The sequence below is a fragment of the Capra hircus genome, chromosome 4 (assembly GCF_001704415.2).
Source record: "Capra hircus breed San Clemente chromosome 4, ASM170441v1, whole genome shotgun sequence".
NCBI lineage: Eukaryota > Metazoa > Chordata > Mammalia > Artiodactyla > Bovidae > Capra > Capra hircus.
This window is the reverse complement of record NC_030811.1, coordinates 106,104,327-106,248,505: the sequence shown is the minus strand read 5'-3', so window position 1 is coordinate 106,248,505 and position 144,179 is coordinate 106,104,327. Positions and strand designations below refer to the sequence as shown.

The following is a 144,179-nucleotide window of genomic DNA, read 5'->3' as shown; positions in this document are numbered from 1 at the left end:
CCAATTTTAAGGTGATAAAAGAAATTGATTGTATGAATTGGTCAAAAGTTTTATAAGCTTTCTGAGCCCCAGTTTTGGAATTTGAATAATTACAGAAGTATTTATTGTAAAGATTATCATGATGGTAAAATGAGATGACAAAGGTAAATCTCTTGACTCAGAATCTGGACATAGTAGATAACTCAATAAAGAGGAGCGATTAGAATAACTTGAGAGAGCTTGACTGGCCTGGGAACTAGGGCAGAAACTTTAGTGGCCGGGGAGCGGGACTTCTCAGGGGACATTTCTTCACTCTTGGCCCTTCTTCTGCTAGGTTCACATTGCCAGGATAGGCAGTATTCCAGGATCTCAGGGTTTATTATTTTACTTGGCCACCCTCTGCAATGATTCAGCAGTGAAAGGGAGCAGCGTCAGTGGATGAACTTGTGTAGATGGATCAGAACCAGTTTGACTAACTCTGACTAGTATTATTTTACCAAATCTTCCCCCACCCTCCTGTAAAAGGAAGAAAGCAAATGTTATTGTTGTTCAGCCGCTCAGTCATGTTCGACGCTTTGTGACCCCACGGACTGCAGTACGCCAGGCTTCCCTGTCCTGCGCCATCTGCCAGAGTTTGTTCAGACTGCACGTCCATTGAGTTGGTGATGCCATCCAACCATCTCGTCTTCTGTGGCCCTCCCTTCTCCTCTTGACCTCAGTCTTTCCCAGTATCAGGGTTTTTCCCAATGAACCAGTTTGTCTAACTTTGACTAGTCTTACCAAGTCTTCCCCTACCCTCCTATAAAAGGAAGAAACTAAATAAAAAGAATACAAATTTTCACTTTAATTAAATAAAGTCATAACTCCTGGGGCTATATGTATGTCCATATGACTTACTAATAGTCATATCTATTTTGTGACAAACTAGTATTTTTAATCAAATGAACTTTTGTGGTCACAAATATTGTATCTTTTTTATTTTATGCACAACTTCAAGTCTTTCCTTATACCATTGAATTTACTCTTCCCTTTTGACTCCTACATTGTCGCAAGTCCTCCTTGTCTCAAGTCCCACTCTTATAGTAGCCTCTGATTTCAGTCTCTCTATGTTCCAGTCCATCAGCCTCACCTCTATTCTGTCTCACCAATGATAGCTGTTCCCTGTGAGATCAAGCCTGAACTGAGATCAAGCCTTAGCTGAACACTGTGGCATGAAGAGCTTCCACAGCCTGGTTCTGACCCCATCCGTCCAGTATATTTCCATCTTGAGCTTCCCCAAACAATCCCATGTCTTCAGTCAAGCTGCCGCTGTCCTTGTTGCCCAATCATAGCGTATACTTTCCCACTATCTTTGACTCTCCTGATCCCAGCTGGGGTTCAGTGTACAAAGCAGAAGTCATTCGAGATGTTCTAGGCAGTGAGGGATTTCAGGCAGTTGGATACTTACAAAAGCATCAGAAGGTCTGGAGGAAGAGTCTAGGCCAGGCCTCCAGAAACACCTCCTGGAGCATAATAGAGACGGCTAACAGATTTGATTCAAGAAACTCTATAACGGTCCAGGGAGATGAAAAGCTGCTGCCATCACTGCTGTGACACTTGCCTCTTAACCGAGGAAGCTGGAGGGAAAAAACCCGAACACTGTTTTCCATTCCGTGTAGCTAGCGTAAAGAGCCGAAGGCTATGAAAATGGCCTTTCCTGCATGTGTGCTTTCTACATGGAAGAATATGCGTGTCTTTGCAACCTGAATCCTTGCTGCAAAAGGAGTCTTCCTGTACATGAGGGAAACTAGAAAAACGGTGGGCAGAGTTTTGTTTTTCTTTTACTTGGAGGATAATTGCTTTACAATGTTGTGTTGGTTTCTGCCATACGTCAGCATGAGTCAGCCAGATGTCCCCTCCCTTTTGAACCTCCCTCCCACCTCCCACCCCATCCCACCGCTCTAGGCTGTCACAGAGCACCAGGGTTGAGCTCCCTGGGTCGCACAGCAAATTCCCACTGGCTGGCTGTTTTACGTATGGTAATCTATATGTTTCCATGCTGCTCTCTGAATTTGTCCCTCCCTCTCCTTCTCCTGCTGTGACTACAAGTCTGTTCTCTATGTCTCTGCATCTCTATTGCTGTCCTGCAGATCAGTTCAGTAGATGGGGTTTGAGAGAGCTAGTTGATGGTTTAACTCCAGTCCTTGCTTACCTCTCCTACATATAAAATATCTGAGATACATAGAGAGCATAAAGCTAAGGTCTGCCCTCTCCCTCCTCTACATTGAGTTACTTATTTCAAGGCTCAGTTCAGATGTTTCCTCCTCCGGGAAATAGCATGCAACGTCAATGGCAGATCTTTTTACGTCATAAGCCTGCTTAACCCACATTACAGAGGTGGTAAATGAGTGGTTCACATAGCCTCCCTCTGCCTCTGCACACCCTCACCATCATCCCACGTGAACAGCGAGATTAAAGCACGGAATTTACTCAGCCTGGAATTGGCCTCAGAATCCTTTATAAAATCACAGTGCTCAAGTCAGCCTCAGTCTACTGAGAAGTTGCAAAGGCATGGTTCCTGCCCTCAACTGGGTCTTCCCTTACTCTTCAGACTTTTAAAATCACCCCTCTCTTTGACTTCCCCACCCATGGAATGTCAGTGTCCTGTTCCCGAGATAGCTCCCTCAGTGCTGAGATTTTCAGCAAAAGAGCCTCTTAATGCCCACGAGCCTGGGTTCTACTTCTCTGTTTCCAGCCTCTCTTTTGAATTCCAGTTATGGATCTTCAATGGACATTTCAGTTGATTCCGTAATTACCTTCAACTCAGGCAGATTGGGGCTTCCCTGGTGGCTCAGAGGGTAAAAAATCTGCCTGTAATGCAGGAGACCCGGGTTTGATGCTAGGTCAGGAAGATCCCCTGAAGGGAATAGCAACCCCAGTCCAGTATTTTTGCCTGGGAAATCCCATGGACAGAGGAGCCTGGTGGGGCTACAGTTCATGGGGTCGCAGAGTCGGACACGACTAAGCGGCTGAACACACACAGGCAGATCGACTTCGTCATCATGGTTCTGATTCTCCTCTTCGATGAAATCCACAGTTCTTCTAATCACAAAGGTGGAAAACTTTGCAGTCAACCTTGAGGACCCCTTCTCTTTTATTTCTGTAACAGGGATAATATTTGGGATGGGGAGGATATTAAACAGATGTATACAGCTCAACCTGGAATAAAATGGCGTCCCATGGCTATGGTACTCTAAGGCCTTTGAAAGGATGCCTGCACTTATAGTCTCACAGCTAAATTATCAAGGAAGTTGGGACAAGAAGAAAAAGCTGGGTACAGTGGAGCATTATTCAGCCTTTAAAAAGTATGACAATCTGACACATGTTGCAACATAGATGGAACTTGAAGACATCATTCTGAATGAAATAAGCTAGACGCAAAACGGCACTTATATTAAGTACCTAGGAAAACAAATCGAGACAGAATGTATAACAGTGATTGGCAGGGATTGGGAGAAGGGGGGGATGGGAAGGTTTTTCTTTTTCTTTTTTTTTACTGTGCTGGGTCTTCACTGTGGCACGCAAGCTTCTCTAGTTATGATGCATAGGCTTAGTTGCCCCCTGACATGTGGGGTGTTGGTTCCCCAACCAGGGATTCAACCTGCATCCCCTTCGTTGGATCCTTTGCCACTGGACCACCAGGGAAGTCCTCCTGGGAAATCATTGTTTAATGGATATAGAGGTTTAGTATGGGATGATGAAAAAGTTCTGGACATGAATAGTCATGGTGGTTGCACGACAATATGAATATGTTTAATGCCAATGAACTGTACATTTTGAAATAGTTAAAGTGATAAATTTTGTTATGTTTATTTTGCTAAAGGAAAAAATGTAATATTAAAAGAAACACACAGTGAGATACCACGTCACATGCACTAAGATAGTGATCATAAAAATTTTTTTTAATGGAAAGAAAATTGAAAACTGTCCCAGTGAGACCTTCAAACTGGCCAGGACTTGGCACAGGTCTCTAAACTCTGTCCTAGATCCCTGGAGACTTTGTTTTCCTTCGGGAATTGAGAGTCTTATTCTGTGTTCTGATGCAAGTCCTCAGCCCAGAGCCTCATTCTGTTTTGGGAACTTTCCCATCTCCTGTCCACTGTGTCAGCCCCCGTCACCTTTTAGGGTCCAATTCACATCCCATTTTATGCATGAAACCCTCCCAGATCACCACCCTCATCTTTCTGTCCTTTGAACTACACTTGACCTTATGTTTGTGTAATTACTGAGCCCTTTTCACAAACTGTTTCACATTATTAAAATATTTTAAATAGTTCTTTATATATCCAGGGGTTGATATCCACATTAGCATCTGTTTATCCTGTGCTGAATGTTCACTGTCCAGCTCATCTATATACACTTTTAAGAACAGGAGTCAAATTTTGTGTCTCTTTTGTTTTCTTACAACACCTGATAAAGTAGGCTGCGTATATTGTTGCTCAACATTGTCGGTCAGTCGTTTGACTCTGTGTTGTTCCTGCTCGCATAATCTTGAAGGAGCTTTTCTGAGAAAAATGCCTGAATCCAGGGTTTCTCAACATTTTTCGTCATTGCTCTATCAACCTGCAAGGACATTTATGGGCATCTTTTTCTAATCTCCTTTCCCATGAAGTTTTAATGCCTCAAATTAGCAGTATATTTCTTTATGGAATACCTGTATGCATACATGCTAAGTCACTTCAGTCGTGTCAGACTCTGTGAGTCTATGAACTGTAGCCCACCAGGCTCCTCTGTCCATGGCATTCTCCACGTAAGAATACCGGGGTGGGTTTCTGTGTTCTCCAGGGGAATCTTCCCAACCCAGGGACTGCACCTGTGTCTCCTCAGTCTCCTGCATTGGCAGGCAGATTCTTTACCACTGAGCCACCAGGAAAGCCCAAGAACATGTGACTTAGACCAAAGAGGAGATGAACTGTTAATGTTCTGCAGGAAGTCAGTGGGGGAGATGTTTAGGTGGTTATTCAGGCGTTTTGGCTCCTTCAAGCGTAGCCTCATGGAGTTCTTCTAGTCCAGCTTCTTAGTACCTAAGAAGCCCAGCTGTTTCTTCCCCTCTGTGGTTTCTGCCTTCGTTCTAGTCGTCTACATTTACAAGTGAGGACGGAGCCTGAGGATGTATTTTCTAACATGGACTGATTTCTTGAAATCTCATAGTTGTTCAGTCACTCACTTGTGGAAGGGGTGGGGGCAGAATAAGCTGCTGTCGTTGACACAAGGCGACATACAGTGTTGCCTCTGCAGGTGCATGGGGCGCCTTGGAAAGGATGGGGCACAGCAGACAGGGTGAAAGGCGGCTGTGAGCGCACGGAGGGTCTTGTTGGAATTAGAGCAAGGAGCCGCCCTCCTTTAGGTCCCAGAGGCTGGCCGACTCCCAACCTGCTCACACCTGAGCACCTTTGTCTGGGTGACTTTGGGGTGGCAGCCAGCTGTACACCCTCAAGCGGTAACACCTGAAAGGACAAAGAGTTGGGAATGTAGAAATGAACACATTTAAAATACAGTTTAAAGGCTCTGAAGCAGTTTATGAGACATGCCTTGTGCAGCTACAAGCTCCTTCTCTCCGCTTACTGACTGTGCGGGGTTTGGTTTGGAAAAGCTGAGCCAAACTCTTGATTTCACATCCCTTCTCTCTGCTCGGATGTGGTGTGCAACTGGCACGGGTCCCACGTTGGAGTGTGGGAGCATCCGGACAGAGAGCATTTCCAAAGAGAACTCCAGACAAGTCATCCCGCAGAACATACATCTCTTGGGACCTTTTGCCCAGAGTTTTAACTGAACTCCCCCCACCCCGCCCCCACCACCCCGATAATCTGAACGTGCCATCTGAAATACTAAATTTTAGTTCAGATTAAAGTATCCCAGAACATCACATCCAGTAACAAGTGGTTAATTCGCAAACACATTTTAACATAACTAAACACAAAGTTTAGTTTTTCTAGTTACTAGTGATCAAAAAGTTCTGTTTTTTTTAAGCTTAAACCTGGGATTTCCGCCAACTGTCTGATTTTCTATTGTTACCACATTTTGACCTCAAATGGAAATAACCATCTACATTAAAAATATTATTGCATCCTATGAGGGAAAATTTGCATGGCTTCTGATAGAATAGAGGAATATTAGTCACTTTTTGTTGTTGTTGCTCAGAAGTAGCCTACAATGAATTAACATGATTCCAAATGGAAAAACACGTAAGCTTTCTTTGTGGTTAAACGTTTTACTTTATAAAGTATAGATTCCATGCTATCGTGTTTTTCAGATTGCATAAGCTTTTTAGCTTGTTGCTACAAAAGAATCGATGAAGATAACTGAATGATTATGAGCTTAATTTGAGACTTATAAACCTGTGATTTATATAAGTGTGATTTGTATATACTTCATGGCAAACAGAACAATTCTGTTTTTCTCCAGTGTCAAAAGTTTTTTTAAAAAGTTATCCATATTGTTTTAATATCTCATATCGCCTTGCCAATATAAATACCTGTTTCTTTTTATGTCTCCATTTTTACTTGCAAAAAGAAATGTGTGTTCATTCACTGAAATTAAACCAGTGTGTAAAAATCAACATAAGAACTCATCACACTGCAAATAGTGTTTTAGAGGAGTATCAATAAATATCCATAAGGTATTTAAAATAGAGATTAATGTACTTTGTCACACTTTCTTGGTACAGATTAAAGAGAGAAACTTTTCTGATCGTTCAGTTCTACGTTGCAAAGATGCTGCTCAAGGAATTTTTTAGCCTGACTCAGTCCTTGTAGTGAGCTAGATTAGATGGTTGGAAGAGAAAGAACATCTTTTGTTTATTGCTCTGCCCTCAGAAAGCTGGCTTCTGGCACGCTGCTGGACCGGTACATCATGCTGGGACCTGGAGGGTCTTTGCTCTCAGAATCGTCTGAATTCTCTACCTTGCCCTGGAACTGAAATGTCTACTGTGCTGAAATCACAGTGCTAGATGAACTGGGACACCGTGTGAGATGAATCACTCTGATTTTGTGCTCTTAGGAGTCTAGCGGAGGAAGTAACCAAGTAGTTCTCCAGAGATGCAGACGCCTGGGGGAAAAAAAAGGTAATTCATCCTACAAGGCGTGGAGACTTGGCTGTGCATGCCTCCCAGAGTTCCTAAAAAAGAATCAGGTTTGGACATTTCAAAAAAAATTTTTTTTAACTTTCCAGTTAAAAAAACCAAAGACACCCTCATGAATTTGAAGAACAATTATGCATCTTTAATCCCTTTACTCAGCTGAATGGTACTTTGTGATATCCCATCTTTAGCTCCTTTATGAAAGGACTATCAGAGATAGAAGCAGGAACTGGCGTTGCATGCTTCTGCTTACTCCCAAGAAAACAGGGGCTGGAAAAGAACCTGGGTGCTTCAGATGCAGCCTTATGAATCCTTGCTTCCACTTGAATGTGTCTCTGGCTTCCCACCACCTTAATTTAAACAATATCTTTGAGAAGTAGGGAAAAAAGAACTCGAGAATTTGGATTAAGTACAATTCAATTCCCACAGGGGATGGTCATTAAATATTTCATAAGGTATTTTATGTAGCATCTATTTACAAAAAGATACACAGTACTACTTAAGAGCTTTTATTTGGCAGTCAAAGCATTGTTATAAGATGTGATGTTCAGAACATAAGCTATAGCCTAAACATAACTAAAATTTCCCCAATATCTTTAATGGCTTGGTAATGAGCACTGTGTACAACATGAAAAAGTGGCTTTGAGCTTCCAAATTGTCGACCGTATTAAAAGCCACATTATGAAATGGTGACACAGACTTCAGAGATTCTGCTTGTGGCACTAGATCTGTGACACACGTAACTCAAGGAAACGCTCCAAATCAGATACTAAGTGGTTAAAAATTTCTTAAAACTCACTTGAAAAAGCACTAATGCACTAAGTCAGTATGGCTGCATATACTGCTTAAGAAGTGACAGGCCAGCCCTACACACGGCACTGCAGAGTCCCCAGTGCTAGAGAAGAAAGCTGTGTTAAAAATAAGAAAGCAGCAGTGGCAGCCAGCTTATTTTAGAAATTATAGTATGCCCTTAGACAGGTAGCTTGAATTTATCTCCTGGGCAGAAATTGGATGTGGGGGAGATCTGGGTTGTGGAACATTTTGGCTGAAAATATTAAGGACCTTTAAAGGACCTGTGTTGAGAACTATTTTAAACCCTCTCGACTTCTTAACCTTGAGGTAGGCTAACAACAGTGACATCTAGTGGTCATATTGATCTCTCTTTCTCTCTTGTCTTCTCCCCACCCCACCCCAAGAAACAATGTTATCAGAGTTAAGTGTTTAAAGTTGAATCTATTAATTATCCACACTCAGATCGGTTTTCTGGGTCTCTAAGTTGCTTCAAATACACGTGTTGATGGATTAATACGGAAATGTTTTACTCTACCTCTTTGCCTTGTGTGAAAGTCACCAAGTTGCCCAGCAAAGAGGAATAATTGGGCTCAGTAATTTAAAAGGACAAGTGTGACAGCCCAAAGCACTCGGTGACGGCTCCGCGCAGTGTTCCGCTGGCTTCCGCACTGTCCCTGCCCCTCCATCCCATCCGCGCAGAAGGCTGCCGCAGACGAACCGTCCTGTGTCCTAACGCTTCTCAGTCCCTCAGCTGCACATCACGCTGAATTCATACATGCCTGCCTGCCTCACTCTGTCTTTCTGTTTTAACCACCAGAGTGGTGCACTGTGTCTGTTCCTCCCAGTTCCCCGACTCGTCTCTCTTTTCCAGCCAAGTCTGTCTGCTCACTGACATCTAGACCTGGCATATTAATTTCTCCTTTGCTGCCTGTGTTCTTGCTCCCTTTCTCTAGTGCCTCCTGTTTTTCAAGACTCAGTGTACGCCCATCTTTTCTGTGCAGCCATATCTTTATTGCATGTACACTGATCTCTCCATCCTCTGAATTACTGTTTTACCTATACGTAGTACCACACTGTTTAGCATTAAGCTGCCCTTCTAGTATTTCATGTTTCTTTATCTTGCCTTATTTGCTAGAGTTTAAACCCTGCAAAAGCAATGGTTGATGTCCAATGTGTTTTTTTTGGATTTTCCTTAGGTTTTTTTTTTTTTTCCCTTTGAGGGGAGAGGAGTACCGTATTACTCTATTTGAAGGATGGGTACAAATAAAGGAACTTAAGTAGATGATTTGGTACACTGTCAGCTTTTTATTGATATAAAATAAGGAAAACATGGCGGTGGCTGAGTCGCTAGGTCGTGTCTGACTCTTGCCACCCCGTGGACTGTAGCCCAGCAGGCTCCTCTGTGCGTGGGATTTCCCAAGCAAGAACACTGGAGTGGGTTGCCAATTCCTTCTCCAGGGGATCTTCCCGACCCAGGGATTGAACCCGGGTCTGCCTGCAGGCAGTCTCCTGAACTGCAGGTGGATTCTTTACCCCCTGAGCCACCAGGGAAGACCAAGGGAAACATACCCTCTTCTAAACCATTTCTTAAACTTTCCTCATGTTTCCGTGGCAAAGGTCTATTTCCTTTTGTTCAACCAGCTGATAGACTATAGTTTTTATTGATAGCCTGTAGTATAATGTTAAGCTGTTACACAAATCAGTAAAATAAGCCTTAGATCAACTTGAGTTCTTATAAAAGTTTGTTCTCAGGAGATTCTCGAGGAAACATAAACATGAGATAAATTATTCTGCAGACGTTTGACCCTACACCAGCAGAGCGGAATGACATAGAATCGTGTGGAGGTCTTTCTCAGTATCTGAAAATCTATTTATTTTCCTTTAGGAAGACCATCCACTCTAAAAATGCGATCCTGTATCTCCGTCTCAGGTTCCGTTCACTGTTTGACATCTTGTTGCTTTTCAAGTTGTGTGTTACACTATCACGTGGTCTACCTAAGGAGCACCTGACTGTCACACTAAAATGAGGAATTGTTTATTTATTGTATTTTTCATTTTTAATTTGCTTTTTAAATAAAAAGAACTTCCCTCCCAGAATTTAAATAAGTGATATTTAAGATTCGGTTACACGTGCAGTAAGCACTGGACAGATTAGTAGTGTATTGGTTAAGATTCAATGGGAAGATTGAATTCTCTCCTGGGCACCACATTTAACAGAGGCAGACAAGTTGGAGAGGGTTCAGAGGGGAAGAACAACAATGATCAAAGGTTTGGAAAATCAGCCCTGTGAGGAAAGGTGAAGAGAATCAGGCTGGTTCTACCCAGAGAAGAGAGGGCTGAAAAGGGCCATAATAACTCTCCAAAACACGTAAAAGGATGTTTTCAAGAGGAAAGGGATCAATTATCCTCATTAGTCAACGAGGACAGGACTGGGAGTAATGGGACTTAAACTACTGCAAAAGAAGGAAAAAGAGATTAAATATTATGAAAACCTTCATGTCAAGGCTGGGCCTAATGCTTTTTCTGAATGAGGGATAAAGACATCAGTCCTGCTATGATGGTTGGGGGAATATCAGAAAATTACCAGAGAAAACCCTGACGACTCAGTAATTCTAAGGCAGGAAACAAGCAGATACTTCTTTATATTACTTTTAACATTGAAATAATGTTCATCTTACCAGCCCAGTGAGGGGGTTATTTTCACCCAAAGTCCTAAAAACTGATACAGATTCACAGAAAGAAGCAGAGAGACATACTTCACAGATGAAAAAGATACTTAATTATCCATTCCTGTACCATCTTGGCTCTCATTCTTTTCACGGAATGAACACATAAAAATAGGCTTATCTTAAAGTAATTTAGTGTTAATGCCGTCTGTTCCTGGGTTAAATATAATAATACTAAGTGACAGTAAGACTGCTAGACATTTGAACACAGATAAATCAAGCATGAATACAGTGTGATGGAAAGAGAGTATATAGGTCTGAAAATAATCAAAATTTGCTGGCGTGTGATTTGTTTATTACTTGCCATTTCCTCACTGTTTTCTTAGCCTCCTGCGTTACTGAGAAAGGGTTGATCTAGCTTCAGTGCTGTGTATTCACTTATTCCACTCATAACGCATTCATTTCCTCCCTGTGCAGCCCTGATTCTAAATCTCCGTTCCTCCGTCTCTCCCTTCTCTCAACGTGTGTGTATTGATTGTATCTGCTGTTTGACCAGTAACTGGGATGGTGTTTTCACCCAGTTTCACTGAATCAAACACTCAATTGTTTATTCAGCAGACACTCACTGAGTAACTCCCATATCCTGGGCACCGTGCTGAACAGCCTGGCTACAGCCACGGATGAGACATGTTTTGTCCCTGCCCTCGGAGAGCATGTGCCCTGGACATAAAGACACACAGAGTGTGATGAGTGTTGGGAAGGGGCGGTCAGGAGGGCTGCGGGAGTGCAGAGCAGGACAGCCTGAGTTAACCCAGGGAAAACTGCCCTCCAAAGGAGGTGAAAGCAGAAAAAAAAATAAAGCTTAGCGGGTAGATGTTAGGGGAAGGCAACGAGGCCCATCTTCTAGGTAAAGTGGGTAGCAGGTGCAAAACCTCAGAAAGGACAGGGAGTCTTCACAATTCACATAGATTGTGAATTTAGGTATTTTACAAAATTGCCTTAACAGGTATTTTTTTTAAAAGACACATACGGACTTCCAAAAGAGAGCTATCTACCCTGAGGGAAAAAAAAACAACAATCTATATTTATATTTATCCCACAAGTGTTAGCTTTTTAGAAACTTTTTATGAGTATATTACATCTATAAGTATAGAGTTATTAGTATTATGAATTCATCACCTAGATTCATTGATAATAAACATATGTGCAATCTGTTTCATCCATGTACCCTGCTCCCGCCACCATGCCCTAGTTGTTTTGAAGTAAATCAATTGTTTTGTTGGTATGAAATAATATTTTGTGTACCTGTCCTGGAGGGAACATTAAGAGATTATTCTGTATAGAATATGTTAGAAATACTGAGTTTCCTCTAGCAACTTGGGAGAGAGAGTCTAAGGTGTCCTCTTAGGCCTAAGAAAGGAGGAAATTGGAAAACGATGTATGTGCCAAGGAGAAATAGATGCCCCCAAGTTATTTCAGTCGTGTCTGACTCTGTGCGACCCTGTGGACTGTGGCCCACCAGGCTCCTTTGTCCATGGGATTGTCCGGGCAAGAATACTGGAGTGGATTGCCATCTCCAGGGGATCTTCCCCACCCAGGGATTGGACCTATGTCTCTTATGTCTCCTGCGTTGGCAGGTGGGTTCTTTACCACTAGCGCCACCTGGGAAGCCCATGGAAAGTGAGGCCCAGGGGGGAAAGCCTACCCTGTGAAATTCCTTAGGACTGGGATTTTGTTATTCTGTCACTGAGTTGTGTCTGACTCTTTGCAGCGCTATGGACTGCAGCACCCCAGGCTCCTCTGTCCTCCACTGTCTCCCAGAGTTTGCCCAAATTCACGCTGTCTAACCATCTCATTTGCTGCGGCCGCCTTCCTCTTTTAGCCTTCAGTCTTTCCCAACATCAGAGTCCTGATGAGTCAGCTGTTCGCATCAGATGACCACAAGACTGGTCATATTTAAGATTTAGAAAATTCTATTTGATGTTATTTACTATTTGACTTGAAATAGTTTTCCATTTCCTCAAATCCTAGTTAAAATGTGTTTATTCGTGAGGCTTTGTGTTAGTGATGTTTGGGAAATGAAGATGGCTAACAGAGCAGAAACACTGGAAGATGGACAGAAAAGGAGGGTGGATGAGATGATGAATGTAGATATGAGCAGGCATATGGACCCAAAGACAATTAGGGCTGTGAGAAATCCCAAGCTACCTTGGGATAGCTACTTTAGAAATTGGGAAATAACTTGAGCCACTTCATTTGGATATTACTAGAAAGGGATATTAAAGTATAATGAAAGACTTGGGGATTTTTTTTTTTTCAAATCAAGATTAATTAAAAAAAATGTTTTTTTAACTCAAGTATATTGTTGTTCAGCCGCTAAGTTGTGTCTGACTCTTTGCAACTCTGTGGAGTGAAATATCCCAGGCTCCTCTGTCCACCACTATCTCCTGGAGTGTGCTCAAATTCATGTGCGTTGAGTCAGTGATGCTGTCTAACCATCTAATCCTGTGCCATGCTCTTCTCCTTTTGCCTTCATTCTTTCGCAGCATCAGGGTCTTTTCAGTGAGTCAGCTCTTGGCATCAGGTGGCTAAACTATTGGAGCTTCAGCTTCAGCAACAGTCCTTCCATTGAATATTCAGGGTTGATTTCCTTTAGGATTAACTAGTTTGGTCTCTTTGCAGTCCAAGGGACTCTCAAGAGTCTTCTCCAGCATCACAATTCAAAAGCATCAATTTTTTGGTGCTCAGTCTCCTTTATGGACCAACTTTCACATCTGTACATGACTACTGGAAATATCCTAGCTTTGACTCATCACTTTGTTGGCAAAGTAATGTCTCTGCTTTTTAATATGCTGTCTAGGTTGGTCATAGCTTTCCTTCCAAGAAGCAAGCGTCTTTTCACTTCATGGCTGCAGTCACCATCTGCAGTGATTTTGGAGCCCCCCAAAATAAGGTCTGTCGCTATTTCTATATTTTCCTCTTATATTTGCCATGAAGTGACGGGACCAAATGTTATAATCTTAGTTTTTTGAATGTTGAGTTTCAAGCCAGCTTTTTCACTGTCCTCTTTCATCCTCATCAAGAGGCTCTTTAGTTCCTTTTCACTTTCTGTCATTAGAATGGTGTCATCTGCATATCTGAGGTTGCTATTTCTCCTGGCAGTCTTGATTCCAGCTTGTGATTCATCCAGCCTGGCATTTTGCATGGTGTACTCTGTATGTGAGCTAAACTGAAGTACAGTTTGTATGTAATATTATATGTTATAGGTGTACAATATAGTGATTCACCTTTAAAGGTTATACACCATTTATAGTTATTATAAAGTGTTGGCTATGTTCCCTGTGTTGTACAATATATCTTTGTAACTTATTTTATACAATAATGGTTTGTACCTCTCAATCCCCTACCTCTGTATTTTTCCTCTCACTTCCCTCCTCCCAGTGATAACCACTAGTTTTATGACTTAGGGATATTTGTATTATCTATATTTTTCATTTCTCAAATGTCAATGATTGTATGATAAACCATGATTTCAATGATAAGTTTTGGGTATTGAAAAAGCACTTCTATATTAAAATAGGGGAAGAAATGTGTCTTGAGCATATTTGTAAATGTTTTTACAAAATGGCATCTTATATACACATTCTGAATCTTGGAGTATTCTTTGGAAAATGACCATATTCTTTAAACAAATTGTTGTTGTTGTTGAGTGTGACTGATATTCAATGTTGTATTAATTTCTGGTATACAGCAAAGTGATTCAGTTATACATGCATATATATTTCATATCCTTTTCCACTATGGTTTATTACAGGATATTTAATATAGTTCCCTGTACTATACAGAAGGACCTTGTTGTTTACCTGTTTTATATAGTGGTTTGTATTTGCTAATTCCAAACTCCTAATTTATCCCTCCCCACCCCCTTTCCCTTTTGGTAACCATAGTTTGTTTGTGAGTCAGTGTTGTGAATAAGTTCATTTGCATGCGCTTCAGATTCCACACGTAAGTCACATCATATGGTGTTTGTCTTCCTCTTTCTGACTTATCTCACTCAGCGTGCTGATCTCTGGGTCCATCCGTGTTGCTGCATGTGGCATTCTTTCACTCTTTTTCATGGCTGAGTAGTAGTCCATTGTACACATGTACCACGTTTGTCTGTTCATTTGTCAGTGGGTATTTACGTTGTGTCCCTGTGCTGGCTATTGTCAACAGTGCTGCTATGAACACAGGGGTGCATGTGTCTTTTAGAGTTACAGTTTTGTCTAGATATATGCCAGGAGTGGAATTGCTGGATCATATGGCAACTCTATTTTTAGTTTTTTGAGTAACCTCCGTAGTATTTTCCATAGTGGCTGTACCAATTTACATTCCCACCAGCAGTATAGCAGGATTCCCTTTTCTCCACACCCTCTGTAGCATTTATTATTTTCTATTTTAATGATGACCATTCTGACAGGTGCGAGGTGATACCTCATTGCAGTTTTAATTGCATTTTCTCTAATTATTAGCAGTGATGACATCTTTTCATGCATCTCTTGGCCATCTTGGAAGTCTTCTTTGGAGAAATGTCTATTTAGGTCTCTGCGCATTTTTCAGTTGGCTTGCTAGCTTTTTTAAAAATATTGAATTGTATGTTTTTATATTTTGGAAATGAAGTGCTTGTCAGTCAGTTTGTAGGCTGTCTTTTCATTTTGTTTATGGTTTCCTTTACTGTGCAAAAGCATGTGCATTTGAGATTTGGTCCCATTTGTTTATTTTTGCTTTATTTCTATTGCCTTGGGAGACTGACCTAAGAAAACATTGGTACAATATATGTCAGAGAATGTTTTACCTAAGTTCTCTTCTAAGAGTTTTATGGAGTCAAGTCTTCAAACCTTTTGGGGTTTATTCTCCTGTATGGTGTGTGGAAGCGTTCTGTCCTTATTGATTTGCGTGTCACTGTCCAGCTTTCCCAGAGAGACTGTCTTCTCTCCATTGAATATTCTTGCCTCCTTTGAATGACTGTATTTTTATTCTTGGGGAATAAACTTGATTTTTGGACAGAAAAAGTAGTTAGCATTGGATCTTTTGGTGTTCAAAAAGATAATGAGACTAACTAGGTCTAGTGAGATTTACAAAAATATTTCTTTGCACTGATTACAAAATATACGGAACCTTAAGGTATCTACTTTAATATTCTTTTGGATGTTTGCATTTGCCGCTTACTTTTCAGAGTCTTACTATTTTATGACTAAATTTGGATATTACAAATAATTTGGAAAATAAAGTGCTTACTTGTAAGTCTGCAGTGAAGCTAGAAGAGTTTTGTCTCTCAGAAAATCATGAAAGGAGGGTTGATTGGGTAGCAACTGAGCTGGACCTGACCACTGCCTTATGAACCCCCGTCTCCCTACCCCTCTGCTTTATGAGCCCCCGTCTCCCTACCCCTTTGCTTTATGAACCCCCGTCTCCCTACCCCTTTGCTCTATGAACCCCCGTCTCCCTACCCCTCTGCTCTATGAACCCCCGTCTCCCTACCCCTCTGCTTTATGAGCCCCCGTCTCCCTACCCCTCTGCTTTATGAGCCCCCGTCTCCCTACCCCTCTGCTTTATGAGCCCCCGTCTCCCCTACCCCTGTGCTTTATGAGCCCCCGTCTCTCTACCCCTTTGCTTTATGAACCCCCGTCTCTCTACCCCTTTGCTTTATGAACCCCCGTCTTCCTACCCCTCTGCTTTATGAACCCCCGTCTCCCCTACCCCTCTCTAACTGAAATTCCTCTGGTGACCTGGCAGGAGGCATTCAGACCCTTAGTTATGGGAAGAGTTGTGAGAAGGAGTCTTAGGACACCAGAACTGCTGGGGAGTGGCCAAGAGTCCTCGTTTGTAGATGCTCTCTGTCTCTCTGTCTCTCTGTCTCTGTCTCTCTCTGTCTCTCTGTCTCTCTCTGTCTCTCTGTCTGTCTGTCTCTGTCTCTCTGTCTCTGTCTCTCTGTCTCTCTCTGTCTCTCTCTCTGTCTCTATCTCTCTGTCTCTCTCTGTCTCTCTGTCTCTCTGTCTCTCTGTCTCCCTGTCTCTCTGTCTGTCTCTGTCTCTCTCTGTCTCTCTGTCTCTCCCTGTCTCTCTGTCTGTCTCTGTCTCTCTCTGTCTCTCTGTCTCTCTCTGTCTCTCTGTCTCTGTCTCTCTCTGTCTCTCTGTCTCTCTCTGTGTCTCTCTGTCTCTGTCTCTCTGTCTCTCTCTGTCTCTGTCTCTCTCTGTCTCTGTCTCTCTGTATCTCTCTGTCTCTCTCTATCTCTCTGGCTCTCTCTGTCTCTGTCTCTCTCTGTCTCTCTGTCTCTCTCTGTCTCTCTGTCTCCCTGTCTGTCTGTCTCTGTCTCTCTCTGTCTCTCTGTCTCTCTCTGTCTCTCTGTCTCTCTGTCTCTCTCTGTCTCTCTGTCTCTGTCTCTCTCTGTCTCTCTGTCTCTCTCTCTGTCTCTCTGTCTCTCTGTCTCTCTGTCTCTCTCTGTCTCTCTGCCTCTGTCTCTATCTCTCTGTCTCTCTGTCTCTCTCTGTCTCTCTGTCTCTGTCTCTCTCTGTCTCTCTGGCTCTCTCTGTCTCTGTCTCTCTCTGTCTCTGTCTCTGTCTCTTTTTTTGGAGTGCTGGCCTTCCGTTGCATCACACAGGCTTCTCTAGTGCGTGGACTTAGTTGCCCTGTGGCAAGTGAGATCTTCTTTCCCTAGCCAGGGATCGAACTCCCATCTCCTGCATTGGAAGGTGATTCTTAACAATTGGACCACCAGGGAGGTCCCACAGATGCTCTTAACATCAGCGTGAAATGTGTGTTTGAGCTGCCTCACTTTGGACTCATAGCAAGATCAGTGGCTACTCAAAGGGCATGGGTATGTGTGTGTATGTTTAGTGAAAAAAAAAAAACTTTGAATATTCTTAGCACCATCTTCTATCTATAAGGAAAAGACTAAAGAAAAGGGAGACCAGAACCACACTTGGTACCGATTTTCTTCTTTTTAATTATATTATTATTACAATTTTCTTTTTTGTGAAATTTTGCAGATGGTAGTACTTAGGCATTATTTAGGTAAATTAGTTAGTATTTAAATATAAAAAGTGTGACAGCTGTTTTAAGTAGAGTTCTTTGGTTGCAAGTAACAAAAACCGACTCACTAATTTGAACAAAAAAGGAAATTAGTAGAAGGATATTGTTGCCAGAACTCAAGTGCTTGGTCTCTAAAAGAATGGGGATTAGAGCAGCTCCAGGAGGAGAGGCCATAGGAGTCAGTGGATAGTTCTTAAGGTCACTGCCATGAGGGTGAATACACTTGAATTTATTTTAACCTTTGTTACTTGCTCGAGATTGAGATTCCAGGAAGAAAGCTTCAGATTCCGGGAGGAAAGCTTCAGGTTGGCCTGGTCTAGATCACATGCTGGGTAGCTTGATTTCGGGCCTCTCAAGGGCATAGCCAGTGAGGGAGACTTGGTCTTCCAGAGTTGGTAGGTGCTGAGTGGGCAAAAACAACAGATGTGTGCTTTTCAAAAGCATTGTGTCTTGCAAAAATGTAGAGTGCCACGTGAGTAGCATTTCCGTTGTACCATGCACCGTGACTCTTGAGCATGAAATTTTGATTAAAATTCAGGCCCATGAAGCTATGATTGTCATGGCATTTTTTTTTTTAAACCACCAGTGCTTACTTCTAGATTCTGGTTAATGTGGTCCAGAATGCAGGCACCCAAACACAGAGATACTTCTGTATCAGATATTTTTCTTTTAAAACATTTTTATTTATTTGGCTGCGTCAGGTCTTAGCTATGGCACACGGGATCTTTTGTTGTGGTGCATGAAGTCTCCAGGTGTGGCACGTGGGCTCAGAGGTTGTGGGGTGTTGGCTTAGTTGCTTTGAGGCATGTGGGATCTTAGTTCCCTGACCAGGGATGGAACCTGTGTCCCCCGTTGCAAGATTCTTAACCACTGAACCACCAAGAAGTCTCAACACTATTCTTACATACATGCAAGTCACGTGCTTACCTTGAAAACCAGAAAAAAGTAAACAGTTTTTCAGTGTCACACGCTAATGTCTTCTCCAAGATAAGTCACAGTTTTAGTTAAATTACATGGATTTGGAAGACAGAACCATACTTTTTCAGGACCTGGAGTCAGGTCTTAGCAAGAAAGCAGACAGAAGTATGAGTTTGGAGAGTGTCAAAGAAGTCTTGATGTGAGATCAAGTCATTTTAAATTAGAGTAATGATTATAGAAATGAGATATATGTGGTCATCACTGCCATCTTTCTAAATTCTATTTGTGAAACAGCAAAAGAGACACAGATGTGTAGAACAGTCTTTTCGACTCTGTGGGCGAAGGCAGGGGTGGGAAGACTTGAGAGAATCGCACTGAAACATGTATGTTACCTTATGTGAAACAGATCTCCAGTCCAGGCTCAATGCATGAGACGGGCTGCTCAGGGCTGGTGCACTGGGATGTCCCTGAGGGAGGGGATGGGGAGGGAGGTGGAAGGGGGGTCAGGATGGGGAACACATGTACACCCGTAGCTGATTCATGTCAATGTATGGCAAAACCCACTACAATACTGTAAAGTAATTCGCCTCCAAGTAAAATAAATAAATTAAATTTTTAAAAAAGAGAGATGTGGGATTTATAGGATTCTACATTGTAGGTAATTTTAGAAGTGAGAATCTGAAATGACTATAGTAATGCTATGCAGTATTCGCTTTTAAAATCCTCTTAACCCATACCATAAAATAGCCATCTGAGTATGAGTAACATTATTATTATTATTATTACAACTCTGCAAATACAAAAGAGAAGATCTGCACATATTTAGTGCTTTATCTAAGATGAAAAACGAGTCCTGTCACCTTGTTGAGTCTCAGCTTGCTTTATATTGTGTGATAGCAGCTGTGGTGTCTCATTTTTCTTCATTTTTCTTAACTAAGGGTTTTCAAGGCACTTCCAGGTACCTTGGTATCTTCAGAATCAGCGCATGTTCATCTATCTGTCTAAAAGCTCCTGTTTTTAAAAAAAATGTTCATTTTGGAATGGATAACAACTACGTATATATTTTGAATGAGGAAACGAATAGCATATCGCAGAAATCAGGACCTTTTCTATAACCTGCTTGAAAATTCTGCTCCTTTTACCTCTGTTTTGTCATATTTCGTTCTTATTGACAGTAGTTGATGACAATTTTCATGAAAAATGTTTGTCAGAAAAGAAGTCATGATTTCTTTTTACCACATTTACCATGTGGAGACTCTACAACTGCAAAAAGACAGATGGCAAAACCCATGTCTGCTCTGCTGAAAACATGAGGTTTCTTAGCATTTGTTTAATTAAATACGGCTGCTTCCACAGCTTCTGAGCTGGTGTTTTGAAGAAATAAACTCTCTTTAAAGAAAAACTTATTCATTTCATTTTATTTGCACAGTTGATGCCAAGTTTTCCAACCAACACTCTTTCCAGACGTGTAATACTATCCAGGGGAACTCAGGGAAATATGTGAAAAATGGATTGACTACAGAGTGTTTAGAGCAGAGATTTGGGTTCAGCTCTGGGTGCTCACAAGTTCATATTTAGCACTTGCTGGTGGCATTTACAGCTTGCCTGATTGCTTGCCATTGGAACGCACACCCAGAAAGATCCAGTTGCTGAGGTCGTGATGCTTGTTGGAAGGATTTAGTGGATTAGACTAGAGGAAACAGGATTTTGGTTTCTGGTTCTGTTAGTGATTGTCTGTGTTACTTCAGACAAGTTACTTAGTGTAACTTGTGTACCCCTTTCCTACTTTTCCCCCCAGCAATGAAAGGGGCAGTGAAAAATCAAGGGGAAGAATATAATACTAACTTACATTTCAGGGCCAACGAAAGTCAATCTGAACTGATGCTTGGTGGCACCTTGTCTCTTTGTGATCAAAACTGAAAAAAGTGTGATTATTCAGACAAAATAAGAAGTCATCTTATGTAGGGTTTCCCAGGTGGTGCAGTGGTAAAGAATCCACCTGCCAGCGCAGGAGATGCAGGAGACCCCGGGTTCGGTCCCTGGGTCGGGAAGATCCCCTGGAGGAGGGCATGGCAATCCGCTTCCGTATTCTTGCCTAGAGAATTACATAGACAGAGGAGCCTGGTGGGCTACAGTCTGTGGGGTCGCAAAGAGTGGGACACGACTGAGCACGCACGCATCTTATGTAACAGGGTCCTTTTGTTTACACTTTGAGAGGATTCTTTTATTATATACTTCCCCACATTGTTGAACAAATTCATGTCAGTCAGCTTCTCATGGTTTATATATATCTGAACCCCGTAAGCTGGAAAGTGTATCTGTTTTCAAGAGATAGTTTTCCATTATTATTTTTTACAAAGGTTTCTATTGTTCAATTTCATGCCAGACAAATTTCACTCAGAGGAAAAGATAATAATGACTGGTGTGTCAAAAGAAGTTTGTCTGGGCATGCATTAAGGATACAACTTGATGTTTTCATAGAATACTGTGCACAATAGATCTAGTCCAGTGCTTGCTTTTAGCAGTTGCCTAGTTCTAAAAGGGAGCATTAGTTTTTGTCTGTGGGCAGGAAAGCATTTGGTAATTGATCACCTGCAAGTATATTCTGCCTGTTATAAGTGACCACTTTGTGGTTATTTGTTCCCCAATTCCCTGTAGCCTAGGAGCATTTACCCAGTTGAAGGCCTGGAAATACACGTATGCTGTGTGCCATGAGGTCTAGAGTGAGGGACTGTGTGGTCCTCCTTACTCCAGCTCAGGGCTATAATGTTGTTGCTCCCTGCTCAACTGGGTTGACTCCATCCCTTGGCATTATGATTGGCACGTGGTCCAGGCCTCACAGATGAACTGCTGCTGCTAAGTCGCGTCAGTCGTGTCCGACTCTGTGCGACCCCATAGACAGCAGCCCACCAGGCTTCCCCGTCCCTGAGATTCTCCAGGCAAGAACACTGGAGTGGGTTGCCATTCCTTCTTCAGTGTGTGAAAGTGAAAGTGAAGTCGCTCAGTCACTTAGTCATGTCCGACTCTTCACGACCCCATGGACAGCAGCCCACCAGGTTCCCCCATCCCTGAGATTCTCCAGGCAAGAACACTGGAGTGGGTTGCCATTTCCTTCTTCAATGCATGAAAGTGAAAACTGAAAGTGAAGTTGCTCAGTCGCTCAGTCGTGTCCGACTCTTTGCAACCCCATGGACTGCAGCCCACCAGACTCCTCCGTCCCTGGGATTTTCCAAGCAAGAGTACTGGAGTGGGTTGCCATTGCCTTCTCCAACCACTCTATTCCTTACCCATGGTAACTGGCTCTGTGTCTGTCACCCTGTCCAGGCCAGTGATAGTCAGTTTGGGAAAGAAAGGCTCTTTGAGCTGGCACTGCTATGCTAGTAGGAGGTAAGCCTAAAGCTAGTACTGCCCATCTTTGCCGTCATAGTCTATTCATTTTTGTAAAGAGACGTAAGTTTTTAAGGTAGAAATTTCAGTAATTTTTTTCATACCCAGGACTCATTTATTTTGTAACGGTAAATCTGTACCTCTTAATCTCCCTAATCTATTTTGTTCCCCTCCCCAGCTTCCTCCCCTTTGACCCACCTGTTTGTTCTCTATATCTACGACTGTATTTCTGTTTAGTTATGTAGACTTTACAGATACATGAAATCATACAGTATGTCTTTCTAAGACCTTACTTCACTGAACATAATAGTCTTCAGGTGCAGCCATGTTGTCACAAATGGCAGAATTTCATCCTTTTTTATGATTGCATAATATTCCATTGTGTATATATAACATTTTCTTTATCCATTCATCTGTTGATGGACACTTAGGTTGCTTCCACATTTTGACCATTGTAAATAATGCTGCAATAAACATAGGATGCATATCTTTTTGAATTAGTGTTGTTATTTTCTTTGGATAAATACCTAGGAGTGAAATTGCTGAATCATATACTGTTTTCCATAATGCCTGTTGTAATGTTTTTTTGAAAACAATTGAAAATACTTATTAATATTCTTTGTCAGTATCATATTCTTTGTCTGGGAACAGACAACTGGGAACCTATTCTAAAAAAATAATTCTAGATATTGAATAATTTGGGGCACAAAACCACAAACAGCTATTGTCCAAAAACAAGAAAATATTAAGTAAATTAAAGTGGATACATATGACATTTTAAGGTCAAGTGAAGAAAGCAGAATAAAAAAACATTGTACTCTCATAGTCCCTAACTGTCATTTATATTATGGTTAGAATTGATTTGCTATAATATGATTTGAGATATTATGATAGAATATGACATGGTTAGAGACCATCGCTGACTCAACAGACATGAATTTGAGTCAACTCCAGGAGATAGTGGAGGACAGAGGAGGCTGGCGTGCTACCATCCATGGGATTGCAGAGTTGAACACAACTTAGCAACTGAACAAATAATATAATTTGTCTCTATGATATTTTGCCTTAAAATATATATATATTAAGCAACAGCTGTTGTACACTATATAGATCTTTCCCCACATATTCCAAGCTCTGGTATGCTGTTTCAGCCAGTGGTACTTAGTAGAGTCTTAGGCCAAAGGCCTCTAGCCTCAGCTTGCCCACAGTCAGCATATAGCGCATAGATGCTGTTTATTCTTCCAGGGTCTCTCTTCTGCCATTCAGTTTGTACTTAGGGAATAGTTTTGCCTTAAAATGGTTGACAAAAGTGTGTATTAGTAGTAGTGGAGCAACTGTTCCTAAGCATCAGATCTTAAAACTAAAGTTTTCCAGAAGCTCAAGGAGTCTTCATGGAGATGGGCAGAGGCAGTAATAAATAAAAATAAAGAAGATCAAGAGATTAGAGGTTGGTGGAAATCCGTCAACCTCTTGAAAGCATAGACATGTCACTGCAAGTCAGCAAAATTTTTTAGGGCAGCATTTCTCTCTCTGTGGGAAAACAGCTCTTTCTGGTTGTGTAACCTGTTCAGTTCAGTTCAGTTCAGTCGCTCAGTCGTGTCCGACTCTTTGCGACCCCATGAATCGCAGCACGCCAGGCCTCCCTGTCCATCACCAACTCCCGGAGTTCTCTCAGATTCACGTCCATCGAGTTGGTGGTGTCATCCATCCATCTCATCCTCTGTCGTCCCCTTCTCTTCCTGCTCCCAATCCCTCCCAGCATCAGAGTCTTTTCCAATGAGTCAACTCTTCGCATGAGGTGGCTAAAGTACTGGAGTTTCAGCTTTAGCATCATTCCTTCCAAAGAAATCCCAGGACTGATCTCCTTCAGAATGGACTGGTTGGATCTCCTTGCAGTCCAAGGGACTCTCAAGAGTCTTCTCCAACACCACAGTTCAAAAGCATCAATTCTTCGGTGCTCAGCTTTCTTCACAGTCCAACTCTCACATCCATACATGACCACTGGAAAAACTATAGCCTTGACTAGATGGACCTTTGTTGGCAAAGTAATGTCTCTGCTTTTGAATATGCTATCTGCTACTAAGTCGCTTCAGTCATGTCCGACTCTGTGTGACCTCATAGACGGCAGCCCACCAGGCTCCCCCGTCCCTGGGATTCTCCAGGCAAGAACACTGGAGTGGGTTGCCATTTCCTTCTCCAATGCATGAAAGTGAAAAGTGAAAGTGAAGTTGCTCAGTCGTGTCCGACCCTCAGCGACCCCATGGACTGCAGCCTTCCAGGCTCCTCCGTCCATGGGATTTTCCAGGCAAGAGTACTGGAGTGGGGTGCCATTGCCTTCTCCGGAATATGCTATCTAGGTTGGTCATAACTTTCCTTCCAAAGAGTAAGCGTCTTTTAATTTCATGGCTACAGTCACCATCTGTGTAACCTGTAATACATAATAAAAAACTCCTTCAGACTGCATACTTTGCATGATAAAAGTGTGGAGCCCTTGTTTGGAAAGCAGGTGGAAAAGTGCTCTTACAGGTATACAGTACGTATTTTCCTTTTTACCGTCCTCTCTCTTGACCTTGCCATGGTGCTTTATTTTTTTTTTCTAAATTTGCTTTTTAATGTCATTCTAAGTAGAGAAAAAAAGAGATATTAAATTAGATAGTAAATGAGTATTCCCACTTGTCTTTATATTCAGTGAGTGAACTTCACCCAGTGTTCACTCTTTGTGATCCTTCGGACTGTTGCCCACCAGGCTGCTCTGTCCATGGAATTCTCCAGGCACATATATGGGAGCAGGTTGCCATCCCCTTCTCCAGGGGATCTTCCCGGCCCAGGGATCGAACCTGCTCACCTGCATTGCAGGCAGACTCTTTACCATCTGAGCCACTGGGGAAGCCCTCCCTTTATACTGTGCAGTGCCAATTTTAAATACAAACATCAGAGCACAGTATAAAAATGAAGGGGAAATATTTCCTGGTTACTAGGGGCCAGAAGAGATAAATACCAGCAGTACTCAGGCAGAGTGGAAGGAAGAAGAAAGGACCCCCAAACAGGAGCTGGGGGTACTTGTGGGATGAGTGCAGCCCCTCACTGCCTCCCAAAGCCTGACAGTTATCACCTGCTCCTGACAGCCCAGGACACAGGCCAGCAGCAGCAGTTGGGGGCGGGGTCTTGGGCTTCCCGGGTGGCTCAGCTGGTAAAGAATCCACCTGCAATGCGGGAGACCTGGCTTCAATCCCTGGATTGGGAAGATCCCAGGGAGAAGAGATTGGCTACCGGTATTCTGGCCTGGAGAGTGCCATGGACTATATAGTCCATGGGGCCGCAAGAGTTGGACTGAGCAACTTTCACTCTTACGAGGGAAGCTGGGGCTTCCCAGGTGGTGCTAGTAGTAAAGAACCTACATGCCCATGCGAGAGAGGTAAGAGACACAGGTTCGATCCCTGGCTTGGGAAGATCCCCTGGAGAAGGAAATGGCAACCCAATCCAGTATTCTTGCCTGGAGAATCCCATGGACGGAGGAGCCCAGCTGGCTACAGTCCATGGGGTCGCAGAGTCAAACATGACTGGAACAACTTAGCCTGCTAGGGAAGTTGAGGCCAGAGCAGAAGGATGACCCCCTGAGATCTTTAAACCACAGGGCTGGCATGTGCCTCGGATCTGCACTGGGGTAGCAGAGGCTCGCCCGCGCCCAGACACCTCCTCTGGTGTGCTTGCTGCCCAGCAGATGCAATGCCCTGCCGAGCCCAGGCTCTTGCCAGTAGCGAGGGTGGCAGCCGTCCTGCGGCACGAAGTGGGAGGTGGGACTGCCTAGTGAGGGGAGTGTGCTTGGGGGGTGGGGAACAGCAGACGCCTGAGAACCGGTTCTGGGGAGAGGCAGGGAGGTGGGATCAGCAGGGAGGCGGGATCACACTGGAGCTGAGGCGCTAAGATCCTGGCACATGCTCCGTTGCCCCCCCGGACTTCACTCACAAAATCCACATCCAAAGATAACATTACTAAGACTTTCAAGACGGCAACCACAGAGCGTTAAACCCCAACTATGGGGCCCTTCCAGCACCTGGGCCTGTGTGACTGCGCTGGTTTCACAGCCTTGACTTTTTTTGCGGGAGGCACCTGGGCGAGGTAATCTTGCTGCAGCCTTCCAGTTTCAGGATATGTGGTCCCAGCCTGGGTCACGTTTCTGTCTCTCTGTACGCTTGTGGCATTCAAGATTCTATAACCTAATTCAGTACTTATTAAAAAAAATACAGCCCCAGTGAAACCAACTGGACACCAATTAGACCCTTAGGTGTTCAAGACAGTGTGGATATGACGTGTTATTTTCTTATACTGAAGGTTCTGTCTCCCCTGCTGGCTTGTTAACGCCTTGGAGGACAGAGACCCTGGTTTATACTTCTGTAATCCCCTTGCCTGTCATCATCACCTCCTCATTGCCGAACACGTGACCTGAGTCTTCTATGTATGGTGGTGGCAAGATGGTGTGTTTGAAGTTTTGTCTCTCCAAAAGAGGTAGTTCCCTTCTTTAGAACACCAAACTCAAGCCTAGTCTTAGAGAAATATTTATGATTCCTTAAGAAAGGTTATTGAGTCTTAGGATTTTAAAGTTGGAAGGAAGATGGGGGATCCCAGTGGATTTGCACTACTGGTACAGAGTCACATAGCTTATTATTGACAGCTCAGGACGAGAAAACGTCTCAAAATTCCAGCTCAGACGCTTTATATAGTATATGATACCTCTTCTGCTGCAAGTTAAATTAGCAACCTACTTTGAATCTTCATAAGCTCAGAGCTAGTTGGACTGTACACGGTGGGGAGATGACTTAGGGTGTATCTGAGAAAGAAGAGAAGATTATGACAGTTATTTGTGTTAGAATGTGATTTATGAGCAATTATTGAGAAGGATAATGAGAAAAAGGAATGGCTTGTTCGCATAATATAAGTAATACTGCTGTCTGTATTTTTTCTGTTAAATCTCTGTGGCCTCCATGAAGTATATTCTTTGTGGTATAGAAATGGAAAATGTAAATTCCAGATCAGCTTCTTCCATCATTCTCCATCTGGCTGGCAGCCTTCCTTCACCATTTATAATGCTAATGTTAACATTAATTTGCTGCACCTCGAAAGATATCTCAGTTTATATCCCCCAATTATCCTGTGAATGTAACTGAACATATTTTTGCTGAAAACCTGTACTGTGTTAGATACTACACAGGATATAAAAATAATTAAACAAACAAATCAAAACAACCCCAGGGACTTCCCTGGTGGTCCAGTGGTTCAGAGTCCGCCTTCCGAAGAAGAGGACATGGGTTCGATCCCTGGTTGGGAAGCTAAGATTCCACATCCGTGGGGCAACTAACCATGCACGCCACAACTAGAGAAGCACCCCCCCTTGCTGTAACTAGAGAAAGCATGGGCCACAGAAAAGATCCAGTGTAGCCAAAAAAAATGTAGCCAAAAAAAATTTGAAGAAGCCCAGGAACAAGGAAAAGGAACACCGAGTTGATTTGCTATTTTGTTTAATCCAGGTCACTGCTACCTCTCACTAGGACTAATCAAAAGTTGGGATGTAATGGAAAAAACAAACAGCAGATGGGGAAGCTGGAGACATGGAATCTAGTTCTTACTCAACTTCTAATTAGCTGTATGACCTTGGGAAGGTCACTTAATCACAATGGACCTCCGTATTTTTTTCATCTCTAAAATGACAGGTTTAGATAGGAAATAATTTCAGAGCTCCCTTCAAAGTCCAAGGTCTCAATTTATGATTACAATATATTTATGTGAACCAAGCAATCATCTAATTTATTCCAGATTATGTCAAAATTAACTTATAATTAACTGATGTTACCCTCACTTTAATTCAAGAGCTCTGAATAAAACTGAAATTACAAATTGAAATCAAAACGAAACAAAGCTTTTAGTGTTAGTGATGTTGGCAAGAAAGTTGATACTTAAGGTCCAAATGACTACTATATTCTTTTTGTTTAGCTTTTGCCCAATCCATAGTTGCTGAGTGGGAAAGCTTTACTGTCTGATGTCTTTTTATTCTGCTTTAAGGTACAAACTCATGCGCGCATGCACACACACACACACACACACACACACCCTATTTAAGGAAGAGAAAGGTAAAAGAAGGCATTTGGACCCAGGGCTCACAATTCACCTATTCTGTGCACCAAGTGAGGGTTTCCTCTCTCAGCTGTGGTTGGTCATGGTTTCTGTGTGGAGCCTTGGGCAGGCTGGTACAGATGCATATACAACTTTGCCACAGATCGTGCCCTCACAGCTAAAAGCTGTGCATTGGTGGTCCTGACCCTTAGGAGCCCTTTTTGACAGCGTACAGTATAGGAGAACTCACATTCTTGCTGGTGTGCTGAAAAAAAATTTTTTTTAACATTTCAGCATATCTTTGCTTTCCTTTGATTCTTCTGAGGTTTAAGGGTGGTCATTGGCAGAATCACACAAATAGAGTGTTCACAGCTCAGCAGTCCTTGGAGCCACATTTGGAGTTCTACGTGGGTGGCACAAGAATAAATGCCAATAAGAAGCCAGGACAGATCTGTTAACAGAAATTAAGTGACTCAGGCTACAGCTCTGAAAGCTTCCATTAAAAAGCCTGAAACACTTAAGAATTATCATCGTAGGAAAAAGGCTGATTAAAAATTGCTTTGAATCCATTAATCTTTTCAAAAACATATATCTTTTCATATGTCCAACAATTAGTATTTTTAATACTTTTAAAAATGAGAGGCAAAGTAGCCTTTAGCATCGAGTTTTGCTTCACATTAGATTTTTTAAAATTGAAGCCAGAAACAAAATTTCTTTGTGTTCCTACTCTGGCAAAAAAAAGGGGTTGTGGAAAGTGATTTTAAAAATGAGGAAAATGTTACTCAAAATATAGCCTATGAAATACAGCCTGTTTTTCTACCTTTATATCTTTCTATGGGATGTTATCAGTTATATTCATGCAATCAAAATCATTTTCTCTGATTCAACATAAGTTTTTAATTAACTTTCCAGAATCCTAATTAGTGCAGTATCAATGATCTGTGCCCATCTTTCTTTTTTCAAAAATATTGAGCTTGGCTGGCCTTACTGTTAATAAATAGCTTGTTCAAGAATTTTACTCAAAAAATTATAATGATTGAATGATTCATTTTGCATATGTGTAGAAGTATAGACATATATCTTTCAGAAAGGAGTCTCAATGTTAGCTGTTAGGGTAGCAGCTATTTCTGGTTCTGCTTCTGTCTGGGTATGGACAGGATAAATATTGAAATATACAGTGAAAATAATTAATTTTCAATATTTTCCTTTAACCATTGAACATTAGAAGCAACCTACATTGAGAACTGTCCCCGCAGTTGCTGCCCACCTGGTTGGCTGGCCACCCATGCTGGGAAGCCACAGACCCTGATTTCTATATCAAAGCACTGTTTTCCTTCAGTAGTCCCCATACCACGCTAGGACTGGCATTAAACGATGGCCTCAGACGAGGCTTTCCTGGGACCCTGTAATGTGTCCTTCCCTTCCTCATTGGCAGGGTGATTATTCTCAGTGAAAAAGAACTATTTCCAGAGGGATTATAAGAGACTTGCTGGCTGCCCAAAGAGGAATTTTGAAAAGAAGTGTGACGCTGGAAGAAATGATCCTGGCCATGTGTGTTCCCTGATATCTCACAGAGAGCAAAGCCGAGAAAAAGAGGTCTTTTAGAGAGAGGACTTATTCTGCTGTTTTGCCCATTGAACACCCCTGGGGCCTGCTGCTGTAGAGTTTGTTGTTGTTGTTTAGTGGCTTCAGTTGTGTCTGACTCTTTGCAACTCCATGGACAGTAGCCTGCCAGACTCCTCTGTCCATGGGATTCTCCAGGCAAGAGTACTGGAGTGGGTTGCCATTTCCTTCTCCAGGGGATCTTCCTGACTCAGGGATCGAACCTGGGTCTCCCGCATTATATGTTTAAAGCGAAGGGACAGTTAATTACCTAATAACTGACAAACTCCATTTCTTCTCCAAGGGGTCTTCCCAACCCAGGGACTGAACCCATATCTCCTGCGTTGGCAAGATTCTTCAGCACTGAGCCACCGGGGAAGCCCCACTGTGAAGTTGCAGAATAGAGATTTAGGATGGGAAGCAGCCTTTAGGATGGGAAGGGCTTGTGCCGTCCATCTGTAATCAGAAGGTAACTGACATTGAATTGAACGGGGGTCCATCGACTCTATTTGAGTCTGTGGAGACGCACTACAGGAAGATTGCTCATCAAACTGTTGTTTGACGAGATAAGTGGGCATGAGGCTGTGAAGCCACAGTGGCATTTACTGAACACTTGCCTTGGGAGTATTGTTCCTCCTGTGTCCTGTTGATCCTCACAGCCTTCCTAAAAGCTCCTTAGGCTCTTTGTAGTTGTGTAATAAAAAAACTCGGGTGAATTGCTTAAATCCAAGTTGGAGCAAAAAAGGGTAAAGACTAAGCATCTTACCTCTAAACCCTGTATGTGAAAATTCTCAGGCAGCAAGGCTGCAGGGCTTCTGGCCTGAAAGTCTCTTTCCCTCAGGGCCCCAGCAGAATTAGGTGGTGAGCTCTGTACTTTTGATGACTGTTCTAGTTATCTATGCTGTGTAACAAACTACCCCAAAAGTTGGTGGCTTAAAATAACAACATATTTTATAATATTTTGTGGGTTTTGTGGGATAGCAATTCAGGAAGGGCTCAGCTAGGTAGTTTCTGGCTCAGAATTTCTCATCTGATTGTAGTTAGACAGTGGTTGGAGCTGGAATGGTAGAAGATTGGAACATCTGTCCCTTGCTATAGTCCTGGAGGCCTTTCCGGGTGGACTCACTGTGTAGGTTTAGTTTGGGCTTCTTTACAGCACGGCAGCCCCAGGGTAGAACCTCTTCACATGGCATCCCAGGGCTTTAGCGCAGGTGTTTCGGCAGTCTGGGTGGGCGCTGTATCTGAAATTGTATCTCAGCTGGAATCTAGGCATGTGTGTCTCCCTAAATGTAAGGAGAACTATACAGTATGATGTCAGCTTGGCAACTCTGTGTCCCGTTAAAATGTGAGATTTCTAAAAGGGAGACGTGAAGATAGAATTAGGGGCAATAAATAGTCTCTGCCGCAAAATTATCATGGAGTTGCAGAGTCCACGTAGAAATGCTGGTAGCAGGTATGCTTTCAACGAAGATACTGTGCCCTCTTCATTCTCAGCTGACCCGCTGCAACCATGTATAATTTGAGTGAATTAAGACTGTAAAAGGGGTCTGTCCGGCTGGCTGAGGGTGCAAAAGGAGTGAAGCCAGATAGCTGATCAGCTCCAGATTTACGAGGGATTTTTTTTTTTAACTTGGTCGTATTTCTTTAAAAAAAAAAAAAACTGTATTGAAGTATAATTGATTTACAATGTAGTGTTTAATTTCTGCTGTACAGCAAAGTGACTCAGTTATACACACACACACATATTCTTTTCTATTATGGCTTATCATAGGATATCGAATATAGTCCCCTGTGCTGTACAGTAGCACAGTTGTTTATCCATTCTGTGTATAATACTTTGCATCTGCTAATCCCCAGCTCCCAATCCTTCCCTCCCCGACCCTAACCGTCTTGGCAACCAGAAGTCTGTTTTGTGTTCATTTGTGTCATGTTTTAGGTTCAGCATATAAGTGGTACATGGTATTTGTCTTTCTCTTTCCGACTTACTTAGCTTAGTATGATAAATCTCTAGGTCTATCCATGTTGCTGCAACTGGCATGATTTCATTATTTTTAATGGCTGAGTAATATTCCATTACACACACACACACACACACACACACACACACACACACACACACACACCCCATCTTTATCTGTTCATCTGTTGATGGACATTTAGATTGTTTCTATGCCTTGTCTATTGTAAATAATGCTGGTATGAGCATAAAGGTGCCTGTATCTTTTAGAATTATAGTTTTGTCTGGATATATGCCCTGGAGTAGGATGGCGAGGTTATGTGGCAACTATCCAAGGAACCTATCTACCGGTTTCCATAGTGGCTCCACCAGTTGACATCCCCACCAGTAGTGTGAGAGGCTCCCTCTTCTCCACACACTCTTCAGCACTTATTAGACTTTTTGATGCTGGCCATTCTGACAGGTGTGAGGTGATACCTCATTGTAGTTTTGATTTGCAATTCTCTAATGATTAGCAGTGATGAGCATCTTTTCTTATTGGCCACCTGTGTGTCTTCTTTGGAGAAATGTCTGTTTAGGTCTTCTGCTCGCTTTTTGATTGTTTTTTTTTTTTTTTCTGGTTATTGAAATGTTTGAGCTGTTTGTATATTTTGGACATTAAGCCCTTGTTGATGACATCGTTTGCAAGTATTTCCTCCCATTCTGTAGGTTGTCTTTTTATTTTGTTTATGATCTCCTTTGCTGTGCAAAAGCTTATAAGTTTGATTATGTCACATTTGTTTATTTTTGTTTTTATTTCTATTGCTTTGGGAGACTGAGCTAAGAAAACGTTGGTACGATTTATGCTGCAGAATGTTTTGCCTTTTGTCTCTTCTTGGAGTTTTATGGAGTTGTGTCTTATGTGTAAGTCTTTAAGCCATCTTGCATTTACTTTTCTGTATGATGTGAGAAAGTGTTCTATCCTCATTGATTCACACGTGGCACTCCAGCTTTCCCAACATCACTTGCTAAAGAGACTGTCTTTTCTCCATTAAATATTCTTGCCTCCTTTGTCAAAGATTGATTGTTCACAGGTGTGTGAGTTTATTCTTGGTCTCTACCTTCTGACCCATTGATCCATGTGTCTGTTTTTGTGCCAATACCACACTGTTTTGACTGCTGTAACTTTGTAGTATTGTCTGAAGTTTGGGAGAGTTATGCCTCCTGCTTTGTTCTCTTTCCTCAGAATGGCTTTGGCAATTCTGAGTCTTTTATCAGTTCAGTCACTCAGTCATATCCGACTCTTTGCAACCTCATGGACTGCAGCACGCCAGGTTTCCCTGTCCATCACCAACTCCCGGAGCCTGCTCAAACTCATGTCCATCAAGTCAGTGAGGCCATTCAACCAGCTCATCCTCTGTCGTCCCCGTATCCTCCTGCAATCTTTCCCAGCAGGGTCTTTTCCAATGAATCAGTTTTTCGCATGAGGTGGCCAAAGTATTGGAGTTTCAGCTTCAACATCAGTCCTTCCAATGAACACCCAGGACTGATCTCCTTTAGGATGGACTGGTTGGATCTCCTTGCAGTCCAAGGGACTCTCCAGAGTCTTCTCCAACACCATGGTTCAAAAGCATCAGTTCTTCAGTGCTCAGATTTCTTTATAGTCCAACTCTCACATCCATACATGACTACTGGAAAAACCATAGCTTTGACTAGATGGACTTTTGTTGGCAAGGTAATGTCTCTGCTTTTTAATATGCTGTTTATGTTTTTTTTTTTTTTTTTTAAATTTTAAAATCTTTATGTTTATGTTGTTCATAGCTTTTCTTTCAAGGAGCAAGCATCTTTTAATTTCATGGCTTCAGTCACCATCTGCAGTGATTTTGGAGCCCCCCAAAATAAAGTCTTTCACTGTTTCCATTGTTTCCCCGTCTATTTTTCTTGAAGTGATAGGACCAAATGCCATGATCTTAGTTTTCTGAATGTTGAGTTTTAAGCCAATTTTTTCACTCTCCTCTTTCACTTTCATCAAGAGGCTCTTTAGTTCCTCTTCACTTTCTGCCATAAGGGCAGTGTCATCTGCATATCTGAGGTTATTGATATTTCTCCCGAAGTCTCGATTCCAGCTTGTGCTTCATCCAGCCCAGCATTTCTCACGATGTACTCTCCATATAAGTTAAATAAGCAGGGTGACAATAACAGCCTTGACATACTCCTTTCCCAATTTGGAACCAGTCTGTTGTTCCATGTCCAGTTCTAACTGTTGCTTCCTGACCTGCATACAGATTTCTCAAGAGGCAGGTCAGGTGGTCTGGTATTCCCATCTCTTTCAGAGTTTTCCACAGTTTGTTGCAATCCACACAGTCAAAGGCTTTGGCATAGTCAGTAAAGCAGAAATAGATTTTTTCTGTAACTTTCTTGCTCTTTTGATGATTCGGTAGATGTTGGCAATTTGATCTCTGGTTCCTCTGCCCTTTCTAAATCCAGCTTGAACATCAGGAAGTTCACGGTTCACGTATTGCTGAAGCCTGGCTTGGAGAATTTTGACCATTACTTTACTAGCGTGTGAGATGAGTGCAATTGTGCAGTAGTTTGAGCATTGTTTGGCATTGCCTTTCTTTGGGATTGGAATGAAAACTGATCTTTTCCAGTCCTGTGGCCACTGCTGAGTTTTCCAAATTTGCTGGCATATTGAGTGCAGCACTTTCACAGCATCATCTTTTAGGATTTGAAATAGCTCAACTGGAATTCGATCACCTCCACTAGCTTTGTTCACAGTGATGCTTCCTAAGGCCCACTTGACTTCACATTCCAGGATGTCTGGCTCTAGGTGAGTGATCACACCATCGTGATTATCCAGGTCGTGAAGATCTTTTTTGTACAGTTTTTCTGTGTATTCTTGCCACCTCTTCTTAATATCTTCTGCTTCTGTTAGGTCCATACCATTTCTGTCCTTTATAGAGCCCATCATTGCATGAAATGTTCCCTTGGTATCTCTAATTTTGTTGACAAGATCTCTAGTCTTTCCCATTCTATTGTTTCATCGTTCCATATAAACGTAGTCTTTCATGGTTCCATATAAACTTTAGGATTAGTTGTCTAGTTCTGTGAAAACTGTCATGAGTATTTCTATGGGACAATTTTGTCATTGATAGTATTGAATAAAAACATCAAGAAGCACTAATCAGTTGAGCACCAAAAATATGCAGAGTGTTGCCTTGGGAACCTGAGAGATAAAAGGAGTATGAGATGATACTTGTCTCCAAAGACACGAAGTCTACTTGGATGGGTAGACTCAGTCTTGAAAAGTTACAGAAGCATGAGTTTATGCAATGATTATTTGACATTTCTTTGGTTACTCATCACATGCTCTGTAACACAAAAGGACCCTACATCCCATTGAAGATCCATCTAAGCTCTCTATTAGATGGGCTGTCTTATGCAGGCTAAAGATAAGCAAAACCAAATAACAGCAGTACTGAGTGGTAAGGAGCTGGAGAGAGAAGATGCTCTGAGAGTGTGTGGACTGGGGACTGACTTGTCCGTCTCACCCAATCCCAGCCATTTACCCCTTAATCCCACTCATGGCCTCATGAGCTCTATAGAGAGAAGCACAGTGGAGTCCAAGGATAGGGGGCAATCTGGAGGTTCAAGTCCTCTTAGAGAGTTTCTCATTAAGAAGTCCTCATTAAGAAATAAATGTCCCCTGAAGAATGGATAGAATGGAAGAAAAAAAAATCTTTTGAGATTAAGAGACAAGGGGAAGAGAGAGGCATATTCTAAGACTCGCTAGTTATGCCAGTTGACTGGAGTGAAAGGTTTTGCAGACACAGAGTGTGAGGAACAAGAGTTGTCATCAGTGTGTGAAGGACCATGAATGCCCGTTCAAGAAACTTTTTTCATATGCTGTCTGTTGTGGAAAGCAGCAGGGTGGGCTTGGCAGCAGATGTTTTTAAATAACACGCTACACCTAGACAGTGAAGGCATACCACTTAGCTACATTAGAATTTAAATGTTAGCTGGAAGTTGTTAATCACAGTGGTTTCTTCTGGAACCTGGGGCATACACAAAAGTTCCATTTTGAAGATCTATATTTAACTAGCTAAGCATCTTTTCCAGACTTTGGTCTTTGAGCGTTTAATCAGTTTTTGTTTATCCTGTTTGATGAGCCTGGTCTCACAGAGCCTTCGTTGGGGGCTTCCTAAATATGAAGGTCTTCAGAAGGGAGAGGAGCAGGGAGGCCACAGGCCGTCTCTTCAAGCATGCCCCTACCTCAAAGGGGTGTGGGGACTGCTGTACCATTACTGGTCCTTGGCACAAAACCACAGAAAGATGGACACGAGGCCTGTACATTTGTGTTTTCTCATGGCTAAAGGCAGTTACATCGGCAGTATCAAGTGACATTACTTTCACTAATCTTCCCAACCCAGGGATCGAACCCAGGTCACCTGCACTGCAGGCAGATCCTTTACCGACTGAGCTACAAGGGAAGCCCACTAAAGATCAGAACAAAGTGATAAAAAAAAGTTTCCTTAGAGTGAGTCTGCTCTCTGTGACATTAAGAAATGGTGGAGAGGGAGGCTTTAGAGCAAGAGGATATATATATGCAGACACACACATATATATGGCTGATTGGCATTGTTGTACAGGAGAAACCAACATAACAATTGTAAAGGAATTATCTTCCAATTAAAAATTTTAAAAATAAAGAATGGTGGAGAATAAGGAGAAATTTATTAGAGGATCAGGTGTAAGTTGGAGCCTACATTTCTAACACCTTTCTGTAGGTTAGTGAAGAGCATTTGGCTAATACTTGTTTGATAAAAACACGTATGTATAATAGTGCAATCTCATGCCAAGCACAGCGCCTGGGACATAAGAGATTCCTAATAAATTGTGTTGAATGGCTGAATTAAGTGATCTGTATAAAATAGTTGTGGAACAAGTATCAATAAGAGAAATCATTAATCATGCTTCTGCCTGTGGAGTAGTCTTTTATATTTGCTTGCTTTTGTTTTAAATGGCTCAGAAATTTAGGGGGTGAGGAGAAGAAACACATAATGAAAAGAATTTACCTTTCAAAGGTAATCATCTTTATCATGTAAGTATATTTCTTCCATGGGCTTCCCTGGTGGCTCAGATGGTAAAGAATCTGCCTGCAATTCAGGAGACCTGGATTTGATCCCTGGGTCAGGAAGATCCCCTGGAAAAGGAAATGGCAACCCACTCTAGTATTCTTGCCTGGAGGATTCCATGGACAGAGGAGCCTGATGGGCTACAGTCCATGGGGTCGCAAAGAGTTGGACATGACTGAGTGACTAACACTTTCATATTTCTTGTCATCTTCTTTTCTATATACATCTGTATTCATGTATAAATTCTAATTTGCTTAAACCAAGTGCATAACTTGAAGAACAGAAGCATAAGTTAAATAATACTGTATAGATTTATGGGCTTCCCAGGAGGCACTAGTGGTAAAGAACTCATCTGTCAATGCAGGAGATGTAAGAGACATGGGTTCAATCCCTTGTTTGGAAAGATCTCCTGGAGGAGGGCATGGCAATCCACTCCAGTATTCTTGCCTGGAGAATCCCGTGGACAGAGGAGCCTGGCGGGCTACAGTCCATGGGGTCGCAAACAGTTTGACACTACTGGAGTGATTTAGCACGCACACATGCATATAGATTTATTAAGTCTTCTTTGCTGTAGCCTTAAGACATACACATTATATGTAAATATATACCTATATTTTATGTGAGTCACCATTCACTTAATCATACATTTGGAGCCTGCTATATCAACACACAATTCATACTATACACATATTCATTTTTGCTCTCTGTTTTAGCAGTGTTCAAGTCTAATGTTAAAACTCAAAACTAAATCCACAACAGAAACACAAAAACTGACGACGTTTTGAGGCCATTCACCCTTCTGGTAATAATCGGACAGCTGTTCAGTGTGTGACCATTTGTCAGACCTTGCCTTCCTGGCTGAGACTTGAACGAAAGAAGTCAGAGTCCTGTGCATTTGCTGAGACGTGATTACCGCCTCTGAAATTGGCCTGCAGAGGAGCCTCCAGGCCAGGGATCTATGGTGAAGATAGCGCGGGGGTCAGTGAAATATTCTAGTACATTGGCACTAGAAAATTGGACACTGTCCTTGTTTTCTTTAAGCCTTAGAAGGCTGTCCATGTACTTGATGTTAAGGATTTTGAGTGTACCCCATTCTGTCAATATGGTTGGAAAATAATGGGCTTTTCTTAGGTGAAATAAGGGGGGTTCTGTGAAGGGCATGTATTGCACAGTTGGGAGGTTTTGCCCTCTTTTTTCTCTTGCTTTCCCATTGAGCTCTACGGGAGGAAGGGCCGCACGAGGAAGCTGGTATGTGCTCTCCTAACCCATCACCACAAACCCGGCTGCCTAAGCTGAAGCAGCCACACAGAGAGCTAAGGAAACTTTAAAAACTTAATTAAGGGAAAAAAGCAAACAAAATAATGCTGTAGTGGATTTACTTAGGGCTGTAGCCTTGCCAGGAAAACCACAGAGTCTGCATGTATATGTTTCTTATATAAGACATATCTAATTAAAACGGGAGACAGGACAGCAAGCTTTCTTCTAAGTTCATTTAAATACATGTTTATGTTGTGTTTAAATTCCCTGTGGGGTAATGTAATGCTGATCCAAAGGCATAAGAGCAATTTGATTAGGCAACTGTAGGCCTCTGTGAATACTTTGAGCCCGAAGTACTTAAGACTTAATCTCCCCCGTACCCCATACCCCATACCAAGGTTACCCACGGAGGCTGGGCCAGCCCCACCCCTGACGGCAATACCTCTGAGGCTGGACTGATTCATCTTCCTTTTGTAAAGCCCTTTACTCTCCTGCCGTGGTTCTTTAACTCAAGGTTATCCTACTCAAGCCTTCTTTTTGCTTTTCTCTGCTCTCGATGATTTATGTTATCCTTTCAGATGATATTTTAACTTAAAAAAAATTTAAAGAAAAGAGCAATTCTTTCTCTTTGCTTCTCATGCCACTTCTCTTTGAGGGCAATGAAAATATTCTAAATAGAACTTCAGTTTGCAGAAGTGTAAAATGTTTCCAAGTCAGCCAAAATCTCCACATTATATATGTCCAAACAAGAAGATGAAGTTTGGGGAAGTAAATTGTCATTCTCTGTTTGCTTGTGATATGGATTATGGTTTAGGACTTGGCTTCTTAAAGCGGGCATCATCAGCGTCATTCCCTGCAAGCTTGCTGGAAACGCAGAATCTCAGGGCCATCCCCAGGCTGACTGAATCAGAGTCTGCACTTTAATAAGAAACCTGGGTGATTAGTGGGCACGTTATCAATTAGGCACCAATTTGGGCACCACTTTAAGCACCCATTTAGGGTAAATTTGCCTGCTGGACACAACATTCTTTCCTCAGGCCCATCTTCTTGAAATTTTATATAGGTTCTCCAACAGGAAGACTATGGAAAACGTTCTGTGTGCTCAGGTTAGATTCTTCCTTGGGCATCTTGAATAGCCTTTTTATGGACTTATTAGAAATGTGCTACATGGAATAAAAATGAAGAATCACTGCCCAAGGCTTGAAGTGCCCCCCTTAATTATGTCTGAATTTAATTTATAATAGTTCTAGACTGAAATTAGTATATTAAAAATTGATTTACTATGCATTTATGAATATATTTAAATAGAGTACTCGTGAGAAAAACATTTTATTTAGTCTAATATACCTGTATATACCAAAGTAGATTCTCTGTAGAATATTTATGCTGCATAGTTCTTGAAAAGGGGTATAATTCCGTTATATATCCATAAAGGAAAGCTAGTGTTATGTTCTTTTTCTTATCCTTTCCCTCTTCATATTTTCCCCTTTATTTCATTTTTTTGTTTTTCTACTTTTTTGTTGGAGTATAATTGCTTTACAATGTTATATTGGTTTTTGCTGTACAACAAAGTGAATCAGCTATATATGTATACATTTTTCCTGTCTTTTTTATTTTAAATTCATTTTTAATTGGAGGAGAATTGCTTTACCATATTGTGTTAGTTTCTGATCTGCAACAACACAAATCAACTTTAAGGATACATAACCCCCTCTCTTCTGAGCCTCTCTCCTAGCCCCCACACCCAATCCCGCCTGTCCAGGTCATCACAGAGCAGCTAGCTGAGCGCCCCTGTGCTACACAGCTTCTTCTCACTAGCTCTCTGTTTCACACATGGTGGTGTATCTATGTCAATGCTAGTCTCTCCATTCGTCCTGCTCTCTCCTGCCACCCTCCCATGTCCACAAGACCATTTTCTGTGTCTATATTTTTGTTCCTGCACTGCAAATAGGTTCTCACATTTTATTTTTTATTTTATTTTTTTCCACTGTGAAATTTTATTTATTTATTTTACAATTGATTTTATTTTTTTAATATAAATTTATTTTAATTGGAGGTTAATTACAATATTGTCTTGGTTTTGCCATACATCAACATGAATCCACCACAGGTATACACGTGTTCCCTATCCTGAACCCCCTCCCTCCTCCCTCCCCGTACCATACCTCTGGGTCACCTCAGTGCACCAGCCCCGAGCATCCAGTATCATGCGTCAAACCTGGACTGGCGATTCATTTCATATATGATATTATACATATTTCAATGCCATTTTCCCAAATCATCCTACCCTTTCCCTCTCCCACAGAGTCCAAAAGACTGTTCTCATATTTTAAAGTTGCATCTTTCCTTCCTCTGATTATGTCCCACCAACTGTAAGTTTTGGAAGCTCCGATTCCAGGCCCATTTATTTTAAGCCACTTTCTTATCAGGTCCAAGGACTAAGATTCATACTCCGACGCTTAATGTTGACTTTCTTTCATCTCGAGTTGCTTTGGGGGGTGTGTCCTCTCATTTCTCCTTGCCAGTCTCCTCTTCCTTCATGTCGCCTCTTAAACTTGCCTTCTTGAGCTTTCCAAACCCTCAGATTTTCAGCAGCAGTAGGACCTCAGTTGGAATATGGTGTTGATACTTCCTGTGGTTGTCATTGGTTTTAAAATTTATTTATTTTTAATTGAAGGATAATTGCTTTATAATATCATGCTTTTAGCCATACATCAGTATGAATCAGCCATAGGTACACACATGCCCCCTCCCTATGTTCTTTTTCTTCTTAAAATTTGTGTTAATATAGACCCTATCTGACCTAACTGAAATGAATATTTCATTACTGACTGCATATGGTGTCACCTTCTTGAAAGAGGCTATAATTCCAGCATGTGTCCATTTAAAAATAATCTCATCTGCTTAAAAACATTATTATACTATCTGAAAGGCCATTTGGGGTTCAGTTAAACAAAACAAGTGACTAAAATAAATTTATGAGTTGTTCTAAAATTTGAGTTGAATTCTAACACCTATATGATATTTGCAGTTACATTTTAAAGAAATACAATAACCATTCACTGCCGAAGTCTGGTTTTATGCAGGAAGAATAGATGCTTCCTTGTTTAACCATTCTTATTGCAATCTTGAAATTAATTTTTAAGAAGTTATTGGTTCAGAATTATGTAGTTTCCAGAATTATCCAGCCCCTCACTCTTTATTCTGTAAGTGATCCTCATTCCTTATCCTCATGGCTACAAAATCGTAGACAGAGACTAAACACTATTTTTCATTTAGTTTGTCAGAAAAATAATAGCCATCATGAATAATAGCAATTCAAGTGATTTCAAAACACCAGGTTGAACAGTCCTGTTCCCATTGTTGATGCTGAGGGTCTGTCAGATACTCATAACATTGTACAGGAAGTGGTGACCTAAACCATCTCAAAGAAAAAGAAATCAAAGAAAGAAAAGTGGTTATCTGAGGAAGGCTTGCAAACAACAGAAAAGAAGACAAGGGAAAGGCAAAGGAGATATACCCAACTGAATGCAGAGTTCCAGAGAATAGCAAGGAGAGATAAGAAAGCCTTCTTGGATGAACAATGCAAAGAAATAGAGGAAAACAATAGAATGGGAAAGACTAGAGCCCTCTTCAAGAAAATGGAAGATACCAAGGGAACATTTCATGCAAGGATGGGCACAATAAAGGACAAATGGCAAGGACCTAACAGAAGCAGAAGCGATTAAGAAGAAGTGGCAAGAATACACAGAAGAACTATACAGAAAAGATCTCAATGACCCAGATAACCAGGATAGTGTGGTTATTCACCTAGAACCAGACATCCTGGACTGTGAAGTCAAGTGGGCCTTAGAAGCATTACTACGAATCAAGCTAGTGGAGGTGATGGAATTTCAGTTGAGCTATTTCAAATCCACAAAGATGATGCTGTGAAAGTGCTGCACTCAATATGCCAACAAATCTGGAAAACTCAGCAGTTACCACAGGACTGGAAAAAAGTCAGTTTTCATTCCAATCCCAAAGAAGGGCAATGCTGAAGAATGTTCAGACTACCATACAATTGTGCTCATTTCACATGCTAGCAAGGTAGTGCTCAAAATCCTTCAAGCTAGGCTTCAGCAGTATGTGAACCAAGAACTTCCAGATGTTCAAGCTGGATTTAGAAAAGGCAGAGGAACCAGAGATCGATCAAATTACCAACATCCATTGGATCATAGAGAAAGCAAGGGAATTCCAGAAAAACATCTACTTCTGCTTCAATGACTAAACTAAAGCCTTTGACTGTGTGGATCACAGCAAACTGGAAAATTCTTAAAGAGATGGGAATACCAGACCACCTGACCTGCCTCCTGAGAAACCTGTATGCAGGTCAGGAAGCAACAGTTAGAACCAGACATGGAACAACAGACTGGTTCCAAATTGGGAAAGGAGTACATTAAAGGAGTACAGTATATTGTCACCCTGCTTATTTAACTTATATGCAGAGTACATCATGTGAAATGCCAGGCTAGATGAATGACAAGTTGGAATCAAGATTGCTGGGAAAAATATCAGCAACCTCAGATACGCAGATGATAACCACTGTAATGGCATAAAGTGAAGAGGGACTCAAGAGCCTCTTGAAGAAGGTGAAAGGAGAGTGAAAAACTAGCTTAAAACTCAACATTCGGAAAACTAGTTCAGTTCAGTTCAGTCGCTCAGTCATGTCCGACTCTTTGCGACCCCATGAATCGCAGCACGCCAGGCCTCCCTGTCCATCACCAACTCCCGGAGTTCACTCAGACTCACATCCATCGAGTCCGTGATGCCATCCAGCCATCTTATCCTCTGTCGTCCCCTTCTCCTCCTGCCCCCAATCCCTCCCAGCATCAGAGTCTTTTCCAGTGAATCAACTCTTCGCATGAGGTGGCCAAAGTACCGGAGCTTCAGCTTCAGCATCATTCCTTCCAAAGAAATCCCAGGGCTGATCTCCTTCAGAATGGACTGGTTGGATCTCCTTGCAGTCCAAGGGACTCTCAAGAGTTTTCTCCAACACCGCAGTTCAAAAGCATCAATTCTTCAGCACTCAGCCTTCTTCACAGTCCAACTCTCACATCCATACATGACCACAGGAAAAACCATAGCCTCGACTAGACGGACCTTAGTCGGCAAAGTAATGTCTCAGCTTTTGAATATACTATCTAGGTTGGTCATAACTTTTCTTCCAAGGAGTAAGCGTCTTTTCATTTCATGGCTGCAGTCACCATCTGCAGTGATTTTGGAGCCCCCAAAATAAAGTCTGACACTGTTTCTACTGTTTCCCCAACTATTTCCCATGAAGTGATGGGACTGGATGCCATGATCTTTGTTTTCTGAATGTTGAGCTTTAAGCCAACTTTTTCACTCTGCTCTTTCACTTTCATCAAGAGGCCTTTTAGTTCCTCTTCACTTTCTGCCATAAGGGTGGTGTCATCTGCATATCTGAGGTTATTGATATTTCTCCCGGCAATCTTGATTCCAGCTGTGCTTCTTCCAGTCCAGCGTTTCTCATGATGTACTCTGCATGTAAGTTAAATAAGCAGGGTGACAATATACAGCCTTGACGTCCTCCTTTTCCTATTTGGAACCAGTCTATTGTTCCATGTCCAGTTCTAAATGTTACTTCCTGACCTGCATACAGATTTCTCAAGAGGCAGGTTAGGTGGTCTGGTATTCCCATCCCTTTCAGAATTTTCCACAGTTTATTGTGATAGGATACCAAAAGAGGAACTCCCCAGGTCATTAGGTGCTACTGGGGGTCAGTGGAGAAATAACTCCAGAAAGAATGAAGGGATGGAGCCAAAGCAAAAACAATACCCAGTTGTGGATGTGATTGGTGATAGAAGCAAGATCCGATGCTGTAAAGAGCAATATTGCATAGGAACCTGGAATGTCAGGTCCATGAATCAAGGCAAATTGGAAGTGGTCAAACAAGAGATGGCAAGGGTGAACATCGAAAAACTAAGATCATGGCAAATAGATGGGGAAAAAGTGGACACAGTGGCAGATTTTATTTTCGTCTCCACAATCACTGTGGATAGTGGCTGCAGCCATGAAATTAAAAGACACTTGCTCCTTAGAAGAAAAGCTATTTTGAACCTAGACAGCATAGTAAAAAGCAGAGAAATCACTTTGCCGACAAAGGTCCATATAGTCAAAGCTATGGTTTTTCCAGTAGTCATGTATGGATGTGAGAGTTGGATCATAAAGAAGGCTGAGTGCGGAAGAATTGATGCTTTTTAACTGTGGTGCTGGAGAAGACTCTGAAGAGTCTCTTGGACAGCAAGGAGATCAAACCAGTCAACCCTAAAGGAAATCAACCCTGAATATTCATTGGAAGGACTGATCCTGAAGCTCCAATACTTTGGCCATCTGATGTGAAGAGCTCACTCATTTGAAAAGACCTTGATGCTGGGAAACATTGAGGATAGGAGAAGGGGGCAACAGAAGATGAGATGGTTGGATGGCATCATGGACTCAATGGACATGAGTTTGAGCAAACTCCAGGAGATAGTGAAGGACAGAGAAACCTGCCCGGCTGCAGTTCATGGAATGGCAAAGAGTCAGACACGAGTTAGTGGCTGAACAACAACAGGTACTCAGAATTTATTTTGCATCAGTAAACATTGTCCAGATTTGCAGGAGATGCTCACCCCAAGAACAATTGTTCTTGTTGCTCAAAGAAAGCCATCATACTTGTAGGAGCTCAGGCACAAACTTGGGTTCAGAATTTTAGATATCACAGTATAATTGCATTATATCATTTCAGCTCATTTAAGTTTCATATTGCTGCTCCATATTGTGAAGCAGCAAAAAGTTTAAAAACCATAGTTTTAAAACTAAGATTCACAGTTTTTACTGGCTGTCATTTTATGTCACCATCATTATTTGTAACACCTTTTGCACTTTCTATGTGCTGTAGACAAGCTAGTCTAAATCCCTTTTACATATCAAATCACTAAAATACATAGGATTTTTAGAGACATGATATTATTCTCATTTTAAAAGAGGGAAACTTGAGACCCAGAGAGCTTAAGCCTCTAGTTCAAGGTCACATAGTTAAGAAACAATAAAGCTGGAACCTAACTGTATATGAATATAGAGTTTATTCCTCTTAAATTTGTGAGCATGAAAAACATATATTGTGAAATTATTCCAGTTTGGGGTGGTGGAGAATGCCTTGTCTTGGAGGACAGTTACTTTCTGCATTTGTTTATATACTTTACTTTTGCTTTCTGCAGGTTAAAAATATAATGGCATTATGAAGTTGAAATCTCTGTCTGAATTTATATTTAAAAAATTTTCCTTCAGTTTTAAGAAAATTGGATAATATACAATATTATAATGAAAAATGTACATTTATACATGTATAATATAATGAAAAAGTGGATTAATAATAGCAACTAGCCTTGCCTTTGGTTGAAACATGATTTTTAAAATCCAGTTTTATATCCTGGGAACATATATTTTACCCCAGAAAAGGACAATGGAAAATCTTTCAAAGATTTTGAACAAAGGAAATCCAATTAGAAGACTGTTGAAATCTTTTAAACAAGGGATAGAGTCTGGAAAGGTGGGTATATGACATGGAAAAAAAGTGACTGATTTTTAAAAAAGTCTCAACAGAGGTTTCCTAGTAACAAGGTATATGATAAGGGTGAAAGATATTATAGATCCTTTGTGAGCCTTGTCTCAGTAAATTTAAGAATGGTGGATAGAGAAACATCTTTGGAGAAAAATGATGAGTATGATTTGGGACACAGACTCTGAAAGGTTGACAGAGCATCCAGTTTGAACTCAGTGGTTAGAAAAGGAAGGTTGAAACTGGAGATGTCAGGGATGTGTGTGAGAGAGACGGTTAAGATGCCCTGGCATTTTTCCAGGTGAGGGTCCTACGAGGGCCTCCGGAATGGTTAGAATGGGGTTGGCCAGGTGGGGGCAGCAGAGGCTCAGCAATTACTGAGGACTGCTGGCCGGGACAAGGGCACAGACCGTTGAGGTTTGGACCGAGCCTTTGGATGTGCTGTCACTTGGAGGCAGGAAGAAGTGCAGGTGCCAGAGGACCCTGAGACCATGGGGCCTTAGGAGTGGCTCACCTGCACAATATGAACTACGGAAGCTGAAAGACGGACGGGTTCTTGACGGTCAGGGGAGAGTAGATGCGCCATCAGAAGCAAATAACCAGTGACTCTGAGGAAAGTGATTTTAAAAGAGTAGAGGGGCCCAGAATAGATTGAAAGGGGTTCAGCAGCGAATGAGAATGAGAGATGGAGAAATATTTTTTTCAAGTTTGCAATGAAGGAAGCGGGGTGATAGGATGGTGGTTTGAAGGGGAGGGAGAATAGATGGAGTGTTTGTTGTTGTTGAGGTATTCTTGTGCATGTTTATGAGCTGAATGGACTAATCTGATGAAGGGAATAGCTGAGGATTCCAGTGGGAGAAAGAATGAGGGATAATTGTGAAGCTCCCTCTCAGAGGAGTTGGGATACAACCAGGACTTCCAGCGGAAGGCTTGGGTTGAGGAGAGTAGAGAACAGAGGTTTTATGCATCTTTATTAAGAGCACCAACTGTGGGTAAGAAAGCTGTGTTTTGAATGTTCATTTGGAAAGCTTACACCATTTCCTTGGGGAAATACCGTAGTGTTGTGGATATAGCATGGGGGAAGTGGGATGACTCTGCCATGAGCCCTTCAGACAGCCCTTAAGTTATTAATCCCCTCCTGTCAATAAACGTGCATACAGCCTGGAGTTACATCATTTCTTTTTTCACTCTTACACTCTCTTTCTCAGAGGCGTTTAGTGTTTTTCCTTTCTCTCTCCTTCACCCCCACCCCACCCCCCAAGAGAGAGTCTGATGACTTTAAATAGTTTTTTTAAGTTTATTTTAATTAAAGGATAATTGTGTCAATACTGTGTTGGTTGCTGCCATACATCAACACAAATCAGCCGTAGGTATACATATGTCCCCTCCCTCTTTCTCTTTTTGATTTTATTTTTAAAATTTTTTGTTGGCGTATAGTTCATTCACAATGTTGTGTTAGTTTCAGGTGTGTAGCAAAGTGAATCACTTATAGATATACATAGATCCACTCTGTTTTAGATTCTTTTCTCATATAGGTTATTACAGAGTATTGACTTCACTGTGCTATACAGGAGGTCCTTATTGTTATTTTATTTTATATATAGTAATGTGTATGTATCAATCCCAGTTTCCAAGTTTCTCCCTGCCTCCATTTTATTTTTAGGATATTTTTAGCTGTATCAAAATCTTTATCCCCATTATTGCAGGAACACTTTAGTATTAAAGCACTGGATGTTTAGTAACCAGTTTTTAACAGTGTCTTAATATCTTGAATACTCTTCCTAGAACCCAAGTGTCTCCAAGTTGGAAATTTAGACTACTGGTTCTCAATCCTGGCTGCACATTAGACTCATTGGAGGGGCTTCTAAGCAAAAGCAATGCCTCTCCCCGCTTGCAGACATTCTGATTCAAGTGGTTTGTAGTGGGGCCCTATTATCAGTTTTTTAAAACCATTTTCCTCTAGTAATTGTAATATACAGCCAAAGTTAAAACCACTGACTTAGACGAATGGCAAATTGTGTGTCTGTGCTTAGTTGCTCAGAGAAGGCAATGGCGACCCACTCCAGCACTCTTGCCTGGAAAATCCCGGGGACGGAGGAGCCTGGTGGGCTACAGTCCATGGGTCGCTGAGAGTCGGGCATGACTGAGTGACTTCACTTTCACTTCTTACTTTCATGCATTGGAGAAGGAAATGGCAACCCACTCCAGTGTTCTTGCGTGGATAATCCCAGGGACACGGGAGCCTGATGGGCTGCCGTCTTTGGGGTTGCACAGAGTTGGACACGACTGAAGCGACTTAGCAGCAGCAGCAGCAGCAGCTTAGTTGTTCAGTGGTGTCTGACTCTTTGTGACCCTTTGGACAGTAGCCTGCCAGGCTCCTCTGTCCATGGGATTTTCCAGGAAAGAATACTGGAGTGGGTTGCCATTTCCTACTGCAGAGGGTCTTCCCCACCTAGGGTTTGAACCCACATCTCCTGCATTGGCAGGCAGAGTCTGTACCACTGAGCCGCCTGGGAAGCCCTAATAGTAAATTACACCGTTACTATTAGGTAACTTGTTCGATGCATCTTTTAACATAGGCTGTCCCTGCAAACTCAGTATGACTAAAGTAAAATGTGTTTCCAAAAGCAATGTCCCCTCCTGATTTTTCTGTGTCAATTACACCTCCATAAAGGAAAATATCAGAGAAGGCAATGGCACCCCACTCCAGTACTCTTGCCTGGGAAATCCCATGGATGGAGGGGCCTGGTGGGCTGCAGTCCATGGGGTCGCTAAGAGTTGGACACGACTGAGCGACTTCACTTTCACTTTTCACTTTTCACTTTCATGCATTGGAGAAGGAAATGGCAACCCACTCCAGTGTTCTTGCCTGGAGAACCCCAGGGACAGAGGAGCCTGGTGGGCTTCCGTCTATGGGGTCGCACAGAGTCGGACACGACTGACTCGACTTAGCAGCAGCAAAGGAAAATATGGAAACCTCTTTGATTCAAGTTTTGAGGAATTTTCCCTTTGTTTTTAAATAAAAATCTTTTCAAGGTAGTTATTTCAGAGTGGGTTACATATCTGCTTCTGTGTGCTGAGTCACTCAGTCGTATCCGACTCTTTGTGACCCCATGGACTGTAGCCCACCAGGCTCTTCTGTCCATGGGATTCTCCAGGCAAGAATACTGGAGTGGGTTGCCATGCCTTCCTCCAGGGGATCTTCTGACCCGAGGATCGAACCTAGGTCTCGCAAATTGCAGGGAGATTCTTTACCATCTAAGCCACCAGGGAAGCCCTATCTGCTTCTACTTTTGCAAAAATGTTTGGAGGGGAGTGGGTACAAAACATGATTAGACTAACAGTTGAAACCTGAGAATTAATTAGCCTGACCCCACTTTGACACATGAGAAAATCTAGGCCCAGAGTGGTTGAGTGGCTTGCCACGTAACACAGAGGAAAACAGAATACATGGAGGAAGGATAAGGAAAGGCTTGCATGAAGTGTACTTATCTGGATTAGTGGCCAGGAACAGAACTCAGATCTTAGTTTTAGTTCATGGCTGTTTTGACCACAAAAGGAAAACTGGTCAGCCTAAACTGGAAGGTGAAAGAAACAGAAAATTTTGTCCTCAAAACATAACTCACTGTCCAGCCCACAATAAAAAATAAAGGTCATATACCATTATTCTCACTGTTTTTCTGGATTTTTCTCAAGTCCTAACCACACCATTACGCCTTGGCTTCTCTCTTACCCATCATTTGCCATTTTTGAGCATTGATTGCCCAGAGCTTTCTGGACCTTTTCTGCTCCCGTTATGCTGAATTAATTCTTTTATTTTTTTATTAATTTATTGGCAGAATTTCCCCCACATTTTTATAAGAGCTTTGGCTCTGATACAAATATTTATTATACATGTACTTTAACCCCAAAGGAAACCAGAAAAAAAGTAAACTGGAACAATAAATTAATTTTTAATTTACAGGGATATTAGGAGATGAAGTATGGTTAGAAAAAATTTCCTGAAGTAAAAAAACCATGCTGCCATTCAATCCTTGCCATGAATGTGGTTTGTCAAAAAACCAAATTAAATCCATTAAAAAAATTTCTGTGCTCTTTTAAACAAATATTTTTCCAAAATTTAAGCAAAAGGAAAAAGTCCATTCAAGGTAATAAATGTTAGAGTGCTTACTATTTGTAAGGCACTGCTGCCGTGTGGGGCCTGAAAAGAATACTAAAATGAGTACACCCTTGCCTTTGGAAGAGAGATGTGCGTCTTTTTGTCTTTCAAAAGTCTTTGCATAAACAAAAGTCTGGAATCTGGGAGGGAATCACACAAATTTCCCCCCACTCTTGCCCCTTCATCACCAGCAGGTCATTTAAGTCACTGACACAGGCAGAGTCACAAAATCCCTGCCCTCCTGGAATTTGTTATCTACTGGGGCAAGGGGGAGGGCAGGCAATAAACAAACAAGTGAAATATGTAAGTGTTATAGAGAAAAATAGGGCTTCCCTGGTGGCTCAGTGGTATGAATCTGCCTGCAATGCAGGAGACTGGGGTTCAGTCCCTGGGTCGGGAAGATCCCTTGGAGGGGAGGGCATGGCAGCCCACTCCAGTATTCTTGCCTGGAGAATCCCCAAGGACAGAGGAGCCTGATGGGCTACAGTCGAACACGACTGAAGTGGCTTAGCAGCAGCAGCAGCATAAAGAAAAATAAAGCCGAGAGGGGCTTAGAGAGTTTTTTGCATGATTAAATATAGCAATATTAAATATAGTTGCCAGGGAGGGTCTCATCAGAACTCGACCTGAAGTAATGAGCTTGTTAGTAGAAGACGATAGAGACCGTTTCTCCTGTGGACTTCACTTCTTGGTAGGGACAAAAAGAAGAATCTAAGGTCTTACCTGTTGCAAGGAAGTTTATTAACCATAAGGAGAGAAAGACCAGGTGGCAAAGAGTTGGATACAACTGAGCAACTTGGGCACACCCAAAGGAGAGAACAACTCAAGAGAGAAGTGGGCCACACCAAGGGGAGGCAAATGGCCCCAGAGGTCTGGAGTCCAGTTTTTAAGGCAGAGTCATTTGCATAATCCAGAGGCGGTCATTGATTGACAGCCTTGATTGACAACTGCAGGTTATATAAAGAGATGCGCTAGCTACCACGAATGTCCCATAAAGGTCATAATTAGATGTATGTATTCATGGAATACTTATGAGCAGTTAAAGAGTCCAGTGGCTGCCAAAGGTTACTTTAGTACAGGACAGTGTGAGGTGAGCGCATGTGCCAGAGCAGGGAAAGTCCTGGCAGTCTCTGGTTTTTTTTTTTCACTGGGTCCCTCATGTGGCAAGAGTGGTAAAGTACCTGCCTACCAGTGCAGGAGAGGTAAGAGACGCAGGTTCAATCCCTGGGTGGGGAAGATCCCCTGCAGGAGGGCACGGCAACCCACTCCAGTATTCTTGCCTGGAGAATCCCACAGACAGAGGAGCCTGGTGTGCTACAGTTCATGGGGTCACAAAGAGTGGGACACTGAAGCTACTTAGGATGCTCGACTATTTTTGGAGAACTGGTGGGGGCCTAGAAGGGGCCAGGCTGGTAAATGGCTTGGTGAAATTAGGCGGCTGCTGCTGCTGTGAAGTCACTTCAGTCATGTACGACTCTGTGTGACCCCATAGACGGCAGCCCACCAGGCTCCCTTGTCCCTGGGATTCTTCAGGCAAGAACCCTGGAGTGGGTTGCCATTTCTTCTCCAATGCATGAAAGTGAAAAGTGAAAGTGAAGTCACCCAGGTGTGTCCCACTCTCAGCGACTCCCTGGACTGCAGCCTCCCAGGCTCCTCCATCCACGGGATTTTCCAGGCAAGAGTACTGGAGTGGGGTGCCAATGCCTTCTCTGATTAGGCAGCTATTGGACTGCTAATTGAAGGCACCGGTTCTCTGGCGCCCAGCTAACTTCCTGCCTATCAAGTTGAATGAAATAAAGGTGCTAGCCAGGAAGATACCTATGGCAGAACGTTCTAAGCAGGTGGAAGAGCAAATATCAAGACACTCAGTTGGAATTATGCCTGCACTGTTCAAAGATGAATTGGAGGTGTAAAGACTGTGTGGCTGGAATTGGCCGACTAGGGAGAGAGCAGCAGGAGAAAATTTAGAGAGCTAAGAAATGCAGAGACTTGAGGTTTTACTCTGATGAGAAGCCACTAGAGGATTTTGGTGAGCAGAGGAGTGACATGATTTTTTTTCTTTAACTTAGAAATAATGTAATAAAAAGCTGTGTGAAAAGGTGTGGTCAGAGTGATGGGAACCAGACAGGGACAGTCAGGTACTACCCGTAGCAGAGGCCATTACCATTTAGGTGGGTTATGACCAAAGATCCAACCAGTCCATCCTAAAGGAAATCAGTCCTGAATATTTATTGGAAGGACTGATGCTGAAGCTGAAACTCCAATACTTTGGCTACCTGATGCAAAGAATTGACTCATTGGAAAAGACCCGGATGCTGGGAAAGATTGAAAGCAGGAGAAGGGGATGACAGAGGATGAGATAGTTGGATAGCATCACCAACTCGATGGACATAAGTTTGAGCAAGCTCCAGGAGTTGGTGATGGACAGGGAAGCCTGGCATGCTGCAGTCCATGGGGTCACAAAGAGTCAGACCCGGCTGAGCAGCTGAACTGAACTGACTAATGACCAAAGTTGATCATGGGAGAAGCAGAAACACAAAAAGCTACTACCACATCCAATAAACAGAGACGATAGTGGTGGAGGGACTAGTGAGAAGTGATCAAATTCTGCATACATTTTGTTGGGGGAGCCATCAGAGTTTGTTGAAGGACCAAACATGTGATGGGACAGAAAGAACGAGGCCAAATTGCTGCCAACTTTCATTGGTCACACTCTATCGCCTTTGTACAAGGTTAAGATTTGTGTACGTCCCAATTCTACATTTTCCTCTCAGACTATTTAATCATAATCTCCAGTATCATGGCCTTGGAAACCATACATTTAAAAGGTTCCCTAATGATTCTTCTTCAACCAACCCGACTTCAGCTAAGGGTTGCTACCTGCTGGCTCAGGTTTCACTTGAGTTACAGGAAAGAATCCACCCCTTCGGGGCACAAATTAGCAGCACAACACTGTGCTAGGTACGTAGGTGGTTGGGCTTGTGGATGAAGAGATTCATCTCATTGCCTGAAGGCAGGAACACTCTGCTGCTGCTACTAAGTCGCTTCAGTCGTGTCCGACTCTGTGCGACCCCAGAGACTCCAGCCCATCAGGCTCCCCCGTCCCTGGGATTCTCCAGGCAAGAACACTGGAGTGGGTTGCCATTTCCTTCTCCAATGCATGAAAGTGAAAAGTGAAAGTGAAGTCGCTCAGTCGTGTCCGACTCCTAGCAACCCCATGGACTGCAGCCCACCAGGCTCCTCCGTCCATTGGATTTTCCAGGCAAGAGTACTGGAGTGGGGTGCATTGCCTTCTCCGCAGGAACACTCTTAAGACATCCTGAAGGTGAAGGTGAAGTCGCTCAGTCGTGTCCGATTCTTTGCGACCCCGTGGACTGTAGCCTACCAGGCTCCTCCGTCCATGGGATTCTCCAGGCAAGAATACTGGAGTGGGGTGCCATTTCCTTCTCCAGGGGATCTTCCCGACCCAGGGATCGAACCCAGGTCTTCCGCATTGGAGGCAGACTCTTTAACCTGTGAGCCACCAGGGAAGCCCTCTAAGACATCTTAAATGGCTTGAACTTAGGCATGGGAGGCTTCCTGGAGGAGCCCGATTTTGACGACGGCTTTTAGAGAAAGGCGTAAGATTAATGGACAAGATGATGGAGTGTAACTGAGGTCAGGTAACTGACAAGCGGTCCAGGTCAGACTCTTGGTGGAGGACCCCCCTCGGCCCGGGACTCAGTCCTAGAGTGGTAGCATCCCAAGCTCTCCGCGAAAGCCACGCCCCATTGGAAGGAGGACCGGCCCGTATCCCGCCTGCCGCTCCCGCTCGTGTTTCAGGAAGGTCCTCATATTAGAACGGACCAAACCGGATGAAGGTCGCGTGCCGTCTTCCGCTTGTGTTCGGATTACTTATATCCGGCTTGGAAAGAGAGGCAAGCGGGTGCTGACCTTCTGCGCAGGCGCGGCCTGGGGTCCACGCGCGGCATTATGTCTACCCTGCACGTCTCGCGTGTCCGGGCCTTGTATCGGCGCATTTTGCTGCTGCACCGGGTTCTTCCCCCAGACCTCAAAGACCTTGGCGACCAGTACGTGAGGGACGAATTTAGGAGACACAAGACCGCCGGTTCTAAAGAGGCCGAGCGATTCCTGCAGGAATGGGAGGCAAGTAGCTCTGGTTTTCCTCGCCCCAGACCTTTGGGGTCCTCAGAGGTGTCCCGGTTTGTAGTGAGGAGAGACCACCTGACCTGGCTGGTCTCCTGGGCCCCACGCAAGCTCGGACGGAGCGGCAGCCTGTTCCGTTTGAACTGAACAGCGCAGAGCCGTTTAAACAATACCTCCCAAAGTTACATCCAAGCCGGTCTCTATCCCACGGGTCCTCGCCTCAGCACATCCCATACACCAGCGCGTCAGACTCAAGTTGACTTTTGCCTGGCGCTGGAGGGGTGAGGATGGAGGTTACAAAATTGACCAAGTCACCGTTAAGTTTTTAAAGAGCTTCCCGTTTGGCAGCTTTTTGTCCCCTCCAGTGCCTTACACTTAGCAAGCGCCTGTTGATAAGTTTTCTCCTTACTAGTTTTCAGAGTTTTAGAGGCTTGTTTCTATAATTACCATTTTAAAAAATCCCAGTGCTCTTTGTTGGGTCTTAATATTCTCATATTATGTCATGACTGATAACAGAAATGGGAAAAGCCTGGGGTTTATTACAAGCGGTGGGCAAAAATGCTCGTCAGAGTAAAGTTAGGTGAAAGTTGGTTTCTTCGTAATCATGTACTTCGTTTCACGTAGTCACGTTTTTTTAATTTGCATCACTGCACTAGATCTTAAGCAGACAGAGGCATTAGCTCCTTTGATTTCCCTTCCTTTTTCTGAGTGAAGTCAGAAGATATTCAGAGTATATATTTTTAAGTAACTGTTTTTTTTTTTTTTTTTTTTTGCCATGCTGGGTCTTCGTTGCTGCGCGGGTGTTTGTGTAGTTGTGGCCAGCGAGAGCTACTCTCTAGTTGCAGTGTGTCGGCTTGATTGCCGTGGCTTCTTTTGTCGCGGAGCTCGGGCTCTAGGCACGCGGGCTTGGTAGTTGCCCGCAGGTGGGCTCAGTAGTTCCGGCTCCTGGGCTGTAGAGCACAGGCTCAGTGGTTGTGGCCCACGGGCTTAGATACTCCCTGGCATGTGGGATCTTACCCAATCAGAGATTGAACCGTGTCTCCTGTATTAGCTGGCGGATTCTTTACCACTGAGCCACCAGGGAAGCCCCCAGAGTATTTAGAGTATTTCGTGGGGTTGGGAGCCATGCAGGATTACCCCCAGATATGATCTGCAAATAGCAGGAAAGGAATGGAATTGACAATTAAAGGGAACAGGTATTTGAAAGCACGTAGTAGTGTTGGTTGAAGAACCGAGTTAAGCAATTTCTTACCCTAAAAAGTTGATGACTACAGAAACTACTGAAGGCTGTTTAAAAAAAAATGCCAAAAGGATGAACATTAGGGTGAACACGGAACTTTTTAACTGAGTCGCAGAATTTTTTATTGAACAAGCCTCATTGATGCTTTCAAGAGGGACATTTAGAACGAGGGTGAAATGTAGAATTTGCCTAAAAGGTATATTTATTAGATGCAATAAGGTCGCCTAGAGCCAGGAAGTTGAATCTTTTTAAATGCAGACTGCTTTCTTTTAATATGGTAACTTGATCTCGAAGTCAGAAGAACTGGATTCAAATTAAAGTACTGGCATTTATTAAATGTTATATCAGTTTTCCTAGTTTTATTATCTCATCTGCAGAATAATAACAGTATTTACAATATGCACCTCTAAATTAGGGCCTCCCAAGTGGCTCAGTGGTTAAAAAAAAAAAACAACCCACCTGCCAGTGCATGAGAGATGAACTGGATACCTGGGTGGGGCAGATCCCCTAGAGGAGGAAATGGCCACCCACTCCAGTATTCTTGTCTGGAGAATGCCGTGGACCGAGGAGCCTGGCGGGCTACAGTACATTGCGTTGTAAAGACTGGGACCCGACTGAGCACACACACACAGCTCTAAATTAGTGTATGTAAGTATAAGTGACGTCTTTTAAGCCAGATCAGTCTGTGGCAGGACCAGGAGTTTAGCTCTATGTTGGAAAGAAATAAGGGCATTTTGGGAGGTCCTAAAAACGAAACTTTTTAGGGAAAGAATAGGAACCCAGAATATCATAGGCTGAAAGTGAAAGTTGCTCAGAAGTGTCGACTCTCTGCAACCACATGAACTATACAGTCTGTGGAATTCTCCAGGCCAGTGCCCTGGAGTTGATAGCCTTTTCCCTGTTCAGCAGATCTTCCCAACCCAGGGATCGAACCAGGGTCTCCTGCATTGCAGGTGGATGTTCTTTTGTTTTGTTTTTTTAACCAACTGAGCTATCAGGGAAGCCCGATAATAGCCTAGAGACATTAATAAGAATAGACATTTTAAAAAAACTGAAGTAAAAAAAACCACCGCTGTTGATCAACCCGTTAGACTTGTTGTCAGGAATTCAACTTAAAAAAGTTTATTCCAGTGCTGTGTGACGTTTGGTCTCTGGGATTCTTTCACACACTTCTAAAATTACTTATGAACTTGAATTTGTTTTACTTTAAAGAGCAAAGTTGCGTGTGGGTACTACTGGAAAAGAGAAAGGGGAAGGATCAGGAATGCTAGGGGGCTCAGTATTGGGAGGAGAGTTCTCTATTCCCTTCTCTGATCCCAGAAAACTGTTATAAATATTAGGACGAGTTCAACTGGGCAAATTTCTATTCACGGACCGTTTGAGGGATGGTAAGAGGAAAGTATTTCATTTTATGTTAAGGATAAAAGTGTAAATGCATATTTGCAAAGTAGTGAATTTATGTTAATTCCTTACCATAAAAGAAAAAATGTTAAGTTCAGGAAAATATGTTGGGATTCTATGGAGAATGATAACTGGTTAGTAAAATACCCATTGTAATCTTACTCCCAAGTCTTTTAAGAGACAACTCTATAAAGAGTGGAATTGGGGTTGGGTGGATCAGGCGGGGTTCTTACTTATTACAGAACTTTAAAAATTCTAACTATGCTCAGTTTTGCAGAATACTTCCCATTTTTCTTTCTGTGCTGACCCAGTTGCAGAGAGAACAACTTTTTACCACTTATTTTCTTGGAAATCAGAATAAGCACTGAAAATTAAATAGCAAGTATGACACGTTTGTGTTAAACTGTGAGACATTTCCCAGGAACAACTTTGAAAAGTGCATTTAATTTTTCATTTTGTGGGCCCCACTTACTGCTTTCTTGCCTGGTTTCAGTTGTTTTCCTTAAGTAGCTGCTTTGTTCTGTGTCTTTGGGCAAGGCTGATAGTGAAAGTTTCTGGAAAAAGCAAAAATTCTTCAGCATTCTTTAGTTATTGATCACTTACTGCGAGGCAGAGTGCTAGCATTGTGGGACACAAAAATGAATAATACATGTATTTCACGTGTATGATATCCAAGTTTCAAGTTAATAGGCGTTTATAGTATGGAAGGGTGTTTGTTAAAATGCTGTGGGACCAAAGAAGGAATGGAAATCGAGGCCTCATGTAATGTATGAGAGGACATTTGGGCAAGTCAGAGTTGCCTTGTCAAGAAAAAGACCCTGGGAAAGGGGAAATAAAACATATGCAGAGGTATTGAGGTAAGAAACAGTGAACGTTTTTCCAGGATCTGCAGTGATCAGAATTTAGTGTATTATATGGGAGATTAGGAAGTGATTAAAGCTAAAGAGATGACAAGAAACAGGATATTTTTCTGAGGATTTTAGGTCTTTATTTTGAGTCATTGAAAGATTTTAAGCAGTGGTGATGAAAATGACTCAAGTTATATTCTAGAAAGATCATGTCAACAGGAGTAGAAAGGAATGGTTGAAGAATTAAGCCAGATTGAAGGCAGGGAGAGCTTTTAGGAGAGATGCAGTGATCCCAAATACGAGTAGGAAGAAAGGTCGCTTGAGTTTTTCTGTAAGATTTAAAAAAAACAGAAGGTTTTACAGAACTTTATATATATATAAACCCTAATATATATAATAGGTATTAATGTAACTATTTATATATTTATATATAAACTATTCATTTATGTATTATATTTTATATACTGTTATATAATATATAATGTATAACATTTGTAAACATTTAATTTATATTAAATTAAATACAATATAAATATTAATATAACAAATTAATTTAAATATATACTTTATATATGATATATAAATGTTCAATTTATATTAATAAATTAATATAAATATTAATACATATTAACTTATTTGTATAATTTATATATATAAATATATGTTCTATATAAATATATATATAAGATGTATATATATAATGTAACTAACAACCCTAATATATTTAACTGAACCAAGACAGAGCTGTTGAGGATGGAGAGTGTGGATTTTTGTGTTACTCTTTCTACAGTAGACTAGAACTTGAGTTGGTGACCAATACAAGATTAGTTAGAGGGGAGGAAACAGAATGGATAACTCTTGAGTTTTGGAATATGATACCAGTAGCCAGAATAGGGGTGTGTGTGTGTGTATACAGAAGGAGCAGTGGCAGATGAGTTCATTGTCGTTCATTTTCGTGTTACAAATTCTGATGGGACCGCCAAGTGACAATGTGCTGAAATATTCCTCTGAAACTCAGGTGACAGATTGTGAGTGGAGAGAGCGAGTTAACGTTTGTTGTTGGTGGTCGGTCGGTAGGCCCTCGGTGTGAACGCAGGTGCCGGGACTGGGAGGTGGTCAGAGACAGGCCAGTGCCGGTGAAGAGGGTGCAGGCGCTGCTGCAGTGCTGGGCGCGCTCCTTCCCTTTTCCTGTGTTCTGCTGTCCTAGCTACTTCTGCAAAGCAACGTTCTCTTTCCTTTCCTGGTTATGTTTAAGTCTTCAGGTTTGTGTGATAGTCCTTATTATAATATTTGCTTTTTTCATTTTGTTGTACTCATTTTTGAGACAAGAAAATGCTTCAGATTCATGTACTTGTCCATTTGTAACTCATGTGAGATATCTTTCTTATTTATAACTTTGATTATCAGATTTAATAGTGTATGATGAAGTTGCATGTCATCTATGTTTAGAGTTTCCTTCAGTTCAGTTCAGTCGCTCAGTCGTGTCCAACTCTTTGTGACCCCATGAACCACAGCACGCCAGGCCTCCCTGTCCATCACCAACTCCCAGAGTTCACTCACACTCACGCCCATCGAGTCCGTGATGCCATCCAGCCATCTCCTCCTCTGTCGTCCCCTTCTCCTCCTGCCCCCAATCCCTCCCAGCATCAGTCTTTCCCAATGAGTAAGTTTCCTTAACTTCATATAATTAGGGTTAGATGGGTATTTTGCAGTTTTATAATAGTATACCTCACTTACCTAATTTGAAGACCTCCTCTTTTTTTTTTTTTTTTTGGCTTTTGAACATCCTGCTTTGTACTTTGTATTTTAGTGTGTGGGAGAAAGGGAATGAGTTACCTCTGTAGATGGACTATACCTGTGGGGGGTCATCTACCGAGTATGAGGGGGTCGCCTGGGAGCCTCCTAGCTGCACTGTTTGCCGTGCGTGTTACTCTGCTTTTGTGATGGTTTACCGGATGATGGTTGATTGAATGGTGATGTCTTACACGTGTGTTTTCCACGTTAAGCTTTACCATTTTAAAAATTTTAGCTGGGCTGTGGTCCTTAACTAATGGTTGAAAAAGGGTTAAAGGAGAGGATTTGAAACAGTATATCCTTGGAATATAAAATGTTTCTGTTTTAAATTTCTGAACCATTTGGAAGTTTTTAAGATATTGTTTGTTTAGAGAAATACTTTTAATTGGTGTCATGAGATGTGTTATAACAGTACTTATCTTACGAAGTAGCTAAAGATGTTTTTAAAAAATAATAGTTTGATCAACATTGCATGTATTATCGACTTTATATTATGTTATTGGAACATAGAGGTCTGTCTTTTTATTTAAATGATTTTAAATGTATTTGAATTTATAGATTTAAAATAATAATAGCATGATAATGTTAATATGCTAGTGGTTATGGTTCTAAAACAAGACTTCATGTGTTTGTAGAGGTGTGTGTATCTGTATACCACACAGAGTTAAGAATTTGAAAGTTTTGCCTAGAATTTAAAGATTTTGTATGCATAATATTAATCTTACTGGTTTACTTATGACATAATTATGTTTTACAGTTGCTTAATAAGAGCAAATGTCTGAAATTTTACATAGGGAGAGTATTAGAATTGATTGAAAGGACTTCAGTAAACTTTTTTTTTCAGTTAATGCACTTAAGCTTTTTTGAAAAACCAAAGTATGTATGTGTGTGGTTAAAAAAACTAAGTTGTGTAGAAGGGCTTATAATAAACACCTATATTCTTTTTTATTCCTTAATTTATCTCTTCTGGGGACAGTTTTTATTTTACTTTGGTTTCTTTTTTTCAGTTTTCCAATATCTTGTGAATTTTGGTTATCTGTCCAAATTTATAAGTGAAGCAATAATAAACTAAGAACTCTGCATATAGTGAGGTGTGGTGATTAGAAAGTTAAAACTTTTTCATTCTTGGAGAATACTTTTTTGAATTATAGAGTTCCGGTTAATCTCCCTCGCGTTTGCTTCTGACTCCTCCTCCTCTTTGGCTCCCTGGTGTTCGCGTTCAGTTGATTTCTAGCAGTTTGGCTGTATCCTCAGATCATTTCTGTTTGAAGCTGTGACTGCTTTTATTGAGGCTATTTTATTAATTACACTCCTCCGCCTGGTTTCCATCTTGAGAAATTTATTGAACTCTGGCTTCTAATGGCTCCTTTCTTAATTATTATGGATTGCTCCTTTAAAAGTGTCTGTATTATCAGATCAGTGGAATTTTGGAAGGGTGAAGAAGAAATAAGCTGCTGTGATTTCTCTAGTCTGCCGTCTCGAACTGGGGCGCCTTAGATTTTTCATTTTAAAGATGAAGAAACTAAGGCTTGTAGAAGTGAAATGACCTGTGTGCTAGAACACAACTAGTTGCAGTGAAAACCTTGTGCTCTTACCGCATGATCATGTTATTTTTGAAACGTTTCCAAAAAACTCAACTTTCGTTTAATATAGAATGATTACATATTTTTTCTTTGAATTTTTCTTACTACAATTTATTTGTATATTTGGTTTGTTTTCCATTTTGGGTATTTTTCTTAAGGGACAGGGAAGTTTTTTAAAATTAGATTTCTATCAAATATACCTCTAGCTTAATAGGGAAATGTTTAGGTAATAATTTAATGTTTATTAATCCAAGATGCTAATTGGGACACATTTCTCTCTCAAAGATCGTTTTCATTAACAAAATGAGAATGGAAGTTACTGCAGTGCCAGACAAATGTCTCCTGTGGGATTTTTGGGAGTTTTCTTTGGACTTCAGTTGTCTTAGTAGGGGAAGCAATATTTTACCCTTGAGATTAAGGATGGACCAAGTTCTCTTTTACCTAAGATATGATTATATTAAGAGATGAGTTAAAACTATATCAAATGGCTTAACCTACTTTACACTTCTCATCGGCACCACTGATTTTTCTCTTTAATCTTTTAGTTTCAAGGCTTTGTATTGCTATAGTGATAGAATGGATAATAGAGACGAAATATATTTTACTTGTCTTTGTAATAGTTACCATTAACATAAAATTACTAATTCCTGAATTAAAAAATAATAAAAAGGCAAATGAAATATATTTGGGATTAATGTGATAGGTGATTGATAGCATTAGTATAAGAAGAGCTTGGATTAGGAAAACACTGGTAGCTTTAATAAAGGAATGGGCAAAAGGGACTCTAATAAGAGGTTGTTCTGATTTATATACAAATTTAACTGCTGTGCTTAATGTGTATGGTAATAGTGAAGACTTTAAAGCATTGTGGTATCCAGTGATGGGAGAAGAATGAAATTATAACATAGCTATATGATGGATGGGTTAGTATGGAGCTCTTAGTAGTGGTGCTTCAGAAGAATTAATGCTGTAGAAAACTGCTCATGATACAGTTAAACATAAACAGTGTTTATCTTTGGGTGATAGGATTAAGGATAATTATAATTTTCTTCCTAGTATCTCAAACTTCCAGATCATGTGCTACTTTAGTAATTATAGGAAAGCCAATAAATGTGATTTTTTAAAAAATGCAGTTGAATATGCTCATTGTTTCTGTTTCTGATTATATCACAAAGCACAGGCAAACTCATTCAGTGAGTCAACCAGCACATTATAAATATATTTTGTAATTTTACCCTTAAATTATTTAGGGTAAACTTAGACTTCTTCATGTTTAATGAATCTCAGTGATATATTTTATTATTTCTTGCTGAGCATTGTAAAATTAAACAATCAAATGTGTAGACTTTTAGTATTATAAATAACCACTGAAATAAGACAAGAGAAGAAATGAAAGGCATCCACATTGAAAAGAAAAAAATAAAACTGCCTTTATTTACAGGTGATAAGATTATGTAGACAATTTGATGTAATCTACAAAGAATCTTTTGGAATTTAGTAAGTCAGTTTAGCAATGTTGTATGGTAACATGACTAATATATAAGAATTAACTGTACTTTTTTATACTAGCAGTGAAAACTTGGAAAATAAAATTTTAAAATACCATTTACCATAAAAAACTATGAAATATGAAGGGAAACTTCAGATAAAGGATGTACAAACCTGTACACTGAAAACTATAAACTGTTACTGGAAAAGAATAAATATGTGTGGATTAAAAATTAAACTTTAGTTATTACTTTTTTTTCCCTAACCACTAGAAGATATATTAAGAATTTAGAACCTTTAGAGCTGTAAATTGAGATTAGAAAAGAGTCAGCAGGGCTATCTACCTGGTATAGTTTTAAGTCTTTTTAAGCAACGTGAAGAATCTTCTCATGTTAATTTCTTAGCGATCATGTTTAAATAGTGATAATTCTCCAATAACTTAATTTGATCAAAATTGTTACTTAGAAATCCATTTTAATTTTTCACCTTTTCTTTTTCTACTATTGTAGAAAGTTGCATGAAGGCTGACAGTGTATTATAACTGGCAGAGGAGATTGGTTAATTGTTAGTTTGTCTTCTGGCAGGTCAGACAGAGGATGGAAGGTGGCTTGGGAGACAGTAGGCTTAGGATGGTGATTCTAGACAGATTTGTGCCACCTTGGTTTGTCAGCAAAAACCCTGCTAATTGATCTTGTAGATTTGGAATTGGACGTTTATCAGTATACCCAGAGATGGTAACATATTCACACTAACTTCAGTTCAGTTGCTCAGTCGTGTCTGACTCTGTGACCCCATGGACTGCAGCATGTCCGGCCTCCCTGTCCATCACCAACTCCCAGAGTTTACTCAAACTCATGTCAATCGAGTAGGTGAAGCCATCCAACCATCTCATCCTCTGTCGTCCCCTTCTCCTCTTGCCTTCAATCTTTCCCAGCACCAGGGTCTTTTCTAATGAATCAGTTTTTCGCATTAGGTGGCCAAAGTATTGGAATTTCAGCTTCAGCATCAGTCCTTCCAATGAATATTCAGGACTGATCTTCTTTAGGATGGACTGGTTGGATCTCCTTGCAGTCCAAGGAACTCTCAAGAGTCTTCTCCAACACCACAGTTCAAAAGCACCAATTCTTCGGCACTCAGCTTTCTTTATAGTCCAACTTTCACATCCATACATGACTACTGAAAAAACCATAGCTTTGGCTAGACAGACATTTGTTGACAAAGTAATGTCTCTGCTTTTTAATATGCTGTCTAGGTTGGTCATAACTTGTCTTCCAAGGAGCAAGTGTTTCTTAATTTCATGGCTTCAGTCACCATCTGCATTGATTTTGGAGCCCCCCAAAATAGTCTGTCACTGTTTCCAGTGTTTCCCCTTCTATTTGCCATGAAGTAGTGGGATCAGATGTCATGATCTTAGTTTTCTGAATGTTGAGTTTTAAGCCAACTTTTTCACTCTCCTCTTTCACTTTCATCAAGAGGCTCTTTAGTTCTTCTTCGCTTTCTGCCATAAAGGTGATGTCATTTGCATATCTGAGGTTATTGATATTTCTCCTGGAAATCTTGATTCCAGCTTGTGCTTCATTCAGCCCAGTGTTTCTCATGATGTACTCTGTGTATAAGTCAAATAAGCAGGGTGACAATATATAGCCTGACGTACTCCTTTTCCTATTTGGAACCAGTCGTTGTTCCATGTCCAGTTCTAACTGTTGCTTCCTGACTTGCATATAGATTTCTCAAGAGGCTGGTCAGATGGTCTGGTATTCGTGTCTCTCTAAGAATTTTCCATAGTTTGTTATGATCCACACAGCCAAAGGCTTTGGCATAGTCAATAAAGCAGAAGTAGATGTTTTTTCTGGAACTCTCTTGCTTTCTCTATGATCCAATGGATGTTGGCAGTTTGATCTCTGGTTCCTCTGCCTCTTCTAAATCCAGCTTGAACATCTGGAAGTTCACGGTTCATGTACTATTGAAGCCTGGCTTGGAAAATTTTGACCATTACTTTGCTAGCATATGAGTTGAGCTCAACTGTGTGGTAGTTTGAGCATTCTTTGGCATTGCCTTTCTTTGGGATTGGAATGAAAAGTGACCTTTTCCAGTCCTGTGGCCACTGCTGAGTTTTCCAAATTTGCTGGCATATTGAGTGCAGCACTTTCACAGCATCATCTTTCAGGATTTGAAATAGCTCATCTGGAATTCCATCACCTCCACTAGCTTTGTTCGTAGTGATGCTTCCTAAGGCCCAGTTGACTTTGCATTCCAGGATGTCTGGTTCTAGGTGAGTGATCACACCATTGTGTTTATCCGGGTCGTGAAGATCTTTTTTGTACAGCTCTTCTGTGTATTCTTGCCACCTGTTCTTAATATCTTCTGCTTCTTTTAGGTCCATACCATTTCTGTCCTTTATCACACTAACTAAATTTATATAATACTGAACTGTATGGTAGAATACTGATTTCTCTGGGTAGGGGAATGGGCTGGTGAAGCCCAGGAGTCAGAATATTTATATTTAGATCCAGGGACACTTCTTTCAGAGGTGCCTCAGAATTTAGAATTTTCAGATTTTAGAAAGGTAAGGAGTGTGATTGGATTGTAAGAAACACTCCAGTGGGATCTGGAGTGGCACCCTATAATCAAGTACATTCATATTTCTGCTTAAGCTTTCGACTTTTCATATTAAGTGGAGTAAATAAAAGCTGCATGGCCATTTAGGGCAGGATTTGCCACCAGATGAGTTCTAAAAGGAGCTTTTGTATTTTGAAACTTCTTTGACTTCAGAATTGTGAGTCAGGGATGGTGGACCTCTGTTCAGCTTTCTGGGAAACTGAATTAGTGTTTAGAAGGTTGCCTGGTAAACATGGAATTAAAATAATGGGAAGCAAGTCCTCATGAGAGATTGCTCACCAGGAGTCACTGTGCTTGTAGAAAACATCCGTTTAGTTTACAGCGGAAAACATCGTGGGACCTCCTGCGGGACTCCCCTTTTCTCCTGGACAGTGCAGAACACATATTTAGGAAGTTTGCCCCCTCTTGTTACTTTATTTTAAGTACCTTTTTCTTCTATCAAAGCATTATTATTATTATTATTAGTGTGTGTTAATAGATTAAGCTACCTGATGTGTCTTCGGGGCCTGAGAGAATTCAGGTATTTCCCACTGCATGTTGATTTAATTAGCTCAGTTCCCAAGGGAGGATCATATTTATCTTATTTACAAGTCTTTGGTCTTCTTTGGTCCTGAATCAGTAGAACTTGAAGCATTTCAAAATAAATTGAATTTTGGCTTTCAAGCACTAAAATATTTTTGCTTGATCTGAATAGATTTTAAACATGTACACGGTCTTTTTCTTTTTCTTCTTAAAAAAAAAAAACACATTATAACCATACAAAAAAGTGACTATTGTTTGCTGTATGGTTAAGTTGCAAAGGATTCTGGACTTTGCTTTAGTGACGCTTTGGTGAAGACGTAGCTGTCCACAGTTTGTTTAAAACTATTCCATTGAATGAAAAAATCGCGCACTTCTCATAGGAACTTCTCCCTTTTCAAACTAAGATTGGCAGCTTATCACACGGCAAATACATACATGTATGTATATGTTTATATATATGTATATGTAAACAACTACAGCGACATCAGCACACAGCATCAGTGGGTGCAGCTTCACAGCACATGCCCAAAGCTCTGACACCTCCCAAAGGCACCTTGTTCACTGCCTCACACTTCCCAACCTGGCTGGCTGAGTTACTTGTTCTGTAAGGTACAGATATGTGCGGTTGATAATGCAGGATCTCTAGCCAGTAACCGTATTTAACACCGTTCAGAAACACCATGAGGGTTCCCAGGTGGCGCTAGTGGTAAAGAGCTCACCTGCCAGTGCAGGAGACAGAAGAGGCATTCCCTGGGTGGGCAGATCCCCTGGAGGAGGGCATGGCAGCCCGCTCCAGTATTCTTGCCTTGCCTGGAGAATCCCATGGACAGAGGAGCCTGGCGGGCTACAGTCCATAGGGTTGCAAAGAGTTGAACAAAAGTGAGGTAACATAGCACACATGCAAAAATATCACAAACATTTAAATGCCTTTACAAAGCTAGTATAAGCAAGATGCACAGAGTGAGCAAAACTTCTTATTTTAAAATGTTTGGAAATATGTACAATTTTGATACAGTTTCAGGCTGTTCATAACACCCTTGGCTACTTCATGTAAACTGCTTAAAATTTCCAGTGCACTTGTAGAAACTGCAGTAGGATCATAATCTAATTCAGTCTAATGCAGGCAGAGCCACCTCAGAGAGGTTTGTTATGGGGTTTTCCCTGCTCTGGAATTCTTGTGGCGTAAGATGCTCAGTTTTATTTCCCTGGCCTTTTCCTAGCCCTCTCTTCCTCTTGTCCTCTGGTCATCCTCTTCATCTTTCTTTTTTTCAGGCAGCCGCTGTCTCTTTTGCACCATCAGATTTTCCTCAGTTGGTTAAATCTTTCTCCTTTTTCCTGTTTCTCCTCCGGCCTCACTGCCTTATTATTGGAAGGCTGCTTTTTGGCTGTCCAGTTATTCCGTGTCTGTCTGGCCTTCAGTGGAGGTACGGGGCTCGTGGGCGTGGCCTCAGGGTGGAGCATGGAACAGGGAATACACCCAGTAGTTGGCCACTTGGGAGCGTTAGGAGTCCTTCCTGCTTCCTTCAGTTGTTCCAGAATGCGCCATGTCTAGATCATCAGATGTGGATTTCCTTTTCCCAGACGTTGTCTTCTGTATCTCGGAGCACTTCTTTAGTTCAGTTCAGTCGCTCAGTCGTGTCCGACTCTGCAACCCCATGAACCGCAGCACGCCAGGCCTCCCTGTCCATCACCAACTCCCGGAGTTCACTCAGACTCACGTCCATTGAGTCCGTGATGCCATCCAGCCATCTCATCCTCTGTCGTCCCTTCTCCTCCTGCCCCCAATCCCTCCCAGCATCAGAGTCTTTTCCAATGAGTCAACTCTTTGCATGAGGTGGCTAAAGTACTGGAGCTTCAGCTTTAGCATCATTCCTTCCAAAGAACACCCAGGACTGATCTCCTTTAGAATGGACTGGTTGAATCTCCTTGCAGTCCAAGGGACTCTCAAGAGTCTTCTCAGAACACTGCAAAAGCAAAGCAACAGCTGCCATGCGGATGGGATCCCTGGATATTTCTTCGTTTTGTACCTCTGGCTTGCCTGCGCAATGAAGGCAGAGAAGCCCCGTTGCTCTTTGGTTTCTTAGGTTACCTTTAGCCATATTGACTCATTGTTTGCTCGCCTCTGGATAAAATGTTAAAGAAGAATTGGGTAGTTTCTTGATGATTAGGATAGTCATGCACTTAGGCATTTACAAACTATAGTATGTGGGAGACGGAGAGGGTGGGATGATTTGGGAGACTGGCATTGAAACATGTATAATATCATATAAGAAACAAATCGTCAGTCTAGGTTCGACGCAGGATACAGGATGCTTGGGGCTGGTGCACTGGGATGACCCAGAGGGATGGTACGGGGAGGGAAGTGGGAGGGGGTTCAGGATGGGGAACACGTGTACACCCGTGGTGGATTCATCTTGATGTATGGCAAAACCAATACAATATTGTAAAGTATTAGCCTCCAATTAAAATAAATAAATAAAAAAACTATAGTAAATACACCTTTCTGTGCCATTTTAAGCAGTTGTATTTAATCTTTTTGTGTCCCAGGCTAGATTAGTCAAGCAATTGAGACACAGTTTGTAATAATAACATATTGGAAGCCTGATACTTTGGTAACTACTTTTATGCTATGAGTACATTTCTGAAAAGTTGTTTATAAGTTGATTTTTAAAAATTTTAACTGTATTTTAAGTATACTGGTGGGAATAACTATTTAAAGAAATTCTTTTGTTAATCCTTTTGTAAGATGGATAATCAGCCCATAATTTCTTTCTCTGTGTAAACCTGCATTTGCCTACATCAAGTTTCTTTTAAATAGGGTATGTCTACAAATGTCAAGACATATGTCTAAAAAGAAGAAAATTTAATTTCTGTTTGATGTGAAGAACAAAATTTGGATTTGGCACTTTTGATAAATGAGACATATCAGATTCTTTTAGTTCTTTTCTTTTCAACTAAGTGCTATCAAAATATGCTCTACACCTTTAATTAAGAGGTGGCAAGAAGTTCATATATTAAGATTGAACTGCAGTGTATTTTTAAACTATTTTCTTAAATAGTAGTAGGGCTAGTATGAAGTTATATAAAGTTTAAAAAGTTACTTAGTAGTTTTGTCTTTTCTTAAAGCATAACTGGAATCACATCTTAATGATTCTTTTCCTTTAAAAATTTTGCTTTGTCTTAGTTATAGAAGTAGATGTATTTGTTGGTTTTAATTGTATTTGTTAGCTTTCTACTTAACTGTAGTTTGGTGATAATACTCAAAAGTTTATTGCTCTGCTTAATACTTGGATGGGAAATGGCAACCCACTCCAGTATTCTTCTGGAAAATCCCATGGACAGAGGAGCCTGGCAGGCTACAGTCCACGGGGTCACAGAGAGTTGGACACAACTAAGCGACTTCACTTCACTGAAGTGTTATTAACCAGTATTAACCATAAACAGCTATTTAGTCCACAATATAGCATAAATACAGTAGATTTATCATGAGAAAAAAATGTAGTTGCCATTGTGTAATACTTTAACTGTGTTGTGGTTAAATAGACTTTGTACAGGGCTGTCTGGAAGCCTAATTACCAGTTGTTACACTGTTTCTCTGGGAAAGTATATACAAATTAAACTCTAGAGTATTGGAAGCTTGACCCCATCTCTCTGCACAGCCTGTTGGATAGTCAGTCAAAAGAGAATCCTCTCCTGATTTTAGATGGGTACCATTTGATTCCACAGAAAGTAAAGCCTTCCCTCCATAACTGAGGAAGAACACAGTGGGTTAGAGAACCCTTGGAGATGTTCTGGGATCCAGTACAGACATCTCCCAGTATACCAATAAATAAGGCCAAGCGTTTGTTTGTTCATGGCCTTAACAATTTGAGTGTCAGTGGTAATCTAGAAGACATTGGTAAGGACAAAAACTGGAAAGCAGAGAGGCAGGAGCAGAGGTTTCAGCAACCAGTTCATGGAGAAATTGTTCCAAACGTTGGGTCTGGAATTGTCTGAGGATGTTGGTCACACTCTGCCAGGGAGAACTAGACAGAAGGAATTCAACCAAGTTTCTTTGTTCCCTCAGTCATTCAGTACCTACTGTTTTTCAGGGGATACAGAGGATTAGTATGTGGTCAGTATATTTTAGGAGTTTGTAAGTCTGGTACAGGTCTGTATAAGATAGCATAAGACTCATCGTATTCTAAAGAATAGTAGTTTAGAATGTTGGTCTTTTGGCATCGGGGCAGACCGATATGAGAACAGGAGGAAACTTCTCTTTCCCTTAGCCATCCAATTTATGATTATTAGATAGTTCTCCGCTCAGTATATCTACCCTGTCCCTTGCTGTTCCTTCATCTGACTCTGTTCTTTAGATTTTGAAGATCTTTTTATCTTTGAGTTTCTTTTTAAAATATAACTCTCCTGTGAGAAATTTCATTTTAAATTATTGTCAACTAATACTTTGATGATAAACAGTGACACTGATTAACATCTAACTCTTTACTATGTGGCTCAGAGGTAAAGCCTCTGTCTGCAATGTGGGAGACCCAGGTTTGATCCCTGGGTCAGCAAGATCCCCTGGAGAAAGAAATGGCAACCCACTCCAGTGCTCTTGCCTGGAAAATTCCGTGGGCTACAATCCATGGGGTCGCAAAGAGTCGGACACAGAGTGGCTTCACTTTCACTTACTGTGTGAACTTGGATAATGAAGCCTCAGTTTCCTTACCAGTAAAATGAGAATACCAACAGTACTTACTTCAGAAGTTAAGGATTGAATGGGATAATAAATACATGCACAGTAGTTGCCTTGAGCATAGTAAGTTCTCAGTAAATGTTAGCTGTTTCAGCTCTAGTGTGTGGTAGGAAGAAGATTGCTAGCAAGAAATCTCAAAGGTACTGAAAACAGAGTTTGTAATTTCATTATTCTTAATTCTTCCTTCTCTCCTGTCTCCCATATCCAGTTAGTTGTCAAACCTGTTGAGCCTTTTACAGTATCAGAACTCTGACCTGTTGCCTCCATTTTCATTGCCTCTGGATGTTTGTAGTAATTTCATGAATAATTTTGCCTTTAGTCCCTTTTAACTAGCAGCTTGTAAAACACAACTTTGATCACCTTATTGCCCTTGTCAAAAGCCATCACTGTTTTCCTGTTGACATCTCTTTAACGTGGAGTTCAAAACTATGCAAAATCTGACTTGAGTATGTTTTTTCCTGCCATACATCTCAAAATTCTTTGTCAGGTCTCCTCAGTTTCAGTCATATTCAACTGAGCGTTGTCTCTACATGTGGCCTTATGTTGTCTTGGCCTCACTGTTCATTCGGCCTAAAAGTTTTCCTGTCTTTTTCTGTATAGCCAAATCCAAAATGTCTTTCTAAACAGCTCCAGTCCTTTGCTATCAACTTTTCTTGATTAATTCTCCCAATTAAAAGCAAAATTCTGTATTTTGTCTTTGTTTTCTTGCTGTTTACAGTAAAAATGCTGTTTACAGTGTATTATGGTTATTTGCTGTACATCTTTTTCTTGTGTTAGTAGAGGGTAAATTCCTTGAGAACAAAAATGGTGTTTTACCTATCTTTGTGTGCTTTAAAGCTCCTAGGACAGTATTTTGCTTATAACAGATGCTCAGTAGATCTTGTTTTGTTTCCTCCAAAAGAAAAAATGTAATTTTTCAGGTGAGGAACAATAACCTGTTGGACTAAAAACTTAACCATTCAAATATGTGAATTATAGTTTGTAAAATTAATAATTTAGGGAATTTTATCCTGATTGTGGGAATTCTTAAATTATATTTTATAAATACATGAGAATTCAGTGTTATATTTCATAGCATACTAAGCTTATTCCAAGCACTTTAATCCATGTTTTTATCTAGATATACTTTCAAGTCATCAGGCATATGAATGTATGAATAGCTGGTTCCTTTTAAAATATGTATATATATATGGGTTTTTTTTTTGCTATGTGTAAAACTTGTATCAAGCATCTGTGGTTACTACTGATTCAAGATAAAGTAGCTTACTCTGTTTTTTTCCCCCCATTTAATATGGTGTTTTAAGTGCCTAAGGTTGGAGAAAGATAAGTAAAGAGTGAAAAATTTACGATCATAAACTGGGAGAGTCCTAGGATGGCCGTAACTGCGAAGAGTCTTGGAAACAGAAAAAGAGGCGGCGTGTCAGTCATGCAGTTTCCTTAAGCTACCGTGAACACCATCTTCTCTCCGGAAGAAGAGAGAAGATAGTAACAACTGTGCCTGGTCATTTTCACTAAGTTTTTCTAAGAATACTTACCTTGTTTACAAGTGGAGTCATTCTTACCGGTATTGACTGGAATACTCCAGTCAGATACAGGAATTTTTGTGTAACTGTAATTTCAAAAATTTCCACACGATGGCAGAAGATCCTTTTATCTAGAAACTGAGTGAAAGTCAGACAACTTTGTATTTCAACTTTATCTAAAATAGTATGTGTCTTTTCATATCTCTACTAGTAATTCTCATGCTTGTATTATCTGATAGAGATATGTTATTGCCATTTAAAGCATTTTAAATGTCTTTACTGATTTAAAATTTTAAAAATAATTTTTTTCCCTGATTTCTTGTGTATAATTTTATTTTTGAAGGTTTCATGGGTTTCCCCTGCATAGTGTTTTAGATACTTGTTTTTGTAGATGTCTTTTTTTTAGTAAGACAGTTTGAGAAAATTGAGTGTAGTTATATACTCTTTATAGATAAATGTATGAAACTGAACACATGTACTTTTATTTGACTTTGTTTTAGAAATTAAGGAACTGACTCAGCATACATTCTTCTGTGTGAATGGCCGCCTCATGCTGTCTTGACTGTTTTGTTTTTTGACTCCCTTCTCCATCACTGTCAGGTTTTCTCTGAAATCATCCCTGTCTTAATTTAAGAAATTCATTCATTCTGGGGATGAATGGGGGTCCAGTGGTGAAGACGTTGTGCTTGAAATGCAGGGTTTGACTGGCTTCCCTGGTGGCTCAGACGGTAGAGAATCTGCCTGCAGTGCAGGAAACCCAGCTTCAGTCCCTGGGTTGGGAAGATCCCCTGGAGCAGGGAATGGCAACCCACTCCATTGCCATTTCATTCTTTCATCATTTTCTCTCTCATCGCCTGGAGAAGGGAGTGACAACCCGCTCCAGTGTCATTTTTTCCTCGAGAAAACCATGGACGGGGAGCCTGGCAGGCTACAGTTCATGGCGTCCCAAAGAGTCAGACAGGACTGAGCGAATAACACTTTCAGTTTCACTTTGGGAACTAAGATCCTATACATTGCACGGTATGGCTAAAAGAAAAAAGAAATTCATTCATTCTATAAATGTTTATTAAATATTTGGTGTTTCATATACTGCCCTCAACATTAATAATTCGTAGTATTTAAAAAAGTCACCAGATATAATCCTCATTTTTTGGAGTTTACATCTTACAAGGCAGATAACTGTGTTTGAGTTTACTGTGTTTGAGTTAATTTTTAGGATTCTTAGTAGAACAGTATTTTTTTTTTTTTTTGTTTAGTCGCTAAGTTGTGTCTGATTCTTTGTGGGCCCGTGGACTGTAGCCCATCAGGCTTCTCTGTCTGTGGGGTTCTCCAGGCAAGAATACTGGAGTGGGTTGCCGTGCCCTCCCCCAGGGGATCTTCCTGACCCGGGGATCGAACCTGCGTCTCCTGCTGCTTCTGCATTGCCGGCGGATTCTGTACCTGTTGAGCCAGTTGGGTAGCCACCTAAAACAATATACTTTGCTTAAAATTTTAAGGAGTATGTAGCTTTTATATAGGTATGGTAGACTAATTGTGAAAGCATGAGTTAGATGAAATGATGACATGAGAAAGATCAGAGTAAAGATTTGGAAATTTTGTGAAAGCTTAGACCAAATATTTTGTTTGTTTTTTGAACACTAGATGATAGATTATCTAGTTTAAAAGTGAGGGGGGGATTACATGGCATTTTTTGTTTTGGTTAGTAATATTCTGTCCCCCCCTTTTTAAAAATGATGTATATCAAGAAACTTCTATTTTTATTTTTTGATGTTCATTAAACTTTATTTTCTGTTGTAGTTTATCTGGCCTTTTCAATGTGCAGATGTTTTATATTTGAATTTGATTGTGTAATTTGTTAAAATTAGGACACAAGAGTTTAGAAATGCTAAAATGAAATCATAAACACATATCTGAAATGTTTATTTACTTATAAATTTGGTTTATTGATGGAAATAGTTTTTTATGAAAATTGTTCTCAAAAATAAGTTTTTAAAATGTAAAAACTATATATGTATATATATATATCTGTTTAAGGCCAAAAATAATTGCCTTTTATAATGACTATATAAGCATTACAAAAAGTACATAAATAGAGCAGTTACTCTTGGGATATATTACTTTCTTTTTAGCTGTTTTTTCCCATAATATTTTCGGTTTTTCCTGATTTTGCAATATGGTTTTATTTAAATTTTTTTTTTTAAATTGCTCACCAGCTTTATCAGAGTTATATTTTATAATGAATACATTTGAATTGTTGACTTCTTTAGTTGAGAAAACCATCTTTCTGTAAGTGTTGAGATATTATAGGAGCTCAGGGCAAATTCTTCTTGATGGAGGATATTTTAAAATCACTATTTTTTGTATTGGAATTGTGTAACTATTTAAGCCCCAGTATTTTGACAAGTACTTTTCAATCTTCATTTATGGTAGCTTTCAAATTTCTCAGGTGGTCCAGTCATTAAGACTCTCCACTTGTACTGCAGTGGGCATGGGCTTGATCCCTGGTCAAGGAATTGAGATCCCATATGCTGTGCAGCCTGGCCAAAAAAAAAAAAAAAAAAAAAAATAGAGATTGTTGTATATAGTAGCTTTCTTTCACAACAGAAAAACGTTTTTTGGCTGTGCCATGCAGTATAACAGGATCTTGTTCCCTGACAAGGAATTGAACCCGTGCCCTCTGCAGTGGGAGCTCAGAGCCTTAACTACTGGACTGCCAGGGAGGTCAGGACAAATAATTTTATGAGACAAAACTTGTCAGGTAAATTGTCTTTTTTATTGGTTGTTTTGAATGTTTTGTCAAATTCAGATGATCCAAAATCATATGCCTTTTACATTTTCATCCATTTTTGTATGAATATTGTTCAGTTGCTAAGCCGTGTCTAACTCCTTGTGATCCCACGCAGCATGCCAGGCTCCTCTGTTCTCCACTATCTCCTCTAGTTTGCTCAAATTCATGTCCATCAAGTCAGTGATGCTATCTTAACCATCTCATCCTCTGCTGCCCCCTTCTCCTTTTGCCTTAGATCTTTCCTAGCATCAGGGTCTTTTCCTGTGAGTGGGCTCTTCACATCAGGTGACCAGAGTATTGGAGTTTCAGCTTCAGTATCAGTCCTTCCAATGAATATTCAGGGTTGATTTCCTTGAGGATTGTCTGGTTTGATCTCCTTGCAGTCCAAGGGACTCTCAAGTCTTCTCCAACACCACAGATCAAAAGTGTCAGTTTTTTGGCACTTAACCTTCTTCCTGGTCTGACTCTCACATCTGTACATGACTATTGGAAAAACCATAGCTTTGACTATATGAACCTTGGTCAGCAAAGTGATGTCTCTGCTTTTGCAAATGGTATCAATATAAATACATCCAACTATGAATATTGGCACTCTTTTAAAAGATTGTTCCTGTGAGTTGAGATACATAGGCAATGATAAAATTTCAAGGTTAAATCTTGTATACCATTTGTGCTCTTAAAATTTAATTTTATTGTTTCTTTCTTGCCTTTTAAATTTAATTGGAGGATAATTAATTTACAATATGGTGATGGATACATCAACATGAATTGGCCACAGGTATACATGTGCCCCCCCCCTCCCGTCTTAAACCCCCTTCCACCTCCCTCCCCACCCTATCCCTCTGGGTTGTCCCAGACAACTGGCTTTGGGTGCCCTGCTTCTTGCACTGAACTTGCACTGGTCATCTGTTTTACATATGGTAATGTACATGTTTCAATGTTGTTCTCTCAAATCATCCCACCCTCCCCTTTTCCCACTGAGACCAAAAGTCTGTTCTTTTTGTAAAAACTTCATTTATTTAAATGAAACAAAGATGAATAGTTTTAATGATAAAAGGTACAATTCACAAAGAAGATAGACATGATAAACCATTAGACACTTCAACAACAAAGAAAGCAAAAATCAGAAGAAATATAAAGGAAAAGAAAAATATGTAATCATAGACATATTGACATTTCTCTGAGTTTTATCAAGCGCAGAAAAAAAAAATAGGAGCATCTTGAATTTTGTCGTTAATAATTTAAATATAATAGTTTTATATTTAATTTATATTAATCATATCCTACATAAATGTATGTAAAATTTTGTGTCTCATGCATTGTTATTAGATGTCCATAGGATATTTCGAAAAACTGGCAAGAAGATAAACATTACTAAATTTCAAAAAGTAAAGCTCTTTTTTTGGTGTGTGATTCAGTTATATTCATATTATTTTTTATATTATTTTCCTTTAAAAGTTATTACAAGATATTGACTGTAGTTCCCTGTTCTGCACAGTAAACCTTTGTTGCTTGTTGCATATCTATTTTTTTAAATTAGAAATCTAGCATTCTATTCATACTAAGTCACATAAAATAAAAATGTCATAAAGTTTTTAGTTAGGCAAAAATTTGTAAGTTGTCCAAAATATATATTTTATATGTATTATATATGTATACAAAAGCTTTTCTACTATGCTTGATAAAAGTTTGAGAAAGAACATTTCTAAAAAAGAGATGGAGAAATTGGAAAATATAAACTAAATGAAAAGGGAGCCCTGAATATGAAATAGAAAAAGTGAAACTAGATAAAAGTAAAAGATCCTCATATAGTCCAGTTGTTTTTAAACATGGCTGCTCATTAGAAATATATCTGGAGCTTTGACAAAAAAAAATAAAGCAGTACCTTGGCATTTGTATTTTTCAAAAAATTCTGAGATAATTCTGATATGCATCTGGATTTTAAAAAGTCATTACAGGTTTTTATTAAATGGTAGTTTTGGTGATATAGAGGGCTTCCCTGATAGCTCAGTTGGTAAAGAATTCACCTGCAATGCAGGAGACCCTGGTTCAATTTGTGGGTTGGGAACATCCACTGGAGAAGGGATAGGCTACCCACTCCAGTATTTTGGGGGTTCCCTGTGACTCAGCTGGTAAAGAATTGCCTGCAATGCAGGAGACCTGGGTTCAGTCTCTGGGTTGGGAAGATCCTGTGGAGAAGGGAAAGGCTACCCACTCCAATATTCTGGCCTGGAGAATTCCATGGACTGTATAGTCCGTGGGGTTGCAAAGAGTCAGACATGACTGAGCAGCTTTTACTTTCACTTTCAATTTGGTGATACAGAATTCTATAATTTTTCTATTGACAGCAATCATGATACAGTAATAGTAACATAATCATAATAGTAAAAAAGACGTTTATCAGTTTTCACAATCAATAACCAGATGAAAAATAAAAGATAATTACAAACAACATAAAGTAATTACAATGTGAGGGGTTAAGCAGAGTGATGTGGTAAGTGGAAGTGCATGCATGCATGTGTTTTCAGCCAGTCTGTGTCTTTTTAGTTGGTGCATTTAATCCATTTACATTTAAGGAAACTATATAATATAAATGTCCAAGATATGTATGATCCTATTACCGTTTTCTCAATTGTCTTGGGTTTATTTTCTGTAGGTAGGGCTCTTCATTTTCTTGTTTTCTGCCTAGAGAATTTCCTTAAGCATTTGTTGTAAAGCTGGTATGGTGGTGCTGAATTCTCTTAACTTTTGATCTTCCATCAAATCTGAAGGAGAGTTTTGCTGGCTGGAATATTCTTGGTTGTAGGTTCTTCCCTTTCAGCACTTAAAATATGTCATGCCATTCCCTTCTGGCATATAGAATTTCTGTTGAGAAATCAGCTGATAGCCTGATGGAATTTCCCTTGTATGTTATTTGCTGTTTTCCCTTTGTTGTTTTTCATTTTATCTGTCTTCAATTTTTGTCAGTTTGATTTCTGTGTGTCTCAGTGTGTCCCTCCTTGGGTTTATCCTTCCTGGGATTTTCTGGGCTTCCTGGACTTCGTTAACTGTTTCCTTTCCCATGTTTTCAGCTATTATCTCTTCAAATATTTTCTCAGTTCCTTTTTCTCTCTCTTCTCCTTCTGGGGCCCCTGTAATGCAAATATTCGTATGTTTAATGTTGTTCCAGAGGTCTCTTGGGCTGCAATTTCTTTTCATTCTTTTTTCTGTATTCTGTTCTGCAACAGTGATTTCCACCATTCTGTCCTCCAGGTCATTTATCCGTGTTTCTGCCTCAGTTACTCTGCTATGGATTTCTTCTAGTGTACTATTCATCTCTGCTTGTTCTTTAGTTCTTGTAGGTCTTTGGTGAACATTTCTTGCATTTTCTCAATCTTTACCTTCATTCTTTTTCCAAGATCCTGAATCATATTCACTATCATTATTCCGATTTCTTTGTCTGGAAGATTGCTTATGTCCACTTCATTTAGTTTTTTTTCTGGGGTTTTATCTTGTCCCTTTTTCTGGGAGGTAACTTTCTGCTTTTTCATGCTGATTAATTTTCTGTAATGTGGTTTTGTTTTAGTTGCTGTGGGATTGTGGTTCTTGCTTCTTCTGTCTGCCCGCTGATGGAGGAAGCTAAGAGGCTTGTGTAAGCTTCCTGATGGGAGGGAGTGGTGGTGGAAAAAACTGGGAGTTGGCTCTGGTGGGCAGGGCCTTGCTCAGTTCAGTTCAGTTCAGTCACTCAGTCGTGTCCGACTCTTTGCGACCCCATGAATCGCTGCACGCCAGGCCTCCCTGTCCATCACCAACTCCGGGAGTTCACTCAGACTCACGTTCATAAGTCCGTGATGCCATCCAGCCATCTCATCCTCTGTCGTCCCCTTCTCCTCCTGCCCCCAATCCCTCCCAGCATCAGAGTCTTTTCCAATGAGTCAACTCTTCCCATGAGGTGGCCAAAGTACTGGAGTTTCAGCTTTAGCATCATTCCTTCCAAAGACATCCCAGAGCTAATCTCCTTCAGAGTGGACTGGTTGGATCTCCTTGCAGTCCAAGGGACTCTCAAGAGTCTTCTCCAACACCACAGTTCAAAAGCATCAATTCTTTGGCGCTCTGCCTTCTTCGCAGTCCAACTCTCACATCCATACATGACCACAGGAAAAACCATAGCCTTAACTAAACGGACCTTAGTCAGCAAAGAAATGTCTCTGCTTTTGAATATGCTGTCTAGGTTGGTCATAACTTTTCTTCCAAGGAGTAAGCGTCTTTTAATTTCATGGCTGCAGTCACCGTCTGCAGTGATTTTGGAGCCCAAAAAAATAAAGTCTGACACTGTTTCCACTGTTTCCCCATCTATTTCCCATGAAGTGATGGGACCGGATGCCATGATCTTTGTTTTCTGAATGTTGAGCTTTAAGCCAACTTTTTCACTCTCCTCTTTCACTTTCATCAAGAGGCTCTTTAGTTCCTCTTCACTTTCTCCCATAAGGGTAGTGTCATCTGCGTATCTGAGGTTATTGATATTTCTCCTGGCAATCTTGATTCCAGCTTGTGTTTCTTCCAGTCCAGCGTTTCTCATGATGTACTCTGCATATAAGTTAAATAAGCAGGGTGACAATATACAGCCTTGACGTACTCCTTTTCCTATTTGGAACCAGTCTGTAAAGCTTTAATCCAATTAGCTGCTGATTGGTGGGGTTGTGCTCTCTCCCTGGTAGTTTTTGGCCTGAGGTGGCTCATCGGTATGGTTGGGTTAATGGCGACCCATGGTGCTGCAGTCCATGGGTTTGCAAAGAGCTGGACAGGATTGAGTGAATGAACAACAACAAGAGTGTTTACACCAAGGGTAAGTTTCTTAGACAGCTGCTGCCAGGACCCCCCCATCCCCCCACCCCATGGAAGTCTTGTAATCAAATCCCTCTGGGCTTCACGGTCAGATTCCCTGGAGATTCCCATTTGATTTTATCATGATTGTGCCCCTCCTGCCATCTCCCTTTGGCTTCTTCTTTGTCTTTGGACGTGGGATACTTTTTATTGGTAGGTTCCAGTGTCCTGTCAGTGGTTGTTCAAGAGCTAGTTGTGATTTTGGTCTCTTGCAGAACAAGGTGAGTGCACATTCTTCTACTCCACCATCTTGAACTGGAAGGAAAACCCCCAATTCTGTGCTTTACATCTGTGTCTCCTTTGCATGTAGAATTGTCGGTACCATTTATATGCTTTCATATACTATATTTGTCTTTCTAACTTACTTCACTCTGTATAACAGGCTCCAGGTTCATCCTCCTTATTAGAACTGACTCAAATGCATCTTTTTAAAGCTGAGTAATATTCCATTGTGTATATTCACCACAACTTCCTTATCCATTCATCTGCCAGTGGACATCTAGGCTGCTTCCATGTCCTGGCTATTGTAAATAGTGCTGCAGTGAACGTTGGGGTCGTGTTTCTCTTTCAGTTCTGGTTTCCTCAGGGTATATGCCCAGCAGTGGGATTGCTGGGTTGTATGGCAGTTCTAGTCTCAGTTTTTCAAGGAGTCTGCACACCACTCTCCATAGTGGCTATACCAGTCTGCGTTTCCACCAGCTGTGTAAGAGGGTTCCCTCTTCTCCACACCCTTTCCAGCATTTATTATTTATGGAGTTTTTGACGGTGGCCGTTCTGACCATTGTGAGATGATGCCTCAGTGTGGTTTTGGTTTGCAGTTGTAATAATGAGTGGTGTTGAGCATCTTTCATGCGTTTATTAGCCCTCTGTGTGTGTTCTTTGGAGAAATGCCTGTTTAGGTCTTTGCCCACTCTTTGATTGGGTCGTTCATTTTTCTGATATTGAGCTGCATGTATATTTTGGATTTTAATTCTTCGTCAGTTGTTTTATTTGCTGTTATTTTCTCCCATTCTGAGGGCTGTCTTTTCACCTTGCTTATAGTTTCCTTCATTGTGCAAAAGCTTCTTTCTTGTTTTTGTAGCAGTAAATTTCAGTCTTTCTGTTTATAAGCTTTACTTTTAAAAATGCCATTTAAGAGTTAAAAGCTTAAGCTTTTTGCCTGTATCTCATATTTTAAGGATTCCTACTGATTTGAACAAATGCAACCAAAATGTAAGAAATCCCTTTACAAAAATTCAGTATCACTGTGGGACACTTAGGTTAATTTACAAATTAGTTTTTTAAAAGCTCCAATGTTTCTGAAATTTGTTCATGATAGGCAGCACAAAGAGAAAGTTCCACAGCCATGCTGAATAATTGTGTTCAGTGTCAGCCTTGTCATTAACTTTTGTAGATTATTCTTTCTGTATAAAAAGAATATTTTTTCAAATGTCAGTTTTGACAACAGGTTTTTTTTTTAAATAGTAGAATGCATAAATTTGACGTAGCTATAAATTAGGAACATAACACAGTCAGTGCCAAGTACCTTCCTTCTCTAAGGGTCTCTAAATTTAATAATAATATTTCTTCTTGTCATTCTGTTCTACCAAAATTTATATTCCTGTTACCATTTTAAAAACAAATAATTTTGCCTTTCATGCTGAACTTTTAAACAGAATTTATAGTAGCACTCAATAATGTCAGATGTGCCACCTTTAAGGATGAATTTCTAATAGCTTTACTTTGATTCCATGAACTGGATAAAAAAATAAAGCTGTTATTCGATTCGGTGTAATTGCTTTTCTGTTTGAAGCATCTGGTATCACTGATACCAAGCTGATATCATTTAACTTTTGGCAAAGTTGTTGTTTTGTAAACAATTTCACAATTGCTTTATATTTAAGCATAAGATAATCTAGGATAAAAATGAGTAAAATTAATTTAGACGATTAGGGATTTGAGCTAATTGAGACAAATGATCTTAGTATAATGTATAAACATTCTGTCTGTAGCTATGTGTGTTAGATTGTTTCCATGTACAGCCTTCTTAAAATAATTTAAAATATCTTTAAATAGATACTGGTGCTGAATCACTGAATTTGTATCGTCTGCTTTTCATGTGGTCAATGATACTACAATAGTGTCTATGTTACCTATTTATTATCAAATTATTTTAGAAATGGAAATTCCATACTTAATTTTTTATTTAAGATGCATTTTTAAACACTGGTGTCAAAAGTTTATGGCAAAATGAAAAAGCATTCAGTTCAGTCGCTCAGTCGTGTCCAACTCTTTGCAACCCCATGAAGTGCAGCACGCCAGGCCTCCCTGTCCATTACCAACTCCCGGAGTCCACCCAAACCCATGTCCATTGTGTCGGTGATGCCATCCAGCCATCTCATCCTCTGTCGTCCCCTTCTCCTCCTGCCCTCAATCTTTCCCAGCATCAGGGTCTTTTCAAATGAGTCAGCTCTTCCCATCAGTTGGCCAAAGTATTGGAGTTTCAGCTTCAACATCAGTCCTTCCAATGAACACCCAGGACTGATCTCCTTAAGGATGGACTGGTTGGATCTCCTTGCAGTCCAAGGGACTCTCAAGAGTCTTCTTCAACACCACAGTTCAAAAGCATCAATTCTTCAGTGCTCAGCTTTCTTTATAGTCCAACTCTCATATCCGTACATGACCACTGGAAAAACTATAGCCTTCGCTATATAGACCTTTGTTGGCAGAGTAATGTCTCTGCTTTTTAATATGCTGTCTAGGTCAGTCATAACTTTCCTGCCAAGGAGTAAGCGTCTTAATTTCATGGCTGCAGTCGCCATCTGCAGTGATTTTGGAGCCCCCAAAAATAAAGTCAGCCACTGTTTCCCCACCTGTTTGCCATGAAATGATGGAACTGGATGCCATGATCTTAGTTTTCTGAATGTTGAGCTTTAAGCCAACTTTTTCACTCTCCACTTTCACTTTCATCAAGAGGCTCTTTAGTTCTTCACTTTCTGCCCTAACGGTGGTGTCACCGGCATATCTGAGGTTATTGATATTTCTCCTGGAGATATGCAGGTCAGGAAGCAACAGTTAGAACTGGACATGGAACAACAGACTGGTTCCAAATAGAAAAAGGAGTACGTCAAGGCTGTATATTGTCACCCTGCTTATTTAACTTATATGCAGAGTACATCATGAGAAACACTGGGCTGGAAGAAGCACAAGTTGGAATCAAGATTGCCAGGAGAAACATTAATAACCTCAGATATGCAGATGACACCACCCTTATGGCAGAAAGTGAAGAGGAACTAAAAAGCCTCTTGATGAAAGTGAAAGAGGAGAGTAAAAAGTTGGCTTAAAGCTCAACATTCAGAAAACAAAGATCATGGCATCTGGTCCCATCACTTCATGGCAAATAGATGGGGAAACAGTGGGAACAGTAGCTGACTTTATTTTTTGGGGCTCCAAAAGCACTGCAGATGGTGACTGCAGCCATGAAATTAAAAGACGCTTACTCCTTGGAAGAAAAGTTATGACCAACCTAGATAGCATATTCAAAAGCAGAGACATTTCTTTGCCAACAAAGGTCCGTCTAGTCAAGGCTATGGTTTTTCCTGTGGTCATGTATGGATGTGAGAGTTGGACTGTGAAGAAAGCTGAGTGCTGAAGAATTGATGCTTTTGAACTGTGGTGTTGGAGAAGACTCTTGAGAGTCCCTTGGGCTGCAAGGAGATCCAACCAGTCCACTCTGAAGGAGATCAGCCCTGGGATTTCTTTGAAGGGAATGATGCTAAAGCTGAAACTCCAGTACTTTGGCCACCTCATGGGAAGAGTTGACTCATTGGAAAAGACTCTGATGCTGGGAGGGATTGAGGGGAGGAGGAGAACGGGACGCAGAGGATGAGATGGCTGGATGGCATCACCGACTCAATGGACGTGAGTCTGAGTGAACTTCCGGAGATGGTGATGGACAGGGAGGCCTGGCGTGCTGCAGTTCCTGGGGTCGCAAAGAGTCGGACATGACTGAGCAACTGAACTGAACTGGCAATCTTGATTATAGTTTGTGCTTCCTCTAGCCCAGCGTTTCTCGTGATGTATTCTGCACGTAAGTTAAATAAGCAGGGTGACAGTATACAGCCTTGATGTACTCCTTTCCCAATTTGGAACCAGTCTGTTGTTCCATGTCCAGTTCTAACTGTTGCTTCCTGACCTGCATACGGGTTTCTCAAGAGGGAGGTCAGGTGCTCTGGTATTCCTATCTCTTTCAGAATTTTCCAGTTTATTGTGATCCACACAGTCAAAGGCTTTGGCATAGTCAATAAAGCAGAAATAGATGTTTTTTCTGGAACTCTCTTGCTTTTTCGGTGATCTGGCGGATGCTGGCAATTTGATCTCTGGTTCCTCTGCCTTCTCTAAAACCAGCTTGAACATCTGGAAGTTCATGGTTCACGTATTAGTGAAGCCTGGCTTGGAGAATTTTGAGCATCACTTTACTAGTGTGTGAGATGAGTGCAATTGTGCGGTAGTTTGAGCATTCTTTGGCATTGCCTTTCTTTGGGATTGGAATGAAAGCTGACCTTTTCCAGTCCTGTGGCCACTGCTGAGTTTTCCAAATTTGCTGGCATATTGAGTGCAGCACTTTCACAGCATCATCTTTCAGGATTTGAAATGGCTCAACTGGAATTCCATCACCTCCACTAGCTTTGTTCATAGTGATGCTTTCTAAGGCCCACTTGACTTCGCATTCCAGGATGTCTGGCTCTAGGTGAGTGTGAATGACCACACCATCGTGATTATCTGGGTCGTGAAGATCCTTTTTGTACAGTTCTTCTGTGTATTCTTGCCACTTCTTCTTAATATCTTCTGCTTCTGTTAGGTCCATTCCATTTCTGTCCTTTATTACCAGAAAAAGCATTACCAGACAACATACATAAGTAGTTTGTAACGGAGATTCGTGCTGTATGTTAAATGACAAAACTGCTCTGGTAGGATGGAACTCTGGTATACTGTTCCCTTACACATTTCACATGTACCTAACCTATAATTTCCCATATTTCCTGCTGAGCCTGCAGAAATGCTGCTTTGTATTTGGCTGAAGCACAGACCGGAGGAGAACTGCCTGATAGATTAAGTATCTGGTGAGGGAAGTAGAGTCAAAAACTTATTTGACTGTTCTAGTCTAGACCAGAAGGAGTTGTATCTCTGGACCAGTGTACTTGCTTTTATTTGTTACATAGCTGGCTGAAGATACAAGCTCATGTCTTGTTAAAAATTGCTTACATATTTTTTATTTGACATATAATTGATTTAAGGTAACTGGTTTTATCAGTTCTTTAACTTTTGAGAGGAATCTTATCAAAATCACTGTTTACTAAAATATCTCTTCAGATTTTCTGTTACCTTTAAAATACTTTTTTACAGGACTGGGACCAGTCAGGAGGGGAAACCACCCAGGACTTGGAGTAGGAAAGAGTAATATAAAGCATTAGTAATTACAACAGGGGATGGGCATAACAGAGGGATTGGCCAGGAAGAAGTGAAGAGACTAGGATCAACATAAATGGAACAACCACTCCCTTCAGGACTGAGAGTGGACACAGCTGAGATCCAGACCTTGTTGGAGAGGGCACAGCCATGGTTGTCCGGATAGCAGAGAAGCTGCTGTGGTAGGTACCGTGCTGGCGGAACTTGCCAGAAATGAACACCTAGGCGTGCTAGGAAAGCGTTTACAGGGATGTGTCTCACCGCGGACATCTGAGGGGGCTGACTAGAGGAGTGTGGGTTGCTGGTTGCTCTTGGCCACTGGTACCGCAGGAGATGCGAGTGCCACAGGAGAGGGTCTGGAGAACATTGTGCTCCAGATAAAGAGCGAAATCTTCCTCCTGTGCTCTCAGCTGTGCCCCGTCCTGACTAAGCTCTATGTCAAGCCTGCTGGTAAAGGAAACATAGTCAGAGGGCCCAGATTCATTTCACAGAGCTGGCTTTGGGTGAATTTGGAGCTGTGGCTATAAACTAATAACTGGCACAAAAACAAACACCCTTCTCATTGTGTTGTGCTCTAGTAAATTTCAGTTTCAGATTTCAATGTGAAGTTTGTAATGCCTTCTTCCTTTTTTTTTTTTTTTAATATTTTGGTCATAGTACTGGTTTTTATATCTACTCAATTCTGCATCAATATGTCTGTCTATTAAATTTAAAAAGTTGTCCATACTATTTTTGAAGCTTAAAAATTATGTTTTAACTTCACAAGTATTTTGACTTAATTAGCAATTAACAGATATCATATGTTATTCTGTCTTGCATACGATATTCTAATATACCTTACATTCTTGCCTATGAAAATACCACTTGAGCTGAACCAGTCCACTCACGCTAACTGGATTGGAGGCATGCTTGTGTTTAATACTAGAAGTAATGGTTGTATTCCCCTCTCCTTAGTATAATGCAATAGCGATATCTTATACAAAGCAACTGTTACACTGAAATCGAAACAAAGTTGTATTTACCGGAAGATATTTTATGCAGGATGTTTTTTCTAAAAACTTTATTTTGAATTCATTATAGAGTCATAGGAAGTTGCAAAGAAATGTGCAGAGGTCTTGACTTGTTTTTGCCTAGTGTTAACAGTATGTATAACTTGCAGTACCATGTCAAAACCAAGTCACTGGCATTGTTCACAATCCAGAGAACTTATTCATATTTCCCTAGTTATAAATGCGCTTGTGTGTGTGTAGATCTATGCGATTTTAAATGGATAGGTAAGTATCACCACAGTGAAGATACAGATCTTCACCATCACTATAGGGCTTTTTTGTACTATCCCTTTGTAGCCACGTTTGTGAAAGTGAAAAGTGAAGTGGCTCATTTGTGCCCGACTCTTTGCGACCCCATGGACTGTAGCCTACCAGGCTCCTCTGTCCATGGGATTTTCCAGGTAATAGTACTGGAGTGGATTGCCATTTCCTTCTCAGGGAATCTTCCCAACCCAGGGATTGAACCCAGGTCTCCCGCCTTGTAGACAGACGCTTTACTGTCTGAGCCACCAGGGAAGTCACATTTACCCCATCCCTAATTTCTGGCCACTAATCTGGATTCCATTTTCATAATTTTGTTATTCAACAATGTTATATAGATGGAATCCTGTAACTTTTTGAGGTTTATCTTTTTACTTCGCACAGTTCTCGAGGTTCATCCAAACTGCTTTGTGTATTGCCAGTTCTTTCTTATTGCTGGTAATATTCCATGGTATAGCTGTACCACAGGTGGTTTAATCATTATTAAACCACTGTTCATTGAAGGACATTAGGTAGTTTGCAGTTTTTAGCTATTCTGAGTAAAACTGTTATGAATACTTGTATATAAGCTCCTATATGAAATGTCTTGATTTTTCTGAGCTGAATCCCCAAGAACACAATTGTTGGGATGTATGGTAATTTCAAAGGAATTTCCAGGCTATATTCCAGAATGACTACCATTTTATATATCTACCTGTGATATATAATTGTCCAATTTCTCTGTATCCCCGTTAGTATCTATTGTCACTGTTTTTAATTTTAGCCATTTTGATAGGTGTGCAGTGATATCTCATGTTTTAATTTGCAATTTCCTAGAGACTAAGATGGTGAATATCTTTTCATGTGCTTATTTGCCATTTGGTAAAACGTCTGTTCATGCCTTTTGCCCATTTTCTTTCTCTTGAGTTTTGAGAATTCTTTTTATTTTCTAGTTTTAGGCTTTTGTCAGATACATTGGTTGTACATATTTCTTCTGTAGTATCTTTTTAAAAAATTGGGATATAGTTGCTTTACAATATTTTGTTAGTTTTTGCTGTACAATGCAGTGAACCAGCTGTATGTATACATCTGTCCTCTCACTCTTAGACCTCCCTCCCACCCCCACTTCATCCCACCCCTCTAGATCGTCACAGAGCGTGGAGCTGAGCTCCCTGCGCTGTGCAGCAGGTTCAGACTAGCTGTCTGCTTTATCCATTGCAGTGTATCTATGTCAATCCCAATTCATGCCACCCCTTCCCCCTCACCTCCCAAGTCTACACATCTGTTCTCTACATCTGCATCTCTGTTCCTGCCCTGCAGATAGGTTCAACTGTAACATTTTTCTAGATTCCACACATGCATTAATGTACAATACTTGTTTTTCTCTTTCTGACTTCACGCTCTATGACACACACTACGTTCATCCACCTCACTGCAACTCACCCAGTTTTGTTCCTTTTAATGCTGAAGAATATTCCTTTGTGGACATGCACCACATCCTTATCCATCCATCTAACCAGTGGACACGTCGATTGCCTCCACGTCCTGGCTGCTGGAATAGTGCTGCAGTGAACATTGGGATGCATATCTTTTTGAATTATGGTTGTCTCTGGGTATATACCAGTAGTGGGATTGCTACAACATACAGAGTTCTATTTTTAGTTTTTTAAGGAACCTCCATACAGTTTTCCATAGTGGCTGTATCAATTTACATCCCCAACAATGGTGCAAATACTGCAGTGCTAAATCACTTCAGTCGTGTCCGACTCTTTGTGACCCTATGGACTGTAGCCCACCAGGGTCCCCTGTCCATGGGATTCTCCAGGCACGCATACTGGAGTGGGTTGCCATGCCCTCCTCCAGGGGATCTTCCCAATTCAGGGATGGAACTGGCATCTCTTACGTCTCCTGCATTGGCAAGCGGGCTCTTTACCACTGGCACCACCTGGGAAGCCCAGTAGTGCAAGAGAGTCCCCTGTATCCTTCTCCCTCTCCAGCATTTATTCATCAAACCTTTTTTCTGAACTCTCCTCTAGATTGGAGGATAATTACTTCACAGCGTTGTGCGTCAGCGTGAATCGGCTGAGTGTACACGTGTCCTCTCTCTCGAGCCTCCCTCCCACCCTTCCGCGCCCCCTTTCTAGGTCACCCCAGAGCACCAAGCTGCGCTCCCTCGCTGCGCAGCAGCCCCCACTTGCTGCTGATTTGCGCAGCAGTGTGCGTGTGTCGGTGCTGCTCGCTGTGTCTGTCCCACCCTCTCCTTCCCCTGCTGCCCCCCGAGCCCGTTCTCTACGTCTGCATCTCGTGCATACCCTGCAAGAAGGTTCATCAGGCCCATTTTTCTAGATTCTACATACATGCGTTAGTACCAGGTATTTTTTTCTTCTCTTTCTGACTTCACTCTGTATGACACACACTAGATTCATCCACCTCATTCCACCTGGCTCACTTTTGTTTCTTTGTATGACTAATATTCCGTTGTATATATGTACCACGACTTCTTTATCCATTCATCTGTTGATGGACATGTAGGTTGCTTCCATGTCCTGGCTATTGTACATGGTGCTGCGTTAAACATTGGGGTACATGTGTCTTTTTATGGTTTTTTCAGGGTATGTGCCCAGAAGTGGAGTTACTGGGTCATACAGTAATTTTATTCCCGTTTTTTAAAAGAATCTCCATACTGTTCTCCATAGTTGCTATATCAATTTACATTCCCAACAGCAGTGCAAGAGGGTTCTCTTTTCTCTATATCCTCTCCAGCATTTATTGTTTGTAGATTTTTAAAAATAATTTTATTTATTTGGCTGTGCTGGGTCTTTGTTGCTTTCAGGCCATTCCCTAGTTGCGGTGAGCAGGGGCCACACTATCCGTGGTGGCGAGCAGGGGCCACGCTATCTGTGGCGGCGAGCAGGGGCCACGCTATCCATGGTACTTAGGCTTCCTGTAGCGGTGGCCTCTGGTTGCGGAGCACAGGTTCTAGAGCATTTGGACTTCAATATCTGCGGGTCCCAGGCTCTGGAGCACAGGCTCAGTAGTTGTGGCTCACAGCTGAGCACACTGGCTTAGTGCCCTGTGGCGTGTGGGGTCTTCCAGCGATTGAATCTGAGTCTCCCTCAGTGGCAGGCAGGTTCTCTATCTCTGAGCCGCCAGGGAAGCCCTGTTTGTAGATTTTTTGATAATGGCCTTTCTGACCAGTGTGAAGTGACACCTCACTGAGGTTTTGATTTGCACTTCTCTAAGAATGGGTGATGGTGAGCGTCTTTGCATGTTTGTTGGCCATATCTGTTTGTCCTCTTTGGGGAAATGTCTGTTCAGGTCTTCCACCCATGTTTTGATTTGGGTTGTTTGTTTTTCTGATATTGAGCTGCATGAACTGCTTGTATATTTTGGAGAGTAATCCTTTGTCAGTTGTGATTATTTTCTTCTATTTGGAGGGTTGTCCTTTCATCTTGTTTATGGTTTCCTTTGCTTTGCTAAAGCTTTCAAGTTTAATTAGGTCCTGTTTGTTCTTATTCTCTTTAGGAGATAGGTCAAAAAAGGTCTTGCTGTGATTTATGTCAGAGCTTTCTGCCTGTGTTTCCTGTAAGAGTTTTATAGTGTCCAGTTTCACATTCAGCCATTTGGAGTGTATCTTTGTGTATGGTGTTAGAGAATGTTCTGATTTCATTCTTTTACATGGAGCTGTCCAGTTTTACCAGCACCGCTTATTGAAGAGACTCTTTTTTGCTCCACTGTATATTGTTGCTGCTTTTGCGATAGATTAGGTGACCATAGTTGTATGCGTTCATCTGTGGGCTTTCTGTCCGGTTCCATTGATCCTGTATAGATCCTATACAGATCCTGTTCCATTGATCTATATTTCTGTTTTTGTGCCAGTATAATACTGTCTTGATCACTGTAGCTTTGTTTGTAATACAGTCTGAAATCGGGAGCCTGATTCCTCCAGCTCCATTTTTCCTTCTCAAGATTGCTTTGGCTATTTGAGGCCTTTTGTGTTTCCATAGAAACTTTAAAAATGTTTTGTCCTAATTTTGTGGAAAATGCCATTGGTAGTTTGATAGGGATTCCATTCATTGAATCTGTAGATTTCTTTGGGTAGTACAGTCATTTTCACAGTTTTGATTCTGCCAGTCCAAGAACATGGTTTATCTCTTCATCTAGTTGTGTGGTCTTTGATTTCTTTCATCAGTATGTTAAAGTTCTCTGGGTACAGGTCTTTTGCCTCCTTAGGTAGGTGTATTCCTAGGTATTTTTTTGTTTTTGTTGTGTTCGTAAATGAGATTATTTCCTTAATTTCTTTTCCTGATCTTTCATTGTTAGTGTATAGGAATGTAAGAGATTTCTGTGCAGTAATTTTGTATCTTGTAACTTTACCAAATTCATTGATTAACTCTAGCAGTTTTCTGGTGGTGCTTTTAGCATTTTCAGTGTATAGTGCCATGTCCTTTTACTTCTTTTCCAGTTTGGATTCCTTTTATTTCTTTTGCTCCTCTGATTGCCATGGCTAGGACTTTCAAAACTATGTTGAATTATAGTGGCAAGCATGGACATCCTTGTCTTGTTCTTGATCTTAAATGCTTTCTGTTTCTCTTCATTCAGAATGATCTTTGCTGTGGGTTTGTCTTATATGGCTTTTACTATGTTGAGATAGGTTCCTTTTAAGCTAACTTTCTGGAGAACTTTGATCATACATTGGTGTTGAGTTTTTGTCAAAAGCTTTTTCTGCATCTTTTGAGATGATCATATGGTTTTTATTCTTCAGTTTGTTAATATATCACATTGATTTGCATATATTGAATCCCACTTAATTGTGGTGTATGATTTTTTAATGTGTTACTGGATTCTATTTGCTAGCATTTTTGTTGAGGATTTTTGCATTATGTTCATCAGTGATATTGGCCTATAGTTTTCTTTTTGTGTGATATCTTTGGTTTTGGTATCAAGGTGACGTTGGCTTCATAGAATGAACTTGGGAGCATTCCTTACTCTGCAATTGTTTGGAAGCATTTGAGAAGGATGGATGTTGGCTCTTCTCTAAATGTTTGATAGAATTTGCCATCTGGTCCTGGATTTTTGTTCATTGGAAGATTTTTAATCACAGTTTTAATTTCGCTACTTGTGATTGGTCTGTTTATGTTTTCTTTTTCTTCCTAGTTCAGTCTTAGAAGGTTGTACTTTTCTAAGAATTTGTCCATTTCTTCTAGGTTGTCCATTTTATCGGCATATAGTTGATTGCAGTAGTCTCTTATGATGCTTTGTATTTCTGTAGCATCTGTTGTAATACCTCTTGTTTCATTTCTAATATTATTGACTTGAGTCCTCATTTTCTTGATGAGTCTGGCTAAAGGTTTATTGATTTTGTTTATCTTAAAGAACCAGCTTTTAGTTTCACTAATTTTTGCTATTGTTTTCTTCATTTTTATTTCATCTATTTCTGCTCTGATTTTTATTATTTCTTTCCTTCTGCTAACTTTGGGTTTTCTTTTTTCTTTCTTTGGTTGCTTTAGGTGTAAGGTTGTTTATTTGAGGTTTTTCTTCTTTCTTAAGGTGGGATCATACTGTTATATAAACTTCCCGGTTAGAACTGCTTTTGCCACATCCCATAGACTTTGTGTTGTCATGTTTTTGTTGTCATTTCTTATGTATTTTTTTATTTCCTCTGATTTCTTCAGTGATCTCTAATTAGATTTTCTGTCTCTTGAGCTTTGAGAATCCTTTATATATTCTAATACTAGACTTCTGTCAGGTATGTGGTTTGTACATATTTCTTCTAGTCTGTAGTTTGTTTTTTATCCTCTTAACAGTTTTTCTTAGAGCAGAAGTTTTAAATTTTGATGAAGTCCAGTTTATTGTTTTCTTTACTTTTATGGGTCATGTTTTTGATGTCAAGTCTATGCTATGCTAAGTTGCTTCAGTCGTGTTCGACTCTGTGCGACCCCATAGACGGCAGCCCACCAGGCTCCCCCGTCCCTGGGATTCTCCAGGCACGAACGCTGGAGTGGGTTGCCATTTCCTTCTCCAGTGCATGAAAATGAAAAGTGAAAGTGAAGTCGCTCAGTCATGTCCGACTCTTAGTGACCCTATGAACTGCAGCCTACCAGGCTCCTCTGTCCTTGGGATTTTCTAGGCAAGAGTACTGGACTGGCGTGCTATCAAGTCTAAGAACTGCTAATTTACTCACAGGTCTGAAGATTTGCTCCAGTTTTTTTTTAATGTAAAGTTTTATAGTTTAAAACTATAGTTTTATAGTTTGAGGCAGTGAATCATTTTGAACTAACTTTTGCATGTGATGTGAGGTTTAACTCAGTGTTCATTTTTTGACCTATGAGTGTCTAGTAGCTTCAGCACCATTGGAATTAACTTCCATTGAAGAACTTTTGCACCTAAAAAATCAAGTAGATATGTCTGTGTGAGTCTGTTTCTGGGTTCTCTGTGTATATGCTTCAATACTGTCTTGTTTGCTATGGCTGTAGAGTGAGCCATAGCATCAGGAAGTGTTATTCCTATCACTTTGGCAAAACTTTTTTGGCCATCCTAGGACCTTTCCTTTTCCATATACATTTTAAGATAAGTTTGTCTGTCTAAAAGAAAAATAATCTGTAGGCTTTTAACAGCAATCTTGTTAAATTTTGGAAAATCATCTTATGGGGTGTTGAAATCTTTACCATGCTGAATTACTTCAGTTTTAAATCTAAATGAAATAAAATTAAGAATTCAGATTCTCAGTAATCCTGTTTCAGGTACTCAGTAAGGCATGTTGGCTTATGGCTACTCTGTTAAACAGTTTAGTTCCAGACTCTTCCCTGTTTCTGGAACACCTTTCTCCTATTCAAAAAGCGTTAATTAACTTCTTACTCTTTTAAACTCTGCTCAGATGGCACCTTGTCCTAGGCATGTTCGCTGTCCCATGTCTCATTTCTCAGCCCAAGTCTTCCCGTCGAACTCCATGTTCATTTCTATTATGGTGATTATTATGTACTCACTCCTGTTCAGGGTTGCATTGTATGCTGATTACCTTTTTACTTCTCTGCTTCATCACTAAATTATAAGCTACTTTGAATCAAATTGTGTGATTATCCTTGTATCTCTAGTACCTCACACATAAATAATTGGGAAGATATGAATAGTAGTATCACATCTAGTTAATTTGCTTACCATTTTCTAGAATTGTGGCCCCTCAGCTTTTGGAGCATGTGTTACCTATGGTATATATATTTGTTATAAAATCTGAACCTGTGTTATGATTAGCTAATATCTACAGCATATTATAGTTTAGAGTGGAGCATTTATCATTAACAACAGTGGCTGTAAATTTGTGTTTCAAATAGTCCTGATACTTTTGAAAATTTGTGGCTGAGTTTTTTTTTTTTGATTTAATTATATTTCCATTTTTAAAAAGTATGGTACCTTTGTCACAACTAGTGAACTAGTATTGATATACTGTTACTTACTGAAGTCCATTCTTTATTAACATTTGCTTAGATTTTACCTAAGGGCCTCTTTCTGATTTAGGATCCCATTCAGGAGACCATGTTACATTTAGTTGTCATATCTCTTTAGCCTTTTCCCACCCTGTTGTTGATTAACTTAACAGTTTGAGGAGTCAGAGTATTTTGTGTGATGTCCTCCAAATGGAATTTAATGTTTTCTTCATGAATAAATAGGAATTACAGGTTTTAGGAGGAAGATCACAGGAGAAGTCAATGCCATTATTGCCGTTGTTTTTGCCTCATTAATGTGACTGTTAATGTACTAGTCATTGGAAAAGTATCCATTCTCCATCATCTTCTTTGCTTGTGCTTGCATTATTAATACCGTCTTGAATGAGAAGTTTCTCTGTGGACATCTTTTAAAGCCATAGTTTGTTTTGTGTTAGTTTACTTAAACTTGGTAATATAAACTATAAATCTGTTTAACTTGCCTGTCACAGTAGAGCACATCCAAATACAGCATGCCAGGAGCGAATGCACTGGTTGTATGGCAAGGTCTCTATCAGTTTGGTGACCTGGAGGTACTGGAGAACTAACCTCATGTTATTTTTTTGTTTGAATTTTACATGACTTTGACTATATTATACAGTTATGAGGATGCCAGTGACAGCCTGTAATTTAAATACCACTAAAATAAAATTTCTCTAATGTTTTAAATGAGAAACTTAAATAGAAGTTCTGACGTTTTCTCCCCTTAACCCCAGTGGATTGCCTTGCTGTAATCCCTGTATCCCTGAAGTGCTCACATCTGAGTCTGGAGACCAGTGATCTAGAGAACTGGAAGAATTTCAAAGATCATTTTACTGCCTGCTTAAATTGATTCTTTTCTGCATCCTCCAGACTTCCTCACATTATTATTCCTTTGTGCACCATATCCTTGTTATGACATTTCTTTCTGTTTTCTGATAACAAGGCTGGATGTACATTACTGCATTCCAGTTAGTTAGAACCTGGAATCCATTTAGAAATCCCAGCCATTGCTAGATTACTTGACTTAAAAATTTTCTTTTGGGGAGTGGGTTAATTAGAAGGGCACTTCTAGGAGGCTGACATTTTTATATTCTCTAGGAACATAGAATTTGAATGATTTCACTCTTTTGCCTTTTAAGTCTTCATTTCTTTTCATCTTATAAACACCTTCCTATTTCCCCAATGGTTGTGAGTAATTCTTTGAAATGGGAAGATGCATGTGTATAACACTGGGAAAAATTAGAAAATAATACAGACTAGGATCATTTTAAGGAAATGCAGGATACAGCATATGAACCTAAATCATGATGAATTAGGACTGATTATTTTATCTCCAAAGGGATTTTTTAACATTAACAAAGTATTTAGGAGAGAAACCCATTCATTCCATTCACTGTATAGTTCATCTAATATAATTCAGCTTGTCAAAATTTGATTCATGAAACTTTTTCAGAATTTTCCACTATACAGTGAGGCATATATCTCTAGGCATTTATGACTGATTCCTGTTGTTACTGAAAGTTGCTCAGTTGTATCCGACTCTTTGCAACCCCGAGGACTGTGGCCTGCCAGGCTCCTCTGTCCATGGAATTCTCCAGGCAGGAATACTAGTGTGGGTAGCCTTTCCCTTCTCCAGGGAATCTTCCCAACCCAGGGCTCGAACCCTGGTCTCCCACATTGCAGGCAGATTCTTTACTGTCTGAGCCACCAGGGAAGCCCTGTTGTTAAGAGTTTCCAGTTAATGGATGCTGTATAAGGCAATACTTGGACAATCTATACTACTGTATATTATTATACTTCATAAATGTAATATCAGAAGTTAATGATACACATTTTATTGGGGGGTCTTGATTATTTATAATCTTTTTAAGGAAAATAAGTATAATGTATTCCATTTTACTTTATATAATATTATATATATAATATTTTGATGTGACTTTTACTTATTTTAGCATTTGTGGCCTATGTAATAATCAGAAAATTCAGCTTAACATTAACTACATGATACTAAAACCTAAGTCTGTAAATATGATAGGTAAATTACAAAATTTAGAAACTGGCATTTTGATGCAACAATAAGAAAAAGAAATTCATGATACTTTCTAAGTATGGTGTATGGCAGCATGCTCAAGGAAGTTAGTATTTTATGTCTGTTTTACATTTTTGAGATGCTGCTTCCTGAATTCTTGATTTTAGTGCATGTGTGTATGTTTTAACAAATTTTGTGACACTTGTTAAATTTTTTGTTTAATAATATTTATTCAAGTTAAATGCAGATTTTGGTCATTCCTGGTAAACTGTTAATAATTGCATGTTTTTTCATTTGTTACTTTGCCTTCCCATTGTTTCAGATGATTCTCTTTTTATTATTGAGAGCTATTCTCTTGTCATATGTTCCTCATCTGAAGCATTATCATTCAGAAGAATAATTGAATGAATTTGAATACACTCTGAATAGATTTGTGTTGACTGTGTTACTCTACAGCTTTAGCTCGGAATAGTCGTGGTTATTATTTTTCAGTTATTTCTCCCAGTTGCTAATACTAAAACTCTGACTCACATGACACTTTCCTTATAAGATAGATTCTTGCAAAGTTAACTTTGAGAATATATAATTCCATTTACCTAATGATTTATATTACAAAATATAAGATTTGGTGGCAGTGGCCAACATACACTGCAGTAACTTACTGAAAAGTATATCTATAAACACATTTAAACTGTGTTGTTTTTTGTGTGTGTGTTTTTTTCCTCTTGATGTTTTTGTTAGTGAGCAACAATATAAATAAAATATAATTGCTGAGAGCCTAAATAAACAGAAACATAGTGTAAAGAATCAGTCATTTTTCTTTAAGCAAGTTTTTTCTTTTACAACAGTATAGCATGTATATCTTCCAGGTTCTTTAGATTCTAGGTCTGTATTACTCATATAATTCACACCAACTTCTGAAGCACATAATCCCCAGATCTTAGTGGCTTAATATAAAAATTTTTGTCTTCGTCTTGAGAAGTGTATGTAGATGTTTCTGTTCAGACAGCTTTCCCAGAAGGATCTCCTCTAAGCAGTGACTCTGGAGTCTAAACTCCTTCAGCATTTTACACTTGTAGCCAATTGTGTGACCTTTTAAAGTCTCAGAAATATGTGGGTATTTTTCAAAACTCTTTTATTTTTTTTGAACATGAAAACATTTTGTATTTGGGTATAGCAAATTAACAATGTTGTGATAGCTTCAGGTGAACTATGAAGGGACTCAGCCATACATATATATGTATCCATTCTCCCCCAAACTTCTCTACCATCCAGGGTGGCACATAACATTGAGCAGAGTTCCATGTGCTATACAATAGGTTTTTGTTGGTTATCCATTTTAAATATACCACTGTGTACATGACTTTCCCCAAGTCCTTAACTGTCCCTTCCCCGCGGCAACCGTGAGTTCGTTTTCTCAGTCTGTGAATCTCTTTCTGTTTTGAAAGTAAGTTCATTTGTATCATTTCTTCTTCGATTCCAGATATAAGGGATGCCATATGATATTTCTCTTTCTCTGACTTACTTCCCTCAGGATGACACTCCCTGGGTCCATCCATGTTTCTGCAGATGGCCTTATTTCCTCCTTTTTACTGGCTGGGTAATATTTCATTGTTAGTCCCCAAGGCATGCCATTCAGCAGCCTCTCCTTCTTGGGCTTTCGGGTATTGTGTTGTTCGCCTCAGCTGTTATCCCTTGTCCCAGGTATCAGTGTGCATTTATCTTACATGTTTCTGACAAATGCGTCTTGGAGGTCCCCCAGCACTGGGCAGGTTCCAAGTAGGAGGAGATAAAGGAACGCTGCTCCTCCAGGGAGTCACCAAGCAGGTCACAGCAATCCCAGTTCAAGGATAAGGTCTGTTCTGTTCTCTCTGATACCGGGTACCTGTGCTGGGACCAGGAACTGTTGTCTTCAAGGACAGCCCTTCATCTGAGAGAGTGGGGCAGAACCAGACTTAGTTAAAACACACAGAGCTCTCTGACTGGGATTCACCTTTTTTCCCTTGAGTTTGGGAACATTTACCTGATTATCACAAAGTTTAAGTTTCTAGAGTTCTAAAAAAGTTGGTTTTGACAGTTTTTGCCAGTGTATCTGTTACTTTTGTGGAGGAGTTAATTATTGGGGAGTTCCCTATTCCACCCTTTTTGCTGACATCTGGTTCTGCAATTTTTAATGTTCAAGAATGGTTCTATCCTAGGACATTAGGAAGCAAGAGGTGATGATGACAAGGAGATGTTACACTTTGGATACTAATGGAAGAGTACCCGAATGGAGACATACTGTAGGCAGTTGTAAACGTGGGACTGTAGTGAAAGGCAGAGGTGTCAGGGTGTGAGGTCAGACTTTGGATTTGGTGATGTTGAACCCTTGGAACTTGGAAGTGAATTTGTAGATAGAATACTAAAGGGCTGCTGAGGCCTTAGATTGGAGAATGGCCTACAGTATAGCTGTGTAAAAGGAAATAAATTAGTGTGGTGCAGTAGAACTTCTTCTTTTTCAAAAAATTATTTTTGGGAACCTTATTTTTGGAATTTGATATAAACTAGCACATCAGTTTCTAATTGAGTCAATTTCTGTCATTTCTGAAAAAGATAGTGTACATAGTCTTTGGGACTCCACAATTAACGGCTATTGGTTGGGACCGGAAGAAGGAATTATTCCAATTCTAGTACATCTCAGCTTAGCTTTGAATCAGAGGACTGCTGATTTGTTATTTCTCTTTCACTTTGTCAACTCCTTACCCCCTTTCAAGCTCAGGTAGATTATTTGTAGTTACCATTAATGCCGTAACTTTTAAAATCTCTGCTGAATCATTTTGAACAACCAATTTAGTGAAACTAACAATGGAAATCCACTCCAGTATTCTTGCTGGGAAAATCAAGAGCCTAGCATGGGGTCACAAAGAGTCAGACACAACTGAGCATACACACACAATCTAGCCAGTCCTCCAAGTATTCAAACCAACCTTATCCTGTTTTCCACTTCTTCCTATTCTCCTTTCCCTTCCAGGCTTTATTTCTCTCATATTTAATTACAGGCATTTATGAAAAGGCAGTGAGATGAAATTGATAAAATTCCAGTATACTTCACCAATTTCCAGAATAAAATACTGGAGGCTTTAATTATTTGCAATTGCCAAAAATCTTATTAAATTTCAAGATTGTAGTTCATAAATATAATATAGACTGAATCATAACCTCTTGGGAGTTTCAAAGTAATTTCTCTCTAGTGACTTGTAAGTTATTTGTCTTTTAAAAATCAATCCATAATTAGACTGTAAGAGAAAAGATATGATCAGGGAAGTTTTAATTGCTCCCTATGTGTATTTTACCAAAGTAGTAACATTTTAGAAAAATTGGAATAGGATAGTATACTATAGAGACTAGGTTTTAGAAACACCAAAAGCATTTCCCCTTGCGTATTGGTTTAGATCATGTTAACAATTTGTAAATGGACTAATAAAGTATACAGGTTTTAAGGAAAATTCTGTTTATAGCTGAATATTCGCTTTTGTGAATATGTATTCTATATTCTTACACTGGTCTGTAGGAGTACTATAAAAACTTATGTTGTCTCTATGCACTGGAGGTCATGTGCACGCCTTGGAAGCTGGTCTCAAGGCCGGGGCCTAGCTCACTGAAATGGGGAAGCTTGTAAAGGGGCTTAAGGACAGGAATCCTGTGGCCTGCAGTGCAGCATCTCCACTTTTCTGTGTTTTCTTACTGTCTTAATATGACCTTACAGAACTGGGGAATGAGGATGGTGACAATTAGAAGGTGGGGTTCCCCTTTACTCACTTGAAAGCACGGGAGACAGGTCCCACCTACTCAGTCATTGTCTTATTCTTCTTGGAATGTGTAGGGACTGAGATTTTTAGTAGCTCTCGGGATTCTGATCTCAGCCTGTTTAAAACTGTGGTCGAGCAGGGCAGACCACCTTTGGAAAAAGATATTAAGAGAAGTGTACATCAAACTGAGTGCAGTATACATCAGATTTAACCCTGTGTGATCTGTATGTCTCTTCAGTACTGTGATACTTGAGAATTGCTTGTTATGGAAATTAATAATGTTTACATTTTACTGGGATTTTGCAGTTAAGTTATATTTGAGTCTTTTAAAAGATAAGTTCCGAATTCTGTTTAAGTATTTTTCTAAAAAAAAGATTGGATAAGACTGTATGAAATGGCACATTTGTTTTGTAAAAGAATTATTTTTCTTAAGCTGATTTTACTACAGTACGTAAGCCAGAACTTACAGTTGAACTTGTAACATAGAGTAGGCACATGCCTTATAAGTGATCAGAAACTTTTTTATGGTTTTCATTTTGAGTCATTGTAATGATTGACCATCATGCAAACGTGTCTAGTTTCTCCTTATGATTTAAGTCTAGAATTTTTACTTAATAATGGTGGGATTATTAGGTATATGTAACATAACCTGCACTACTTAGTTTTTCGTTAAGTCTAGGCTCATGTGTTTATGTCCATGAGTATCCCAGAAGCTCTCCTGTGCAAAAAGATAGTTCAGTTCAGTTCAGTCGCTCAGTCGTGTCTGACTCTTTGCGACCCCATGAATTGCAGCATGCCAGGCTTCCCTGTCCATCACCATCTCCCGGAGTTCACTCAGACTCACATCCATCGAGTCAGTGATGCCATCCAGCCATCTCATCCTCGGTCGTCCCCTTCTCCTCCTGCCCTCAATCCCTCCCAGCATCAGAGTCTTTTCCAATGCGTCAACTCTTCGCATGAGGTGGCCAAAGTACTGGAGTTTCAGCTTTAGCATCATTCCCTCCAAAGAAATCCCAGGGCTAATCTCCTTCAGAATGGACTGGTTGGATCTCCTTGCAGTGCAAGGGACTCTCAAGAGTCTTCTCCAACACCACAGTTCAAAAGCATCAATTCTTCAGCACTCAGCCTTCTTCACAGTCCAACTCTCACATCCATACATGACCACAGGAAAAACCATAGCCTTGACTAGACAGACCTTTGTTGGCAAAGTAATATCTCTGCTTTTGAATATGCTATCTAGGTTGGTCATAACTTTTCTTCCAAGGACTAAGCGTCTTTTAAATTCATGGCTGCAGTCACCATCTGCAGTGATTTTGGAGCCCAAGAAAATAAAGTCTGCCACTGTTTCCACTGTTTCCCCATCTATTTCCCGTGAAGTGATGGGACCGGATGCCATGATCTTCGTTTTCTGAATGTTGAGCTTTAAGCGAACTTTTTCACTCTCCTCTTTCACTTTCATCAAGAGGCTTTTTAGTTCCTCTTCACTTTCTGCCATAAAGGTGGTGTCATCTGCATATCTGAGGTTATTGATATTTCTCCTGGCAATCTTGATTCCAGCTTGTGCTTCATTCAGCCCAGTATCTCTCCTGATGTACTCTGCATAGAAGTTAAATAAGCAGGGTGACAATATACAGCCTTGATGGACTCCTTTTCCTGTTTGGAACCAGTCTGTTGTTCCATGTCCAGTTCTAACTGTTGCTTCCTGACCTGCATATAGGTTTCTCAAGAGGCAGGTCAGGTGGTCTGGTATTCCCATCTCTTTCAGAATTTTCCACAATTTACTGTGATCCACACAGTCAAAGGCTTTGGCACAGTCCATAAAGCTGTATATTGTAGAATATTTTTCTTCGGTTAATAAGGAAGTATAAGTCTCTTACTTTCATCCTGAGATCATATTGAATATGTAAATTTCCATTTTAACATATTGAATAAACATTTTATTTAAGAAAGTAACCCCCCTCTAAGCCCTTGATAGCATCTGAATGTTAATATTTTTGTGTTTGTTTAAAATTTGAAATTTAAGATATACCAGAGTAGAATAAAATTACAAAAAACTCTTACTAAGTAAAACTCTGGCCTTTATAGTCAGTTTAATTTTATACTGATAATTTTTTATAAACTAAAACTAGTGAAAAATTATGATTTCAGTACCACTATTAAAACTTACTTTGGTACTAAGTTAAACTCCATTTAACTCTATTACTTTCTTTTCCAACAGACATTCAGTTGTTTCAGTAACATTCCAGGGTCCACGTTAGCTTTTTATCTTTAGAATGGGAGTTGATTTTTCCAAGCGTTTATTGGTGTGACGTATTTAAGACACGTGATGTGACTTTAAAAATAGTAGTATTTTTATTTGGATAAGCTTTGCTATTATAAAGTTTTTAAAGTTTAAAAATAATCCTTAGAAGCTATATCTTGATTTATTAGCATTTTTGAACATGTGCTACAGAATATGTTCTGTGGTGTTATTTGATTATAAGAATTAGAAGATAAGTCAAAGTGGTAAAAAGTGTGATGTTTAAAGTAAACCCACTTTTTTAGTGTTAGAGTATTGATAGTTGTCTTTATACCTTACGGTTAAGGAGGGTACTTTTATTTGGTGAAAAGATCTCTAAGGCATCCTTTTTGTACTAATTCTTTTCATTAAACACTTAAAGACATTTCAAATTTGTGACTAAATGCCTGTCAGTTCCTGGATATTAGAGGGCAGAATAAAGAGCAGCATTTATCACAATTGGTGCCTTCTCCCTTTCTCCCTAGGTATTTGTGTTAAGCAGAACTGAGCTTCTGTGTGGACTGTGCACTTACATATATGTTGTGTAGAAATTGACAGGATGCGGCCTTTGTGAAGGAAGGAGTCAGGAAAAGAGAGTGTCAAGCCGTTAGAGCAGTTGTTCTCAAACTTTAGGGTTCCTAAGAATCATCTGGAGGGCTTTTAAACACACGTTGCTGCTGCTGCGGCTGCTAAGTCGCTTCAGTCGTGTCTGACTCTGTGCGACCCCATAGACGGCAGCCCACCAGGCTCCCCCGTCCCTGGGATTCTCCAGGCAAGAACACTAGAGTAGGCTGCCATTTCCTTCTCCAGTGCATGGAAGTGAAAAGTGAAAGTGAAGTCACTCAGTCGTGTCTGACTCTTAGCATTGCTGGATCCCAACTGAAGTTTCTGATTTCGAAGATCTGGGATGAGATATGAATATTTGTGTATTTAACAAGTTCTCAGTGATGCCAACACTGTTTTCTGTTTCAGAAACTTAAGACAGATAAGGCTGACAGGGAAATCAGAAGGAAGACTTCACTCTAAAAATGATGGCAGGTTGGAAATCTAAGAGGCAGTTAGGTAACAGGGTTATGGAAAAATTGGTTCTAATTCACAAACACCTACCCTGCCTGTCAGAGAGACAATGTTATCAAATGTTCTCTTAAATTTTTTTTAAAGGTTTTAGGCTTGCATAGTTTCAGAAGTCAATTTTATCAAAACATTTAGTAAGTCAAAACATATATAATTTTAAAAAATCATTACCCTATCCTCTCCTTTTTTCATTCCTACATTTTTGCTTCCTAAAGGCAGCCACGTTTCACGTCCCTGGGATTCTCCAGGCAAGAACACTGGAGTGGGTTGCCATTTCCTTCTCCACTTAAGTCCTAAGTCACATAATTATTCATGTTCAGCTGATAGATCTCACTTGTGAACACAAAAATGCCTTTTTACTATATGTATATTACCTATACTGAAGAATTGATAAGCATATGGTTGAAGTACAGAAAAGGGAAAGCATAAGCATTTCTAATATTTATAAATAGAATTGAGTAAATAATACTGATTTAATATGTATAAAATATCATTGATACTGACCTTACTTTGCTGTCTAGGATTGTTGTTCTTTTTATAATATGAACCCTAAAATATGAAGGGCTTTTATAGCTACAGTTTCAGCTTTGGTCTCCCTATCATCCCTATAAAGTTTTAGATTAATAAACAAGGAAAAAAGGGGCATTTTAGGTGGAGAGAATAGCTGGAGTAGAAGTTTAGAGGCAGGAACGCAAGCTGGAATCAAGATTGCCGGGAGAAATATCAATAACCTCAGATATGCAGATGACACCACCCTTATGGGAGAAAGTGAAGAGGAACTAAAGAGCCTTTTGATGAAAGTGAAAGAGGAGAGTGAAAAAGTTGGCTTAAAGCTCAACATTCAGAAAACGAAGATCATGTGGGGAAACAGTGGAAACAGTATCAGACTTTATTTTTTGGGCTCTAAAATCACTGCAGATGGTGATTGCAGGCATGAAATTAAAAGATGCTTACTCCTTGGAAGAAAAATTATGACCAACCTAGATAGCATATTCAAAAGCAGAGACATTACTTTGCCAACTAAGGTCCGTCTAGTCAAGGCTATGGTTTTTTCTGTGGTCATGTATGGATGTGAGAGTTGGACTGTGAAGAAAGCTGAGTGCCGAAGAATTGATGCTTTTCAACTGTGGTGTTGGAGAAGACTCTTGAGAGTCCCTTGGACTGCAAGGAGATCCAACCAGTCCATTCTGAAGGAGATCAGCCCTGGGATTTCTTTGGAAGGAATGATGCTGAAGCTGAAACTCCAGTACTTTGGCCACCTCATGGGAAGAGCTGACTCATTGGAAAAGACTCTGATGCTGGGAGAAATTGGGGGCAGGAGGAGAAGGGGATGACAGAGGATGAGATGCCTGGATGGCATCACTGACTCAATGGACGTGAGTCTGAGTGAACTCCGGGAGATGGTGATGAACAGGGAGGCCTGGCGTGCTGCGATTCATGGGGTCACAAAGAGTCGGACACGACTGAGCGACTGAAGTGAACTGAAAGCAGGTAGAGAGATTGCTCCAATGAGAAAGGTGATTTGGTATTTATTTGCTTGCTTAGTTCATTTATTGATGGTTCATTGTCTATTATTAGACTAAAAAAACATCTTTCCTTCCAAGGAGGAGATTTAGGCTCAATAGCTGTGATGGATATAGAAATGAAAAATGAATAAAACTATGATAAAAGCCAGAGTAGAGTTGGAGATACATATATGTATATATGTACATGTATTACATTATTGTGGGAATAGAGAATACCGATTAAATTTAAGTTGAAAATAATTTTGGATTGGTTGTCTAGGGTTGGTTGATAGAATTTAAGTTTGATCCAGTGGGAACTGGAACACCATTGTGGTGTCTAACATAAAAGAATGACTATGCTAATGTCATTGTTTTTGAATGCGTTGTGGCAAAGTAATAATTACCTCCAAACTAAACACAAGGTGACTGATGGTTCTTTTACATTGCTCTGACTATTAACGCCATCAGCTATCTTGATGAATTTTTTGAGTTGTTCACAGTGAATCTCTAGGGGTGAAGTTTCAGAGTGAAAGTAGCCTATAATTTGGGGAAGGAGAGAGGATAGGATAGACTAACATAATTTCTCATAATTTTGCTGCATACTGAAGTCAATATATTATCATCATATAATAACTAGTGAACTTAAACTATAGGAAAGATAGCAAAATAAGTTTATTAGGAACATAGTTTAAAATGATGCATCATGGCTATGAAGAAATTCTGGTGGAAAGTAGTAGCTTCAGTTCAGTTCAGTCCAGTAGCTTGGAGTTCCCTTGATCAGTGGAGTAACTCACTTTTTAAAAGATTAAATAGTAGCTGTGAAAGGCAAAGAGACAGTGTCTTCATGAGAATCACCTCTGAAAACAATGGTTTTTGTTAAGCAGTCAAGGATTTATCATCAATTGAAAAACTTACACATAAATAAAGTACCTACATTAATAAAGGGAAATTGCTCAGTCTTGTCTGACTCTTTGCAACCCCATGGTCTATATAGCCTACCAGGCTTCTCTGTCCATGGAATTCTCTAGGCAAGAACACTGGAGTGGATTAACACTGCCTTCTCCAGGGGATCTTCCCGACCCAGGGATGGAACCTGGGTCTCCCGCATTGCAGGCAGATTCTTTACTGTCTGAGCCACAAGGGAAGCCTCACTGATGCTAACTACCCTTTAAATAAAAATAAAACAAAAGCTAAAGGAAACTGATGTGATAAATTATTTACTACAGAGACTATTATTTTCAGTGATGCAGGTTTCAAATGTATAGAGAAAAGAGAAAGGCATGGACATTCTTAGAAATGTTTTGAGGTTGAATTTTTAAGAGGTCAAGCTACAATTGTACTTATACAACTGTATAAATTGGCAAAATTAATTTCTTGACTTCAAATTAGAATATCTGAAACTTTTTTCCAGTTTTTGTTTTGTAGCTTGTTTTGCTTTTATTTTGGTTGTGATTTAGTATTAGTATGTTTTTTAAAGTGTTTTATTTATTTGAAAGTTAACAGTTGATTTTCAAATATAGGATTAAAGAGACCTTTCTGCCTCTTTAGTAATATTTTTTTGATTAAAAAATAAAGTGATCTTAGGGGAGATTTTGTAAAACAGTATAAAGGGAAATTTAAAACCACCCTCAAATAATCATGTTTATATTAATCTGCACTGAATAGCCTTTTTATTGGGATAAATCAGGGTCTGAAGTCTGATTTTAAATTTGCAAGTTTATTCAGATTGATGTGTCAAGTTCCCTGTGTTCTTGTGGTAATTTAGACTACAGTGCTGAATTGGCAGTTTCCTTCATGAAGCCTTCAAAGTCAGACACAAACAATATAAATGAACTGCCTGCCCTAAGATGAGTGCTGTAAGGAGTATGTACAGAGTGCCCACAGAGCACTAGAGCAAACCTAGGGCGAGGGTACAGTCATCACAGAAAAGAAAGTGATGTTTGAGCTGAGTCTCGAAGTTTTCTGCCACGAAGTATAAGGACAGTCCACACAGAGGGAATATGTGGCTGTTGATGCATGAATGAGCCGCAACATACTAGGAACTACAGGCAGTTTGTTATGAGGCTGGTGACGTCAGCAGGGGCCAGATGATGAAGGATCTTATTAGTAGATTAGTAGGTAGATAGAATAGTTACCATCCTCGAAGTTTGAAGAAACAAATGCATATCTGATAGTTATTCATTAAGCATACTCACTTTCTTGGGCTCCAAAATCAATGCAGATAGTGACAGCAGCCATGAAATTAAAAGATGCTTGCTCCTTGAAAGAACAGCTATGTCAAAACAGTGTTTTAAAAAGCAGAGATATCACTTTACCAACAAAGGTCCCTATAGTCAAAGCTATGGTTTTTCCAGTAGTCACGTACAGATGTGAAAGCTGGACCAGAAAGAAAGCTGAGTGTCGAAGAATTGATGCTTTTTAACTGTGGTGCTCAGAGAAGGCAATGGCACCCCACTCCAGTACTCTTGCCTGGAAAATCCCATGGATGGAGGAGCTTGGTAGGCTGCAGTCCATGGGTTCGCTAAGAGTCAGACATGACTGAACGACTTCATTTTCACTTTTCACTTTCATGCACTGGAGAAGGAAATGGCAGCCCACTCCAGTGTTCTTGCCTGGAGAATCCCAGGGACAGGGGAGCCTGGTGGGCTGCCGTCTATGGGGTCGCACAGAGTCGGACACGACTGAAGTGACTTAGCAGCAGCAGCAACTGTGGTGCTGTAGAAGACTCTTGAGAGTCCCTTGGGCAACAAGGAGATCAAACCAGTCAATCCTAAAGGAAATCAACCTTGAATATTCATTGGAAGGACTGATGCTAAAGCTGAAGCTCGAATACTTTGGCCACCTGAGGCAAAGAACTAACTCCTTTGAAAAAACTCTGATGCTGGGAAAACTTGAGGGCAGGAGGAGAAGGGGGTGATAGAGAATGAGATGGTTGAAGGACATCACCGACTCAATGGACATGAGTTTTGAGGAACTTTGGGGAGACAGTGAAGGACAAAGAAGTCTGGCATGCTGCAGCTCATTGGGTTTCAGAGAGTCAGACACGGCTTGGTAACTCAACAGCAGCAGCAGCAACTGTCTAAGGGCTTTTACAACTAAGCTTTTACAGTGATAGACCTTTTCTACTCTAAGGTTGTGCTCAAGGATCAAAACACTCACTTCTAGTTTCTCACTTGAAAATGCTTGATAACATGTTAAAACATTCAGTGCCTTTTTTCACGCCAGGGCAATGAAAAAGGGCTGTATTCAGATGGATTTACATTTGGGCTTTTTGTTTTCCTCATGCCTTTTGCAAGTTTTAAAATCATTGCTCTATAAACTGATTTTTGTTTCCTCGTCCTGTTATTTTTCTTTTTAAACCTATGAAGAAATGTCCTAAAGTTCATTTTTTGTATGCTTCATCACACAGTCCTCTTTAGTGATTGAGGTATTTTTTGTTTGCTTGTTTCTGTTTTAGTTACAGATACGTGTTTTCTGGGTAGCTTGTCTAACATAATTGTCATGATGATAATGCTACATTCCCTCATCTGGTTCGTTCAAATAATATTTAAGTGTAGAAAAATAACTTAAGACATAGTACATTTTAATTTTCTGTTAAAATTTGTCTTTCAGAAACTAAGTAGTATTTAATGTAATAGTAGTCTGTTTTGGATCGTGGCATACAAGCCAACATTGAAGTGTGAAATTACTGCCAATTTCATATGTGATCTTTAAAATACATTTTTAATTTGATAAAGTTACTCACTTGATCTTTTAATAGATATCTTTGGAGAGTGTCTGAGAATTTTGTGGGTTAATATGGGTTTTTTTCATGCACCTCAGAATATTAAACAGTAATTAGTTAGAAAACATACTGCTCATTTTATTTTCTTGATAAAATCTCAGAGATTTTCTGAAAAAGATTACATGAAAGTATGATTTGAATGCATCATTTTTCTTAGTTTATGTAATAGTTTTACTTATTCTTTCTTTTTTAAAATACAGAATTATCCTGTGTTGTAGATAAACAGGTAACAGTGAAAAAAAATTTCTCTATTGGTAAATGAAATAAATTGAGTTTAGGAAAACATGTAGAATTTATAAGCTTTTCATCTACAAAATATGTGGCTGTAGAGTGAAAAAGAAAAAGTGAATTATAAAAATTTTACCATTTTATTTCTTGTACATTTTTGTGATTTTTTTTCCCCCTTGTGTAAATGAAATAAAGGGGAGTGGGGTGGTGTGTGGTGGTTATATCAATTTGAAAAATGAAAGTATAATGTTGAATTCTGTGTAGTATTATCTTCCCTTTTTCCTCCCTATTTTCATGTTTATTATTAAACTAGTTGTTTCTGATGCTTAAAAATTCTGATGGTTAATATGTATTTGATAAGGAAAGAGGATTTTTTTTAATGCCTTTTGAATTTTGTCTTTGATCAGCGTATCAGAAATGAAAGCTAATTTATTATATCAATTACATATATGCATTTTTGTTTCACTGTATTCTTGCCATCTTTAGCTATTAAGGCTAATTTCATTTCCTAGCTGATTTTCTGGTCTCTCCTCCCCTTCAGTGGCATCAAGTTGTGAATAGGGAGTAGGTAAGGAGGGAGTTGGCTAGTTCCTTTTTCTTAAAAGCTTTATTGTGGTACCATTGATGTATGGTGAGTTGCACATATTAAAAGTTTAAAATGGAGTGAATTTTGGCCTGTGTAGACGCCCATGATACTATCACCACTACCACAGTAACAAAATACCATCACTCCAAAAAGATTCCACGAGCCTTACTTTATTCTGTTCTCTATTGCACCCCTCCCCTTACTCATGGGCCCAAGACAGCACTATTTGTTTCTCTCTTTTTTTTTAATATAACTAGTACTATTCAGTAAGTACTTGTTTTTGTCTGACTCTCATTCACTATACTTATTTTGGGGATTTGTCAGTGTTGCCAGAGAAGGCAATGGCAACCCTCTCCAGTACTCTTGCCTGGAAAATCCCATGGCCAGAGGAGCCTGGGGGGCTGCAGTCTATGGGGTTGCTAGGAGTCAGACATGACTGAGCGACTTCACTTTCGCTTTTCCCTTTCATGCATTGGAGAAGGAAATGGCAACCCACTCCAGTGTTCTTGCCTGGAGAGTCCAGGGACGGGGGAGCCTGGTGGGCTGCCATCTGTGGGGTTACACAGACTTGGACACAACTGAAGAGATTTAGCAGCAGCAGCAGTGTCGAAGCTGACTAATGTGCTGTGTGTGCTCAGTCATGTCTGACTCTCTGAAACCCCATGGACTATAGCTTGCCAGGCTCCTCTGTCCATGGATTTTCCAGGCAAGAATACTGGGGCAGAGTGACATTTCTTACTCTAAGGGATCTTCCTGACCTAGGGATTGAACCCCCAGCTGAGTAATAATGCACTGTGTGGCCCTAATAGGATTTCTTTATTCATTTATCCCTTGTTGAACAATTTGGGTTGTTTCTAATTTGGGTTATTATAAAGAAATCTGCTATGAGTATATGCTCTCAGGTCTTTGTATGGGCATATGCTTTTATTTTTCCAGTCCTGTGGCCGCTGCTGAGTTTTACAAATTTTCTGGCATATTGGGTGCATCACTTTCACAGCATCATCTTTCAGGATTTGAAATAGCTTAACTGGAATTCCATCACCTCCACTAGCTTTGTTCGTAGTGATGCTTTCTAAGGCCCACTTGACTTCACATGCCAGGATGTCTGGCTCTAGGTGAGTGATCACACCATCGTGATTATCTTGGTCGTGAAGATCTTTTTTGTATAGTTCTTCTGTGTATTCTTGTCACCTCTTCTTAATATCTTCTGCTTCTGTTAGGTCCAGACCATTTCTGTCCTTTATTGAGCCCATCATTGCATGAAATGTTCCCTTGGTATCTCTAATTTTCTTGAAGAGATCTCTAGTCTTTCCCAATCTGTTGTTTTCCTCTGTTTCTTTGCATTGATCGCTGAGGAAGGCTTTCTTATCTCTTCTTGCTATTCTTTGGAACTCTGCATTCAGATGCTTATATGTTTCCTTTTCTTGTTTGCTTTTCGCTTCTCTTCTTTTCACAGCTATTTGTAAGGCCTTTTCAGACAGCCATTTTGCTTTTTTGCATTTCTTTTCCATGGGGGTGGTCTTGCTCCCTGTCTCCTGTACAATGTCACGAACCTCCGTCTGTAGTTCATCAGGCACTCTATCTATCAGATCTAGTCCCTTAAATCTATTTCTCACTTCCACTGTATAATCATAAGGGATTTGATTTAGGTCACACCTGAATGGTCTAGTGGTTTTCCCTACTTTCTTCAATTTAAGTCTAAATTTGGCAATAAGGAGTTCATGATCTGAGCCACAGTCAGCTCCTGGTCTTGCTTTTGCTGACTGTATAGAGCTTCTCCATCTTTGGCTGCAAAGAATATAATCAGTCTAATTTTGGTGTTGGCCATCTGGTGATGTCCATTTGTAGAGTCTTCTCTTGTGTTGTTGAAAGAGGGTGTTTGTTATGACCAGTGCATTTTTTTGGCAAAACTCTATTAGCATTTGACCTGCTTCATTCCGCATTCCAAGGCCAAATTTGCCTGTTACTCCAGGTGTTTCTTGATTTCCTACTTTTGCATTCCAGTCCCCTATCATGAAAAGGACATCTTTTTTGGGTGTTAGTTCTAAAAGGTCTTGTAGGTCTTCATAGAACTGTTCAACTTCAGCTTCTTCAGCATTACTGGTTGGGGCATAGGCTTGGATCACTGTGATATTGAATGGTTTGCCTTGGAAACGAAGAGAGACCATTCTGTCATTTTTGAGATTGCATCCAAGTACTGCATTTCAGATTCTTTTGTTGACCATGATGGCTACTCCATTTCTTTTAAGGGATTCTAAGGACTGGTAAAAGTCAGTTTTCATTCCAATCCCAAAGAAAGACAATGCCAAAGAATGGTCAAACTACCACACAATTGCACTCATCTCACACACTAGTGAAATAATGCTCAAAATTCTCCAAGCCAGGCTTCAGCAATACATGAACCGTGAACTTCTAGATGTTCAGGCTGGTTTTAGAAAAGGCAGAGGAAGCAGAGATCAAATTGCCAACATCTGCTGGATCATGGAAAAAGCAAGAGAGTTCCAGAAAAACATCTATTTCTGCTTTATTGACTATGCTAAAGCCTTTGACTGTGTGGATCACAATCAACTGTGAGAAATTCTGAAAGAGATGGGAATACCAGAGCACCTGACCTGCCTCTTGAGAAACCTGTATGCAGGTCAGGAAGCAACAGTTAGAACTAGACATGGAACAACAGACTGGTTCCAAATAGGAAAAGGAGTACGTCAAGGCTGTATATTGTCACCCTGCTTATTTAACTCATATGCAGAGTACATCATGAGAAACGCTGGGCTGGAAGAAGCACAAGCGGGATCAAGATTGCCGGGAGAAATATCAATAACCTCAGATATGCAGATGATACCACCCTTATGGCAGAAAGTGAAGAGGAACTAAAGAGCCTGTTGATGAAAGTGAAAGAGGAGAGTGGAAAAATTTGGCTTAAAGCTCAACATTCAGAAAACAAAGATCATGGCATCCGGTCCCATCACTCCATGAGAAATAGATGGGGAAACAGTGGAAACAGTGTCAGACTTTATTTTGGGGGGCTCCAAAATCACTTCAGATGGTGATTGCAGCCATGAAATTAAAAGACGCTTACTCCTTGGAAGGAAAGTTATGACCAACCTAGACAGCATATTCAAAAGCAGAGACATTACTTCGTTAACAAAGGTCTGTCTAGTCAAGGCTATGATTTTTCCTGTGGTCATGTTTGGATGTGAGAGTTGGACTGTGAAGAAAGCTGAGCGCCGAAGAATGGATGCTTTTAAACTGTGGTGTTGGAGAAGACTCTTGAGAGTCCCTTGGACTGCAAGGAGATCCAACCAGTCCATTCTGAAGGAGATCAGCCATGGGATTTCTTTGGAGGGAATGATGCTAAAGCTGAAACTCCAGTACTTTGGCCACCTCATGGGAAGAGTTGACTCATTGGAAAAAATGCTGATGCTGGGAGGGATTGGGGGCAGGAGGAGAAGAGGATGACAGAGGATGAGATGGCTGGATGGCATCACTGACTCGATGGACGTGAGTCTCAGAGAACTCAGGGAGTTGGTGATGGACAGAGAGGCCTGGTGTGCTGCGATTCATGGGGTCACAAAGAGTAGGAACTGAACTGAACTGATGCTTTTATTTCTCTTGAGTAAATATCTAAGACTGAAATAGCTGGGTCATTTTTTTCTTTCACATTTTAAGAAACTACCCTACTGTTTTCCAAATTGGCTGTACCATTTTATGTTGTCACCAGCTGTGTTTGAGAGTTCTAGTTTCTCTGCATCCTTAGGAACACTTCATATGGTAAGTCCTTTTAATTTTAGCCATTCTATAGGTGTGTTAATATGGCTCCCTGTGGTTTTAATTTGCATTTCTTTAATTTTTTTTTTTTTTTAGGAATTTGTGGCTGCATTGGTCTTTGGCACTGCACCCAGGCTTTCTCCAGTGGTGGTGCAGCTGCGGCTCGCTATGGTGCATGTGGGCTTCTCATTGCAGTGGCTTCTTTTGCTGCAGAGCACAGGCTTCAGAGCTCGTGGTCTTCAGGAATTGTGGCGCATAGGCTTAGTTGCTCTGACCAGTGGAAGTTGCTCTGACCATCAAGGAAGTTCTGCATTTTCTTGATAACTACTAAAGCTGAAACTCCAGTACTTTGGCCACCTCATGGGAAGAGTTGACTGATTGGAAAAGACTCTGATGCTGGGAGGGATTAGGGGCAGGAGAAGAAGGGGACGACAGAGGATGAGATGGCTGGATGGCATCACTGACTCGATGGACGTGAGTGTGAGTGAACTCCAGGAGATGGTGATGGACAGGGAGGCCTGGCGTCCTGCGATTCATGGGGTCACAAAGAGTCCGACATGACTGAGCCACTGAACTGAACTGAATGATTTTGAGCATCTTTTCATGTGCCTGTTGGCCAGATTCTTTGGCGAAATGTCTGTTTAGGTCTTTTGTCCATTTTTTGATTGGGTGCTTTGTTTTTTTGGTACTGAGTTGTATGAGCTATTTGTCAATTAACCCTTGTCAGTCTCAAGGGTTTCTTTGAATTGCTTGTCTCTTTGTTGAATTGGTTGTCTCCTTATTGAGTTATTAGTATAAGTCCTTTGTCAGATATGCTTTGATAAATATATTCATCCAACCTATGCCTTGCCTTTTCATTTTTCTAACAGTGTCTTTAGAAAAGCAAATGCTTAAAATGTTTACTAAATCCAGTCCACCAATTTTTTTCTATATGGATTTTCTAGTGTCATGTTTAAGAGAGTTTTGTATACCTGAAGGTCACAAAAATCTTTCCTTGATTTTTTTTCCCTAGACGTTTTAACTTTTGGATATGTGATCAATTTTAAGTTAATTTTTGTTAATTGTTTACTGTATGGATTGAGTTTCACTTTTTTGCATATGAATCTCCAGTTGTCCTAGTACATTTTATTGGAAAGATGATCCTTTTTCCATTGAGTTGTTTTTGTACCTTATAAAAAGCCATTTGGCTGTGGGGGCTAGACCTGGGTTCTCTAGAACATTTTGTTCTTTGTGTCTGCCTTGTTTTGCCAGTACCACACTCTCTGGATTATTGTAGTTTTACAGTAAAATCTTTAAATCAAGTAAGCAAATCTTTCAGCTTTGTTATTGTTTTCCAAAACTGTACTCTTCTAGTTCCTTTGGCTTCACATAGATGTTTTAGAATCAACATGTCGGTTCCTATACAAACATCCTGCTGCTGTTCTGATTGTGACTACACTGAATCTGTGAATCAGTTTGGGCAGAATTGACATAGGTTTATTTTAATTTTGCTGTGCATTTTGATACTGACTCCTTTTTCCTGAGTGCCTATATTTATCCTAATAGTTTTAGTCAATTTTTAAAAGTTTTGTTAATAACTGTTATATGCAAATAATTTTCCTCTTTCCCAGGAGTTTTATCCCACTTATTTTATATCTTCCTGAGTTGCCCATACATCTCATTTTGACTTGTGTTTTCTCCTAAATAGAAGTAAAAAAGATTTGTGTTTTTTAATAGATTGTATTTTTGTTAAATCCTTTCATCAGATAGATAATTGACAACTGAAGTAAGCATTTAATGAAAGAAAAATGCAGAATCAGGAAAGAATAGTGGCTCTTCTCTGAGGCAAGGTGGAATCTTCATTTTAGAGTTTCTAATCATAGTGATGTGTTCGCAGGTGTGTTCTTTGAGATCTTTTTAATCTCTTCATTAAAGAAGTTCTGTAGACATGTTTTTGGAACATTGTATTTTTCAATTTTTATTAGTATTATTTTTTTACTTTGGTACTTTTCAAACCCTTAATAATGGCATGTAATGTGCAGCATTTTCCAGATACACCTAAACAGAGAATTCTGTTTTCTAAGGAAGAGTGGTATTAGAGATCCATGGAAGACACTTTGGGAAAGAGTGTAATTGATGGTGCAAAACCAGTGTTAGGTGCAACTGCTGGCACCTGAGCAGAACTGAGGCATGGCACAGGCACTATTCTGTTCATCTCTGCCTTGCACTTGCACTTTTTAAAAGCCAGTTTTGTTTAATACTTGCCTTAACAAAACAGTAAACATTAACAATTTTATTAAACCCTGACCTTTGAGTACATGTCTTTTTAATTTTCTCTGTAAAGAAATGGGAAGCACTCATGAAGCAGTTTGGTTTTGTTAGGTGGTTAGAATAGGAAAAAGGAGTCCAGAATGGTGGTGGCTAAAAGACAAGGAAGGGAAAAGCCTGCGAAAATAGAACAAAGGAAGGTCCGAGGACCGGAGTGAGGACCTCAGGTAGAACCAACAGCACTCCTGGCCGGCCCAGCTCACACAGGGCGGGCCCGGGGGAGGAGACCACATAGAAGAGGGGCCCAAGGGGTGGGGCGCTCTCTCTCTTCTCTGTGGGTTGGCATGCCCTTGTGCCTCAAGGATGTATTTCCCTGCTGTTTTCTAAATAAAACTGAGCTGTAATTCAGAGTTGTAACACTGATCTGTCTACGAGCTATAACACGGTCTATTCAAGACCCGAGAGCTACAACACGGTCTGTCTGAGAACTGTGACACGCCGAGGGCTTTAATGTCCGTCACTTCAAATTTTTGTTGAGACGAGACAGAACCGAGAAGATTACACTCGCCTGACAGTTTCATACCAAAGTATCATGATTGTCATGAGTAAAAGCATTTGTGCATGTATTTGAGTTGCATGTCAGTCACTTTTTAACTTGTGCAACATTTTTATCTAAAAAATACAACTGGCAAATAATCATTATTCAAACTTAGGTATTTGCATTTTCTCAAAAACTAGTGGAATGAGCTTGTCACTTTGTGGAAAATAACTGACATTTACTGCCAAAGATAAAATTTGAGCTTTCAAGAAAAAAAATCAGGATTTTTTTTCAGCATATATTTACCACTGTAAGCTTGACAGTTCCCACACTTAAAGATTTCTCCCATTTTTATCAGTGGTGATATTAACAAGTATATATTATATTGTATAATGTCAGGATTTGAGAGATCAGCATAACCCAGTGAGCCAATGGTTTTCAAATGGGCAATGCATGATATTAGAGAATTATGTATGGATTAAAAAATTTATTCAGAAGGTGAAATACAGCAATGAATTTTTATGCAATAGAGTAAAAAATGTTCATTGATGTGATATATTGCAACTAACATTTCAGAAACTGGCATTGTCCAGTTTTGCTGTAGTGTCAAGAAATTCTATCTACAGTTATCAGAAAAAAGTACTAAAATACTCCCTTTTCCAACTCTTATGTCAGTGTGAGGTGCTCTTTATATATACTTCAACCAAAATTATGTATATCCCAACAGATAAGCGAATCCAGCTGTCTTTTAATAAGCCAGACATTATATTTGCAGAACTAGAAAACAGTGCCATTCTTCTAAGAAGTTTTTTCTTTCTGAAAATTTTTAAAAATAAAAATGTGCTGTTACTTTGGGAGTATATTTGTCAAGCTTATGAAGTCATGGGTAATACCTATATTATTTTTAATGAATTAATTTAAAATCTGTTTTAATTTCTAATACGATAAATATTGATAAATGTTTAAATAAAATAGGTAAAATCCACGTAACAGAAACTCTTCGCTTTTTTAGGAGAGTACAAAGGAATTCTGAGACCAAAACGTTTGAGAACCACTGAGCGGAGAAGGCAACCTTTGAAAAATGTCATCAGTAAGAAATAGGATATTTAAGGGTAGTATCACTGTTTCCATAAAGTGAAAATATCAAAATTTTATATTATGAATTCTTTAAAAAAACTAGATTGTATTTGAAGATTCGACATTTGATATTGTACCTGGAAGAGTAGTTTCTAGTAGATGTTTGGACAGCAGTCATTTATTCATCTTTAAGATGATAATTACTGAACAGTTTTTTTTTTTTTTTTAAATCCAGGCACCATGTAAGATCAAGGAAATTCAGTAGTGAGAAAGACAGATGTGTTCCTATTTTTTGTGGATTTTTTCATTTCAGTGGGGGAAGTAAAATAATATATTAGGGTTAGTGCCAAGCAGGAAATTTAGTGTACTGAGAAAGAGTGTAATGGTTCCATAAGGTGAATAAGGAAGCCCTTTCTGAGGAAGTGACATTTAAGCTGTGACCTGAGGGAGAGGCAGCAGCCCCCTACAAGAAGAGCATTTCAAGCAAGAGTACTCCCAAAGACGCATAACCACCAAGAGGATCCTGTAGTATTTTGCAGCCTGGATACAAACACCTTTAAAAAAATAGTTTGTCATTTAATTCTCACAATGGTATTGTACAGTACACATTTGGTGGGTCTAATAAGAATGTCCAGTTAATTGGACTGCTTGGTAACATTTAAAAATCAGTTTTCAATATCCTGTGTTAATGGGTCACAGTATTATTGGTTGATTCTGTTATCTATAACATAATTGAATATTGTAAAAGTTTGTTGTTGTTGTTTAGTTGCTAAGTTGTGTCCAACTCTTCTACCCCATGGACTATATCCCGCCAGGCTCCTCTGTCCATGGGATTCTCCAGGCAAGAACACTGGAGTGGGTTGCCGTTTCCTTCTCCAGGGGATCTTCCCGACCCAGGGACAGAACCACATCTCCTGCGTTAACAGGAGGATTCTTTAGTGCTGAACCACCAGGGAAGCCCCTGTTGTAAAACTTAAGCAAATTATATAAAGTTACAAGAAGAATAAAGTTATTATATAAAGCATAAAATGTACATATAATCCGTTTAATTTCATAGTTCTCTAAATGATCAGTAAAATGATCATCGAATTACTTTTATGAATATATTTTTCGGTGGTGGGGGGCTTCCCTAGTGTCTCAGACAGTAAAGAATCTGCCTGCAATGCAGGAGACCTGGGTTTGATCATCATCTAAGTACTTTTATGAATATATTTTTAGGTGGTGAAGAGTTGGCTTTAAGTAAAATGCTACATAGTAATGTTCACCTTAAGTACAGTCTGTTGTTAATAGGCTTCTAGGAACTTTAGATGAATTTCATAAACAGGAATGTGCTTATTTGTTCTGACTTCCCATTTCTGCCATCATGACATGTTTGATTTCTATATGTCTGTAGAATTCACAGTAAACAAGTGTACAGAGCATTTGTGAATTAGAGGGTCTGCATTTCCTTACTGTTTCCCTAACCGAGAACTCTGACTGCTCTTGCTTTTAGTCTTTTTTCCTGCTTTAAGTGCAGTTGCAACTAATACCCTCTTTTGTTCCTCTCTGGAGTCACAAGGTGAGTCCTCAGTCTGGTTTACTGCGCTGGGCAGGTGAACCTGGGGAACTCGATTCCAGAGGGGCCCAGCTTCATGGCCACCTGAGAAATACGCTGGCGACACAATGCTACTTTCTGTCCTTGTTTGTGTTCTGTGAGTCAGTGTGACGTGTTACGAGTGTTTGGGGCCTAAGAGATTGCATCGGTGGCTATTTGATTTGTGTGTGTGTGTGTGGTGTAAAAATGGATAATCTGTCATCTTTGACTTGAAAATCATAAAACCTAAATAAAGAGAGCCAAGAAATCAAATTTATTATCATTCTCAACATAGATTCCCTTTTCCTGTAATGTAAAATATTCTGTATTAATGACTTGGGCAGCTGTGCCTCAAATCCCCAAGGTATCTTTGAATTTAGTCATTGTAATTCAGGTAACTTAAAGGTTTCTTACAGGGTGGGTGTTTCTGTTGCTTTGTTCCGTGAGGACGAGGCATGGCATTTTTAATCAGTTCTCTGGGGGAAAGCTTGACTACATGCTCCCAACTTAAGTTTGTTGATTCAGTGTTGCTAAATAAAATTTTAAAATAATTGAATAACTTGGGCAGAAAGAACTTTGTCCTTTTAGATCTAATAGTTTTCATCCAGTTTGTGAGTTTACATTAAGGAATATAAATAATTTAGTTCTCCAAAACTGAAAAACTACTGTCATTTTAGCCTTTCAGGAAATTGTGAGTATGGCAGCACTATATATGTCTTATAATGGAACTAATAATGATTTATGTAGTTCAAAAGCAAGATAGGTATCTTAAGCCATTTGCTTTCATTAAAGGGGCTATGATAAATGCATTTCTAAGTATGAATATTTTGGGGGGATACAATTGTCCTTTTATTTACAGAGTTTGACAGTTTCAATTTTCATGTGTCAAGGTTTCTTACAGGTTCCAAAGTGTTTCTGACTGTACTTTTGGGATAGTTAGTTGTAATTTTCTTTAAGGAAAAAGAAGGACAAATGTGATTAAAGACAATAATGGAATTTGAATTTCCTTTCGTTAATTTTTATTGCCGAGTTAATTAAGTACAATAGGCAACTTGTACAAGTGATGAAAAGGCAGTTATAAACTTCCTCCATTCTAAAATTTCTCCTACAAGCTTCTCTCCTCTTTGCTTTCTTTCCTTCCCATTTAACTACTTAAATAATGTTAACTATTGAAATAATGTTCATTTGTAAAAGATCAAAATGATACAGAGATGAAATGTTCAGAAAAAATGTGAAAGACCACACCCCAAACTTTTGTGGGCATTCTGTCAGCTTCTCTATTTACATAAATAAATATATACACATCTAGCACTTAAATTTGTACATATTTAAAAATAAACATAGAAATGGCATCACATTTATATAGTATTCTGCAAGTTGCCTTTTTCACTTGTCTTGGGAAACTATGTTGGTACATTTTTTTAATTCTTTTTAACTGTTGCATACTATTCTATAGTATAGATGTACCATAGTTAATTTGACCAATCCTTGTATCTTTTTCTATATACATATATTTCTTCAAGATACAAATATATCCGTAGCTTTTCTGCCCTAATGTTCCTGTTGTTGTTGTGGTTTAGTTGCTAAGTCTTGTTTGACTCTTTTGCAACCCTAAAGACTATAGCCCACCAGGCTCCTCTGTCCGTGGGGTTTCACAGGCAACAATACTAGAGTGACTTGCCGTTTTCTTCTCATGAGGCTCTTCTGGGTCTCCTGCATTGCAGGAGGATTCTTACTACTCAGCCACCAGGGAAGCCAGTCTTCCTATTGCTTGCACTTAAAATCTCTGTTCTCTTAAATCTGTAGATTATTGGCGTTCTGAGACTCCGTCACCATCTTATATTCAATTTCATTCTCTTCTCTTCTTGCCAGTGGTGTTTCTTATTGGCATCTTAAAAAGTCGTGGCCCAGATATGTTTGTAAGAACCAATCAGTCTCAAGTTTTATATGTCAGATGTATAAGGAATTTTATTGCACTTGGATGCTAGCCTGTAGGATCAGGTAGCACAAATCCAGTGATTCACATTAATTATAAATACAGATGGTAATTAAATGGTGCACACAGTGAATTTATTCAGCAGTCAAAATTGTGTGTTAAAGTAACTATTAAAAATTCTGTTCTTTGGGTGAGGATATTGTTGTGAAATCTATTTTTAAATGATTTTTATATGTTTTACTGAGATTTAAAAATGTCTGTCTTAAAGAATAATATTTCTAAGCTATTTAAGAATATTTCCAGAAACAAAAAATAGAAAAACTGATGGTAAGTGTAGGATGTTTTTAAACTAAAGAACCTTATTATGCTCTCTAATGAAAATAGAGAAGAAGGACAAGCCTAAAGAAATGGTAAATTGGCAGCAGGAAAGAATGAGGCTCAAGTAAGAGTAACAGCAAGAACTAAAAGGGACTAAACTTTGTTACCCAGGTAATCACTATGGCCTCATTGGAAACAGAGTTCTCAAGATTGAGAAAAGATGCCCTCAAAGCTAACTAGTTTTCTTATTTGAACCCTGACAAATTCACAAACAAACCAAAAAACCCTGAAGAGTTTTAGAAGTTGAGATAGCAGAGAATAAATAATATTTGAATCTGAATAAAAGTTTGCTTTTTTTCTATGCTGATTCATAAAAATTAAGTTTAGTATTAAAAACACTTAATCTGTCTCACTCATTGAAATGAGAAGAATTGAGGGCTATGATTTTTGATTTGAGAAGTTAAAGCAGTATGAGAGAACTCTCTAGAGTCCTGGGGTTAGATTAGGCCAAAGGTAGCATTTCAGTGTTTGGGAAGCTTTGTTAGGCAAGTTAAATTTCAAACTCATAGTTTAAATTTACAGTGATTGAAATAGTTTCAGTTGAATGCTATTTATACATAGTTAATTCTATTTATGTGTTGTGTGTATACACACACATAATTAATTGTATTTAAGGTATGTGTTGTGTGTGTGTGTGTGTATACATACACACACATGTTTTTAGTTAATGGAAAAATTTTCAGACATGGACAAGTGTAGAGAGAATATCATGAACCACCGTCATGTACCTATCACTTGGTTTCCCACATTTATCAATTTAAGGCCAATCTTGTCTCCTCTGTACTCCCACCTACTTTTACTCTCAACCCTAGGTTATTTTAAAATAAATCACAAGCATATAGTTTTAATCACAAATATTTCAGTATTTCTCTAGGAGACTTTAAAATAATGGCCATAATACCATGTTCATTACTAATCAGTTCAGTTCAGTCGCTCAGTCGTGTCCGACTCTTTGCGATCCCATGAATCACAGCACGCCAGGCCTCCCTGTCCATCATCAACTCCCGGAGTTCACTCACACTCACGTCCATCGAGTCAGTGATGCCATCCAGCCATCTCACATCCTCTGTCGTCCCCTTCTCCTCCTGCCCCCAATCCCTCCCAGCATCAGAGTCTTTTCCAATGAGTCAACTCTTTGCATGAGGTGGCCAAAGTACTGGAGTTTCAGCTTTAGCATCATTCCTTCCAAAGAATATGCAGGACTGATCTCCTTCAGAATGGACTGGTTGGATCTCCTTGTAGTCCGAGGGACTCTCAAGAGTCTTCTCCAACACCGCAGTTCAAAAGCATCAATTCTTCCGCGCTCAGCTTTCTTCACAGTCCAACTCTCCCATCGATACAGGACCACTGGAAAAACCATAGCCTTGACAAGACAGACCTTTGTTGGCAAAGTAATGTTTCTGCTTTTGAATATGCTATCTAGGTTGGTCATAACTTTCCTTCCAAGGAGTATGCATCTTTTAATTTCTTAACTGCAATCACCATCTGCAGTGATTTTGGAGCCCCCAAAAATAAAGTCTGACACTGTTTCCCCATCTGTTTGCCATGAAGTGATGGGACCAGATGCCATGATGTTCGTTTTCTGAATGTTGAGCTTTAAGCCAACTTCTTCCCTCTCCTCTTTCGCTTTCATCAAGAGGCTTTTTAGTTTCTCTTCACTTTCTGCCATAAGGGTGCTGTCATCTGCATATCTGAGGTTATTGATATTTCTCTCGGCAGTCTTGATTCCAGCTTGTGTTTCTTCCAGTCCAGCGTTTATCATGATGTACTCTGCACGTAAGTCAAATAAGCAGGGTGACAATATACAGCCCTGATGTACTCCTTTTCCTGTTTGGAACCAGCCTGTTGTTCCATGTCCAGTTCTAACTGTTGTTTCCTGACGTGCATACAGGTTTCTCAAGAGGCAGGTCAGGTGGTCTGGTATTCCCATCTCTTTCAGGATTTTCCACAGTTTCTTGTGATACACACAGTCAAAGGCTTTGACATAGTCAATAAAGCAGAAATAGATGTTTTTCTGGAACTCTTGCTTTTTCAATGATCCAGCAGGTGTTGGCAATTTGATCTCTGGTTCCTCTGTCTTTTCTAAAACCAGCTTGAACATCAGGAAGTTAATGGTTCATGTATTGCTGAAGCCTGGCTTGGAGAATTTTGAGCATTACTTTACTAGCGTGTGAGATGAGTGCCATTGTGCGGTAGTTTGAGCATCATTTGGCTTTGCCTTTCTCTGGGATTGGAATGAAAACTGACCTTTTCCAGTCCTGTGGCCACTGCTGAGTTTTACAAATTTTCTGGCATATTGAGTGCAGCACTTTCACAGCATCATCTTTCAGGATTTGAAACAGCTCAACTGGAATTCCATCACCTCCACTAGCTTTGTTCGTAGTGATGCTTTCTAAGGCCCACTTGACTTGACATTCCAGGATGTCTGGCACTAGTTGAATGATCACACCATCGTGATTATCTGGGTCGTGAACATCTTTTTTGTACCGTTCTTCTGTGCATTCTTGCCACCTCTTCTTAATATCTTCTGCTTCTGTTAGGTCCATACCATTTCTGTCCTTTATCGAGCCCATCTTTGCATGAAATGTTCCCTTGGGATCTCTGATTTTCTTGAAGAGATCTCTAGTCTTTCCCATTCTGTTGTTTTCCTCTGTTTCTTTGCATTGATCACTGAAGAAGGCTTTCTTATCTCTCCTTGCTGTTCTTTGGAACTCTGCATTCAAATAGGAATATCTTTCCTTTTTTCCTTTGCTTTTTGCTTCTCTTTTTTTCACAGCTATTTGTAAGGCCTCTGCAGGTAGCCATTTTGGGTTTTTGCATTTCTTTTCCATGGGGATGGTCTTGATCCCTGTCTCCTGTACAATGTCACGCACCTCTGTCCATAGTTCGTCAGGTACTGTATCAGATCTAGTCCCTTAAATCTATTTCTCACTTCCACTGTATAATCATAAGGGATTTGATTTAGGTCATACCTGAATGGTCTAGTGGTTTTCCCTTCTTTCTTCGATTTAATTCTGAATTTAGCAATAAGGAGTTCATGATCTGAGCCACAGTTAGCTCCTGATCTTGTTTTTGCTGACTGTATAGAGCTTCTCCATCTTTGGCTGCAAAGAATATAATCAGTCTGATTTCAGTGTTGACCATCTGGTGATGTCCATGTGTAGAGTCTTCTCTTGTGTTGTTGGAAGAGGGTGTTTGCTATGACCAGTGCATTATCTTGGCAAAACTCTATTAGCCTTTGCCCTGCTTCATTTCATATTCCAAGGCCAAATTTGCCTGTTACTCCAGGTGTTTCTTGACTTCCTACTTTAGCATTCCAGTCCCCTATAATGAAAAGAACATCTTTTTTGGATGTTAGTTCTAAAAGGTCTTGTAGGTCTTCATAGAACCATTCATTTTCAGCTTCTTCAGCATTACTGGTTGGGGCATGCTGCTGCTATTTCTAAGTCACTTCAGTCATGTCCGACTCTGTGCGACCCCATAGACGGCAGCCCACCAGGCTCCCCCATCCCCGGGATTCTCCAGGCAAGAATACTGGAATGGGTTGCCATTTCCTTCTCCAATGCATGAAAGTGAAAAGTGAAAGGGAAGTTGCTCAGTCGCGTCTGACTCTTAGCGACCCCATGGACTGCAGCCTAACAGGCTCATCCATCCATGGGATTTTCCAGGCAAGAGTCCTGGAGTGGGGTGCCATTGCCTTCTCTGAACATTTTTCTAGATTCCACGTATATGCAGTAATGTACAAGGAAGGACATCTTTTGTGTGTTCTAAAAGGTCTTGTAGGTCTTCATAGAACTGTTCAACTTCAGCTTCTTTAGCGTTACTGGTTGGGGCATAGACTTGGATTTCTGTGATATTGAATGGTTTGCCTTGGAAATGAACAGAGATTATTCTGTCATTTTTGAGAGTGCATCCAAATAGTGCATTTCAGACTCCTTTGTTGACCATAATGGCTGCTGCATTTCTTCTAAGGGATTCCTGCCCGCAGTAGTAGATATAATGGTCATCTGAGTTAAATTCACCCATTCCAGTCCATTTTAGTTCGCTGATTCCTAGAATGTGAACATTCAATTCACTCTTGCCATCTCTTGTTTGACCACTTCCAATTTGCCTTGATTCATGGACCTAACATTCCAGGTTCCTATGCAATATTGCTCTTTATAGCATTGGACCTTGCTTCTATCACCAGTCATATCCACAACTGGGTATTGTTTTTGCTTTGGCTCCATCCCTTCATTCTTTCTGGAGGTATATCTCCACTGGTCTACAGTAGCATATTGGGCACCTACCGACCTGGAGAGTTACCCTTTCAGTATCCTATCATTTTTCCTTTTCATACTGTTCATGGGGTGTTCAAGGCAAGAATATTGAAGTGGTTTGCCATTCCCTTCTCCAGTGGACCACATTCTGTCAGACCTCTCCACTGTGACCCATCCATCTTGGGTGGCCCCACACGGCATGGCTTAGTGTCATTGAGTTAGACAAGGCTGTGGTCCATGTGATTAGATTGACTAGTTTTCTGTGATTATGGTTTCAGTGTGTCTGCCCTCTCACGCCCTCATTAATAATAATGACCATAATACTTCCAAAACTAGAAATAATTCCCAATAACATGCATCATCAAACATCTATTCAGATTTTTAAATTTCCTGGTTGTCTTTTTGTCATGTTTGACTCTGCAACCCCATGGACTGTAGGCTGCCAGGCTCCTCTGTCCATGGGATTTCCCAAGCAAGGATACTGGAGTGGGGTGCCATTTCCTTCTCCAGGGGATCTTCCCAACCCAGGGATTGAACCTGCGCCCCCTGCATTGGCAGGCAGATTCTTTACCACTGCACCACCTGGGAATCCTTGTTTCAATAAGAATCCAGATAAACTGATGCTTTATAATTTGTTGATATATCCATTAAATCTCTTTTTGAAAAAAAAATTGTTTTTTAGCTTTGTATTTTCAGTTAATGTTTTGTGCGTTTTTTTTGTTTTTGTTTTTGTTTTTGTTTTAAATTTTGGCCCTGTTGCTTGGCATGAGGGGTCTTAGTTTCCCAAGCAGAGATTGAACCTGTGCCCCTTGCAGTGGAAGCATGGAGTCCCAATCGCTGGACCATCAGGGAATTCCCTTGAGTTAATTTTACAGAAGGGTTGCAAAAACAGTACAGCTTCCCTACCTGTTAACATGTTACATAGTTATAGTACAGTTATCAGAACTAAGAAATTTAACATTGATGCAATATTAGTTACTAAGTGTATTATATTTCCCCAGTTTTTACCCTGATAACTCCTTTTCTGTTCCAGGACCTAATCTAGTGTTCCACATTGCATTTGGTTGTCATGCTGCCTTAGTTTCTTCTAATCTGATAGTTCTGTAGTTCTTGCTTATCTTTTGGGACATTAAAACTTTTGAAGGCTCCTGGCCTGTTATTTTGTAGAGTGTCTATTTTGATTAGATTGAGGTTGTACATTATTGTGAGGAATATTACAGAGCCAATAATCCTGTCTCAGTGTGTACCAATCTGAGGGCACGTATTAGTATCACCTGCTGTTTTTATTTTTCTTTATTGAGGTCGCATTGGTTTATAACTTTGTTTTACATATACCTTATAATTTTACCTCTGTGTACAGTGCAGCATGCTCACCACTGGAAATTTAATGTCCGCTGTCTCCATGCAGTCCATCCTCTTTGCCCGTTTCACTCTGCCCTGCCCGCCCTTCCCCCTCTGGCAACTACTACTCTGTTCTCTGTGCCTATGTGTTTATTTCTGTGTTTTTGTTTGGTTTGTCTTGTTCACTTATTTTGTTTTTTATATTCCACATGAGTGAATCCTGTGGTGTTCATCTTTCTCTGACTTATTTCACTTAGAATAATACCCTCAAGGTCTATCTCTTCTGTCACAAGGCAAGATTTCGTCTCTTTTGTGACTGAGTGGTTATAGACACACACACACACACACACACTAGACACACACACACACACACACACACACCCCACACCACCCCCCAATTCTTCTTTAGCTATTCATCTGGTAATGGGCATTTTTTTTCCCCCATCTTTTGGCTGTTGTATAATATGCTGCCATTAATATAGGGAAGCACCTATCTTTTTGAATTAGTGTTTTCGTATTCTTCGGATAAATTCCCAGAAGAGGAATAGCTGGATCATTTGTCATTATTCAGTTACTGAGTCCTGCCTGACTCTTTGCAACCCCACAGACTGCAGCATGCCAGGCTTTCCTGTCCTCCACTGTCGTCCAGAGTTTGCTCAAAGTCGCGTCCATTGAGTCAGTGATGCTGTCTAACCATTGCATCTTATGCCGCTCCCTTCTCCTGTTGCCTTCAGTCAGTCCCAGCATCAGGGTCTTTTCCAACAAGTGAACTCTTCACGTCAGTGGCCAAAGTATTGGAGCTTCAGTTTCAGCAGCAGTCCTTCCAGTAAATATTCAGGGTTGATTTCCTTAAGGATTGACTGGTTGGATCTCCTTGCAGTCCAAGGGACTCTCAGGAGTCTTCCCCAACACCACAGTTCAGAACCATCAATTCTTTGGCTTTCAGCCTTCTTTATGGTCCAACTCTCACATCCATACATGACTGCTGGAAAAACCACAGCTTTATGCACCTTTGTCAGCAAAGTGATGTCTCTGCTTTTTAATACGCTGTCTAGGTTTGTCATAACATTTCTTCCAAAGAGCAAGCCTCTTTTAATTTCATGGCTGCAGTCACTATCTACAGTGATTTTGGAACCCCAGAAAATAAAATCTGCCATTGCGTCCACTTTTCCCCCTTCTATTTGCCATGAAGTGATGGGACCAGATGCCATGATCTTAGTTTTTTTGAATACTGAGTTTTAAGCCAGCATTTTCACTCTCCTCTTCAGCTGGATTATATTGTAGTTCTGTTTTTTTGTTGTTGTTGAGGAGTCTCCATACTGTTTGCCAAAGTGCCTGTACCAACCTACATACTGCCAGTAGTGTAGTGTTTTCTCCAGATCCTTGCCCACGCTTGTTTTTGACAATAGCCGTTCTGACGTGTAAAAGCTAATGTCTCACTGTGGGTTTGATTTGCCTATCCCTAATAGTTAGTGATGTTGAACATCTTTTCATATGTCTGTTGGCCATCTGTATGTCTTCTTTGGAAAAATGTCTATTCAGTTCCTGTGCCTATTATTTAATCAGGTTGTTTGAGTTGTATGCATTCTTTATGTATTTTGAATATTGATCCCTTATCAAATACATGATTTGCAAATATCTTCTTCCATTTGATAGATTGTGTTTTATTTTGCTGGTGGTTTTCTTTGCTGTGCCGAAACTTTTTAGTTTGATGTCCCATTCTGTCATTTTTACTTTTGTTTCTTCTTGCTTGAGGAGACATATCCAGAAATATGTTTCTAAGACTCATGTCAGAGTGTACCGCCTATAGTTTTGTTTAGGAGTTTTATGGTTTCAGGCCTTACATTCAAGTCCTTAATCCATTTTGAGTTAATTTTGTGTATGGTATAAGATGAGGGTCTAGTTTCATTCTTTTGCATGTGACTGTCCAGTTTTGCCAGCACCATCTGTTGAAGAGACCGTCCTGTTTCTGTTGTATAGTTTTGACTCCTTTGTCATAAATAAGTTGAGCACATATAAGTGTGTTTAGCTCTGGGCTCTCATTTCTGTTCCATTGATCTGTGTATCTGTGTTGTTTTTTTTTCTCAGTTTCCTTTTTTTTATTCCCCTGTAGTTTTTGCCTCTGCTCTGGATTTGTGTTTTATAGTTACGGTGAGGTTTGTATAGAATGTCTCATGGGTTAAAATAGTCCTTTCTCAGGTGGTAGCTTCCTGTCTGCATCTGTCTGTATGGGTTCTGTCCTTTTCCTCTCCTCCGCCACCCTTGTTCTTGTTGTCTCAAAGTATCCTTTTTTATGTCGTGAGTTTATTACCAAATTGAAGTAGCTATAGTTACTGTTACTGCCTTTTTTTTCCTCTTTAACATTTGTGCTTTACTGTTTTTTATTTTGTGGAAAAAATCTATTTTGAGGCTTGAAACTTCTGATCCAATTCTGAGAATATAAAGAAATATTATATTGTTTAAAAAAAGAAAGCAAACAGGAGTGTAATGTATAATACAGTATTATTAACTAAAGTATAGACTTTGTTCAGATTTCACAAAATTTTATGCTTTGTGTCCATTATTTGTTTTCATACCTTATTCAAAGTTCTGCACTATACTAAGTTGCATTGAGCAACTCAGTTGTATGGAACAAGTTCTGATAAATTCTCTTTTCACTTTCATTCCGTTACAGATACTTTCTAATTTTATTTGTTAGGGCTTCTTAGAGATACCCATCATTTAAAAATTGACATTTAATTTCCAAATACATGGGGTTTTTAAAGCATCTTTATTAATTTTTCATTTAAATACATTCTTCTTGGCAATCACCTACTGTGTTTTTTCAGTCTTTTTACTTGATTGAGGCTTCCAGTGGCTAAGTCAAAGATCTCTCTTGATAAGTGTCACATTGCACTTGAAAATATGTAAGTTACTTTTGAGTATCTTTTGATATTGATTTCTAACAATTCAGTGATAAGACAACAGACTAAAAATGATTTAAATACGTCTAGACCATGAAATTTTTGCACCTTGTGTTATGTCCCTGGGTATGTTCCAGTGTCTCCTGATTGATAGTCTCTTGAATAGAATTTATATCATGCTGTTGTGTGAAAATTGTATAAATCTTAATTGTGTTGAATTAGTTCATAGTGCTTTTCAGGTTTATATCCTTCTCCTCCTCTGTATGTTCGTGCTATTAGTTTTTGGAAGTTTCATACTGAAACTCCAACTAAAAATCTTAATTTTCTACTTGAAAATAATTATATTGTAGAACTATATATAACTTTGTTCTATATTTTCCAAGTCCCCTATAAGTGTGTTATCGTACTTTCATAATTTAAAAGAAAAAGTAAACAACCCCTGAGAGAGAGTTGAAGGTTCTGATTTCTGCCTACTCATCACTGTTCAGAGTCTTCTGTACTCTTGGCTTTTGTTTCTTGCAGAAGAGCTCCTTCTATGTTTCTTGTAAGGCAGGTCTAATGTTGAACTCCTTTAGCTTTTGTTTGATGGGAAAGTATTTGTCCTTCATACCTGCATAACTTTGCTGGCTAGAGGGTCTCTGACAGTGCTTATCTTTGAGAATTTTGAGCTTTTCATTTCACTGTTGCCTGGGCGGTAGCATCTGCTCATTTCCTAGTGGTGGTGCCTTTGTCGGTTACCATATGTTTTTTTCCTGGCTGCCTCTAAATTTCATCATTGACTTTTGAGACTTTTAATGTAGTGTGTTTTGGAGAAGTATTTTTGCACGGAGGTGATTATGTGTTCTTGTAGGTTCATGGACTTATATATCCAATTCCTTTTGGGGATTGGGAAGTTCTCAGCTATTATTTCTTTAGACAAACTATGCTTCCTTCTCAGATGCTTGCTATCCTAATGTTGCCTTTCCTAAAAGAGTCAGATAGTTCTTACAGAATTTCTTCTTTTTAAAAAATTTTTTACTTATTTATTGTTGAAGAGTATTTGATTTATAGTGTTAGTTTCTGCTGTACGGCATTGTGAATCAGCTATACATATGTCCACACTTTTTCAGATTATTTCCTCTTATTAGGTCATTACACAGTATCAAGTACAGTTCCCTGTGCTCTATATTATAGTCGGGTCTTTATTAGTGATCTACTTATTATATGTAGTGGTGTATAGATGTCAGTCCCAATCTCCCATTTATCCCTGCCCTCCCACTTTCTCTCTTGGCAAGTCATAAGTTTGTTTTTTACATCTGTGACTCTCTTTCTGTTTTGTGAATAAGTTCATTTATACTTTTTTTTAGATTCCACGTATAAGCAATATCATGATATTTGTCTTTCTCTGACCTCACTCAGTATGACAATCTCTAGGTCCATCTGTGTTGCTGCAAAGGGCATTATTTCTTTTTTTCTCTTCTTTTTTTGATGACCTGTTCCTCTGCTGGTCCATTTGAAGTAACAGACGTCTGTCTTCTTCAGGTAGTTTTTGGTTTGTTTTTTTTGTTGTTGTTGTTGTTGTTTTTAATTTGATTCTAAGGATTCAACAGTGTAGAAATTAGAGTCCTTTCTTTTGTTTGCCAGTGGGTGGTACTATAACACAAACTTTTTGTTTTCCTTAACCTTAGCTGCCTCTGGTTATGTTTGAGCCTTGGCACTTTGCACCTCAGTCATAGGCGTTGCCCATTGACACTGTTGGTGTGTTGCTGCTGTGGGATTGCTGGCATTGCCACCTGGGACGCTGGGCTGGTGACTGCTTCTGCTGTGTCCAGGATCTCTGAAGCCACAGGCCCTGCTGCAGGTGGGGAGGAGCTGGAGCAGGGTTGCCCTTGCTGTGTCTGGGATTGTTGTCTTTGCAGGCAGCACAGCTCTGGGCAAGGGGTCAGAGTTGCGGGTGCCTCCGTACCTGAAGGAATGGCGTCATAGGCGCCTCTGCCGCTGCTGTCCGGTTATCTGTGACCACGAGAGCCGCTGTGGCCAGGAGGCTGGGGTCACATGTGCTTCCTCCTCTGCTGCTACTGGCTTCCTTAGCACTGTTGGCGCAGCTGCTGCGACCAGGTAGCTGGAACGGCAGGCACTGCCTTTGGATTCTTCTGGTCTGTTTCCTCTGTGTGTTCCAGTCTGCCCACCTTTAGGTGTACAGATGTGTGAAACTCTGGCATCGCAGTGTGTTGGGCAGAGGTACCTTTGTTGAGTACAGATGTTTAGTGGTTGCAGATTAAAGGGGAGAGACAAAGAGAGCATCTCACTTCATCACGATGCTTTCAGTATCACTTACTCTGGTGCTGTTAATCCTGACCATTCGCTTAGTCTTCCAGCTTTCTCCACTGCTATGTTGTTTTTTTCTTTATTGATTCTAACCCTGGGGTTGTTTGTTTTTGTCTTTTCAGAGTCTCGATTTCTCCAATGGAATTTCAGAGTGATATTTCACATAGTCTGTAAGCTGTCTTAAAAGTAGAGGCTTATTCCGTACAGACTGATTTTCAGTGTAGGTGGTCAAGTACTTCCATCAGGTGGTGGTGGTTTAGTCACTAAGTTGTGTCCTACTCTTGTGACCCCGTGGACTATAGTCTGCCGATCTCCCCTGTCCATGGCATTTTCCAGGCAAGAACCGTTTCTTTTGTCGTTTCATTTAGTCACTCGGTCATGTCTGACTCTCTGTGACCCCATGGTCGATAGCCCTCCAGACTTCTCTGTCCATGGGATTCTCCAGGCAAGAATACTGAAGTGAAGTGGGTGGCCATTTCCTTCTCCAGGGGGGTCTTCCCAACCCAGGGACTGAACCCATACCTCCTGCATCTCCTGTATTGCAGTTAGATTCTCTCCACTGAGCCCCAGGGAAGCCTCTCCTAGTTCACCCTGCTATTCTAATGTTTATCACCATAGGTTAGTTTTTCCTGATTCTGGCCTCCATATAAATGTCATTACACAGTATACACGTACTCTGTTATGTCTGGCTTTTTATGCCCAACATTGTATCTGTGACGTTCACACATGTTGCTAGGTAGAGCAGTAATTTTTTGTGTTTGCAGGGCTGTGTGGTTTTCTACTGTGTTAACAGGACATAGATTATCGACCATTCTACCCCTGACAGAGTTGGCTGGTCCCTTCAAACTGCTCTTAAGTGTGGTGACATGCCCTTACCATAAACTGACTCGGGAACTGGGACTCATTAGAGGACAGAAACAGCACCTTCACACCATCCAGCTCATGCCTCTACAAGGCAGGGATAAGGCTGCTAAGTCACTGCTATGTAGCATGCGACCCCATAGACGGCAGCCCACTAGTCTCCCCCGTCCCTGAGAGTCTCCAGGCAAGAACACTGGAGTGGGTTGCCATTTCCTTCTCCAGTGCATGCAAGTGAAAAGTGAAAGTGAAGCCACTCAGTCGTGTCCAACTCTTAGCGACCCCATGGACTGCAGCCCACCAGGCTCCTCCATCCATGGGATTTTCCAGGCAAGAGTACTGGAGTGGGGTGCCACTGCCTTCTCCAGAACTTGGATGTCAGAATGCAATGCATGTTTTCTTTCTTTCCTGTTTGTAGTAAAGCACAGTTAAATTTGCATAAATGAAAAAGTGTCTCCAAACCTGTGTAGAGATTTAAGTTATCGAAAGTTACGTGGCCTTGAATGCTGGATGAATTTAGATTTGGTCCCACTGGCCAACTGTGAGTAAACTCTTGCTAAATTGGGTATGGTTTGTTTTTTCAAACTTATTTCCATCTACAGTTCTTCACCTTACGTGAGACACACCCAGATGTTAGTATGGCATGTGTGCGTGCTAAGTCGCCTCAGTTGTGTCTGACTCTCGTGCCCCTGTGGACTTGTAGCCTGTCAGGCTTGTCTGCCTTTGGGATTCTCCAGGCAAGAATACTGGAGTGGGTTGCCATTCCCTTCTTCAAGGGATCTTTCTGACCCAGGGATTGAACCCAAGTCTGTTTATGTCTCCTGCATTGGCAGGCAAACTTTTTATACCACTAGCACCACCTGGGAAGCCCCGGCAGTTACTCAAACTAATCCATATACCAAATCCTCCAACCCCTTCAATGGTACTTCCCCAAATCTGCTTCAGTGGAAGGCACAACCATCTCCTCAGTTCCTTAACTCAAAAACACCTAGGAGTGACCCTTGACCCACAACCCCTCTCGTGACCTGCCTACCCTGAACCGCCAGATCCAGCTGTGCCACCAACAAATGTTACAAAGCCACCCGCTCCTCCCCAGCCCCACTGCCACCCCTCTGCAAGCACTGCCTGCCTGGACTAATGCAACAGCCTCCTGACCAGTCTCCTTACGTCCACAGTCCTGCCCCACGCCAAGTCCTCCTCTGAATCCACCCTCCATTCACTGCCCAGTGGCATATATATGTATATATATATATATATATATATATTTTGGCTGGGCCTTGTGGGTCATGGGATCTTAGTTCCCTAGGGATTGAACCTGCGCCCTTTGCAGTGAAAGTGCAAGAGTCCTAACCACAGGACTACCGGGGACTTCCCCCCAGTGGCTTTTAAAGACACAGATCGGGCCACATCACACTCTTCCTTAAAACTTTCCGATGGCTCAGTATCTAAAGTGCCTCATGCCCATCATAGTGACAGGTAAACCTGACTTCTCACGCAGGCCCACACAATGCTCACACCCTCCCGAAGCCAGCAAGCACTAGGCCCCTGCTGGCCGTAGGACACACCAAGCTCCTTCAACCGGCAGGCCTCTGCCCTGGCTGTTAGTACAGAAAGCTCCTTCCTGCCCTGCTCATCTTCATAAATGGCCACTGATTCTGCTGATTAAATCTCAACCCCAACTGTCTCCTCTCAGCAGCCCTCCCTGGCCACCCACGTAGTTGGCCCATAGACACATATCTGATGGCGAGGACACATTAAATGTTTCCACTCCAAGGTCTGAAAGTTTGAATACTTCAGTGCATTCCCATTTCCTTCTCCAGGGGATCTTCCCGACCCAGGATCGAGCCCAGGTCTATGATGGGATAGACTGACTGAGCCAGAAACTGGGTCTTACTCTGATGGGTGGGGCCATGCTTAGTAAATCTTTAATCCAATTTTCTGTTGATGGGTGAAGCTGTGTTCCCTCCCTGCTATTTACCTGGGGCCAAACTATTGTTTGGCCAGCTTCCCAAGTGGCTCAGACAAAAGCATCTGTCTACAATGTGGGAGACCTGAGTTTGATCCCTGGGTTGGGAAGATCCCCTGGAGAAGGAAATGGCAATCCACTCCAGGACTATTGCCTGGAAAATCCCATGGACAGAGGAGCCTGGTAGGCTACAGGCCATGGGGTCGCAAAGAGTCAGACACAACTGAGTGACTTCACTTTCACTTTCAAACTGTGGTGGCATCAGAGGGCAGACACATTGAAACCATAATCACAGAAAACTAGTCAATCTAATCACATGGACCACAGCCTTGTCTAACTCAATGAAACTATGAGCCATGCCATATAGTGCCACCCAAGATGGGCAGGTCATGGTGGAGAGGTCTGACAGAATGTGGTCCACTGGAGAAGGGAATGGCAAACCACTTCAGTATTCTTGCCTTGAGAACCCCATGAGCAGTATGGAAAGGCAAAATGATAGGACACTGAAAGATGAATTCCAAGGTTTGTACGTGCCCAATATGTTACTGGAGATCAGTAGAGAAATAACTCAGAAAGAGTAAAGAGATGGAACCAAAGTAAAAACAACACATAGTTGTGGATGTGACTGGTGATTGAAAACAAGGTTCGATGTGGTAAAGAGCAATATTGCATAGGAACCTGGAATGTTAGGTCCATGAATCAAGGCAAATTGGAAGTGGTCAAATAGGAGATGGCAAGAGTGAACGTCGACATTTTAGGAATCAACAAAATAAAATGGACTGGAGTGGGTGAATTTAACTCAAGATGACCATTCTATCTACTACTGTGGGCAGGAATCCCTTAGAAGAAATGGGGTAGCCATCATGGTCAACAAGAGAGTCCAAAATGCAGTACTTGGGTGCAATCTCAAAAATGACAGAATGATATCTGTTATCTCCAAGACAAACCATTCAATATCATGGTAATCCAAGTCTGTGCCCCAAACAGTAATGCTGAAGAAGCTGAAGTTGAATGGTTCTATGAAGACCTACAAGGCGTTCTAGAATTAACACCCAAAAAAGATGTCCTTTTCATTATAGGGGACTGGAATGCAAAAGTAGGAAGTCAAGAAACACCTGGGGTAACAGGCAAATTTGGCCTTGGAATGCGGAATGAAGCAGGGCAAAGGCTAATAGAGTTTTGCCGAGAATGCACTGGTCATAGCAAACACCCTCTTCCAACAACACAAGAGAAGACTCTACACATGGACATCACCAGATGGTCAACACTGAAATCAGATTGATTATATTCTTTGCAGCCAAAGATGGAGAAGCTCTATACAGTCAACAAAAACAAGACCAGGAGCTGACTGTGGCTCAGATCATGAACTCCTTATTGCCAAATTCAGACTGAAATTGAAGAAAGTAGGGAAAACCACTAAACCATTCAGGTATGACCTAAATCAAATCCCTTATGATTATACAGTGGAAGTGAGAAATAGATTTAAGGGACTAGATCTGATAGAGTGCCTGATAAATTATCAACAGAGGTTCGTGACATTGTACGGGAGACAGGGATCAAGATCATCCCCATGGAAAAGAAATGTAAAAATGCAAACTGGTTGTCTGAGGAGGCCTTACAAATAGCTGTGAAAAAAAGAGAAGCCAAAAGCAAAGGAGAAAATGAAAGGTATACCCATTTGAATGCAGAGTTCCAAAGAACAGCAAGGAGACATTAGAAAGCCTTCCTCAATGATCACTGCAAAGAAATAGAGGAAAACAACAAAACGGGAAAGACTAGAGATCTCTTCAAAAAATTAGAGATACTGAGGGAACATTTCACACAAAGATGGACTCAATAAAGGACAGAAATGGTCTGGACCTAACAGAAGCAGAAGATATTAAGAACAGGTGGCAAGAATACACAGAAGAGCTGTACAAAAAAGATCTTCACGACCTAGATAATCATGATGGTGTGGTCATTCACACTTACCTAGAGCCAGACATCTGGAATGTGAAGTCAAGTGGGCCTTAGAAAGCATCACTACGAACAAAGCTAGTGGAGGTGATGGAATTCCAGTTGAGCTATTTCAAATCCTGAAAGATGATGCTGTGAAAGTGCTGCACTCAATATGCCAGCAAATTTGGAAAACTCAGCAGTGGCCACAGGACTGGAAAAGGTCAGTTTTCATTCCAATCCCAAAGAAAGGCAATGCCAAAGAATGCTCAAACTACTGCACAATTGCACTCATCTTACATGCTAGCAATGTAATGCTCAAAATTCTCCAAGCTTCAGCAATATGTGACCTGTGAACTTCCAGATGATCAAGCTGGTTTTAGAAAAGGCAGAGAAACCAGAGATCAAATTGCCAACATCTGCTGGATCATCGAAAAAGCAAGAGAGTTCCAGAAAAACATCTATTTCTGCTTTATTGACTATGCCAAAGCCTTTGTGTAGATCATAATAAACCATGGAAAATTCTGAAAGAGATGGGAATACCAGACCATCTGACCTGCCTCTTGAAAAATCTGTATGCAGGTCAGGAAACAACAGTTAGAACCGGACGTGGAACAACAGTTGGTTCCAAATAGGCAAAGGAGTACGTCAAGGCTGTATATGTTCACCCCGCTTATTTAACTTATATGCCGAATACATCATGAGAAATGCTGGGCTGGATGAAGCACAAGCTGGAATCAAGATTGCCGGGAGAAATATCAATAACCTCAGATATGCAGATGATACCATCTTTATGGCAGAAAGTGAAGAAGAACTAAAGAGCCTCTTGATGAAAGTGAAAAAGGAGAGTGAAAAAGTTGGCTTAAAGCTCAACATTCAGAAAACAAATACCATTGCATCTGGTCCCATTACTTCATGGCAAATAGATGGAGAAACAGTGGAAACAGTGTCAGACTTTATTTTTGGGGGCTCCAAAATCACTGCAGATGGTGATTGCAGCCATGAAATTAAAAGATGCTTACTCCTTGGAAGAAAAGTTATGACCAACCTAGATAGCATATTCAAAAGCAGAGCCATTACTTTTTCAACAAAGGTCCGTCTAGTCAAGGCTATGGTGTTTCCAGTAGTCCTGTATGGATGTGAGAGGTGGATTATAAAGAGAGCTGAGCACCAAAGAATTGATGCTTTTGAACTGTGGTGTTGGAGAAGACTCTTCAGAGTCCCTTGGACTGCAAGGAGATCTAACCAGTCCATCCTAAAGGAAATCAGTCCTGAATGTTCATTGATGCTGAAGCTGAAACTCCAATACTTTGGCCATGTCATGTGAAGCGCTGACTCATTTGAAAAGACCCTGATGCTGGGAAAGATTGAAGGTGAGAGGAGAAGGGAACAACAGAGGATGAGATGGTTGGATGGCATCACTACTCAATGGACGGGAGTTTGAGTAATCTCCAGGAGTTGGTGATGGACAGGGAGGCCTGGCGTGCTGCAGTCCATGGGATCACAAAGAGTCAGACGTGACTGAGTGACTGAACTGAACAGTCAGTGAAGATTTTTACATTTCAGACAGTACATTTAAGAGTTCTAGAGTTTTCACTTGGTTCTTAAAGTTTTTTACTTTATGCTGAGACTTCTCATCTGTGCATTTATTTTGACCATATTTTCTTTTATGTATCTAAACATATTCATAATAGCTACTTTAGAATCCTTTGCTGCTAATTTTAATGTCTGAATCATTTCAGACATTGTCTTTTCTCTTGATTTATCGGTCACATTTTCTGTTTCTTCATGTTTCTTGTGATTCTGGTTTTTTTTCTGGACACTGTCAATCATTTATACATTGTAGAGACGTTCTTCCACTGTATTCTTTCAAAGCGTATTGAATTTTGTTTCATCAAGCAGTTAACGTGGTATACTTGTTCTCTAATTTCTGTGTTCACCTTGGCAAGAACCAGCAGAAGAATTAATCTATTAGTTCATTCTATCTTATCTGAGCTTTGTCCTGAGCATACGTAGTTAAGGGGCTAACTGGAGATTTTGGCAGTTTATTTACAGAATTTGGGGATCCTCTTCTGCAGTTCTTTTTCTGAGATTTCCCTTTCTTATGTTTCAACTCCTCCTGTTCTCCCACACTGCTGTGAGTCCTCAGTCACCTTGCAGTAGCAACTGGCATCTTCCCTCTGTAAAACAGTCATAAAAATGGCAATCTGATCCAGTGTTCTCTGCCATTCTCCATTCTGTCAAATCCTTTCTACTTTCTGACTGGTTGCTCTCCAGCGTCTTTGGATTGCTGTTTGGATTATGTTTTGGATTATGTTCCGTCTGGACTTCATGTTACCTGTAGAAGGGGCAGATAGAAGGCACTCCTCACATAACTTTTCTTTTTAGTGTGGTAAAAATATATTTAAAGTTTGCCTTTTAGCCTTTTAAGGGTACATTCAGGGGCATTAATTGCATTTACAGTCTTCTTCATCAATTCCCACTGTCTTTACCCCAAACGTTTTCTCCAAATAGAGACTCTGTGTCCCAGAAGCAGTGCATCCCTACCCCGTCTCCCCCACCCTCTGGTAACCTCTAATGTACTTTCTGTCTCAGTAAAATTGCCTATTTTACATATTTCCCATGAGCGGAATCCTACAATATTTGTTCTTTAGTGTCTGGCTTATTTCAGTTTTAGCATGATGTTTTCTAGTTTCATCCATGTTGTAGAATGTATCAGAACTCTTTTTAAGCTTGCACACGGTTCCATCATACGGATACGTTTTATGTATCCATTTGTCTGTTGATATCCACTTGGGTTGTTGCCACATACTTGCTGTTGTAAGTAATGGATGCTGTAATGAATATGGATGTAAAAGTGTCTGTCTGAGTTCTTGCTTTCATTTATTTAGGGTATATACCTATAAGTAATCCCTGGGTCGGGAAGATCCCCTGGGGAAGGAAATGGCAACCCACTCCAGTATTCTTGCCTGGAGAATCCCATGGACTGAGAGCCTGTTGGGCTGCAGTCCACAGGGTCGCAGAGAGTTGGACATGACTGAGCAACTTCACTTTCACTTTCACCTATAAGTAGCGCTGGATTATATGATAATTCTTTAACTTCTTGAGGAACTGCCAAACTGTTTTCCACAGTGGCTATACTCTTTTATATTCCTACTAGTAATTACAAGTTTGCAGTTTCTTCAGATTCTCACCCACATGTATTTTCCTTATTTATTTATTTATTATTATAGTCATCCTAGTGGGTAACTTCATAGCGGTGTCTCATTGTGATTTTGATGTTTGTGTCTCTAATGACTATGTTGAGTGTCTTTTCATGTTCTTGTTGATGGTTTATATATGTTTGGAGAAATGTGTATTCACGTTTTCTGCCCATTTTTTGAGTGGTCTTTTTTTATTGTTAACTTGTCGGAATTCTTTATATATTCTGGTTATTACAGACATGGTTTGCAAATATTTTTTCCCGTTCTGTGGTTTTTCCACTTTGAGTGTCTTCTGATGCACAAAAGTTTTTAATTTTGATGAATCCAATTTATCTAGTTTTTCTTTTTTCGTTTATGCTTTTGGTATATTTTAGACTCCTCTGCCAAATCCAAGTCATGAGAATTTACCCATTTTTTTCTAGGAGTTTTATGGTTTTAGCTCATTTGTTTGTGTCTTTATCCATCTTACAGCATTGATTTCTGTATATTGTGGGAGGTAGGGATGCAGCTTTTCTCCTTTGCATGTGGAAATCCAGTTTTCCCAGCAGTATCTGTTGAGGAGATATTCTTTCCCCCATTGATGGACTCGATGCTTTGCCGTATGTATATGGGTTTATTTCTGAACTCTCAGTTCTATTCCCTTGGTGTATATATCTACCCTAAAAGCCAGTACCATACTATTTTGATTATTTAGTGTAACTTTGTAGTAAGTTTTAAAATTGAGAACTGAATACTCCAACAGATGGTCTTGGCTATTCAAGGCTTCACATTTTCATATGAATTTGAGTTTTGGTTTTTCCATTTTTACAAATGAATAACTTCTTAAAAAACTTGCTTATTGGATTCTGATTACTTTAGAGATTTAATCAGGTCAATACAGACATTTAATTCACATAATGGATTATAAAGAAGTGTCTAAACACTTGTCCTTTCTTCTGTTGAAGTACAATTGAATTCTTTTCAGTGTTTTGCTTTTATAAACAACGCCATAATGAACATGCTCTGCTTGATACTTGTCCACGTGTTGGAAAGTTTCGTTAGGACAGTAGTTCTCAACCTGGGCAGTTTTGTCTGCAGGAGAACATTTGGCAGTGTTTGGAGACGATTTTGACTGTCAAGACTGAGGAGGAGTGCTACAGGCACAGAGCAGGTGGCGAGACCAGAAAGTGAAGTCGCTCAGTCGTGTCCGACTCTTTGCGACCCCATGGCCTGCAGCCTGCCAGGCTCCTCTGTCCATGGGATTTTGCAGGCAAGAATACTGGAGTGGGCTGCCATTTCCTTCTCCAGGGGATCTTCCCGACCCAGGGATTGAACCCAGGTCTCCCGCATTGTCGGCAGATGCGTTTACCGTCTGAGCCACTAGGGAGAGACCAGAGGTACTGCTCAACATGCCACTGTGGTGGAGCAGATTCCCACCCACCCAGCTACAAAGCGTGACCCAAATTATACAGCTTGTAAATAGAGCCGAGGTTGAGAAGCGCTGCTCTGGGGCATATACTCAGAAGTGGGATTTATAAAACCCTAGAATGCTTCCCTGGTGGCTCAGGTGGTAAGAAGCTGCCTGCAGAGTTTGAGACCCGGGTTTGATCCCTGGGTTGGGAAGATCCCCTGGAGAAGGAAATGGCAACCCACTCCAGTGTTCTTGCCTGGAGAATCCCATGGACAGGAGAGCCTGGTGGGCTGTGGTCCGTGGGGTCACAAAGAGTTGGACACAACTGAATGACTAACACTTTGACTTTCAGGATGTGTACAGTTTTTTTGTTATTATATTAATGGATTTCTATAAAACATGAAGATATTATTTCCGATTCAAGCAAAGGTTTTATTTGGAATACCTGGACTTAAAATGAAGGTTTCTTTGGTGATGCTGGTAATCCAGCAGTTATAAGCAATTTAATTGTCTTAAACCAGATAAAATAGCAGCATTATCCAGAGTTCACTAATTTGTTTGCTTGCCCAGAGGGGGCACATCAGTTTTTAACTTTGTGAACTGTACTTCCTGCCTGATTACAATATTGATTTTAGAGTGAGAATCTGCTGCTAATTAATCTGCGCTGAACAATGGTAGTTGTAATATCAAGTTGACTAAATGAGAGAAAAATTACAGTGTGAAAAATGTAGAATTTTTTTTCTGACAAAGATGTTTGTTAAATATTGAAAGCTTAAAGTTTGAAAGTTTCTCTCTGTGATTTAAATTGGTTTTTAAATTGAAGACAGACGAATAAACCTTTTAAGAATTTTAAGACTCACTTTTAAGCCTATAAGACCCATAGTTCTCCATCTGAAAATGTGATGAAATTTATGCCTGGGAACTGTGTGTGTTTTTGTGTACGTGCCATTTTGCATATGATTTGGGGTAGTTTATGCGTGTTCCTGAAGCCTGTTCGTGGGCCACTTCTACTCCATTTGAGCCTTCTAGATTTTCAGATTCAGGACTTTGGTGAAATTCTTAAAATGCTAATAATAAGATACAGGGTATTTGAAATGATCACTGAGTAGTGAAGACACAGGTCATGTCTGATTTGCCAAATGCATAAGAGTCGGTGGTAGAATTAAGTCCTTCAATGTTAAATGAATGAATACAGATCTTATTTTAATATCTATAACTCATTTTTTGTTGTTGTTGTTCTTTTTACTAGGCATATGCAGCAGTGCTGTGGCAACAAGCTAATGAAAGTAAACAAAATTCAACTGAAAAAGCATGTTTTGGAATCTCGCTACCAGAAGAAAAACTTAATGACTTTCGTGATGAACAGATCGGACAATTGCAGGAACTGATGCAGGAAGCCACGAAACCCAACAGGCAATTTAATATTACTGAGTCTAGGAAACCAAAGTTTTAGTTTATATAATAAAGTTTAAAAAAGCATTTCAAGTTCAGAGCCTTTTAACTAATTGGGTTTTAAAATTTGTTTCTTAAGCTTTTAGGTTTTGAGAATGCCTGGTGTTAATGAACTGTTCTTTTATTTGGGGATATTTTGAATGTTGTAATATACAGATCAGGATCATGAGTGGATGAAACTACATTTTTTGAAGTAGTAACAGTTGCTGGATAGGATTTGTGTTTTGGACTACATAAGAAAGCTTGTCTAAAGCTTGTCTAAACTGGACAAGCTTATGAAATTTTCCCCAAAATTTTATATGTAAATTTGTTTTAGTGCTATTCATGTTCAGGCATTAATCTTGTGGCTCTAGCTGTATCAGATTAGTATATCATGATCATGATAGATCCAGAATTCCAGGGTCATTCTTTAATTCCTGTTTGCATGGAATACCTTTTTCTGTCCTCTTACTTTTGTTCAGTATCCCTAGATCTGAAGTGGGTCTCTTGTAAACAGCATTTATAGGGATCTTGTTTTTGTGTCCATTCAGCCAGTCTGTTTTTTGGTTGGAGCTTTTAATCCATTAAGATTTAAGGTAATTATCAATATGTATGTTCTTACTGCCATTTTGGTAATTATTTTGAATTTGTTTTTGCAGGTCTTTTTTGTTTGTTGGTTTATGGTTACCATGAAGCTTTAATATAGCGGTCTATATTTTAAGTTGCAGGTCTCAGATGCATTTCGTGTCCTGCGTTTGTACCCTCTTCTCTTCTCGCAGTCACTGGTTTTGATATATTTGTGTGTGGATGATTGCCTACTTTTGCTGTACGTTTGCCTTTATGGGTGAGCTTTCCCATTTGTAATTTTCTTATTTCTAGTTGTAGCCTTTTTCTTTTCTGTCTATAGAGTTCTTTAGTGTTTGTTGTAAAACTGGTTTAGTGGTGCTGAATTCTCTTAGGTCTTGCTTGTCTATAAAACTTCTGATTTCTCTGTCAAGTCTGAATGAGAGCTTTGCTGGGTAGAACATTATTAGTTGTAGGTTTTTCCCTTTCATTACTTTAGATAAATAAATCATGCCACTCCCTTCTGGCCTGCAGAGTTTCCCCTGAAAAATCGACTGATGACTTTATGGGGATTCCCTTATGTGTTAATTGTTGCTTTCCCCTTGTTGCTTTTAATGTTCTCGCTTTGTCTTTAACTTTTAATCAGATATTAATATGTGTCTTGGTGTGTTCCTCCTGTGTTTATCCTCTTGGGTGGGGCCAGGTCTCAGTGTCAAAATGACAGCCTCCAGGAGAGCGCATACCAACAGGTATTTCCTGGGACCCCCCCACCTGAGCCACAAGAGACCCTCCAGGAGCTGCAGGTGGGTCTGGCCCAGGCTCCTGTGGAGTCACTGCTTTGTCCTGGGTCCCCTGGGTCCCAGTGCCTGTGAAACCTTGTGCGCGCTTCCAGAGGGGAGTCTCTGTTCCGTGCAGTCCTGTGGCGCTGCTGCATTCAAGCCCCGCTGGCCTTCAGAACTCCGGGGGCTCCTCCCCCCAGTGACAGACCCCGAAGACCGAGGAGCCTGCCGTGGGCTCAGAACCCTCACTCCTGTGGGAGAACATCTGTGATGTAATTGTTTTCCAGACACGGGTTGCCCACCAGCAGGTCTGGGATTTGATTATGTTGTGAAAGTGCCCCTCCTCATCTCACTGTGACTTCTTTTTTCGTCTGTGGGTATAGAAAGTCTTTGCGGGTAGATTTAAGTCTAATTTGTCAATGGTTGTTCAGCAGTCAGTTGTGATTTTGGTGTTTTCATGAGTGGTGGTGACCTGAATTCCTGCTAGGTTATTATTTAGATACATTGTTACCCTGAAAACTTCATCATTTCTGCTTTTAATAATACATAAGATTACTCTTTTAAGTGTTCCTTCTTCCTGAGTCATTTTTTATTTACAATGAAAGGTTAAAAAGTAGCTTTAGAATTCACTATTATACATATTATCATTTGTCTAATAGATTATACAATGTATAATACATTTCTGTGGTGTTTGTTAGTAACAGATGACCCCTTAAATAATTTGTAGTTACCTGGAGAATCTCATGGGCTAGCTCATGGAGAGATAAAAACACTTTCATTATTTTTTTTTCTTACACTTTAAGTTGATTTATAAACTGAAAAAAATCAAATGAAAATCCCATTCATATTCTAAAATGCTTCTGAATTTTAAAAAATATTACACACTAAAATGACTTGGATAATTATGTATGTTTACTCTGGGATTGATCGTTTTCAGATGCAGTTGTTTATATCAGCTTTTTAAAAAATTAATTCAT

At 40.2% G+C, this 144,179-nt stretch overlaps 1 protein-coding gene across 1 annotated transcript; it reads left to right on the top strand.

The window, feature by feature from the left end:
* SDHAF3 (succinate dehydrogenase complex assembly factor 3) lies at nucleotides 53,617-142,856 on the top strand. Its single transcript, XM_005678952.2, has 2 exons — nucleotides 53,617-53,873; nucleotides 141,678-142,856. The coding sequence occupies exons 1-2, from the start codon at nucleotides 53,700-53,702 to the stop codon at nucleotides 141,879-141,881; spliced, it is 378 nt and encodes a 125-aa protein (XP_005679009.1). The 5' UTR covers nucleotides 53,617-53,699; the 3' UTR covers nucleotides 141,882-142,856.

Excerpts from the sequence above, each read along its gene's own strand:
- SDHAF3 (XM_005678952.2), top strand. The coding sequence starts at position 53,700 with ATGTCTACCCTGCACGTCTCGCGTGTCCGGGCCTTGTATCGGCGCATT. Across the intron at positions 53,874-141,677 it reads GATTCCTGCAGGAATGGGAG|GCATATGCAGCAGTGCTGTG; the intron begins GCAAGTAGCTCT and ends TCTTTTTACTAG.